Source organism: Ranitomeya variabilis, chromosome 3 (genome assembly GCF_051348905.1).
Source record: "Ranitomeya variabilis isolate aRanVar5 chromosome 3, aRanVar5.hap1, whole genome shotgun sequence".
In the NCBI taxonomy this organism is placed as follows: Eukaryota; Metazoa; Chordata; class Amphibia; order Anura; family Dendrobatidae; genus Ranitomeya; species Ranitomeya variabilis.
Window position 1 is genome coordinate 634,204,748 of NC_135234.1, and position 144,179 is coordinate 634,348,926.

General features: G+C 44.7%; 1 protein-coding gene across 4 annotated transcripts; it reads right to left on the bottom strand.

The window, feature by feature from the left end:
• Positions 1-2,001: 2,001 nt before the first annotated feature.
• SLC39A5 (solute carrier family 39 member 5) lies at positions 2,002-95,463 on the bottom strand. 4 transcript variants are annotated; one of them, XM_077297533.1, is made up of 12 exons: positions 95,140-95,463; positions 61,762-62,055; positions 56,141-56,292; positions 55,808-56,000; positions 34,965-35,145; positions 23,523-23,692; positions 21,307-21,459; positions 20,480-20,555; positions 18,776-18,982; positions 13,918-13,998; positions 7,053-7,243; positions 2,002-2,504 (listed from the first exon to the last, which is right to left on the bottom strand). In XM_077297533.1, the coding sequence occupies exons 2-12, from the start codon at positions 62,053-62,055 to the stop codon at positions 2,382-2,384; spliced, it is 1,821 nt and encodes a 606-aa protein (XP_077153648.1). In that variant the 5' UTR covers positions 95,140-95,463; the 3' UTR covers positions 2,002-2,381. The 4 variants fall into 4 exon arrangements, with proteins under 4 accessions (XP_077153648.1, XP_077153649.1, XP_077153651.1 ...); XM_077297534.1 differs by lacking the exon at positions 95,140-95,463 and adding an exon at positions 80,238-80,366; XM_077297536.1 differs by lacking the exon at positions 95,140-95,463 and adding an exon at positions 71,972-71,994.
• Positions 95,464-144,179: the final 48,716 nt, after the last annotated feature.

A 144,179-nucleotide genomic window follows, 5' to 3' on the forward strand; every position in this document is an offset into this window, starting at 1 on the left:
CTTGTGAGAAACTCACATGAGTCTTTCGCATCAATACCCGACACTGCCGTTGGCACTCGAGACCGGATCGTGCGGCTGCATGTATTTCTATGCAGCTGAACGCTCTGGTCCCGAGTGCCAGCAGCAGTGCTGAGTATTGAGGTGCGAGACTCGTTAGAGTTTTTCGCAAGTGTGACCCCGGCCTAACGCAGATTTTTTTGTGTCTCTCTCTTTATTGAACTCTTTATATACCATTTTATTATGTTTATTACTAAACATCGGGCTTGGTATTATCTATCTTATCGATCTACTGTATATACTCATGTATAAGCAGAGTTTTTCAGCACATTTTACAGAAATCCGGCAGGGGAGGGGGGCGGTACACACATCATACTCACCTACCTGCGCGCCCTCGGTGCTGGCAGTGCATCTCATTTCGGCCACCAGCGCCTGGCTGCAGCTCTTCCTGTGCTCAGCGGTTACATGGTACCGCTCACTAAAGTGATGAATATGGACGCATCTCCACTCCTTATAGGCGTGAAGCGCATATTCATCACCTTAATGAGCAGTACCACGTGACCGCTGAGCACAGGAAGAGCTGCAGGCAGGTGCCAGCAGCTCGAATGAGATGCAGTGAAAGCACCCAGGGCGCACAGGTAGGCGAGTATGATGTTTTGGTTTTTTTTCAATAGGAAACATGCACACCAGGACAGGGAAAGGGGATCCATGTATAGCAGGACAGGGATGAGGGGACAATACATACCCGGCTTATACTCGAGTCAATAAGCTTACCCAGGTTTTCGTGGCAAAAGTAGGTGCCTCGGCTTATACTCGGGTCGGCTTATACTCGACTCGAGTATATACGGTATCTATTACCTGTCTATCTATGATCTATCTGTGTGTGTAAACATTATGTTTCAATGGATTATGTAAATTAAGAGGTTGGACAAGAAATTACATCACAATTTTTTTTTATTTTATTTTTTTCAATTATAGATCTTTATTTAGCTTTCAAAAACGCATACAAATCCGCATTAAAAAAAATGCATGAAAAACGCATCAAATCCACGCGGATTTTTACCTGCCAAGAGATGCAGATTTTGAGCAGAAAATTCCACAGGCAAATCTGTAACGTGTGCACATACCCTAACCATAGCCGCTTAGTGAGTGTACATACATATGTGCCAGCTACAACAGTGCCTAAAGAAATGTTGTTTCTACAGAACCCCTATAGTCCAATACAGTTTCTTCTCTTCTGGCCCTGCACTGCCCTCTGCTTCCAAAGCTGGGTTCACGTGGGTGTATAAAAAAAAAAATCTATCCAGAAAACGCAAGATATTTTTCTTTTCATTTGTCATACATATGGTATCCATTTTTATACAGCAGCAATTATTAAAAATTTACAAGTATACTTACTGAAAATGTTAAAGAATTAAAACTCGGATGATGCTCGGTGGCTTTGTATTGAATTTTTTTTTTGCTCACCCATAGATTTGAATGGGCTAATCTCATCCAACACAAAAGAACTAATGCATGCTGCGTTTTTTTTTTATATAATGTACAGATTCAGTCTGTGAAGAAAAAAATAAATTGCTCATCTGCACTGCTCCATTACATAACATTGGTTTAAGCACTGTCAGTTTACTGTCCATTTTTCCTTACAAAACTCAAACCAAAAATACAGTTGTGTAAACCTTACAGAAAGGTACGTGTCAATATCCATTTACCAAAGATATGAGTATATTTCAACGTGCATGCGCAGGACGAAGACTAGACCCTCGCATCATGTGTGTACATCATGGATTAAGAGTCCATTGTACTTATCGGGACTAGAGTGGCTTGCTGATAAAGTGGCCTCATTTTTGGTAAAAAGACAATAATTTAAATACCCAGTTTAGATTGTTTGTTTAGAAACTAGGAAATTAATCTCCCATAAAAGTAAACCTGGTTAAAAGAAATTTAAAAAAAAAAAACGATCTGCGCTGTGCACGAGGTCAAAATCAGGATGGCTAGAAGGTAAGCTAATAGAAAATAAAAACTTTTATTTTTAACACGAAGTAAATTGGAGCAGTTTCACATTGAGACTGTAGAAAACACAGTTGTAGGGTAATTTCACATACTCAATCTTTAGGTGCAGCTTTTATACTAGAGTAAGTGGTAACTGGATGGTATCAGGAGTGCTGACACTTAGTCCACGTCATGGGTCCTTGGAGAATTGGTGGGGTCTCCTTTGACCTCACAACATCAGAGAAGTATTTGTAGTAAAACAGAGTTCTGGCATTTCTGGGAATATCACTGATACCATGTGGGAGTATATTAAAGTCTTCACAATCTACGTGAGGTTACTTCAGCTTCTTAGTATTGGGCATGTTGATAAATAAAGTCTGTTTCTTCATTTCCATCTACTCCTGGAACAGGGCGATGCACAGCATTATTCCACATCCAAGCAGGAAGCCAATGCTGTGGAGAATGCAGTCCGTTCCTTGGCAGTGGTCTGAAGCCTTACGATACAGCATTTGCGGAAGCTGCATTCAAATGAGATAAAATCACATGAATATGTTAGTTAGGGTTTATTATTTGGAATATTGTTAAATACCTTAAATTGCAGTTGACCCCATTTTTGTTCATCATTTTTGGGAATTAGTATTTTGCACAGAATTTTTTTGGATAAAACCACATACACTGTGACATGATGAAAGCCCAGATTTCTTCAGAACTGTAGCCTTCAAAGTCAGCAGATAATCCCTATTTCAGGCAATTCCTGTAGTACACTTCTAGAGTATACAGTGGGGCAAAAAAGTATTTAGTCAGTCAGCAATAGTGCAAGTTCCACCACTTAAAAAGATGAGAGGTGTCTGTAATTTACATCATAGGTAGACCTCAACTATGGGAGACAAACTGAGAAAAAAAAATCCAGAAAATCACATTGTCTGTTTTTTTTATCATTTTATTTGCATATTATGGTGGAAAATAAGTATTTGGTCAGAAACAAAATTTCATCTCAATACTTTGTAATATATCCTTTGTTGGCAATGACAGAGGTCAAACGTTTTCTGTAAGTCTTCACAAGGTTGCCACACACTGTTGTTGGTATGTTGGCCCATTCCTCCATGCAGATCTCCTCTAGAGCAGTGATGTTTTTGGCTTTTCGCTTGGCAACACGGACTTTCAAGTCCCTCCAAAGGTTTTCTATAGGGTTGAGATCTGGAGACTGGCTAGGCCACTCCAGGACCTTGAAATGCTTCTTACGAAGCCACTCCTTCGTTGCCCTGGCGGTGTGCTTTGGATCATTGTCATGTTGAAAGACCCAGCCACGTTTCATCTTCTATGCCCTTGCTGATGGAAGGAGGTTTGCACTCAAAATCTCACGATACATGGCCCCATTCACTCTTTCATGTACCCGGATCAGTCGTCCTGGCCCCTTTGCAGAGAAACAGCCCCAATGCATGATGTTTCCACCACCATGCTTTACAGTAGGTATGGTGTTTGATGGATGCAACTCAGTATTCTTTTTCCTTCAAACACGACAAGTTGTGTTTCTACCAAACAGTTCCAGTTTGGTTTCATCAGACCATAGGACATTCTCCCAAAACTCCTCTGGATCATCCAAATGCTCTCTAGCAAACTTCAGACGGGCCCGGACATGTACTGGCTTAAGCAGTGGGACACGTCTGGCACTGCAGGATCTGAGTCCATGGTGGCGTAGTGTGTTACTTATGGTAGGCCTTGTTACATTGGTCCCAGCTCTCTGCAGTTCATTCACTAGGTCCCCCCTGCGTGGTTCTGGGATTTTTGCTCACCGTTCTTGTGATCATTCTGACCCCACAGGGTGGGATTTTGCGTGGAGCCCCAGATCGAGGGAGATTATCAGTGGTCTTGAATGTCTTCCATTTTCTAATTATTGCTCCCACTGTTGATTTCTTCACTCCAAGCTGGTTGGCTATTGCAGATTCAGTCTTCCCAGCCTGGTGCAGGGCTACAATTTTGTTTCTGGTGTCCTTTGACAGCTCTTTGGTCTTCACCATAGTGGACTTTGGAGTCAGACTGTTTGAGGGTGTGCACAGGTGTCTTTTTATACTGATAACAAGTTTAAACAGGTGCCATTACTACAGGTAATGAGTGGAGGAAAGAGGAGACTCTTAAAGAAGAAGTTACAGGTCTGTGAGAGCCAGAAATCTTGATTGTTTGTTTCTGACCAAATACTTATTTTCCACCATAATATGCAAATAAAATGATTAAAAAAAACAGACAATGTGATTTTCTGGATTTTTTTGTCTCAGTTTGTCTCCCATAGCTGAGGTCTACCTATGATGTAAATTACAGACGCCTCTCATCTTTTTAAGTGGTGGAACTTGCACTATTGCTGACTGACTAAATACTTTTTTGCCCCACTGTATAAGGGGAAGGCCAGGTTATATATATATATATATATATATATATATAATTTTTTTTTTAATTATGTGTAAATATATATTTTTATTTTTTTTCCAAACACCATACCTGCGTTGTCCATGGACTATGTCTGGTGTTGCAACTTAGCTACATAAACTAAAATAGGATCTACAGATATGTGCAAAATAGTAGCATTGTGTTTAAAACAACTGAGAAAAAGCTCAATCCTTATAATAGTATTTATTTCCATGAACACAAAGGCACTGGGAGCACTACACATTCAATTCCAAATGAAAAAAATGAACAAAAATGTGAATTTGTAAATTGAAAATGAAGAAAAAAATAGTGTCTGCATTTTCATTTATAAACTGGAATATTGTTATATCAAGCAATAGATCCAAAAAGTAACATGTGTTTATCAAACTCCGAAAAACCCGTCTGTCATTATTATCCCATGTATCAGGGAGTGAACAGAAAAAAACACAAGTCAACAATTTGAAAAATGAACAATATTTATTAATGACAATTTATAATGCACAAGAATAAAGTTAAACCTATAGTAACCTCAAAATGAGAAAGACACTAACTCCTTTAAACACACTGTTTAGTATACATGGTAGAGGTAAATCTATCAATCAGTGGCTGCTCATATTATGTGAATAAAGAGCTATGTGCCAAAATTGAAAAACAAAAATCAAGTTACTATATGTAAGGTGGCCTAGTAATAGTTCTGACTAGTACAGTGTGTGGATTGAGTGTAACACCCAATTATCACATCGTATATGATCAAAAATCCACAATTAGACATGAAATGGAACCTCTCATGATCCTACTCACTGTGAGTGGAGTCCGTGCCGTGTCCCTCCACCCCGACGCACGTTTCATCCACACTTCTTCAGGGGGCGCCAGCAGCAGGCACCAGGCAAGGGGCTGGAGCGCCGCCACTATCCACAACCTTAAAGCATATCGCTTTCTCACTGAGGACTATGCAGCCCATTGTACACATCACCACAACCAGGGAGGCTTCCCTATACAGGGAACATCCACCATCAAGACAGCATTGACGACGTATTGAATAAGACCTGGGATAGGTCGAAACGTCACTCAATTATATATAGTTGCTCGGAAATTTTTTTCTGCGCTCTGCCACTTTTTACTGTTTTTTTGTTCTCCACAATAAACGTTTTTTTCTTGCATCACTTGAAAATCCTCAGAGTGTGCGGTGAATTTCTACTTTATGGACTCAGGGTCATCCGGCCCATTACACCAGCACCTTGAATTAGGACAGAGTGCAGGCCATTATCTTTCTTTAAAAACCATAATTAAAACACATTATGTTCGATTGCTATTTTTCTGAACATAAATGTAGCTGCAATTAAACACATAACCCATGTAAAAGAGTGGCGCTGTTTTTGGAACAAAACATCCATGTTTTTAACATTTCAAACAAACAATCTCTACCATATAATTACTTCTATCATAAGGCGGTTATAAAAGACAATATAAAACCCCATATACACACGGTGTACTAAAAATTATATCCCTGGCCACCAATGTATCTGTCCTACACTAAACACTTTTCATGTATTCGCAAAAAAATAACCAATGGGTAATCTTGTTGTTCCTGGCACTATTGTGACATATGTCCGTTTTTCACACACTTTCTCATTATTTTGCCTTCAAAATAACATCACTAAAGGTCAATCATATCCTATTGATGGGTTTTTTCGACACTCCAACTGACCAGCTGTGGCTGGTTGCAAACATTGAACGATACTGTGCTGCTCAGCTCTGATAAATGTGTAGCATCTACTGCCGAGAACTGCAGATCAGGTCATGGTGGATACAAGCAGCAACTGCTACACATTGAATGGAGCTGGAGTGTTCAACTGCGGTCAGTGTTTGCATTCAGCTGCCAAAATCTGTTTCGTTCAACAGTTCAAGCAAAGAGGATGTCATTTACTGAAAACCTGCTGTCCGTTTAAATACAGTGCTGAACTGTGCATTTTTTTTTGGTGTGTTTTTTTCCCTCTGTGCTTCTCTGGGGAGCCTGAAAAAAAATACATGTAAAAAACAGTTGCATTTTTAACTACAGAAACCCGAGTGTTTATGTACTAGAACACGCATTTCGGCTATATTCACAAATTCAGTATTTCTATGTCAAAAGTAGGAGTGTCTCCAAATCACTGGACAGATGTCATTCGTTCAGTTATAGGTTTTCCTTTGTACGTTCCATTCTTGGTTTTGGCATACAAGCACTGATGCAAAATACTGACCAAATACTTATGTCTGACCGAGGCCTAACAAAAATGCTGCTTCAAACCTGCAACAAAAATGCATAAAAAAAGCAGCTAAAAAAAAGTAGCATAAATGCAATAATCAGTACAGATTAGTATTGCAGATTTTGGTGAGGACACCTGCACAAAAAAGTAGTGTAAAAATAAAACCCTTACGCTACATGGGAACATAGCCCAAGTCAAATTTTCAGTTACATAAATATTTGCAACAAAGCTGTCGTGTGTGAACGAGAATATTTTCCTTGCTTATACAACTTTCAGTTCAGTAGCCAAGGACAAAGCTCACAGAATAAGCAAAAAACTAAAGAGAAGAGAACTGGGACACATGGAGGCGTAAATAATATTCCCACAAGTTATGCAATTATCAGTGTAATGTTGACCTACCATATCTACAAGTGCCACATATAGAAAGATTCCAGCAGTAGCAGAAAATATCCAGGGAGTGACTTGACTTGAATGCTGGCTGGCGATGGCTCCGACCACCATACCCAGATATGAGAGCAATGCAGAAATCAGGCAGAAAAATAAGATTTTTCTCATCCGGACTCCATTTTGAAGCAAGACTGCAAAATCACCTGAAAAAAGATAATATTCATCTCAAGCTACAGAACAAATTTAAGACCTAGAAAATCCCTTCCTCTGATAACATTTTGGTAAATGGCAATTACCATTTTAATACAACTATGTCGATTGTTAAAAAGTTGAGGCAATTAGCAGAAAACAACAGTGTACAAAATTAAAATAATTTGAAAAAGACCACTATAGTCTTCCCCCTGGCGCTTTAGCGCTACCTTGAATGTTAAAGCATCAATCGAGAGGTTTTTATATTATTTCAGGACTCGAGTGAGGTCACTAATCTAAGATCCTTGACCCTAGTATTATACTTACCAGCCGCCATCTTCATCTGTTAACCCCATAGATGCTGCTGTCAGTGGCAACACTGGCATGTAGATGGTTAACAGAGGGAAGGACTTCTATAATCCCATCCCCACATAGAGATTATGATTGAGAGATTCTAATGGTTTCAAAGGCCAAGTAATATAATGGCCACCTTGGTCTGTTGGCTGTGGTGGCTTGTTAGGCTGTTCGCAACATTTTACTGGAAACATTTTCATTTTTCATGTAATTACAACCTGTGTTAATTCCTGGGAAGCGCCTGAAAGGTTCACAAACTACCGAACAGCGGTTTTGAGTACTTTCAAGGGTGCGGTTTTAAAAATTGTATCATCATTTTTTGGCGGGGATTTACATTATATAGATCCCTCAAAGTCTAAAAAAACTGAATGTCTCAAACACAAGTTTTGTAAATTTCCTTGAAAAATTGCTGCTAAATTTTAAACCTTGTAACATCCTAACAAAATAAAAGTGCATTTGAAAAACGAGGCCGACATAAACTAAACATATGAGAAATGTTATGTAATAACTTATTTGTATAGTTTAACTATCTGGCTTATGATTGCCAGAGAAATGGAAGTGATCCCCGCTTGCTGGAGGAATGATATCCACACTTGGATATAGTCTGATGGTCTATTGTCAACGCGTTTCAGAGTCACACGACGCCTTCCTCAGGACAGCCATACATCTTGGTTACATTAGGAGAACACCCTATTGCACTTGAGAAAGAGGGTCGGTTCCCTCGCGTCGGGATGGCCCCTGCTAGTGTCCATTTCTTGGACAGGTGACGTCACCTTTTAGCCACGCCCCTCACTCGCCTCGCTGCTGTTCGGCGGCGCCATCGGCCGAGGCGTCCTGCCATAACTATCAGTAGCAAGCGCACAGGGGATTTTTTTCACCACGGGAGGACGCTCCCTCTTGGTCTATGCACCACTGACACTGCAGCCCTTTTACACCACGGAGGGCTGAAGTGCGGCAGCCAACCTCGTTATCCAGGGGACGCGCCGTTCCAACTGTGAGGTAGGATATTTTAGTTTAATTTAGTTCATTTGCCACACGAGTTCCAGCCTCTCTCTGGGTGGATGGGGGAGAAAATCTGTGTGCAAGTGGAAGGAAACCACTGCAGTTCTGTTATCTAACACGAGAGCACTTCCTTGTGGAAGACCAATATATGGGCCCATCGCAGCCCAATAGCTCATCATAGTGCACAATTCCACCTATGTTTGAGGTGGATGTGGCCCCCTTACATCTTGGACCCCAGTGGACAGGTTTTATCCCGTAGTATGTCTGTCCCTGCCCGATAGTATAATAAGAACCCTGGCCATGTTCAGCATTCTTGTATATATTGAAAAAAAAAGCAACAAGACCATATTTACATGTAGCATAAGGTAAATGCTGCATTTTACATGGAAACTTAAACAAGTAAGAAATCACACATCAATAAACTGTTCACATTTGTGCATGAACTTTCACCAATAAAGAAAAGTTTATTGACAAGTGGAGAGTACCAACCATTTTTCTTATTTGTTTAGGTTTCCATGTAGTTAGAGCGCCACCCTTAGGGTATGTTTCCACGTTCAGGATTTGCTGCGGATTGGACACTGCGTCCAGATGTTAAAGCGTTGTGGAGGGGATTTTATGAAATCCACTATGCGTGCAGGGCTGCATCCGGTGGCCCTGCGTAACCGGATATGCGGCGCGTCTTTCCAGACCGCAGCATATCTATTTATCTTGCAGAGACGCTCAGTCTCCGCAAGATAAATAACCCAGTCTATGAATATGATGCGGTGATTCCGCATGTGTTCGATGCAGGGCCGGCATCAGCACCCGGCGTACCCGGGCAAGTGCCGGGGCCCTGGCAAGACAGGGGGGCCCATTCAGGGCCGGCATTAGGGGCAGACAGCTGCCAGTGCCTAGGGCCCTCGCTCCCCCAGGGGCCCTCAGCTAGCGGCACATCACGCAGCCGCTATGGGGCCCCTGTGAGGCAGGGGGGCCCGCCAGCGCCGACTCCCCCGCTGCATTGAACTATACCGGCGTCTGCCGGTAAAGTTCAAAGCAAATGATGGAGGAGAGAGCGTCACCTAACGCTCCCTCTCCCATCATTCCCCACTCTGACACTGCCGCTGCGGGTGCGCGATGACATAATCGCGCACTCGCTGTGTGTCAGGCAGTGCAGCGGCAGCCGCCGAGACCAGAGCAGGGAGCAGCGTGGCGTGGGCACGGTGAGAGGTGAGGAGTGTTTTTTTCTTGTAACTATAACAGTGAGTACTGGACTGTGGGCCATTCTTGGGGGGGAGGGGGGCTGTGCTGTATACTACATGTCTGTGCTATATACTACATGGTTGTTCTATATACTACGTGGGCCAGGCTATATACTACGTGGGCTGTTATATGCTACGTGGGCTGTGCTATATACTACATGGCTGTTCTATATACTATGTGGGCTGTGTTATATAATAAGTGGCTGTGCTATATACTATATGGGCTGTTATATGCTATGTGGGCTGTGCTATATACTACGTGGCTGTGTTATATGCTACGTGGGCTGTTATATACTACATGGCTGTGTAATATGCTACGTGACTGTGTTATATACTACGTGGGCTGTGTTATATACTACATGGTTGTGTTATATGCGATCATGAATCATGGTATGTGTTAAAGGGGGGGGCCCACAGACTCTTTCGCCCGAGGCCCTCAAAAACCTGGAGCCGGCCCTGGTTCGATGAACACATCCGGAATCACTGAGCGTACAACAGGTGGTGGCGCTTTGGGCGGAGAGGGGTATCTGCTGCGTCTAAAGTGCAGAGATTACGCCTCATGGAAACATAGCCTTAGGCTTAAGCTAGGGTCACACTACCATATTTTCTCCCGAGGAAAGAATCGGACATGTGCACGGCCCCATTGAATAGCATTGGTCCGAGTGCGATCTGATGATTTGTTAGGTCACACACGGACCGAAAATCCAGTCGTTAGCACAAGTCCTTAGGCATCAAATAAATGGGAAATGACTGGATTCCCTAGTAGCGATCACTGCCTGTTTGGTGAAGACTTAAAGCAGCTTTCTTTTTTCTTTTTTTTGTTCCAAATCAAAACAGATTTGATTCTGGACTTTAAAATGCACCTGGGATTTTTCAGGCTTTCCATAGAAGCCTGTAGAGAAAAAAATACACACCGAAAAAAACAAAACAAAAATATCGCACAGTTCTACATTTTTTTAAATACACAGTGGCTAGGAGTTTTCATGAAATTATATCCACTTTGCTGGGACAGTTGAATGCAGCAGATTTTGTGCACAAAAAAACATAGTAGAAAAAAGTGCAGTATTTACGCTTTATGTGAACACTAGATGGCAGCCCGATTCTAAAGAATCGGGAGTCTAGAATCCATATATACTTTATTTATTCAAATGTAAGAATAATACAATTAATAAATAATAGTAAGAAAGAACAAAAAATGGCTGCACTCACCAGCTCTTGACAATTCTTGTTATTTAAGGTACAGTTACACAGGATCCATGAACATGCTTATGAGGGGAGTGATGAAAGACATCAGACAACAACTTTGCGTGTTGTGGCAAATGCCACAACAACGGTTCTTTGCTTAAGAGCAATAATGTAAATAATAAATAATATGTATCAATAACTATGTATATTGGTATGTTCTTTCTTGGCACAAATTGCAGGAAGTAGTATTCTAGGCAATTATATATTAGATGGGCATTTCCTGAAGGAAATACATGGTGCTTGAACAGCGCTACCAGCTTTACAGCAGCACTTTTCACACACGGGACTGGGGGGCGCGCTTACTTTTGCACCCGGGGCCGGGGGCGCGCTTACTTTTGCACCCGGGGGCGCACTTACTTTTGCACCCGGAGGCGCACTTACTTTTGCACCCGGGGGCGCACTTACTTTTGCACCCGGGGGCGCACTTACTTTTGCACCCGGGGGCGCACTTACTTTTGCACCCGGGGGCGCACTTACTTTTGCACCCGGGGCGCACTTACTTTTGCACCCGGGGGCGCACTTACTTTTGCACCCGGGGGCGCACTTACTTTTGGGGCCGCACTTACTTTTGGTGGGCGGGGCTCCTCGGCCTCCGATTTGGTTGGTGGGGCCCCTCGTCCTCCGATTTGGTAGGCGGGGCCCCTCGGCCTCCGATTTGGTGGGCGGGGACCCTCGGCCTCCAATTTGGTGGGCGGGGCCCCTCGGCCTCCGATTTGGTGGGCGGGGCCCCTCGGCCTCCGATGTGGTGGTCGGGGCCCCTCGGCCACCGCTTTGGTGGGTGGGGCCGGGCCCCTCGGCCTCCGCTTTGGTGGGCGGGGCCGCTCGGCCTTCGATTTGTTGGGCAGGGCTCCTCGGCCTCCGATTTGGTTGGCGGGGCCCCTCGGCCTCCGATTTGGTGTGTGCTCTGCCTGGGGCCACTGTGCTCTGCCTGGGGCCCCTGTGCTCTGCCTGGGGCCCCATATGCTGCCTGGGGCCCCTGTGCTTTGCCTGGGGCCCCATATGCTGCCTGGGGCCCCTGTGCTCTGCCTGGGGCCCCTGTGCTCTGCCTGGGGCCCCATGTTCTGCCTGGGGCCCCTGTGCTCTGCCTGGGGCCACTGTGCTCTGCCTGGGGCCCCATGTTCTGCCTGGGGCCACTGTGCTCTGCCTGGGGCCCCATAAGCTGCCTGGGGCCCCTGTGCTCTGCCTGGGACCACTGTGCTCTGCCTGGGGCCCCATATGCTGCCTGGGGCCCCTGTGCTCTGCCTGGGGCCACTGTGCTCTGCCTGGGGCCCCATATGCTGCATGGGGCCACTGTGCTCTGCCTGGGGCCCCATATGCTGCCTGGGGCCCCTGTGCTCTGCCTGGGGCCCCATATGCTGCCTGGGGCCCCTGTGCTCTGCCTGGGGCCCCATGTTCTGCCTGGGGCCCATGTGCTCTGCCTGGGGCCACTGTGCTCTGCCTGGGGCCCCATATGCTGCCTGGGGCCCCTGTGCTCTGCCTGGGGCCCCATATGCTGCCTGGGGCCCCTGTGCTCTGCCTGGGGCCCCTGTGCTCTGCCTGGGGCCCCTGTGCTCTGCCTGGGGCCCCATATGCTGCCTGGGGCCCCTGTGCTCTGCCTGGGGCCCCATATGCTGCCTGGGGCCCCTGTGCTCTGCCTGGGGCCCCTGTGCTCTGCCTGGGGCCACTGTGCTCTGCCTGGGGCCACTGTGCTCTGCCTGGGGCCCCATATGCTGCCTGGGGCCCCTGTGCTCTGCCTGGGGCCCCATATCCTGCCTGGGGCCCCTGTGCTCTGCCTGGGGCCACTGTGCTCTGCCTGGGGCCCCATAGGCTGCCTGGGGCCCCTGTGCTCTGCCTGGGACCACTGTGCTCTGCCTGGGGCCCCATATGCTGCCTGGGGCCCCTGTGCTCTGCCTGGGTGTAGGACACTGGTGACGTCACTTATCTCCGGACATTAGCTCCGGACATTAGCTCCGGACATTAGCTCCGGACAAAGCCACGGAAGTTGGCACAAATTGCAGGAAGTAGTATTCTAGGCAATTATATATTAGATGGCCTTCCAGTTCAATGTAAGTGAAAGGGGTTTTAAGAAACTTCGTTTACACACAATGGAAAAAGTCTACAGATTTTAGGGAATGTAAAAAGCGTGTTCACAGAACTGGGTGGATTACTGCAAAAAAAAAAATTTGTATTTTAGAGTGAATAAAGTTAATGCAATTTATTGGACTAATATAATAGCAAATGGACGAGTGACTTTAAGATTGCAACGTTTTGGCCCCTCTAGGCCTTTATCAGTTAATCACAGGTAGAAAAGAGCAACAAGGATGGAGGGTTCTGAGTGATGTAGTGGTCATTGCTCTATTCTTATTGCTCTTTTCTGCCTGCGACTATTTAACAGAATCCCAGAAACGTTGCAATCAGAGAGTCGCCAGTCATTTAATATTATACTGATCTCATCGATTGCATTAACTTTATTCACTGCGATACCAAATGTAATTTTTTCACAATTCATTCAGAATTTAACCAGAAAGTGCTGCCAACTTCCTTTACATTATCTAAGTCTAGAGCTAATCCCAAGTCTACTTGCACCTCCCGTCAGTAACCAGAGCATATCCATCAGCCATCCGGATTTTAGGGAATTCTGTCAATCTTCAAACTCGCTATGTGTGAACAAACCCCAAAATGTACTTTATCTTCACGTATTAAACAGCCTTGTATTCTGAGATTTTATTATTTATGTTGGAAAAGAAACCTCTCCGACAATATTTTAAACTATGATGCCTAGTGTAAATCTGTTGATGTTTTCTAACTTTTCACTAATGGCAACTTTCCTATATGATTTAGTACAGTAAATGTATAGTTTTATCACTCACCAAGTTCATGTGGTAGTTCATGGCAGAATACAGCAACCGTGGTACTGAGGCCGCTAGAGAAACTGTCAGAGAAGGCAGCACCTAAAAGATCCAAACACGCGGTCTGTTAACAGGATGTTGAATCATTTCCATTTCTGCATATACTCAGGAAAACTTTACACATTACGATTACAAGATTTAATATTACAGATTATCAGGTGTTCACATGAAAAAATGTCAGATTAGAGATCAAATTCACAAAGAAGAATTGTTCCATCCATGTTCAAAAATGACATATGACCTCATCATCTGAGATATGTACTTAGTGCCAGTAATGGATGCTAGAATTGAAAATTAGATCATTCATAAAATTATTGCATTCACATTCAACAGCTGTGTCTAGGCAGAGCTCACTATCCTAAAATATTGCTTTATGAATAGTCAAAATGTTGCAGAAATTAAGTATTTCACTCAAAAAATTATTGCAATTACACAAGTTTATTTCCTTTGTGTGTACTGGAACAACACAAAAAAACAGAGGAAAAAAAAGGCAAATTGGACATCATTTCACACAAAACACCCAAAAGGGGCAGAACAAAATTGTTGGCACCTTTCCAAAATTGTGGGTTAACAACTTTGCTTCAAGCATGTGATGCTCTTTCAAACTCACTTGTGGCAAGTAACAGGTGTGGTCACTATGAAAATCACACCTGAAACCAGGTAAAAAGGGGAAAAGTTGACTCAGTCTTTGCAATGTGTGTCTGTGTGTGTTACACTAAGGCTACTTTCACACTAGCATTTTTTTTGCATACGTCGCAATGCGTCGTTTTGGCGAAAAAACGCATCCTGCAAAGTCGTCTGCAGGATGCGTTTTTTCCCCATAGACTAACATTAGCGACTCATTGCGACGTATTGACACACGTCGCAACCGTCGTGCGATGTTTGCGTCGTGTTGTGGCGGACCGCCGGCCGCAAAAAAAGTTACATGTAACTTTTTTTGTGCCGACGGTCCGCCATTTCCGACCGCGCATGCGCGGCCGGAACTCCGCCCCCACCTCCCCGCACCTCACAATGGGGCAGCGGATGCGTGGAAAAACAGCATCCGCTGCCCCCATTGTGCGGCGCTTGCACAGTATGCGTCGGTACGTCGGGCCGACGCACCGCGATGGCCCTGTACCGATGCTAGTGTGAAAGTAGCCTAAGCATGGAGAAGAGAACCGTCTGAGGACTAGAGAACCCAAATTGTTGAAAAATATCAGCAATCTCAAGGTTACAAGTCCATCTCCAGAGATCTTGATATTCCTTTGTCCATGGTGCACAACATAATCAAGAAGTTTACAAGCCATGGGACTGTAACAAATCTCCCTTGACGTGGACATCAGAGAAAAATTGATGAAAAGTTGGAATGCAGGATAGTCCGGATGGTGGATAAGCATCCCCCATCAAGTTCCAAAGAAACTCAAGCTGTCCTGCAGGTCATGGTGCATCAGTGTCAGCGCGGATTACACATCGTCATTTGTATGAAATGAAACGCTATGGCAGGAGACAGAGGAGAGTGCCTCTGCTGACACAGAGAAACAAAAAGCTAGACTGCAGTTTGCCAACATGTACAAGAGTAAACCAAAATCCTTCTGGGAAATATCAAATTGAGGGTGCCAACAATTTTGTCCGGCCCATTTTTGGGGTTTTGTGTGAATTTGCCTTTTTTCCTCTTTTTTTGTGTTGTCACAATACACACAATGGAATTAAACAGGTGTATAACAAAATGTGTAATTGCAATAAATTTTCTGGGAGAAATACTTCTTCTTATGGAATAATTTCAAGGGTACCAGCACTTTTGGCCATGACTGTAAATATGTAAACATTCTGTTTATACACTCAGGAAATGTAAACTTAAGCAATTTCAAATGGACTCTGTCACCCCAAAATGCAAATTAAACTATCTGACCTGTGACATAGGGAATAGTGATGAGCGAATATACTCGTTACTCTAGATTTTCCCGAGCATGCTCGGGGGTCCTCCGTGTGTTTTTTAGTGCTCGGAGATTTAGTTTTCATCGTCTCAGCTGAATGATTTACATCTGTTAGCCAGTTTGATTACATGTGGGGATTCCCTAGCAACCAGGAAAACCCCCACATGTACTTATGCTGGCTAACAGATGTAAATCATTCAGCTGCGGCAAGAAAAACTAAATCTCCGAGCACTAAAAAATACTCGTCGGACACCCGAGCATGCTCGGGAAATCTAGAGTAACGAGTATATTCGCTCATCACTAATAGGGAACTTAAATTGGTTTTCCCACAAGGTTCATTTTATTCAATAGATCTTGGAATAATAATAATTTCCACAATTGGATGTGTTAAAAAATAAATGTCCCTGTGTGGAGATAATCTTATAAATGTGTCCTTGCTGTGTGCTGTGTAATGTCTGTGTCTGACCATACAGGAACATGGTCTGATCATACCACAGCTCCTGGGCAGGAAAGCAAAAGTGAGTATACAGACTTGTACGGGATCGCAGCTGTGAGGTAAAACATTTTTTTTAAGAACAGGCAGGGAAATGCTTTGCCTCGCAAAAAGAATCTTCTGTGATCCCCTGCAGTCCTGTCTGTATACTCTTTTGCCTCCTCCCCTGCCCAGGAGCTGTGGTATGACCAGACCATGTCCCTGTACGGTCAGACACAGCCATTACACAGTACACAGCAGGGGCACATTTATAGGATTATCTCCGCACAGGAAAACATTTTTTAAACACATCAAATTGTGGAAATTATTATTCAAAGATCTATTGATTAAATTAACTAGGTTCATGGAAAAAAACCTTGAACCCCCGATGAAAATCATACTAGCAGTGTAAAGGGGCATTTATATTGCAAGATAATTGTGAATGACTGTTGTTAAAATACCCCTTCCCGATTATCTTTCACTGATCAACATGAACAAGCAAAACACTTGTTCATCGGGTGAAATGATCTTTTATGCAGCACAAAAAATCACTGTGCTTGGTGGGGCATCATCCCGTGTAAACAGGACTCGCAGGCCGAGAACTATAGCAGCAGATGTGCAGTGAGCGAACTAGTATAAATCGCTCAGTGTACATCATTTACTTTTATCTGCCTATATAAACAGGCATTCAACCCAAAGCTAAAACACAAACTTGTGTGCTCCCTTTTTCACCGTTCTATTCAACCCTATAATATTAATGACACAGAAGATGCGGCTGAAGTTGGAACATGCTCTCGATCTTCCTGCACAGCTCACCAATTTCAGGACAGTCCCACTGGGTATAGGATGATTTGGAGGTATGGGGAATGGACATGATGGACAAATTCATCAATTTAGGCTGCAAATTGCATAAACTAAAACAGAATTGTACATGTCATGCGGTGGCACATGACTCTTAAAAGGGAATCCGTCAATAGGATGAACCCTCTCTAGCCGTCTATATCGGCATGTAGGTCATAGGAGGCTGAATAAAATTAGACCTTCATATCTGCGATCCGATGTCTTATTCCAAAGAAATCAATGTTTCTTATATGTAAATGAGCTGCTAACATCTATGGACCAAACACTGATCTGCATGAGAATCTGCCTCCAGAGCTTATTTTAATTTAATGGGGAAAGCTACCAGTGCGATACATGTAATGACTGACATTCTGCTCTCATAATCACACACAATTCTGTAGTGAGATCAGAACTAGCACAGCAAAGCCAGCACAGCAAAGCTAACACAGTACTGCAGAGCTAACAGCACAGCAGAACTAACAGCACAGCAGAGCTAACACAGCACAGCAGAACTAACACAGCACCGCAGAACTAACATAGCACCGCAGAACTAACACAGCACAGCAGAGCTAACAGCACAGCAGAGCTAACACAGCAAGCAGAACTAACACAGCACCGCAGAACTAACAGCACGGCAGAGCTAACACAGCAAGCAGAACTAACACAGCACCGCAGAACTAACAGCACAGCAGAACTAACAGCACAGCAGAGCTAACACAGCACAGCAGAACTAACACAGCACCGCAGAACTAACATAGCACCACAGAACTAACAGCACAGCAGAGCTAACAGCACAGCAGAACTAACACAGCAAGCAGAACTAACACAGCACCGCAGAACTAACAGCACGGCAGAGCTAACACAGCACAGCAAAGCTAACAGTATAGCAGAACTAGCACAAGTACAGAAGTGAACTTTGTTGCATTATAAACATATTCATCAGCACTTGTCCTCACACAGTGCTGGAAGCTCTGCTGCAGAGATATGCCTGATTATCATCAACATAGTACAGCAGAGTTGAAAATCTTGTCTCATTGAAAACACATTTGCAATTATGCCAGCTCTGCTGTATTTCCCTCCCTCACACTGGCTGCCTGTGAGAACGAAGCTGAAGCACTTCTGCTGTACTAACACATTTGCACTGCAGTTGTCCTTTCATGGGTTTCAGTCAAGGGGGTGGCGCCCATGCGGTTTCCATGACCACTCTGTATAAAGAGATGTGGCTGTAAATAAAGCTAATTTCCTCCTGACAGTGAAACTCTAAATGCCGGCGATGGGCAGGTTCAGAACACTATTAACCTGTAGATTAACCCCATATCTGCAGGATAATAGCGTTTTCTCACATGACCGGTTCCCTTTAATAAATTTATCGCGGTTGCGAATGCCTCTCGATTAATTTCTTGAGGTGGCACATGCTGCTTAATGAGTTTCCTGCATCTTACTCCAGGGCACACTTTATCAAGACTGGAGTACAAAACGCCCATGAAGATGAATCCGGCCCATTGTATTTAGTACTGAAATCCATTGCACAAGGTCTGGTTACACTGAAGAAAAGTCATTGGAATGTCATTTATATACAAACATGGTGCCTTACCTATTGCCAAGCCATCTGTAAAGTTATGGATTCCATCTCCAAGAAGAATCATCCATACAATGTCTGCAATGCCTCCACCAGATGCGCTGTGCGAGTGTCCATGATGAGAATGTGCCGTCTCCCCACTCGTCTGGGGCACTTCAGCCTCCTCCTTGTGACCTTCTTCACAGCCATCTGCTGGTATGGTTTCTTCACAAAACTCTGGGCCTGCAAAAAATGACAAATATTAACCTATCATTTCCTGACACATCCTGTAGTGTAACACTTCCTTACGTATTCGTTATCATTTACCGATATTCTGTAACATTCTCTTTTACAACGGTCTTCAGACGACATGCCGATTGTAGGTGAGCAGCTCAGAAATAAGGTTTAGAAATCAAATTTATTCACCTAGACCCAATAGGCCATTTTTTCCTAATTATTAGAACATTTTGTTAAAGGGTTTTTACCATCCTGAGCATGTGTGTCATATCCCCAGAGTGTGCCATAAATGTCTGAAATTTTAATTTGGCCCATTTTCCCCACTGAAATTAGTGGAGTCATGGCAAATAAGACGTGAGCTGTAAAGTACTGTTACCTCTGAACAAATTGCTGGTAATGGCCGCATCTCAAAAAGGACATATAGTTGTGAACTCCTCATCAGATATAGGAAAACTTGCAAGTCACTGGCGGCCCATCATGGCAGTGACATCATGCGCTGCTCGTCGCGTGCACGGTGCAGTCAGCTGCCAGCCTCTGCGCTGGCTATAGAAGAGGACGCCGCGCATTGTGGGAGTAGAGGAAGGGGAGCAGAATTGTTTATTTTTATTTACATTTGTGGAGAAGAGGCAGAGAACAGGGACATCATTACTGGAAGAAGCCCAGGATGAGGGACATATATTACTGGAAGGAGCCCATTATACCAGGATGGGGGACATGTATTACTGGATGGGGCCCAGGATGAGGAATATATATTACTGGAAGGAGCCCATTATACCAGGATGGGGGACATGTATTACTGGATGGGGCCCAGGATGAGGAATATATATTACTGGAAGGAGCCCATTATACCAGGATGGGGGACATGTATTACTGGATGGGGCCCAGGATGAGGGACATATATTACTGGAAGGAGCCCATTATACCAGGATGGGGGACATGTATTACTGGATGGGGCCCTGGATGAGGGATATATATTACTGGAAGGAGCCCATTATACCAGGATGGGGGACATATATTACTGGATGGGGCCCAGGATGATGGATATATATTACTGGAAGTAGCCCATTATACCAGGATGGGGAACATGTATTACTGGATGGGGCCCAGGATGAGGGACATATATTACTAGAAGGAGCCCATTATACCAGGATGGGGAACATATACTACTGGATGGGGCCCAGGATGAGGGACATATGTTACTGGAAGGAGCCCATTATACCAGGATGGGGGACATGTATTACTGGATGGGGCTCAGGATGAGGGACATCATTACACAAAGGGTCCAGGTTAGAGGACATTATTAGAGGAAAAAGGCACAGGATGGGCCACATTATTACAGGAAGAGACCAGGATCGCAGTGATTATTACGGGGGGACACGTATGTCTTCACAGGATCTGGAACACTACAAGGGACCAGAATTCTGATGAACATGCAGGTGGGGTCCCAAGTCCAAATTTTGCATCAGTGCCCCTAGAAACTATGTATACAATTAGGTCACTTACCAATAGGATGTCTAAGCTCCCAAAGGGCAGTAGTGCAGCCTTCTTCCTGGACTTGGGGTTTAACTTGATCACTTTTCTATGGGTGAATAATATGTTAATATAACATAAATCAATTTAAAGAGAATCGGTCACCATGTTTATATTGCTTGACCTGAGGGCCACATAAAGTAGACGTAGATGCCAAAAATAAAGCATTAAGTCACCTATTCTGCTTCTATATCTTATGAAGAAATTTAAAGCACTGCCCAATGGCTTAAAATCTTCCATATTCCATAAAATCATGTAAAGCAGAGCAGAAGACAGCTAACGGGGGACATCTCAAGGAATTTTATGAAGCTTTCTCTAGCCATTTATTGGGTTACTTGCTGTAGTTTTGGTAAAAACACAGATGAATCAGCTTCAGTTCTGCTAGTCCTTTCAGTGATTATCACATACTGTGTACTCTGTAATCATGAGCTCCGGCTTGCCCCAACTCTGCCAATACTAGTCAGAAATACGGAGGAGGGCTAACTGGAGCTTTCCTTGTCTTTGGACCCCCTACCTTCTTCCCTGCTGATTGACAGCTTCCTACCTCCACTGTGCATTAGCAGAAAGCTGTCATTGGAAGGACTACGTAGAACTCATGAACATCCAGAACTGCACAAGTTAGTCTTAGAGAGAACTAGCAGAGCTGAAGCAGACTAAACTGATTGTATCTGAAGTGCAGCAAGGAGCCCAGACCCAACATTAGTTGCAGTGTTTCTATGCATGATTTATGCGGTCTCAGATTGGGCATCATAAAACTGGTGATAGATTCCCTTTAAAAATTAATCGTAATGACTAGTCACCTTCTTACTTTTCCTTCTCTGTCTCAGTAACCCCATCAGATTTTCCACAAGGAAAAATATATAGATACCACCAAGTACGCACAATCCTTTGAAAACCGAGTCGAAAGAATGAGATCCACTGTGATTTTTAACTTCTGATGGATCTTCTTGTGCCTGCAACAACCATATTTTATTGTAGTCAGTGCCAAAAAATTGGTTGTCAGTAGTTTTGTAAATGCAAAATATAACAAGCAAATACATGAATGTTTTACAAAAAGCTTAAAAGGGGATATCCAAGATTTGGGACATCCAATATTTTGGCATTTTTCTCCCATGGAGCCAAGAACTGAATGACAGGTAGTGCCGATCCTGCTGGTGATTCCCCTGCTTCCGGTGATGTCACGCCGACAGAGAAGCTTCTTCTTTTCCGCTCTGTCAACAGGGTGTCTCTACCAATGCCTTTTTGATTGACCGCCAGCTCCCCACTGCCTAGCTGCAGGGAGCTGGCTGTAAATCAGCATGATGTTGGCAGCGATGCTCCTTCAACACAGCAGACCAAAAGAGAAAGAGCTTGTCTGTTGGCATGAGGTCAAAGGAGTCAGGAGAATTGTTGCATGAGCCAAGAGAAATAGTCACAAGACAGGAAGTTAGCAACGACCTGCAAGTAAATTCTTATTCCCCCCAAAAAAAGAGTCCCAGGTAACATTTTTGAGTGAAAAGTGGTGTCTAACGGGGATTGATTGATTAAAAAAAAAAAAAAAGATTAATTACTTGTAAACAGAGGGATGTTTCTAATGCTGGACCCTCATGTCCTTTTATTACACAGATTGGCTATTGATTCAAATGGCCAATCTGTAAAGCTTCATGTACTAGTCACACTGCAGGGAAATTAAAACTTTATGCTGCTGATTAGAGGGTCCTAGGAGCAAACACTGATCAGTTCCTCAGGGGATCATTTAACAAAAATGCTTGCCCAGAGTAGACAACCTCTCTAGAGCCTACTTGTTATTTCAAGTAACTTTTAAGCTGCCATGTGTGAGCAAAACAGTACTACCCCTTTTTCTGGCCATTGTGCCTTGTATCCTGCGTTTTTCACCATTATCCCCTTCCCCAACCCACACTTCCTCATTACGGGCTCCGTTTTTGATTTTCAATGGTCTCAGAATTAGTTTGTGGAGACTAGCTGCTATGATGTCTGCCATACACAGAAAAGGGGATTCCTGCTTTTAGGGTCGTAACCTAATGGTCACAGAGAGTGTGACCAGGCTCCGGGGAGGAAAGGTGCCCACCAATGCTGGTGCCGTTGTCAGCTGAATTGCATGTAACGCGGAGTGTCACCGGATTCCTGTACCATACTGGCTACACATTTCCAATCAGAGGCCGGCGGCTGACATCAGAAAGCACATCGCAGGCAGCACATGACGTCACTGCCATGCATCACCCGCTACGCTGTGCCAGCTATAAAGCAGAAAGAGAACGCTAATCCCCATGGGAGTGGGGACAGGGAAGAATGATGACTGCTTCCCTTTCAGGTGGCAAGGAAAAGAAAGTATGTCTCCTAAGAGGAGAAAGACACAGATATCTCTGATAAGATACCGTATTACAAAGTTTCTTATGTCCGCTTGTACTATTGTGCAGGGTTTCCAAACACTTTTTAATCTGGAAAACTCTCATTTCACATCTCTTGACTTGGTCTGAGAAATTCTCTTTTGCATGAAATTAGTAATAGATAAAAACATGCAAAAATTACATCTTGTAGCTTTTTAGTAAGAAGTCAATTGCTGCTAAAAGTTTTTGTTAATGCTGCACACGTTTTATACATTCAAAGCAAAATGGCCCAGATTCATTATAAAGCAATTATGCCAGAATTCTGGTGTAAAACACTTTGTACAGTGGCAACACTTCTGCACAACAAAGCGCTGAGCAAAAATGTTACGACTTTTGCATTTTTACATCAGTTTCAGCCAGCTCCGACAAAATGGAGCTGATGCATGAGGAGGTGTGACGGTGGCTGCTCCTCAGACTCACGATGCGCTGTGCCTGACTGGAGTAAGATTTTTGGCAAGGTGCAAAACACTTTTCAGATGCACCTGATTCATTAAGAGGCGTGCACCTCTTAATGAATCGGGCTCTTCTGACTTCAGGATACCCCCTCTTGATGATTGTTCACTCCAGTCTTGATGAATTGGGACCATTCTCTTAGAATTATTCGCACATTAACGAAGTCTGTAACATACGTGTGGTTGTAGATGCAGTAGAGCATCACCGCAGAGAGTCCCCACTGCTAAAGCCACCAAGAATCTGAGAAAGTGGCGGAAGAGATGACGTCTAAGAAGCGGAACACATGCTACAGCCAGGAGGGAGGGGGCACTGATCATTGTGATGGCAAGTGCCCCCGAACCAAGCACTACAAGACAGATGAAACAAAAGAAACATTATAATCCATAAATTGTATACAGATATCATGGTTTACTATACATGTAAAAAGAATAGATGGATTAGAATTGCATTTTTTTACATTCATAAAGTATAACAATTTTTAAAAGGCTTGGACTGCATTTTCTCCAGTATTGTACAGTGGCATGTAAAAGTTTTGGCCCCCCTGGTCCAAATGCCTGTTATTTCGAACAGTTAAGCAAGTTCAAGATGAAACCTGCACCTCGCCACCCCGCTTGACATCTCCATTACGTCAGACGAAGCACGTAATAAGGTCTCCCCACTTTCACCAATGTGGCATACCGCACCCCCGGGATATCCAAGGTCAGCTTGGTACAATTTTACACAGACACCCCCTGTCCACCTAGACCCAGGGATGTGAGAGAATGTGGCTTACACAGTCACTGCTGTGGCATGACATTCGCTCAAAACCCTGACAGGCTGAGAGGCCCCTTTCACTAGAACCAGTGAAACACGGCCTGGTCAGCCTGGTTGGACAGACACCAGTTCCTCATTAGATATAAGCCTAGTCCGTTAATGAGATTATATCGGGCCAGAAACCAGCCCTGGTAGCATGGAAAGTTAAGCCGAGAATACGGAAGTGTGGATTTGTGAATTGAGAGAGAGCAGCCGAAGGTTAAATTTTATATTTAATCACCTTAAGGGCACACTAGGCAATACACTATATACACAATGGTTATATATATGCAATGGTCAGATATACAAATACAGATAGTGGTAGATCAAAAGATATAAGCAGACGGATCATGTCAATTACCGGGTTGATGTTTGACCATGTGTGCACTGGGCCACAGTGGGCATGGGCCGCCCACTGGTTCCTCGGTCCTTCACAGTTACTTGATATGACCCAAGACTCCACTTTTGAAGTGGACCGCATGCATAACAAAGAATAAATGCATCCTTGCTATCTGGTTCTGTAATGCCGGTGGGTTTATACCTTGTTTCTTAGGCAATACTCTGCATGTCTCTGCTTTAACCCTTGCTCCTCTCCCCCTAATGTGCAGGGATACTGTTGTTGGTTACCTGTATGGATGTGGCTCAGTTCCCTGTTCCGCTGCGTAGCTGTACATGTGTTGTGATGTCTTGGCTCTGCTGCATGACCATCCGCATGTGCGGTCCATGGCTGCCACTGTGGAAGCTATCCACTGGTTTCAAGGTCCTCTGCAGCTGGTGCATGACTTCCACGTGTGTTCAGGCTTGCAGTCGCTGCCAGGTGCCCTAAGCCTCAGTTCCTGTGCTGACTGTGCTGTAATGGTTTCTGTTTGTACTTAGGGTGCAGACAGCCACACTTTCCCTGTTTTTATTAGGGTTTGTGTGGGCACCGGTGTTGCTTTCCTCAGCCTATTGCTGAGGGGGAGCTCTTTCCTGTTGGGCGTTGCCAGAGCATTGCATTGTGTTTTTGAGTCTTGCCTTGTGTGTTAGATATCCAGCTCCTGTTCTGTCTGCAGTCTATTCTGGGAGAGCTGATACCCAATTTCCTCCTGTTCTGGGGGCAGAGTACCCAGATCCTGCCTGCTCTGGGGGCAGAATACCCAGATCCGTTTGTGTCTTGTTTTTTTCCGCCTGTTCTGGGTGCAGAGTACCCAGATCCTGCCTGCTCTGGGGGCATAATACCCAGATCCGTTTGTGTCTTGTTTTTTTCCGCCTGTTCTGGGGGCAGAGTACCCAGATCCGCCTATCCTGGAAGCTAAATATCCAGCACCTGATCCTGTCTGAACTTTGTCCTCTGTGTTATGTTCCAGAAGTCCTTTTGTGTCCGACACCCCGTACCCAGTGACTGTGAACTTCCTGGGCTCATCTTTTAAAGATGGAGTCCGGTGTTCTTGCTGAGCGTTTACTACATTGTGCTCAGCCTGCTATGTGTTTCTAACTCCATCTGGCCCAGGTCTAGTCCGGCGGTTCTTGCACCATCCCGCTTGAGTTCCTACCTAGATCCGATGCCCGGAGCCTGATGGTCGTAGCTAGGAACCTAATGACCATCGCTGCCTGGTCCTGTGCCATCCGTGTCCCAGCTGATGACCTGGGCTGCCAAGCCAGTGTCCCAGATGTCTATCCGGTGTCCCTGATGTTCCGATGTCCTGAGGTCCAGCCTGTGTCCGTTGACCAGATGTCCAATTTGAGTCTGACATCCTGAGGTACAGCCTGTGTCCAGATGTCCAGCCTGTGTCCGATAACCTGATGTCCAATCTGAGTCCGACGTCCTGAGGTCCAGTCTGTGTCCTGATGTCCAGCCTGTGTCTGATGTCCTGAGGTCCAGCCCGTGTCCTATGACCTGATGTCCAACCTGAGTTCGATGTCCTGATGTCCAGCCTGTGTCCTGATGTTCCACCGGTTCCCCGGGGTTCACCCTGTGATGATGTCTATCCTGGGTCGGAGTCTGATGTTCTCCTGCTGAGCCTGTGCTACGCCTAAGGCCTGAGAGGCCGTTTTAGTAAGCCCATGCCAGATGACCCTGGACTGCATCAACCCGTGATGACCCCAGCCATCATAGGTGTCTGATGTTCTCCTGCTGAGCCTATGCTGCGCCTGAGGCCTGAGAGAGAGGCCGTCCTAGTATGCCCGTGCCAGATAACCCTGGACTGCATCAACCCGTGATGTCCTCCTGCCTTCATCTGTTATCCTGAGACGTGGTCCCTTCCTTGATGTGCGGAATCGGGATCCTAGCATCATTAGGTTTTGTTTATGTACTGTGTTTTCATTTAAGTCAACTTTGTTTCTTCATACCTGAAGTTGTGCGGTGTAATCTTGCTCTGCATATCGCCATCTTGACCACATGCTCAGCTGCCACCAACCCTGCTCGCTGCCCTTCCCTAGTCTGGGTGGGTCCAGGTTACTCTATGTGGTCCTGTGGGTCCACATTCCGTTCCCACTTGGGACGCTTGCCCCACTTCGTCATTGTCTGACGTGGATGTGTTGGCTAGGTCACGTCTGCGGTCGCAGTTGTAACAGGTTCCTACTAGCCATTCTACTTATCTCCCCTGTTATGATCCTAGTGGCTTAGGATCACAAATCTAACCAGCTAAGTAGAGGAAAATAGGACGAGCTCTGGGGATGTGGTAACTGGACTAACCGCAAATCTGATCCTAACCGCACACACTATAGGCAGCCGTGGAACGTTACCTGAAATCCTAGACGTCTCTTCACGGCCTGAGAAACTAACTACCCCTAAAGAGAAAGTAAAGACCTCACTTGACTCAGAGAAATAACCCCAGAGATATAGAAGCCCCCCACAAATAATAACGGTGAGTTAAGAGGAAAAAACAAACGCAGAGATGAAACAGGTTAAGCAAAAGAGGCCCGCTAACGCTAGATAGCAGAAAATAGCAAAGGATCTGTGCGGTCAGTAAAAAACCCTATGCAAAAATATCCACGCAGAGAATGCGAGAACCCCCACACCAACTAACGATGTGGGGGGAGCAACTCAGCATCCCAGAGCACCAGCAAGCAGGGAAATCACATATTAGCAAGCTGGACAAAACTCATCATATACTAGGAAACATCTTGAACACAGATGAGCAAAAATAAGCAAACCAAACTTAGCTTCTCTTGGAGAGACTGATAACGGATGTAGACAGGAGCAATCAGAATAGCACTGAATACAACGACAACAGGCAAGGAATGAAGGACCAGGTGGATTAAATAGGAAACCTAACTAGCAGATGACGAGACAGCTGATCCTGCCAGAAACCAGCAAAATAACAAAAAGAGCCACCAGGGGGAGCCCAAAGAGAGAACTCACACAGTACCACTCACGACCACAGGAGGGAGCCCGGAAACAGAGTTCACAACACTCCCCACCCTGTAGTGAGACCCTGGGAGGCGTTTGGTCCAGTTCAGAGATCTCGAAAATGTAACCAGTGTGTGACAAGGATGTACAATAAGTCCATACTCTTCTTATGAAATAGCTGTTGGAACAAAAGTTACACTGCATGGTACCCACATGGCAAGCAAGCATCTTGTTCTGAGTTTGGATCGCTCAAGGTGGGTGTCATACAGCTGCACGCTCAAGGTGGTTTTATAATCCCATGCCAGATAGGATACAATGATCAACATGACATAATATCTCCCATATTCTTCACAGTTAGTACCTAGTAGCTCCCCTTTTGAAATTACCACAGCTTGTAAATACTTTTTGTAGCCAGACAAGTCTTTCAATTCTTGTTTGAGGGATTTTCATCCATTCTTCCTTGGAAAGTTCTTCCAGTTCTGTGAGATTCCTGGGTTATCTTGCACACACTAAAAATCTGTGGATAGACCTGAAAATAGCAATGATGTTCAGATCAGGCAACTGTGAGGACTGTTATGATCCGGTGACCTTGGAGCCGCATGAGACTTTCTCAGGAGTAGGTGGAACCTGTACTGACCGCAAACCCTAAACTGTCACCGCAACTAGGAGTAGCCGTGGGGTGTACCTAACACATCCTAGACACCTCGACACAGCCGGAGGACTAAATACCCCTATAGATGGAAATGGGAATTCTATCTTGCCTCAGAGCAGAACCCCAAAGGATAGGCAGCCCCCCACAAATATTGACTGTGAGTATTAGAGGAAAGACACACGCAGGCAGAAATCAGGATTTAGCAAAAGAGGCCACGCTAGCTAAATAGGAAAGGATAGGACAGAATACTAAGCGGTCAGTATTAAAACCCTAAAAATATCCACAGCAGATAATACAAAAATTCCACCATCTAACTAAAGACATGGAATGTATATCTGCATCTCCTGAGAATCCAACTTAACTGAAATATCCAAACACAGTCTAAGCTGGACAAGAAAAAACATTGAATAATACTGAATTGTAAAGCACACAGCATGTGTGCTGTAGAAACAAAACCAGACACTTATCTTTGCTGATTTGGAAGCAGGACAGGAGGAACCAGTCAGAGATGCAAAACCTCCAAGAACAATGGACAACTGGCAAGGGCTAATGAATCCTGCACACCTAAATATCCCAGTCAGAGCTGCAATCAGCAGGGACACCTGCCCAGGATTGCAACCCAGGGACAACTGCATTACTACCAACAACCACCGGAGGGAACCCAAGAGCAGAATTCACAACAGTAACCCCCCCTTGAAGAGGGGTCACCGAACCCTCATCAGAGCCCCCAGGCCGATCAGGACGAGCCAGATGAAAGGCATGGACCAAATCAGCAGCATGGACATCAGAGGCAAAAACCCAAGAATTATCCTCCTGGCATAACCCTTCCATTTAACAAGGTACTGAAGCCTCCGCCTCGAAAAGCGAGAATCCAAAATCTTCTCAACCACATACTCCAACTCCCCATCAACCAACACAGGGGCTGGAGGATCAACAGAGGGAACAACGGGCACCACATATTTCCGCAATAAAGATCTATGGAAGACATTATGGATAGCAAAAGAAGCCGGAAGGGCCAATCGAAAAGACACCGGATTAATAATCTCAGAAATCCTATAAGGACCAATAAAGCGAGGCTTAAACTTAGGGGAAGAAACCTTCATAGGAACATGACGGGAAGACAACCAGACCAGATCCCCAACCCGAAGTCGGGAACCAACACACCGACGACGGTTAGCAAAACGTTGAGCCTCCTCCTGAGACAATACCAAATTGTCCACCACATGAGCCCAAATCTGCTGCAACCTGACAACCACAGAATCCACACCAGGACAGTCAGAACCTGTCCTGGGGCTCAACCTGCCCCGAAGAAAAACGAGGATGAAAACCAAAATTACAAAAGAAGGGCGAAACCAAGGTAGCCAAACTAGCCCGATTATTAAGGGCAAACTCGACCAATGGCAAGAAAGCCACCCAATCATCCTGATCAGCAGACACAAAGCATCTCAGATAAGTTTCTAAAGTCTGATTAGTTCGCTCGGTCTGGCCATTTGTCTGAGGATGAAATGCGGAAGAAAAAGACAAATCAATGCCCAGCTTAGCACAAAAGGCCCGCCAAAACCGAGAAACAAACTGGGACCCTCTGTCGGACACAATATTCTCCGGAATACCATGCAAACGAACCACATGCTGAAAAAACAACGGAACTAGATCAGAAGAGGAAGGCAATTTAGGCAAAGGCACCAAATGGACCATCTTAGAGAACCGGTCACATACAACCCAGATGACAGACATCTTCTGGGAAACCGGAAGATCAGAAATAAAATCCATAGAAATATGCGTCCAGGGCCTCTCAGGGACCGGCAAAGGCAAAAGCAACCCACTAGCACGGGAACAACAAGGCTTGGCCCGCGCACAAGTCCCACAGGACTGCACAAAAGAATGCACATCACGCGACAAAGAAGGCCATCAAAAGGACCTACCAACCAAATCTCTGGTACCAAAAATACCAGGATGGCCAGCCAACACAGAACAATGAACCTCAGAAATCACTCTACTAGTCCATCTATCAGGAACAAACAGTTTCCCCACTGGACAGCGGTCAGGTTTGTCAGCCTGAAATTCCTGAAGAACCCGTCATAAATCAGGGGAAATGGCAGAAAGGACCACCCCTTCTTTCAGAATGCCGACCAGTTCAAGGACCTCAGGAGAATCAGGCAAAAAACTCCTAGAGAGGGCATCAGCCTTAATATTCTTAGAACCCGGAAGATACGAGACCACAAAATCAAAACGGGAAAAAAACAAGGACCATCGAGCCTGTCTAGGATTCAGCCGCCTGGCAGACTCGAGGTAAATCAGATTTTTATGATCGGTCAAGACCACAATACGGTACTTAGCTCCCTCGAGCCAATGTCGCCACTCCTCAAACGCCCACTTCATAGCCAACAACTCCCGATTGCCGACATCATAATTGCGTTCAGCGGGCGAAAACTTACGGGAAAAGAAGGCACACGGTTTCATCAAGGAACCAACAGGATCCCTCTGAGACAAAACGGCCCCTGCCCCAATCTCAGAAGCGTCAACCTCAACCTGAAACGGAAGAGAAACATCTGGTTGACGCAACACCGGGGCAGAAGTAAATCGGCGTTTAAGCTCCTGAAAGGCAGAGACAGCCGCAGAGGACCAATTTGTCACATCAGCGCCTTTCTTCGTCAAATCGGTCAAGGGTTTAACCACACTGGAGAAGTTAGCAATGAAACGGCGATAAAAATTATCAAAGCCCAAAAATTTCTGAAGGCTCTTCACAGATGTGGGTTGAATCCAATCATGAATGGCCTGAACCTTAACCGGATCCATCTCTATAGATGAGGGAGAAAAAATAAAGCCCAAAAAAGAAACCTTCTGCACTCCAAAGAGACACTTAGACCCCTTCACAAACAAAGCATTATCACGAAGGATCTGAAATACCATCCTGACCTGTTTCACATGAGACTCCCAATCATCAGAAAAAAATAAAATGTCATCCAAACATACAATCATGAATTTATCAAGATAAGTCCGGAAGATATCGTGCATGAAGGACTGAAAAACAGATGGAGCATTAGAGAGCCCGAATGGCATCACAAGGTATTCAAAATGGCCTTCGGGCGTATTAAACGCAGTTTTCCATTCATCACCCTGCTTAATACGAACAAGATTATATGCCCCCCGAAGGTCAATCTTAGTAAACCAACTAGCCCCCTTAATCCTAGCAAACAAATCGGAAAGCAGAGGTAAAGGGTATTGAAACTTGACCGTGATCTTATTCAAGAGGCGATAATCAATACAGGGTCTCAAGGAGCCATCCTTCTTAGCAACAAAAAAAAAAACCTGCTCCCAACGGTGAAGAAGATGGCCGAATATGTCCTTTCTCCAAAGACTCCTTAACATAACTCCGCATGGCGGTATGTTCAGGCACAGACAGGTTAAAAAGTCGGCCCTTAGGAAACTTACAGCCTGGAATCAAGTCAATCGCACAATCACAGTCCCTATGCGGTGGAAGGGAACTGGACTTGGGCTCATCGAATACATCCTGAAAATCAGACAAAAACTCTGGAATTTCAGAAGTGGAAGAAGAGGAGATTGACATCAAAGGAACATCATTATGAACCCCCTGACATCCCCAACTAGTCACATAGACTTCCAATCCAACACAGGATTATGTGCCTGCAACCACGGAAAACCCAGCACGATAGCATCATGTAAATTATGCAACACCAGAAATCGACAATCTTCCTGATGGGCTGGCGCCATGCACATGGTCACCTGTGTCCAGAACTGGGGCTTATTTTTAGCCAAAGGTGTAGCATCAATGCCCCTTAAAGGAATAGGGTTCTGCAAAGACTGCAAGGGAAAACCACAACGCCTGGCAAACTCAAAGTCCATTAAGTTCAAGGCGGCGCCTGAATATACAAACGCCATGACAGAAAATGATGATAATGAGCAGATCAAGGACACAGATAATAAAAATTTAGGTTGTACAGTACTGATGGTAATTGAACTAGCGATCCTCTTTGTACGCCTAGGGCAGACTGAAATGACATGAGAAGCATCGCCACAATAAAAACACAACCTATTCTGACGTCTGAATCCCTGTTGTTCCGTTCTAGACAGAATCCTATCACAATGCATTGACTCAGGCATCTGCTCTGAGGACAACGCCACAGCACGCACAGTTCTGCGCTCCCGCAAACGCCGATCAATCTGAATGGCCAGAGACATAGAATCACTCAGACCGAAAGGCGTGGGAAACCCCACCATAACATCTTTAACGGATTCAGAAAGACCCTTTCTGAAAATTGCCGCCAAAGCATAATCATTCCATTTAGTCAACACAGACCATTTTCTAAATTTCTGACAATACAATTCTGCCGCTTCTTGACCCTGAGACAGGACCAACAAGGTCTTCTCCACTTGATCCACAGAATTTGGTTCATCATATAATAATCCCAAAGCCTGAGAAAAGGCGTCTACATTAAGCAAGGCCGGATTCCCAGATTCCAGGGAAAATGCCCAATCCTGAGGATCACCACGCAGCAGGGAGATGACAATTTTAACCTGCTGAATGGAATCACCAGAGGATCGAGGTCTCAGAGCAAAAAACAGTTTAGAGTTGTTTTTAAAACTCAAAAATTTGGACCTGTCCCCAAAAAACAAATCAGGAGTAGGAATCTTAGGCTCTAAAACTGGAGTCTGAACAATATAATCAGAAATACCCTGTACCCTAGCAGCAAGCTGGTCTACACGAGAAGCTAATCCCTGAACATCCATGCTAGCACAAGACTCCTCAGCCACCCAGAGAAAAAGAGGGAAGAAAAGACAAAGCAGGCTACAGAAAAAAAAATGGCTCTTTCTTCCCTTCTTCTGAGATGCATTTAACTCATTGTTGGCCAGTTGTACTGTTATGATCCGGTGACCTTGGAGCCGCATGAGACTTTCTCAAGAGTAGGGGGAACCTGTACTGACCGCAAACCCTAAACTGTCACCGCAACTAGAAGTAGCCGTGGGGTGTACCTAACACATCCTAGACACCTCGACACAGCCGGAGGACTAAATACCCCTATAGATGGAAATGGGAATTCTATCTTGCCTCAGAGCAGAACCCCAAAGGATAGGCAGCCCCCCACAAATATTGACTGTGAGTATTAGAGGAAAGACACACGCAGGCAGAAATCAGGATTTAGCAAAAGAGGCCACGCTAGCTAAATAGGAAAGGATAGGACAGAATACTAAGCGGTCAGTATTAAAACCCTAAAAATATCCACAGCAGATAATACAAAAATTCCACCATCTAACTAAAGACATGGAATGTATATCTGCATCTCCTGAGAATCCAACTTGACTGAAATATCCAAACACAGTCTAAGCTGGACAAGAAAAAACATTGAATAGTACTGAATTGTAAAGCACACAGCATGTGTGCTGTAGAAACAAAACCAGACACTTATCTTTGCTGATTTGGAAGCAGGACTGGAGGAACCAGTCAGAGATGCAAAACCTCCAAGAACAATGGACAACTGGCAAGGGCTAATGAATCCTGCACACCTAAATATCCCAGTCAGAGCTGCAATCAGCAGGGACACCTGCCCAGGATTGCAACCCAGGGACAACTGCATTACTACCAACAACCACCGGAGGGAACCCAAGAGCAGAATTCACAACAGAGGACCATTGTAAAACCTTCAGTGTGCACCTTGTAAGGTTGTCTATTGTGGTTTTTGATGTGTGTTTAGGATTATTATCCATTTGTAGAAGCAATCCTCTTATAAACTTCAGCCTTTTTACACATGGAGTTATGTTTGCATCAAGAATTTGTTGAAATGTCATTGACTCCATTATTCCCTCTACCCTCAAAATGTGTGCCATTGGCTGCTACACAACCACAAAGCACGATTGATCCATCATGTTGGCGAGATGTTTTTTTCCTGAAATTCTGTGCCCTTTTTTCTCCACAAAATTTTGCTTGGTCTTCCGCACCTTATCTTGACCTCCACTGTTCCTGTTAACTGCCATTTTTCTTAATTACATTTCATACTAAGGAAAGGGCAACCTGAAAATGCTTTGCTGTATTCTTACAGCCTTCTCTTGCTTTGTGGGCCTCCACCATTTTCATTTGAAGAGTACTAGGCAGCTGCTTAGAACCCATGGCTGCTAGGTTGTTTTTTTTGGCACAATGTTAGATGAGGCTGGGTTTTTATAAAGCTGGGAAATTTGCATCACCTGGCCTTTCCTAATGATGATAATGGACAAGTCATAACCCTAACAGGCTAATTAAGGTCTGCAACCTTGGTAAAAGTTATCTGAGCGACAAATCTTCAAGGGTGCCCAAACTATTGCATCAACCCACTTTCATTTTTGTGATTTTCAAAATATAAAAAAATGACAAAATGTAATATATAAAATTGGAATATCATCAAAAAGTTAATTTATTTCAGTTCTTCAATACAAAAAGTTAAACTCATATATTATACAGGAGTCATTACAGAGTGATCTATTTCAAGTGTTTATTTCTGTTAATGTTGATGATTATGGCTTACAGCCAATGAAAACCCAAAAGTCATTATCTCAGTAAATTAGAATAATTAGTAAAAAAAAAACACCTGCAAAGGCTTCCTAAGCGTTTAAAAAAGGTCCCTTAGTCTGTTTCAGTAGGCTCCACAATCATGGGGAAGACTGCTGACTTGACAGATGTCCAGAAGGCAGTCATTGACACACTCCACAGGAAGGGTAAGCTACAAAAGGTCATTGCTAAAGAAGCTGGCTATCCAAGCATATTAATGGAAAGTTGAGTGGAAGGAAAAAGTGTGGTAGAAAAAGGTATATGGTAATATATATGGAACCAGAGTAACCTCATTGTACACAAACCTTTCAGCAATGACTGCTGGGGGTCCATGGAATCAGTGGTCAGGTGGTCACTGTGATGAATGCACACACGACTGTCAATCTGGTAGAGCAGAGCGGGGCACAGTAAGGTGAACTGCTGAGGTGTGATCTCGGAGACCCAGCCAAGCCCAAAGTTCAGGAGTAACTGTGTTACATTGAGACACTGCAGGGTAGAAACAAGACAAAGGATTAAGGGTGACAGCAGAAAAAGACCCTCTTTCTCCATACAGTTTCTGGTATACTGAAGATAGGCAAGACGGCTTTGCTTTCATTAAATTGGATCTAGTTTTGGGAAGGGAATGTGTCATTAGAAAGATAAAAAAAAAATTGTGTCTGTTTTTATTTGAAGTTTTTTTGTTACGTTTCCAAATTACTATCTACATATAAAAAAAGCCTAAAATTTCAGCTATTTCATGGCTGCTATTAGACTAATTATTTCTAGGTTCTGGAAGTCTGGCTCTGTTCCTACATGAGCTCATTGGGCAGAGGAAATGCATGTGATCATACGAATGTAGGAGCTGATCGGCTTGAGAAGACTACGAATTCTGACTTGAGCTCGCTTTGGATTCCAGGGACTAGTTTCTGTGATTTTCCACAATATCATATTTGGTAAGGATGGGTAGAGGACCCCCCAGCCAGATGGATATTGGGCTCCAAAAATACTGATATTGCCTTGGGCCAAGAGTTGGTTACACATTATAGCAAATTCATGGTCATTCTAGCTCATACATCCCCCTGAACCTTGTGAGTATATCTACAGTATATCCCCAAATGTTTGAACATAGAATCAGTGTCTCCAATGATTTTGTACTTTCTGTGAAGTAGAGTATTGATATATTTTTGATTTGCTAAAACAGCACTCATTGTAACAAGTACATACTTTCTTGATAAAGGGCATTAAAGGAGAGCTGTGAGCAGGTTTTTTCTACCCCATCTGAGAGCAATATGATGTAGGGGCAAAGATTCTGATTCCGGTGATGTGTCACTTTACTACTTTACTGGTTTCTACAGTTTTATTAAAAACTGCTTTATTTGCTGCAGATCTACCAGTTCTCTGAATGCTGAGCACTGTATAATCCCACCCACACCACTGATTGGCAGCTTTCTATGTTCACTGTGCATAGGCAGAAAGCTATTAATCAATAGCGGGAGCGGGTTTATACAGTGCTCATGAATATGGAGAACTATATGGCAGCATTTCTTCTGATCCTCCAGTGATAATCTCTTGATGATAAACAGTGATTTTATCAAAACTGCACCATGCAGTACAATAAGGGACATCACTAGAATCAGGGTTTCTGCTCATAAAATTATGCTTATCTCAGATTACAACAAAAACCTGGTGTTAATTTCCTTTTAATTGCCTGCTGCTGCAATATTTTCCTGCAAAGTACTATTATTTAGTTTGCAAGTGATGTAATAAAAGTCTGGGGTTTGCGTGTCACCATCAGGTTCCGTTCCCCCCTGCAAGCCCCTTGATGTCCTCCTTTGGGAGGAGAGCTGATCTAAACTAAGCTCCTAGTTCTAATGTAATGGCAGCACAGGTGAATGCTGGGAACACGGCAAGCTCTTCTTAGATTTTGGCAAGGGGAATCCACCAATCTCTAACCCTTGATGTGGACTTCTGGTCTTGAGGGATGGACAAAGGTTTATTGGATGTAGAGCAAGATCCCCAAACATTTTATTAACCAGCAGTGGGAAAGCCGACAGTTGTGGCCAATGTTTATAGCCTGGGAAGTGAGTAATACCCATAGGTCTTCCAAGGCTATTAAGATCTGCTCACAGCTGTATACGTAGCCTTTCCTGGGTATTAAAATGGGGGACCCCCAAAAAAAATTACGTAGGGTGCCCCTATAATTAATAACCAGCAAAGGCTAGGCAGGCAGCTGTGGGCTGATATTAATAGCCTAGGAAGGGGACATGAATATTGGCCCCGTCCCAGACTAAAAACTTCAGCTCTCAACCGCCTCAGAAAAGGTGCATCCACAAGATGTGCCAATTCTGACACTTAGCCTCGTTCTTCCCACTTGCCCTGCTGTGATGACAAGTGGGGCGATAGTTGAGGGGGTTGATGTCACCTTTGTATTGTCAGGTGACATCAAACCAAGGTTCTGAAAGGAAGTTACTAAAAAAAACACGTACAGTAAGCTACACTCACACACAAGGCAAAAATTATATATCTCACTCACATTTATATCTATCTTTTTGTATATATCTGTTTATCTATCTATATATCTTGAAGATTTCCTTGGAAAACTATGTTTAAATTACATAAGGAATTGTTCTATGTAAAAGCTCATTAAAATTGGATTGCTTTCACATGTAAATCGGATGTAATTCAGATGCTAGGTGTTAAAAATTGGATTGTACTCACATGAAAATTGGATGACACTTGTCTCACTTTTCCAGCCCAAATCAGACCATTTTTTTTTTCATGGTGATGGGTATGAGCCCTTAGACTGATACCTCTTGTTCAGATAGATCACTTCTCAGTAGTTATCTCTATCATCTAAGGCTGCTTTCACACTAGGGTCGGTACGGGGCTGTCGCGCTGCGTCGGCCCGACGTACCGACGCATACTGTGCAAAAAATGCCCGACGTGGGCAGCGGAAGCAGTCTTAGGATGCTTCCACTGCCCCATTGCAAGGTCCGGGGAGGAGGGGGCAGTCGAAAATGGCGGTCTCGACGCACAAAAACACGTTACATGTAACTTTTTTTGTGGCGGCGGTGCGCCAAAACACGACACAACCGTTGCACGACGGTTGCGACGTGTTGCGATATGTCGCAATGCGTCGGTAATGTAAGTCTATGGGGAAAAAACGCATCCTGCAGACAACTTTGCAGGATGCGTTTTTTCTCCTAAACGACGCATTGCGATGTCCACCGAAAAACGCTAGTGTGAAAGTAGCCTAAGGCAGAATTACAATCAAAGGTACAGTGAAGGAAATAATTATTTGATCCCTTGCTGATTTTGGAAGTTTGCCCACTGACAGACATGTACAGTCTATAATTTTATGGGTAGGTTAATTTTAACATTGAGAGATAAAATATCAAAAATAAAATCCAGAAAATCACATTGTATAAATTATGAACATTTACTTGAATTTTGCAGTGATAAATAAGTATTTGATTCCTCTGGCAAACAAGACTTAATACTTGGTGGCAAAACCCTTTTTGGCAAGCACAGCAGTCAGATGTTTTAGTTGATGAGGTTTGCGCACATGTCAGGAGGAATTTTGGTCCATGTTGTGATTCGGTTCGTGGGCTCCCCCGGTGGTCTCTTGTGGTACTGGTGTCCTGCAAGCTTTGCCTTCTCAGTTCACCTGTTCCTATCAGGATGTGGGAGTATCCTATTTAACCTTGCTCCTCAGTCATTCTAATGCTGGCCATCAATGTATCCAGAGTGATTCTGTTGCATGTTCCTGCTCCCAGTTTTCTGCTCAGCTAAGTTGGACACTTTAGTCCTTAAGTCTATTTTTGTATGTTTTGTCCAGTTTGCACTTATGTGAATCTCTGCAGCTGGAAGCTCTTGTTGGGCTGAAATTACCACTCCAGTGGCATGAGTTGTCACATGAGTTAAGGTAATTTCAGGATGGTGTTTTGAAGGGTTTTGCAGCTGACCGCGAAGTCCTCTGTTGTATCTTTCTGCTATTTAGTTAGCGGGCCTCTCTGTGCTAAATCTGCTTTCATACTACGTGTGTCTTTTCATCTGCTCTCACCGTTATTATATGTGGGGGGCTGCTATCTCCTGTGGGGACATTCTCTGGAGGCAAGCCAGGACTGTGTTTTCTTCTACCAGGGGTAGTTAGTTCTCCGGCTGGCGCGCGGCATCTAGAGACAACGCAGGAATGCCCCCTGGCTACTTCTAGTGTGGTGTGTAGGTTTAGCATCGCGGTCAGCTCTAGTTTCCATCACCCGAGAGCTTGTCCGTTTATTCTATGCTTCTGATGTTTCCTTGCCATTGGAAACCATAACAGGTCCACTCCTCTTTGCAGATCATTTCTAAATCATTAAGATTTTGATGCTATTGCTTGGCAGCTCAGAGTTTAAATTCCCTCCAGGGCCGGACTGGCCATCTGGCAAATGCCAGAAGGGCCTGTCTGTTCGTGGGCCACCTTGTCTGCTACGTTGTTAACAAAATTGGTGTTCTCAAGACACCCATACTGTTAGGAGTTGTGACGGGGCACAAAGTCACTGACTCCGTCACTTACCCCAGCAGGCCACAAGAATCATTAGAAATATTGGTCTTGAAGTAAATCTTGCTTTCCTCCATCCAGGGTAATATTAGTAATATATTCCATCTGGTGCTCAGGGACGGGGACAGCATGGGCCTGTGTGATTTCAAATGCCAGGGCTGAATTTCAGTCCCATTCCGTACCTGACTCCCTCCATAAGTTTTTTTTATGGGATTAAGGTCTGGAGACTGGCTAGCACTCCATGACCTTAATGTGCTTTGTTTTGAGCCACTCCTTTGTTGTCTTGGCTGTATGTTTTGGGTCACTGTCTTGCTGGAAGACCCAGCCACGACCCATTTTTAATGTCCTGGCGGAGGGAAGGAGGTTGTCACTCAGGATTTTACGGTACATGGCTCCATCCATTCTCCCATTGATGCGGTGAAGTACTCCTGTGCCCTTAGCAGAGAAACACCCCCAAACAGAATGTTTCAACCTCCATGCTTGACAGTGGGGGCGGTGTTCTTTGGGTCATAGGCAGCATTTCTCTTCCTCCAAACATGGCGAGTTGAATTAATGCCAAAGACCTCAATTTTTGTCTCATCTGACCACAGCACCTTCTCCCAATCACTCACAGAATCATCCAGGTGTTCATTGGCAAACTTCAGACGGACCTGCACTTGAGCAGGGAGACCTTGTGGGCACTGCAGGATTTTAAACCTTTACATCGTAATGTGTTACCAATGGTTTTCTTGGTGACTTTGGTCCCAGCTGCCTTGAGATCAACAAGTTCCACCCTTGTAGTTTTAGGCTGATTTCTCACCTCAATCATGATCAAGGATACCCCACGAGGTGAGATTTTGCATTGTTCCCCAGATGGATGTCGATTGACAGTCACTTTGTATTTCTTTCATTTTCTTACTATTGCATCAACAGTTGTCTCCTCACCCAGCATCTTACTTATGGTTTTGTAGCCCATTACAGCTTTGTGCAGGTCTATGATCTTGTCCCTGACATCCTTATAAAGCCCTTTGGTCTTGCCCATGTTGTAGAGGTTAGAGTCTGACTGATAAACTGAGTCTGTGGATAGGAGTCTTTTATAAAGGTGACTATGTAAGACAAGGGGCCTTTAATGCAGATAACGAGTTGACTAGGAACGTCTAACTGGTCTGTAGGAGCCAGAACTCTTAATGGTTGGTAGGAGATCAGATACTTATTTCTCACTGCAAAATGCAAATAAATTTATATAGTTTATACAATGTGATTTTCTGGATTTTATTTTTGATATTCTATCTCTGTTAAAATTAACCTACCCTTAAAATTATAGACTGTTCATGTCTTTGTCAGTGGGCAAACTTACAAAATCAGCAAGGGATAAAATAATTATTTCCTTCACTATATATATGTGTGGTTACAGCTCACCTCTTCCCCATCCTGGAACAATGACCTCAGCACTGTTCACAGAGCATGTCAAGAACACTCGGAAATTTAGTTTTCTTCGCCGCAGCTGAATGGTTTACATCTGCTAGCCAGCATAAGTACATGTGGGGGTTGCCTGGTTGCTAGGGAATCCCCACATGTAATCAAGCTGGCTAATAGATGTAAATCATTCAGCTGCGGTAAAGAAAACTAAATCTCCGAGCACTAAAAAATACTCGGAGGACACCCGAGCGTGCTCAGGAAATCTCGAGTAATGAGTATACTCGCTCATCACTAATTGCCATCTATGTTTCAGATCTCTAAATACTGTTATCAGAATCATGTACAAGAGGGAAGCCCTCATAATCATGTACAGAAAATTGCATAAAAAAATCTTATCAAAATTTTTAAAAAAAGAGTGGAAAAGAAAATTTTTATCACGATCTGGTTTTAACAGTTAAAAAATAAAATAGGTGATACATTCCCCTGAAATGGAGATATGGTGGTGTATGAGCCCAATACAATCGTCTTGAAAGCTTGGAAGAGATTGCTAATATATATTCACACTTGTATATTTAGTATGAGCTTACGTGAAAGACATTTATAGGCAAAAAATTTTAAGAACTTTTGAATTTAAAAGAGATTAAATGTTCCAAAAGATGTACAGCATACATTAACTCATTGTATTAAAAGTAACAGGAAAATATCAACGCTGCACTCTCATAAATCTCAAAACATAGAGTGTAGAGAGCCTTAGAGAAGATCTGCAACAGAATCAATCTGAATGCATTAGAAGAGCTCATTCACCTGATGAGGCCGATGTACATATTTTGAAAATCAATTTCAGATTGGTTGTCTAATTCTGAATATAAACAGGAGTCAAGAATAAAACAACTCATGAGTTCAAGAGTATTCAGTCTCTGGCCACCCATCCTGACTGACGGCAGCAGCTTGTACTGAGCAGCATGAAATCTAAGTGGTAGCAGGGAGGAGGGACACTGAGGAGCTGTCAATCAAGCTAGGTGGGCGGAGTTAGTGTAAAAAAGCACTCCAGCTAATTTTTTCCCTTTATAAATAGCAGTTGTAGTTGATGTGCCATGTCTGGGTTGTATGCCATCTTGTTTCTTCTTCTTCCCTCTGACAGGATTCCCCTAATGTAGATTACATTTACCATAATGCCAGAGTCTCACTATAAGGCTCTTGCTCCTATCTAGGGGTTTCTTGCCACCGATACATCCATGACCTAGGACTGTTGTCCGACGGAAACTGAAAGAAGCTCTATGGTTGTTTTTGCTGCCAATACCAACCAATCACAGGGCAGAGTTCATTTTTCAAGAGCAGAACACAAAATGAAAGCTGCTCTCTGATTGGTTGCTATGGGCAGCAAAGACCATTTTTCTTTTAGACAGTTACATTAGTCTTCACCTATTTCCTTAGCTGTATGGGAGGACATGCAGAGGGGACAGAAACGGTGGAGACCGGTGAGAAGGAGTGTGAGAGCTGCCTGGAGGAATTTGATAAGTGAAGATGTCATCCTGCAATTTACAGGAAGTCAGAGACTGACTTCCTGTTTGCACATTAGTTTATGTAAGACTATTTGTCAGGCTGGAGATTGCATGATCTAACTTCCATAATGACAAGGGAGAGGTGGAGTAGAGAGGGAATGTATAATTGTAATGAAGGTGGTATGAAATAAATTGCACAGGTAGAATATTCCTTTACAGGCCCCATATATTGTACATTAGATTGAAGTTATCATCAGAAAATCCGCCAATGTTTAAAACAGGTATATGTGTCACATTTACTTGGCAATTTTTTTATTTTTTAATATTACAATGCTTATTTAAAAAAAAAATATATATATATATATATATATATATATATATATATATATATATATATATATATATATATATATCTTCCAATTTTCATACAGGATGCTGGGACTTCTTTAGACTAATTCTTCATGTCCTTTCAGGAAGAGTTTTCAACAAGGATCCATATTATCTGCAGAGGCAGGATTACATTAATGGGTAACACCGCTATACTCAGCTGATAACACAGGATCCACCAATCACAATATGGGATGTCACTGCGGACCCTGCTCCCCCCGACTTTATAATGGCTTGTGCACAGGCTCATTAGATATTACAATACAAAATATAGCGTTGGGATCTGACAACTTTGGCTATGTACATGTGTTGTTTCCTTAAACAGAACCTGTCAGGTCGGATAACACTATTAAACTGCGGATGACTTGTTAATGTGCAGGTTAATAATGTTAGTGTTAAAAACATAATGTACAGTATAAAATGTATTTTATTTCTCCGTGCAACCACCAGATTTCAGTGATACATGTGTGCGGGCGCGGCTTCAATCACTGCACACAGCACTGAGAGAAGCATTGTTAAGTGTGATCTGGCACTTTATTCATCAGTGCAGAGGTGGCTCGATCAAAGTTAATTTTCTCCCGGGTGCTGCAATTTCAGAACAGCAGCTCGGCATGTTCCTAACGCTATTAACCTGCAGATTAACCCCATATCTGCAGGTTATTAGCGTTATATGACCTGACAAGTTAAGCAACAGGAAGTTGAAGTCTAAAAAAATCCTCAGTGGCTGATGTGAAAATTGAACATTTATACTTTTTTTTTATTTTTAATACGGGACTGTGATATGGAAAAAAAAATTACAAAAATATTTTGTTAAAAAAATACATTCAAACACATAACCTTAAGTATATTTGGAGGGGAGGAGAAGTTTGCCGATTCTTCCAGTCAGATAATGTGAAAAGGAGGATTGGGCGGTTTGAGTTTGATTCTTCTGTTCTCAGGAAATAAGCCACTTTGGCAACGGATTTATAAATACCCTTTCTGCCATTGAAATACATAAATCCTCAGCTGAGGCCAAACGTTCACACGTTTGGAGGAGTAGGGCGAGATATCTGTTAGCCAAACGGGCATTTTGACAGACATCTAAGGTTTGTGGGCCACCTTTATATTGGATGATGCCCAATGTGATATTTTCTGTTGGCATAAAGTGCCTAATTATCGGTACAATTCAGTACCATTCAGAGCTATGTCATACAGTGATTATACAACACTATACAGGGCCGTCACCAACACACACTGACGAGACTTGGAACCAGATTTCGGTCTAGACATGCTTGAATTTTATCGAGAGCATGCCCAGAAGGATTCAGGCAGTGTTGAAGGCCAAAGGTGGATTTACAAACTAATAAAAATTAAAATTCAGATTTTTAGGAGCAAATAAAGTATTACATCATCATAACCTCACGTTAGGACAATTGAATTGACTTCTATGAATTTTGTGCTTACATTGAACCTGAGACTTGATGCGCGTACTAATCCAGCAGGACAACACAAACCAAGGCTACTAGCTTATCAGGTATTCAGGCTAATAGAGTATCAACATTAGAAGCACTGCCTTCAAACAAACAGGTCCATAAAGTAATAAACTCATTCATTAAAGCTCAAAGTTCTTCCAGGCATATATTTGTAGCAGTGAAAAGCACACCGGCAAATCACTGAATTTAAAGGGAACCTGTCACCTATTTCATGCTGCCAAAACTGCAGGCTACATAAATCACAATCTGGCAGCACGATTGACATCAGATATATCATCAAGTTACTTATTGAAATGAAACCCCACTGCGTTTCATTAGTCTAAAAAGGCAGCTGGGGACCTTAGGGAGAGACCTGACTAGCCTAATGCCGTCCCAGGCTGGCTTCTCCATGCACTACTGTAGGCAATTGTCAGGTCTCTCGCCTAGGAAGAGTCTAGTTTCCGACTAAGGCTATGGACCGGACTGGATCTTTAAAGTATAGTTTCTTTGAAATGCCAAAGTGTTTCAGAGAAAAAATATACTTAGTTACAACGAGGCACCCAGGCTCTGATTTGTGTTGCCTGCTGTTTGGGCAGCATGACCCAGGTGACAGGCTCCTTTAAAAAAAAAAAAAGTTGTCTCAAGTTCATAAATGGATAAAGTTGCAAAGTGGTTGAAAAAAAAAAATATGTAACTTTGCATTTTACCCCTTATTAAAAATAATCTTTGTTCTCAAGAATAAAATAATTTTTAATTTTATGGTGTTCAGCTCATTGCCTTAGCGGTCACCCTGCAATCCCATCATGGCTGCTTACATAGTCAAGGAGTTCGCAGGCAGGTTCTATGCTTTACAGCCTGCCAGTACCACTCTGAAGCCGATCGCTGGATCCTACCACCATTAATTCCCCTGTGCTTCTCCCATGCAGACGAGGCAAAGCTGCCGTTGCTAGCAGCCTATAGAGATCACAGTTCAGACCGGCGGCAGAACCTTGCAGCAGGTTCGAACTGTCAAGCAGTGGGTCGGAAGCGGTGTGCTCTTCAAGATTCATCTTGAGACAACCCCTTAAGTAAAATGTGAACATTTTCCCAACCAGTGATTTATAGTAAATCCTTCATAGTAGTTACAAAGGTTTACAGATTTGATATAGAAAAATGGATCCTTTTTTATATGATCCAGCATGTATGCACAGCACACCTTAAACAAGCAGACTGAAAGTGTGGACTCCACTTAAAGAAGCACTTCCATCAAAATTTTCTTTCATCTTATATTGCAGCCATCATATTATATAGCACTATGTACTTACAATAGCTCATTTTGCCTTTCTACCCAGCTAATTCTTCTCTTTTCCATTCAGTCTATGACATCACTTGATTAAACACTGATGAGCTAAATCCCTCTCTTATCTCTATGTAGGAACAGGAAGTCTCTTTTCCCAGCATGAGTCATTGCTGCAAAAGTCCCTGGCAGGGGGAGGAGTGGAGCAGCTGAGTCAGGAGTTGAAGAGGGGGATGATTCATGTAGGGAAAAGAGACTTCCTGTTTCTACATAGAGCTTAGAAGAATTCAGCTAGTCAGTTTTTACACGTGGTGTCATAGACATAATGGAAGAATTACAAAAGTATTGACACCACTGCAATTCTGTCAGATAATACTCAGTTTCTTCCTGAAAATGATTGCAAACACAAATTCTTTGTTATTATTATCTTCATTTAATTTGTCTTAAATGAAAAAACACAAAAAGAATTGTCCTAAAGCCAAATTGGATATAATTCCACACCAAACATAAAAAAGGGGGTGGACAAAAGTATTGGCACTGTTCGAAAAATCATGCGATGCTTGTCTCAGATGAGACAAAAGTAGAGCTTTTTGGGCAAATGCATCAACATAGAGTTTATAGGAGAAAAAAGAGGCATTCAAAGAAAAGAACACGGTCCCTACAGTCAAACATGGCGGAGGTTCCCTGATGTTTTGGGGTTGCTTTGCTGCCTCTGGTACTGGACTGCTTGACCGTGTGCATGGCATTATGAAGTCTGAAGACTACCAACAAATTTTGCAGCATAATGTAGGGCCCAGTGTGAGAAAGCTGGGTCTCCCTCAGAGGTCATGGGTCTTCCAGCAGGACAATGACCCAAAACACACTTCAAAAAGCACTAGAAAATGGTTTGAGAGAAAGCACTGGAGACTTCTAAGGTGGCCAGCAATGAGTCCAGACCTGAATCCCATAGAACACCTGTGGAGAGATCTAAAAAGCGTAGTTACTCACCGATAACGGTGTTTCTCAGAGCCCATGAGAGCACTACCAGAGAGAGGGGATCCGCCCTTCAGGGACAGGAAACCTACAGGATAAAAGGGCGGTACCTCTCCCCTGCATCAGTTTTGTTTACAGAGCATCGGAGGGCCTCCAGGTTAGTCACAACAACAAAAAATATACAACTTTATCATATTGCTTAACAAGTGAACACCGTGTCTATATAGAAAAAACTAATTTTATACAAAAGAATGTGCTCACCGTACACGTGATGAGGGGGGGGGGGGAATAAGCAGGTGCTGTCATGGGCTCTGAGAAACACCGTTATCGGTGAGTAACTACGCTTTTCTCAGTCGCCCATGACAGCACTACCAGAGAGAATTGCAGAGATTATTGCTTAGGGACCACAGCCTGCAGAACCCTTCTTCCGAAGGTTAAGTCAGATGAAGAGGCTAGGTCTAAGCGATAGTGTCTAAAAAAAAGGTTGAAGGTGATGACCAGGTGGCCGCCTTACAAATTTGATCTAATGGTACCTCCGACCTTTCGGCCCAGGAGGTCGCCATAGCCCTTGTAGAGTGGGCCTTCAGACCCTCTGGAACTGCATTCCCGGTGGACGAGTACGCCAGGGCTATTGCATCTGTTATCCAACGTGCAATAGTGCCTTTAGAGGCCCTGAGTCCTTTCCTGGGTCCCTGGAAATAGATAAAAAGAGACCCTTCCTTCCTATGCTGCTGGGTGGTTTTAATATATTGAACTAGACACCTTCTCACATCTAGTGTGTGGAATTTTTCTTCTTTCTTATTTCTAGGGTCTGGACAAAAGGAAGGAAGGATTATTTCCTGAGACCTATGGAATGTGGACGCAATTTTTGGTAGATAGGCAGGGTCTGTTTTTAGTACAACCTTGTCATTCAGGATTCGTGTAAAGGGAGGGTTTGCAGACAAGGCTTGGAGATCACTTATTCTGCGGGCCGATGTCAGGGCTATCAGGAGGGCAGTTTTAAGTGATAGAATCCTAAGGGGGTACTAATTCTATAGGCTCAAACAGGGATTCTGTTAAAGCTGACAAGACTAAGTTCAAATCCCAGGTTGGTAATCTATGTATAGTTACAGGTTTAGACCTTGCGGCTGCTCTGACAAACCGTATTACCCAAGGGTTGGCCGCTATGTTTTCACAGTACAATGCTCCTAGGGCTGCTATCTGTACTTTTAAGGTACTTACTGAAAGACCTAGTTCTAACCCCTTTTGTAGAAATTCTAATATTTCAGCAACTGGGACCCCGTCTTGCAACCTAACCCCGGAGGAGGACAAAAATTTCTTCCAAGTTTTGCCATATATTTTTGTGGTCACAGGTTTTCTACTTTTCATTAGTGTAGAAACTAGTTTGTCAGAAAACCCCCTTTCCTTCAATAGTGACCTCTCAAATTCCACGCTGTCAGGTGGAGATTCTCTGACTGAGGGTGGAACACCGGTCCCTGTGACAGGAGGTCCGGAAGATCCGGAAGGACCCAGGGATCGGTGATCGATAGCATCCTCAGCCAGGAGAACCAGGCCATTTTGGGCCAGAAGGGGGCTATTAGGATGAGTCTGGATCTGTCCTGTCTGATTTTTCGCAGAACTGCTGGAATGAGGATGGTGGGAGGAAATGCATATGCAAGAGTCTGTGTACAGGGAATCGTGAATGCATCTACAGCCTGAGGGTTCCCCCTGGGATCTAGGGAGCAAAAGGTTTTCACCTTCCTGTTGTGTATGTTTGCGAAGAGGTCTAGTACAGGGATTCCCCCATAGATCTGTAATTTTGTTGAAGATGTCCTGATTTAGGGACCATTCCCCTTGTTTTAGTTGGGTACGACTCAGGAAGTCCGCTTTCTGGTTCTCTACACCTTTTATATGTAGGACTGATAGGGATAGAAAGTTGTTCTTTACCAGGCTGAAGATTTCGGAGGTGGTTTTCATTAATGTTTGAGACCTGGTCCCCCCTTGGTGGTTTCAGTAGGCTACTACTACTCTGTTGTCCGAAAATATTCGGACATGATGCCCTTGTAATTTGTCTAGGAAGAATAGTAGTGCATAACTCACTGCCCTCAATTCTTTTTGGTTTGAGGAAGCCCCGAGTTCCTGACTTGTCCATGCCCCCTGAGCGACTCGGTTGTCCAGATGAGCCCCCCACCTTGAGGGACTTGCGTCTGTGGTAACTATCTGAGACACCTCTATCACCCAGGGAATCCCTTTTGATAGATTGGTGGGATTTAACCACCAAGCTAGGGAATGAATAGTAGGCAAACTTAGAGTCATGCGACCCTCTAACCGTCCCCTTAGCAAATTCTGGTTCCTTAAAATGTCCCACTGGAGGGGTCTCGTGTGGAGCTGTGCCCACTGAACTGCTGGAAGGCAAGCAGAGAGGGACCCCAGTAACGACATCGCCTTTCTCAGAGACATGGATGGGTTTGAGCAAGCTTCTGACACTAGATGTATTATCTTTTGTCTTTTCTGGACTGGGAGGCAACATTCTTGAGAACTTGAGTCCAAAGTGAGACCCAAAAATTCCTGAACCCTGGTTGGTTCTAGTTTTGACTTTTGAAGGTTCACCAGCCAGCCTAATTTTTTTAGAGTGTCTATCACTCTGTCGCATTGCTGACGGCAAAGTTAGGCCGAGCTGCTCACAATCAGAAAGTCGTCCAAATATGGAACTATCTAGATGTCTTCCTCTCTTAGATGTGCCATCATCTCTGCTACCAATTTGGTGAAGATGCGAGGTGCAATTGATATACCAAAAGGGAAGAGCTCTGTATTGGTATTCCCTTATCTGTCCTTTTATGACTACTGCCAGTCTGAGGAATTTTTGAGAGTTCTCGTGGATGGGGACGTGATAATACGCGTCGCTGAGATCTAGAACTATCATAAAACAGTTTGGAAACAAGTTTTTTATTGTTGACTTTATTGACTCCATTTTGAATCTCTGGTTCTTTACATAAGTATTTAACTTCCGTAAGTTTATTATAGTCCGGAAGGTCCCGTCCGGCTTGGGAACCAGGAATAATGGGGAGTAAAATCCCTTCCCTCTCTCCAGAGGGTGGACTTCCTGGATGACAGCTTTGTCTATCAGTTTTAAGATTTCTAGTTCTAGAGCTTCTTGTTGTTGAGGAGAGGACCTCAGCGGTGTTACCACATCGTTTCGAGGGGGTAGGAATAAAAATTCTATTGGAAGCCCTGCACTTATTAAATTTAGTATCCAAGGGCTGGTTGAAATTTTCTCCAAGGCCGGGAGGAATTGAGACAATCTCCCTCCCACCCTGGGGGAGACGTCACTTGAGGGGGGGTTTCCTATCCCGTGAGGAATTACCGAAAAGGAACCCCCTGTCTCTTCTTTTCCCATCATCCCATCGGTTTTGTTCCCTTGGTGGTCTTTTCCTAAAAAACTTTCTATTCCGAAAGGGCCGCTTAGTGAACGTTGGGGCCAGGTTGGGGAACCCTTTCTTTTTGTCACCTGCTTTCTGCAGGATATCGTCCAGAGTCTCTACAAAAAAGAAACTTGCCCTCACATGGGATTGAACAAAGTTTTTGCTTAGTTTGTAAATCACCTGGCCAGCTCTTTAGCCATAAGGTTCTATGCGCTGCATTCGAAAGAGCTGCAGATTTAGAAGCTAGCTTAATTGAGTCGGCGGATGATTCTGCCAAAAATGCCGCGGCTCCTCTAGTCATAGGGATAGACTCTAATACCTTATTTCTGGGCACCCCATCCCTTAGCTGTTTTTCTAAGTTGTCAACCCAGATCATTAGGGATCGTGACGTGCAAGCAGCTGCTATGGCTGGTCTTAAACATCCCCCTGCTGACTCCCAGGCCCCTTTAAGAAAAGTATCTGCTCTTTTATCAAGAGGATCTTTCAGGGTTCCCATATCCTCGAATGGTAATGCAAATCTTTTTGAGGCCTTAGCTACCGCAACGTCAAGGGTCCAATACCCCCATCGTCGATCTTACTGCCTTTACAAGGCCGTCAACCTCATCTAGGGGGAAGCAATGACGACCTCCACTCTCATTATCCGAAGAAGAGAAGGAGAAGTCCTGTGTATCTGAGTTTCTACTCTCAGAGCTGGAAGAATCAGAATTCCTATAAGGAATAGGTTCTTTCCTACTGACTTTCTTTTCACCTTTAAGGGAGTTAAACACAGTTTCCACCTCTGATTTAATTACGGATCGTAACTCAGAGGCGAAGTTTGGGGTCTCCTCACAGAGGACTCGTCCTGTACAGGAGTCACATAACTTCTTATCCCAAGATTGCGGTAAAGCTTTTTCGCACAAGGGGCAGGTTCTGTGTTTTGTTTTTCCCGTTCTCTTCCTTGCCTAAGATAAACGGAGAAGAGGGACCCCAATTACAAAAAATGAGCTTTCACGAAGATCACTCACTAATCTGAGGTACCAGTTCTGGAGGAGGGGTAGGATCCTGAAGTGTGAGATCCGTAGACGGTAGCTGGTTCACCACGCAGGAGTTCTTGCTATGCTGCGTGGAATGGCTACCAGACCGAGAACTCCGGGTGCCAGCAGAAGTTCGTTTCTTCTGTGCGTCCGGCTTCGGTCGCTGGTGGTGGCGCTGCTGCTGCTGTGGCGGCGGCTGGAGCTGCTGATCGCTGTCTTCCATGGTACTACCTTGGGACAGCATGCAGCAAGGAGCTTCCATGACCACCTCCTTTTTTAAAGCTGGCGCTTATTATCAGCCGCTCCCCCTATGGCTGCATTATTGAGGAAGCGTTCGTCTTTTTTTTTTTTCAAAAAACTCTACTGCGCAGTCAGGGACCCGGAAATGAAGAAATCCGGTTCCGGGGCAGCGCCATCTTGGTGTACCTCACTCACTGCGCCGCCTTCGAACCGGAAGTCCTCTCACCACATCCGATGCGGCGCCATCTTGGGATGCAGGTGCCCTGTGCGCGGCAGAATGCCGGGAGCCCCTAACTCCTATCCGGAGTGGCGGCTGCGCTTCCCCCCGCTCACGCTCCGGACCCATCGGTCGTAGCCGTGGCGGCCTCGGACACCGCACCAGCCGTGGCAGGGGCCTCCCCGCTGCCAGAACTCGGACTGGCCGGCTCCGGATTCCTCAGTCGGTCTTCAGGTTCCGGTCTTCTTTAGCATTTACCGTCCTAGAAGGTTCCGCCCTTTTATCCTGTAGGTTTCCTGTCCCTGAAGGGCGGATCCCCTCTCTCTGGTAGTGCTGTCATGGGCGACTGAGAAAATGGCAGTTTGGAGAAGGCACCCTTCAAATATCAGGGACCTGGAGCAGTTTGCCAAAGAAGAATGGTCTAAAATTCCAGCAGAGCATTGTAAGAAACTCATTGATGGTTATCAGAAGCGGTTGGTTGCAGTTATTTTGGCTAAAGGTTGTGCAACCAAGTATTAGGCTGAGGGTGCCAATACTTTTGTCTGGCCTATTTTTGGAGTTTTGTGTGAAATGATCAATGTTTTGCTTTTTGCTTCATTCTCTTTTGTGTTTTTTCATTTAAGACAAATTAAATGAAGATAATAATACCTAAGAATTTGTGTTTGCAATCATTTTCAGGAAGAAACTGAGTATTATCTGACAGAATTGCAGGGGTGTCAGTACTTTTGGCCACAACTGTAGATGGGTAGAACGGCAAAATGAGCAATTGTAAGTACACAGTGCTATATAATATGATGGCTGCAATGTATCAAGAGAATAAAAACTTTGATGGGAGTGCTTCTGCAGCGCCCCAGAGTCCTGGTTGTTGCAGTACTGTGGCTCCGCCACTATGGGGAGCTACGGTGCGTCCGATGGCACTGAAGGAGTTCATCTGATCAGGTATCACAGACACCAATACATTTCACAGCTGGGCCTCCGGGGGGAGCTAAGGGTGCTATTCATTAGGCCACTCCCCACCATAGTGGGTAAACTGGGGGTCAGGCAGGAAGTTAGATCAGAAAGCTGACTGGATTGGACGAAGCAACACCTAGTGGCAGAGGGTGTTGTGGAGGAAGAGACAGTAGGGTCTCTGTCAGGGGTGGGATCCTGACAGAGGCTTGGCATTGGAAAGAACGTAACGGGTCCGCGCCAGCTCCGGGAAGCGGCGAGACCCAAGAAAGGACTAGAAGCGAGATAGATTGTGCTGAGTGAGAAACGAGATCAAGCAATAGGAGAATTCCAGTAGGGGTCGTGCTGTAAGACCGGAGCAACACCCTACTGAGGCGCATTACCGGTGGCCGGAACGCCGAGGGAGTATTATAACATTCAGCTTCAAGCAATACTCTAAACAGCGGCAGGACAGTCAGTTTAAGGCGGGCTGTCTAACACATATCACCTATGAAGTCTTGGGAGGCAATTGCGGGAGAGGGGCGTCTCTAGGGTCCCGGAAGAACTCCAGGCCTATCCGACAAACGGGTGCCGTTCCAACTGTAACATCAGGAAGGGACGGAAGATTAGAAGAACATCATTTAATCGAGTTGTGAGGGAACTTAAGAAACAGACACAACGGTTGTGGGGTACTTTCCGTAAGCACAGCAGGGAAGGACTACAACACATAGCGCTAGGAAGGAAGGCACCGATTTCCACCTGTGAAGTGAACTCTGGAGGTGCCATTGGACCGGCCGGACTTGCGCAGCCTGGTGAACCGTATTCTGGACTGAGGACTCAGAGATCTCCAGTAAAGAGGTAAAGAGACTGCAACCTGGTGTCCTCGTTATTTACCGCGACCTGCACCCCACAACTGCACCGTTACAACACGACTTATTGCACCGGACGTCCCCCACTGACAGACGGACCGGGTCTAGCCACCGTGACAACCCCAGGACTGAGACCTAGAGGCCCGGCTCCGGGTACCCCTCGGCCCTGCGGCGGTGTGGGGGCGCTCCACTTCTATTCTGCACTGTCTGTCTTTTTCATTGTACACTATAGTGCTGATTGATAACTATGTTATTGTATCTGGCAAAATCATAGGTATTGCTGGAAAAAACAGCAAACGAAATTCAAACTTTCAATATATGTTTTTAAGTCAAAGCTTACGTCTGGGGCAGAGCCAGCGTCAGCACCCGGGCAAGTGCTCAGGGCCTTGAGCATTCAGGAGGGCCCAGTGCCTGTGCCAGTGCCTGCGAATAGGCCCCCACCCGCTTGCTCAGGGCCCCAGCATTTGAGAAGCTTTCCACTCCCCGTTCCTCCACTGCGGCGTCTTCTGCGTCTCCTGACTGTGACGTTTCAGATCAGAGGGCGCAATGTCACAGTGCAGAGAGCCAGAAGACGCCAATGCTGAAGTGTCCGGAGCAGACCAGTGGCCAGCGAGGAGAGGTGAGGATTTCATTTTTATTTTTTTTCATGTTTGGAGCAATATATGGGGTCCATCATATGGGACCCATTACATATGGAGCATTATATGGGGCCCATCATACACTGGAGCATCATATATGGGGCCCATTATATATAGAGCATTATATGGGGCCCATCATACACTGGAGCATCATATATGGGGCCCATTATATATGGATAATCATATCATATGGGGCCCATTATATATGGAGCATCCTATAGGGCCCATTATATATTGAGAATCATATAGGGTCAATTATATATGAAGCATCATATGGGGCCTCTTATATATGGAGCATTATATTGGGCCCATTAAACATGGAGCATCATATGGGGCCCATGATACACTGGAGCATCATATGGGGCCCATTCTGTATGGAGCTTTATATGGAGCCCATTATGTATGGAGCATTATATGGGGATCATTATTCTATATGGAACACTATATGGTGCCCATAATACTGTGTGGAGCAATATATAGGGCTCATTATTCTCTATGGATCACTATGTGATGCCCATAATACTGTATGGTCAATATATGGGGCTCATTATTCTGTATGGAGCATTATATGGAGCCCATTATGTATGGAGCATTATATGGGGATCATTATTATATATGGAACACTATATGGTGCCCATAATACTGTATGGAGCAATATATAGGGCTCATTATTCTTTATGGAGCACTATGTGGTGCCCATAATACTGTATGGAGAAGTATATGGGGCTCATTCTGTATGGAGCAATATATGGTGCTCATGATACTGTATGGAACAATAGTTGGGGCTCATTATTCCATATGGAGCACTATGTGGTGCCCATACTGCTTTATGGGGCAATATATGGGGATCATTCGGTATGGAGCAATATATGGTGCCCATAATACTGTATGGAGCAATATATGGGGCTCATTATTCTCTATGGATCACTATGTGGTGCCCATAATAATGTATGGTCAATATATGGGGCTCATTATTCTGTATGGAGCACTATGTGGTGCCCATAATACTGTATGGAGCAATATATGGGGCTCATTATTCTGTATGGAGCAATATGTGGTGCCCATAATACTGTAAGGAGCAATATATGGGGCTCGTGATTCTGTATGGAGCACTATATGGTTCCCATAATACTGTATGGAGCAATATATGGGTCTCATTATTCTGTATGGAGCACTATGTGGTAAGCGTAATACTGTATGGAGAAATATACGGGGCTCATTATTCTCTATGGAGCACTATGTGGTGAGCGTAATACTTTATGGAGAAATATATGGGGCTCATAATTCCTTATGGAGCTCTATGTGGTGCACATAATACTGTATTGGAACAATATATGGGTTTAATTATTCCGCATGGAGCGCTATGTGGTGAGCGTAATACTGTATGGAGGACTATACTGTCCGGTTTCTGACCTATTGTAGAATTTACAATAGATATCACTCATGTAATGCAAGAAGCAAGTGAAATCTTTGGCATTGTACTATACCTATATTTCTCTGCCATGTCTGTGCATCATGAATTGTGGTATGTGTCAAAGGGGCCCACTGAGACTCTATCGCCCGGGGCCCACGAAAACCTGGAGCCGGCCCTGGTCCGCGGGCACAATAGGATACTGGTGTTAAAGTGTAACCCCCACTCTTGGACAGTGAGCTCAGCAGAGAAAATAGCATGATGAGAACCATCTCCAATAAAATTAATGATAAAACTCATATAAAGACCTGATATATTTACATAGCAGAATTGGGTATAACACCTATGATGCTCAACAGAGAGAATAACAGGATGTAAACCTTCCCTTAAAAGGGTTACCAAGACTAATACATTGATGGCCTATCTAGATCTGAACATGGGATGGTGGGTTGGGGTTTCAATACCTGCTACTCCTGTGGATCAGCTGTTTTCAGTGGCCAAATGTACTAATTAAAAGGGATTTTTACACTGATGGCCTATCCATAGAATAGTTCAGCAATATATGACTGGTGGGGCTGCAACACCCATCACACCACTGATCAGCTGTTCCTGGTCCACCGGCGGCTTGAAGTGCCCAGTTGAAGAGTTGCACAGCACAGCTCCATCAACTATTAAATGGCCATGGTCGAGTACTGCACATCTGCCCCTATTCAATAACGGACGTCTCTGATACTTTTTTAGCAGATGGTCCATGGAAAAACCTTGCAGACACGTATACAGTACTAGAGACTATGATGGGTATGTGTTCTATCCAGGAAAAACACTGATGGAACACGTACTTTTAAAACAAACGTCTACCTGAGGCTTAAGAGGAGCAGTGATCATTTAGAAATGAGATAAGAATCCTGCAAATCAGGGGAGACTTACGTCTTCATGCTGGTGGGTTTTCTCCGAATGATGAAGATGTAGCAAGTGCTGCAGGATGTCTGTGGGTTGCCACTGTGTTTGCAGCTGGTTCACATTTACTCTTTTCCTATCATGGGCTGGATTTTTTGTGGTTTCTGGCTCTTTTGTTACTGGATGTGGTACATTCATCTTGTGTGATGTATCTGAGATGTCACTATTCTCACAGAGAGAAAAAAAATAGAGTTTAATCGTCAGACATTTGTAAAATAAAATGATTAATGACACAAAGTCCACAAAAAACACAAATTCAGTTTTCTGATTTTCCGCTTTTATTGATTGTGCTGTAAAATGTACCTGGCATTATACTGGGTCTCCTCAGGGTTTAAGAGGACAGATTGATGTTCCTTGGCGGAGTGCACATGGCTGTGTTTCTTTTCTTGAACATCAAGGATATCCAGATGAGAGACGTGATCATGTCCTAGTTCTCGATGTTGTATCTGGACAACCTGGGGGTGTGGAAGAAAAGCAGAAATGAGAACTTGTCTCTATTAGTTTAGCGTCATAACACATTTTAGTTCAAAATTATTGTAGAAAGAAGGAATTACATTGCGTCAATCAGCCGTGCAAAAATGTTCCAAAGACTTTATTCTAAATTACTGTAGTAAAATTACAGCGTGGTAGTATCCGGCATACTGCAGAAATGGCTGATGTCCGTATACTGGAGGATGCTATATGTTACTATGCTGCCACTTTACTAATGTGGAATAAAGTCTTTGGCACTCATGGGTATGGGTGAGTGCCACATTTTCATTCCTTCTTTCTACAATAATTCTGAAGTCTCTACGTAAACTTGCTGAGCGCCCTCCTAGTGTATGGGGAATAATTGTGCCAAGTGCGGTATTAACGCTTCAACGCAAACATTTTAGGCCAGTAAATACATGATTCTCTATTTTTTTTTTCTTTGCAACATGCATCCAAAATTCAGCAACAAATACCCAATGTGAATGTGTAAACCAGGATTTAAGTTGCCATAAACATTCTGGAGAAAAATCATTTGGCAACCAATTGAAGAGATTGACCAGGCTCAGGGTTCAAATCTGCAGTGACTCCATGTTTGTGACTCCTTACAGTGCGTGCAGTCAGGATTCACTGGTTCTGGCGTAGGGAGCGGAGCAGTCTTATGACTGCAAGTAGGTGTTTTGCATACTTCCGGCCACATTCCAACTAGACATGTCCAGCCTCGCTCAATTTACTTCTATTTAGCAAGGCCACGTATGTCTAATTGGCATGTGACCGCATGTATGCAAATCCCATACCTGGAGTAATACAACCGCCCGCTTCCAGCACCGATGAATCCTGAGAATTCACAAGTCTGTAGTTATATAGACTGTAAAGGCACAGATGATTGGCCTCGGGGAGACCAAAACATCCAACACCGCGGAGACACCATCACGTGTTTCTCAACGCAGTGATCCAGAACACTGCCCCCATCCCTTATGGGAAATATGCAAATGCATGTGGGATAGCTGCGGAGACACCATCACGTGTTTCTCAACGCAAGCAGTGAATAGCCAGGCCTTTCCCCGGGAAGGAACAACCACGGGAAGGGCAGCATCCAATACAGGAAAACCACCTATGCCAAGCATGTAGTTATATAGACTGACTGCAAACTTGAACCCCAACCCCAAGATATGAATATTAGCTTGTCAGGAGACTTTATGAGCCACAACAGAATTATATCGGAGTTCATAACCTGTCAAACTGCCAGAGGAGAGTGGTGGCAGGCAAGCAATACAGCGCAAGGCTGAGGACCTGGAAAAGCTTCATCCCGACCCCGTGCATTTCTAGACACATTTGTACAGAACTTCAAAACACGATTTATCACTGCTGTAGCGTTGTTTTTGAGGGTCATATTGAGAAACCTAATGGCGTATATCACAATGGATGTGTTGCATGTGTTCAAACCCTGTTAAGGACCAAGACACTTTGGTGTTAAAATGGTTGTTTAAGCCAAACTAAAGTTGTTACCTAATCACTGGATAGGTTGTAAGCGGGGCTTACTGGAAAGGGGCACTGTCAATCACAGCTAAAGGAATTCATTATACTGATGCCCCACTTAAGTCCTTCAGGATCGGCAATTTATCATATTTGAGCTTTCATTTTTTTTTCTTCTACTTTCAAAAGTCATAGCTTTTTTTTTTGTTGACACAGCTGTATGAAAGCTTGATGTTTGGGTGGACAAGTTGTACTTTTCAATGATACCATTTTTTATTTTACAGTATGTTATCCTGAATAATAGGAAAAAAAATGCAGTGAAATAATGAAAAAGTGCATAAACTCTCCTTCATTCATCACTTCTTCCTTTCTAATTCTCTTAATCTCCTGGCTCTTACTGAAACCTGGATCCAGCAGTCAGACACCACCGCTGCTGCTGCTCTTTCATATGGTGGACTACACTTTTCTCATACCCCAAGATCAGACAACAGAGCAGGTGGAGGTGTTGGTCTGCTCCTTTCACCCAAATGTACCTTCCAAGTTATTCCCCAAGTACCCTCACTTGTATTCCCTTCCTTTGAGGTCCATGCTGTCAGACTCTACGTCTCCTTCTCCATGCGAGTGGCGGTGGTGTATCGTCCTCCCGGCCCCTCTCATCAGTTCCTGAATCATTTTGCCACCTGGCTTCCACACTTTCTCTCCTGTGACACCCCCACCCTCATCATGGGTGATTTCAACATCCCCATTGCTTCTCCCCTCTCCCCATCTGCTTCTCACCTTTTATCTCTAACCTCCTCTTTCAGCATACTAACTCTCCAGCGCATGAAGATGGAAACTCCCTTGACTTGGTCTTCTCCCAGCTTTGCTCACTGGATGATTTCACAAACTCCCCTCTCCCGCTCTCTGACCACAACCTTCTTTCATTCTCTATCAAGAACTGCCATCCTGCACAGGTCACCCCCACTTTCCACACTTATAGAAACATACAGGCCATTAACACCCAGAAACTTATGAAGAACTTGCAGTCCTCATTGGCCCCAATCTTCTCCATCTCATGTCCTGATTCTGCTGTGAAGCATTACAATGAAACCCTGCAAAGTGCCCTGGATGAAGCTGCACCTCCTATACATAGAACAACTCGACACAGACGGCGACAACCGTGGCACACGCTGCAAACACGTTTCCTGCAGCGGTGCTCCAGGCGCGCTGAACGTCTGTGGAGAAAATCTAATCTACCCGAAGATTTCATCCATTATAAGTTCATGCTAAAAACATACAACTCTGCCCTTCACCTCTCCAAACAAACCTATTTCAACACCCTCATCACCTCGCTGTCCAATAACCCTAAACGTCTCTTCGACACTTTCCAGTCCCTACTCAACCCAAGAGAGCAGGCCCCAACCACAGATCTCCGCGCTGACGATCTGGCCAATTACTTCAAAGAAAAAATTGACCACATTCGACAGGAAATCATCTCCCAATCTCTTCATACCATGCACTGTCCTCCCTCCCCCACTGCATCTAGTTCACTCTCTGACTTTTAACCAGTTACAGAAGAAGAAGTAAGCAGGCTCCTTGCATCTTATCGCCCGACCACTTGCACCAGTGACCCCATTCCGTCACATCTCCTCCAGTCCCTTTCCCCGGCTGTCACCTCTCACTTAACAAAAATATTCAACCTTTCCCTCACTTCCGGTATTTTTCCCTCCTCATTTAAGCATGCCATCATACATCCATTACTTAAAAAACCCTCCCTCGATGAAAATTGTGCCGCTAATTATAGACCTGTCTCTAATCTTCCCTTCATCTCTAAACTCCTCGAACGCCTGGTCCACTCCCGTCTTACCCGCTATCTCTCAGATAACTTTCTTCTCGACCCTCTTCAATCTGGCTTCCGCTCTTTACACTCTACTGAAACTGCCCTCACTAAAGTCTCTAATGACCTACTAACAGCTAAATCTAATGGTCACTACTCCATGCTAATTCTCTTGGATCTCTCCGCAGCATTCGACACTGTGGATCATCAGCTCCTCCTCACTATGCTCCGCTCCATCGGCCTCAAGGACACCGTTCTCTCCTGGTTCTCCTCCTATCTCTCTGATCGATCCTTCACTGTATGTTTTGCTGGTTCCTCCTCCTCTCACCTTCCCCTTACTGTTGGGGTTCCTCAAGGATCAGTCCTAGGCCCCCTCCTCTCTTTGTATACTGCCCCTATTGGACAAACAATCATTAGATTTGGTTTCCAGTACCATCTCTATGCTGACGACACCCAATTATACACCTCTTCTCCTGCTTTCATGCCGACCTTTTTAGAAAACACCAGTGATTGTCTTACCGCTGTCTCTAACATCATGTCCTCCCTCTATCTGAAACTGAACCTGTCAAAAACTGAACTCCTCGTGTTCTCTCCCTCTACTAACCTACCTTTGCCTGACATTGCCATCTCCGTGTGCGGTTCCACCATTACTCCAAAGCAACATGCCCACTGCCTTGGGGTCATCCTTGATTCCGAGCTTTCATTCACCCCCCACATCCGATCACTGGCTCGCTCTTCTTATCTGCATCTCAAAAACATTTCTAGAATTCGTCCTTTTCTTACTTTCGACTCTGCAAAAACTCTTACTGTCTCACTTATTCATTCTCGTCTGGACTATTGTAACTCTCTACTAATTCGGCCTCCCTCTTACCAAACTCTCCCCGCTCCAATCTGTCCTGAATGCTGCTGCCAGGATCATATTCCTCACCAACCGTTACACCGATGCCTCTACCTTGTGCCAGTCATTACACTGGCTACCCATCCACTCCAGAATCCAGTACAAAACTACTACCCTCATCCACAAAGCACTCCATGGCTCAGCACCACCCTACATCTCCTCTCTGGTCTCAGTCTACCACCCTACCCGTGTTCTCCCCTCCGCTAATGACCTCAGGTTAGCATCCTCAATAATCAGAACCTCACATTCCCATCTCCAAGACTTTACACGTTCTGTGCCGATTCTTTGGAATGCACTACCCAGGTTAATACGATTAATCCCCAATCCCCACAGTTTTAAGCGTGCCCTAAAAACGCATTTGTTCAGACTGGCCTACCGCCTCAACGCATTAACCTAACTATCCCTGTGTGGCCTATTAAAAAAAAAAAAAAAAAACATAATCATCAGGTTCCTCGCATCATGTTCTCATACACTTTATGCAGTTACTAGCACTCTGTGTCTGTACTGCTACATACTTAGGCTGTTAACTGGTTCATGCAGCTTTACATGAACACCCGAGCCTTACACTATGGCTGGTCCAAATAACTAAAGCAATTGTTACCATCCACCTCTCGTGTCTCCCCTTTTCCTCATAGGTTGTAAGCTTGCGAGCAGGGCCCTCATTCCTCCTGGTATCTATTTTGAACTGTGATTTCTGTTATGCTGTAATGTCTATTGTCTGTACAAGTCCCCTCTATAAGTTGTAAAGCGCTGCGGAATATGTTGGCGCTATATAAATAAAAATTATTATTATTATTATTATTTTTTAGATTTTTTGGGGGGGTAAATAATGTAAGATTTTGATTAATTTGACTTTTTATCGATGTGGAGATACCAACTATACGTATGGTATTTTTATTTCCTTATTTTTGGATAGGAAAGATGTCTGATGCAAACATTTAGGTTTACAATATTTTTTAAAAATATATCTATACGCATAATTATCTCCTATAAAGCCCAGTCTGTGGTTGAGTTTCACCAGAGCACCAAGATGGTGCAAACAAAAGCCTTTATCATAAAAAAGACGGATAAGCAGTGTAGACAAATGTATCTCCCGTTTACTTTCATGATTTATTTATATGTTTAAATGTTACTTTAAAATAATAAAGCAAATTAAAAACAGCAACACTGCGTTAACCTGGTCTAAGAGTACATACTGTCGCATTGTGAATTAAACAATATTTCTGTACCATTTTACCATAATTGTATGATCATTTTACCAGTCACCTGCACTTCTCCAAGTCCAAGGTTTTTCAGCAATAAAGTGAGTCCTTCATAAGTTAAGGTATCATTCTCGCCATACAGATGAAACAGCTGCTTAAGATAATATCCTTGTTCTTTCTCAGCCTCTTCCAGATAAGATCCATTCTGCCATTCAGTTCTTCTAACCTGCAGAGCCTTTTCTGTAGATTGGTTTCCATTTGAAGGAGCATTTGGAATGATATCTTTGTCCAAACATGCAGACAAAGTCCAGGAAGTCCACAGGCTGAGGAGCAGGAGCCTGGCCTTGTGGAGCTGCATCTGTTAGGACGAACAAACACTTCAATGTTACACAAAACCAAAATGACAAGAACATGTTGGCCAGTTGGGACAGATGTTTCCTTTCTTAACGTGTCCAGGAATGTGACAATGCTCATTTGCCACATTTGCTTAAACCCTCAACCGCCTCCTTGCCATAAACATTTTGCAATGTTATTCAGAGGGTAGGATGTTTTAGGAGAAAATTTAAATAATCAAAATTACAAGTATAATGTCGTTTTTAGAGGCAGACGATCATCAAGAAAGTTCAAATTGAGTTTTTCTTTAACTTTTTTGAAAAGGAGTGGGGAGTGGGGACTGGAAAGTTTGGCAGACAATATTTGTATGGATACATAGGAAAGCCAAAAATAAAATTAATGATAATAAGAAGTTCAGAACTTATAACTGTAAGTCACACTACTGTAAAATAGCACTTGGCCCTGTGTTACTCTATGGGGCAGATCACATCAGCGTTTTTTTTTTCTTCAGGCATATTTGACATGCGTGTAAAATCGAAGCAGTCTGCGATTGGCATCGAGACTCGGCCGAGACTTGCCAATAAAAAAAAAAGTGGGCTGATGCAAACTTGCAATGAAATCGGACAATTCAATCCGATTAAAAAGAAAAAAAAATCGGATTGAATTTGGACCAATGTTAATCTATGATTGTTTACTCGTCTGTGTGTTTTTTTCCAGCTTGGATTGGATCACGATCGGGCTGGAGAAAAAAAAAAACACAGCATGCTGCGATTGTAATAAGAAAACGGATCGCATCCCGCAAAAGAAGTCAATGGGTGCAATAAAAAAAAAATAATCAGAAATTTTGCAATTTTCAAACTTTTAATTTTTAAGCCCTTAAATCAGAGTCATGCCACACAATAGTTATTAAAAATATAGTTCTTATCGATAACGGTATTTCTCTGAGCCCATGACGGCACCACAGAGAGAAGGGATCCGCCCACCAAGGACAGGAAACCTACAGATAAAAAGGCGGTACCTCTCTCCCGCATCAGTTGTTTACTAGAGAATGATGGGAGACTAAGAAATAGAGTCTTGATTTTAGCATTACTTGAAACTTAATTGAGATACTGTGTGAATACTTAGATAATTGGCGTAGGGCACTATAATAATGTGCACACCCATAAGTGAAGGGAGGGAATGTACGGGTGCCGTCATGGGCTCAGAGAAATACCGTTATCGGTAAGAACTATATTTTTCTCTGACGCCCATGACGGCACCACGGAGAGAATTGCAGAGATTGTACATTTAGGGAGGGACCACAGCTTCCAGAACCCTTTTACCGAAGGTAAGGTCCGTAGAGGAGATAAGGTCCAATCTATAGTGCTTATAGAATGTAGATGGTGAAGACCAGGTAGCAGCTCTACATATCTGATCGATTGAGGCTCTGGCCTTCTCCACCCATGAAGTTGCAACAGCTCTCGGTGAGTGAGCCCTGATATTCCCAGGACGGGTACCCCGCTTGATGAGTACGATAGGCTGATGGCGTCCGTAATCCATCTTGCCAAAGTGCCTTTGGAGGTGCAGCGCCCCAGGGTCTTGGTCGTTGCTGTAATGTCATTTTCCTCTAGGGGAGAGTGATATTACGTTTGGAGGCAAAGAAGGACAACTGAATCCAGGTACCACAAACATGCAACACATTTTGCACTCCAGGCCACCAGGGGGAGCTTTACTCCTATTTATTAGGGCACTCTTCACACTTAGGTAAAACTGGTTGCCTGGGGAGGAAGTTAGTTAGTTGCTGGCTGAGCTTCGCTCAGGTAGTTGGTCCCTGACAGGGGTGGGATCCTGTCAGAGATCGAGGAAGAAGGACACGGAGCTGTGCATGCCCTGAGAGCTGCAGCTTCTAGAGACACTGAATGAGAATTGTATTGCAGAGAGGGTGAAAGAAGTCGTAGCAAAGGAGTGGATTCCAGGAGGGGAACAGCCCTACACAGGCTGCCTCCTTCTGAGGCGCAGAATCCCGGTAGCCGGAACACTGAGGGAGCAACGATCCTTTATGCCTTGCTCCAGAGACTGGCAGGACAGCTAGTTTGACGTTACCTGTCCGCCCCTACACCCAGGAAGCAAGGTGGCACCCCTTAGAGGCTGGGGCATGATAGAGTCCCTGTAAAACGCCTCAAGCCACCAGTCATACGGGTTTGTCCTATCCATCTGGGGGACAGAGAGAGAGACATAACATCTACAACATCTGTGAGGACCTTATGAGAAGCTTAGCAGTAAGGGACTACAACACCACGGCACTAGAGGAAGGCTACTGATTTCTACCTGAACAAGGGGACTCTGGACTTGCCTCCAAACCGGCCGGACTCTGCCTGCCCTGTGATCTGTTGCTCTGGACTGTGGATGCTGAAGCCTTCAGTAAAAGGTAAAGAGACTGCAACCTTGTGTCCTCGTTCTTCACTGCGCCTCTCACCATCCACCATCTATACACTGGGAAGCCCTGGGGACATACTTCACCTGTGGGAAGGTATACCATCTAGCTGCCATAACATCACCCCAGCGGACTCCTTAAAGCAGTGTCGGTCATCCTGACCAAACACCACAGGTGGCGTCACGAACATTTCCCCTTTAAAGACCTTTCCCTTTTACATGGACGCCCCAGGGCCATGGACCGCGTCAGCCACCGTGACATCCCCCTGAGAACTGAAGGACCCGGTACCGAGTACGCCACTGCCCTTGGGGGTGCTCCAGAGGCCTTTTTCCGCTTCCGGGAACCCTGAAAGCACACAAAAAGAGAGCCATCCTCCCTACTCTCCCTGGTGGATTCTCTGTAATAGATCAGGCATCTCCTAACATCCAATGTATGTAAGGACTCTTCCTCCTTGTTTTTGGGGTTAGGACAAAAGGAGGGAAGAGATATCTCTTGTGTCCTATGGAATCGGGATGCTACTTTTGGGAGATACGCTGGGTCTGTTTGGAGAACAACCCTATCATTCAGGAATTGAGTGAAAAGGGGGTTAGCAGATAGAGTCTGTATGTCACTAACTCTACGTGCAGCCACGACGTTCGTCCTCTGTAGGTAAGGACTTCTGTAGGTCTCCCATCAAGGACAGGAAACCAACTGATGCGGGAGAGAGGTACCACCTTTTTATCTGTAGGTTTCCTGTCCTTGGTGGGCGGATCCCCTCTCTCCGTGGTGCCGTCCTGGGCATCAGCGAAATAACATTTGCCACATGTCTACTTTACATCAGCACAATTTTTGAAATTTTTTTTTTGTTAGGAAGTTATAAGGGTTAAAAGTTTATCAGTGATTTCTCGAACTACAGGAACTACATTACATTTGAAGTGACTTTGAGGGGCGTATATGACAAAAAATACCCCAACGTGATACCATTCTAAAACCTGCACCCTTCTAGGTGCTCAAAACCACATTCAAGAAATGTATTAACCCTTCAGGTGCTTCACAGGAATTCATGGAATTGGAAACATTTGACTTTTTTCACAAAAATTTTCGTTTAGACCCAATTTTTCTTTACTTTCGCAAGGGTAACATGGACCAAACAATTTGACCCTCGTTCTGTAAAAAAGGAAAAATAAAAAAACAACAATATCCCATACCTTCCGTCATTCAGATCACGTCCCACGATGTAAATCCATCTGAAGGGGTTAAATCATTTTACACCCAGGAGCTCTGCTAATGCAGTGCTCGTGGTTGTAAAAAGACAGGGAATGAATGGACTGCAGGGGAATGTCCTGTAGTTACCTTGAGTCGCGGTGATGCGCCCTCTGCTGGATGAACTCATATGAACTCGAGCGTGGGAAAAATTCCCAGGCTCGAGTTCATATGAGGACATTCCCCTGCAGTCCATTCATTCCCCATCTTTTTACAACCATGAGCACAGCTGCTTAAGCAGAGCTCCTGGGTGTAAAATGCTTTAACCCCTTCAGATGGATTTACATCGTGGGACGTGACGAGAACGACGGAAGGTATGGGATATTGTTGTTTTTTTATTTTTCCTTTTTTACAGAACGAGGGTCTTCAGGTGGATTAAGAGTCTAATAAAATATTAAAACACCCTGTGTCTTTATTTCATTAAAGTACTTTGTAATAATGTGTGTGTTTTTTAACCATTTCGTACTATTGGATTAATAATGGATAGGTGTCATAATTGACGCCTCTCCATTATTAATCTGGCTTAATGTCACCTTACAATAGCAAGGTGACATTAACCCTTCATTACCCCATATCCCACGACTACACTGGAGTGGGAAGAGAGTGGCCAAGTGCCAGAATAGGCGCATCTTCCAGATGTGCCTTTTCTGGGGTGGCTGGGGGCAGATGTTTTTAGCCAGGGGGGGCCAATAACCATGGTACCTCCCTAGGCTATCAATATCTGCCCTCAGTCACTGGCTTTACCACTCTGGCGGAGAAAATTGCGGGGGAGCCCACGCCAAATTTTTCCGCGATTTAACCCTTTAATTTAATAGCTAGAGGGCCCAAATTTTGCACATACACACTACTAACATTAGTAGTGTGGAATATGCAAAAAAAAAAGGGATATGACATGGTTTACTGTATGTAAACCATGTCTCATATCATGTCGGGTTTGGGAAGGAGAGTGCAAAAGCCGGCTTTTATGATATCTAGCGCTGTCTGAAATACCGAATTACTCACCGGTAATGCTCTTTTATAGAGCCCACGACAGCACCCACTGAGAGAGGGGATCCGCCCCTAGGAACAGGAAACCTACAGAGAGATAAAAGGGGCGGCCCCCCCTCGCTCCTCAGTTGTTTTACAGAGAATAGGAGGAACCGCCGCCAGGTTTTTTAGTTTAACAGGTTTAGACATATATACATATTTACAACTTCATGTCATTATACTGTATTATATACAACTCCCTATTAAGACACCACGTGTACTACATAAAGAAAAGGGAGGGAATCGAATGGGTGCTGTCGTGGGCTCTATAAAAGAGCATTACCGGTGAGTAATTCGGTATTTTCTATTCACCACGACAGCACCCACTGAGAGATTTACAGAGATTATAGATTGGGTGGGTTAACTGAGCCGAGAACCGAAACCCCAAAGGTTAGATCAGAAGCAGCAGAAAGGTCTAACCTATAATGTTTATAGAAGGTATTAGGCGAAGACCAAGTTGCAGCCTTACATATAAGGTGTATTGGCACGTTCGCTCTCTCTGCCCAGGAGGTCGATAAGGCTCTAGTGGAGTGTGCTCCGATATGCAGAGGAGGATCTCTTCCTTTAGATCTGTACGCCAAGACTATAGCATCCCGGATCCAGCGCGACAGTGTGTTCTTTGTGACTCTGGATCCCTTGTTTTTCCCCTGGAAAGACACAAAGAGAGCCCTACTCTCCCTCCAGTCCCTAGTTCTATCTATATAAGTTAGAACAGCTCTTTTAACATCTAGGGTGTGAAGCCTAGCTTCTTCTGGAGTTGAGTGGCTCTCATAAAAGGTAGGTAACAAGATTTCCTGAGACCTATGAAAATTAGTGGCCACCTTAGGGAGATAACATGGATCTGTCTTTAACACTATTCTATCAGAAGTCACTGATAGGAATGGAGGATCTACAGATAAGGCATGGAGATCACTCACCCTTCTGGCAGATACTAATGCCACTAACAATATCGTCTTTAATGAGATATGCTTTAATGAGGCTGTCTGAAGAGGCTCAAAAGGACTTTGTGTCAATGCGTCCAGGACTAACGTCAGATCCCACTGAGGAATCTGCGGTATTTTAATAGGTTTTGATCTTTCGCATGCAGAAATAAACCTAGATACCCATCTATTGCCCGCAATGTCAGAATTAAAGAGAGCTCCTAGAGCCGAAATTTGGACTTTTAACGTGCTAACCGAGAGCCCCAAGTCCAGACCCCTCTGTAAAAATTCCAGTATTGGAATTATAGGAATCTCCGAAGAGATTTGTGCGGTATGAAATTCAAGAAACTTCTTCCAAACTCTAACATAGATTTTGGTGGTGGAAGGCTTTCTGCTTTTCATTAGGGTATTTATTAGTCCTCTAGAAAAACCTCTAAGCTCTAGTAACTGCCTCTCAAATTCCAGGCAGTCAAGTTCATTCCTTTTACTTGAGGGTGTAGGAACGGCCCCTGAGATAGAAGGTCCTTGGACTGAGGCAGAATCCAGGGGTCTGAAACTGACATCGCTCTGAGCCATGAAAACCATGGCCTCTTGGGCCAGAATGGGGCTATCAGCAGAACTCTTGCCCCTTCTTCCCTTATTTTTCTTATTACCACCGGCAGTAGATTCCATGGGGGAAACGCATAGGCTAGATCGAATGCCCACGTTATATGGAGGGCATCGAATATGTCCGGATGGTCCTCTCTGCATAGAGAGGCGAACGTCTTGACCTGACGATTTGCTCGTGTGGAGAACAAGTCTATCAGGGGTACACCCCATTTGGCTGTTATTAATTTGAAAACTTCCCTGTTGAGCATCCATTCCCCCTGGTGCAGAGTGTGGCGGCTGAGGAAGTCTGCACGAAAGTTGTCTATGCCTCTGATATGAACTGCCGACAAGGATAGTAGGTGACCTTTGGCTAGCTCCATGATGTCTGAAGCAATCCCCATAAGATTTTCCGACCGTGTACCTCCTTGATGGTTGAGATAAGCCACTGCGGTAGTGTTGTCGGAGAAGACCCTTGCGTGAGAGCCTTTCAGCTGAGGGAGAAAGTGGAGCAGGGAATAAAATACAGCTTTCAACTCTTTTACGTTAGAGGAATTCTCAAGCTCAGCACCAGACCAGAGACCCTGGACTACCTGATCCTGAAAATGTGCCCCCCAGCCATCAGGACTAGCATCCGTGGTAATATTAGTGCATGAAGTGATTACCCACAAAACTCCCCTAGACAGATTGCTCCAATCTAACCACCATGCAAGGGAGTGTAACACCTCTGGCGTTAAAACAACTGTTTTATCCAGGTCTCCTTCCCTTTGCAATATAAATTTCTGAAGCTGTCTAGTGTGGTATTGCGCCCATTGGACCGCAGGAATACAAGAGGTTAGGGAACCTAATAAAGACATGGCATTTCTCAATGACATACTGCGCTTACTAATGGCTGAACTCACTTTATTAATTATAGTGGTCTTCTTCTCATCAGGAAGCCTACATATCTGGTCAACTGAGTCCAATAGGAGCCCCAGAAATTTCTGACATGTCACTGGCTGGAGTTTGGATTTTTCCCAGTTTATAATCCAGCCCAGTTTTTGCAAAGAAAATAATACTTCCTCTAACCTTTCCTCACACTGTAGAGAATTTTTACCTACAATCAACAGGTCATCTAAATACGGGATTACCAGTGTGTCCCTTACTCGTAGGAAAGACATTACCTCTGACAATAATTTGGTAAAAACCCTCGGAGCCATGGATAAACCAAATGGCATTGCCCGGTACTGTAGATGACAGACCTCCCCATCTACAACCACTGCTACCCGAAGAAATTGCTGGTGTAATTGGTGTATGGGGAGATGGTAATAAGCATCTTTGAGATCCAATACTACCATGTAACAATTTGGAAATAGATTTTTAATAGCTGAACGAATAGATTCCATCTTAAATGACCTGTGTTTTATAAAGGAATTCAGCTTTCTCAAATTGATTATGGTTCTGAAAGAGCCGTCGGGCTTAGTAATCAGAAACAGGGGGGAGTAGAAGCCCTTTCCTATCTGGGATGATGGAACCTTTATTAATACTCGTTTGGATATTAATGTTTTAATTTCTGTTTCAAGGGCCTCCTGCTGAGGTCTAGATTTTAATGATGTGAGAAGGAAGGAATCTGGAGGTGTTTGAATGAGGTCTAACACAAGGCCTGAAGACACTAAATTGATGGCCCATGGATTGACCGTTATTTCCTTCCATTGTTTCACAAAGTGTAGAAGTCTAGCTCCCACTGGCAAAACGGGGTCAATGGAATTTATCTGCTGGCTTAAAGGGGCGTTTATTGAACAAGTTCCCTTTTTGTTTAAATTCTTTATTAGTGTTCCATCGATCTTTAAAGCCTCCCTTCTTCCCGAATGGTGGCTTCCTGAACGCCCTTCTGTAAGAAGGAATAAAGGGATTAGGGAACCCCTTTTTCCTCTCACCCGCCTTCTTGAGTATCTCATCTAATACGGTTCCAAAGAGGTACTCACCCTGACAGGGTATGGCACACAACTTGGACCTGGACTGGGCATCTCCTTTCCAGTTCTTTAACCATAAGGCCCGACGAGCCGTATTGGTGAGACTAGCTGTTCTGGCCGCCAGACGGAGCGAGTCTATAGAGGCATCGGATATAAATGCAGCCGCCCCTTTAATTAAAGGAATAGCGGCGCGCAGTTTTTCCCTGGATACCCCCGCCTTGATGTTCTGGTCTAGCTGGTCTAACCACACCAGCATAGACCTGCTAGTGGATGTGGCTGCAATTGCAGGTTTAAAGGCAGTAGCACAGGCCTCCCATGATTTTTTAAGGAGCGTGTCAGATTTTCTGTCCATAGGATCCGATAAGGAACCCGCATCTTCCACTGGTAGGGAGGAACGGCGGGAGGTGGATGCCACCGCTGCATCCACTTTAGGAACTTTAGACCAAGTGGTCAAGTCCTCATCGTCAAAGGGATACCGTCTTTTACATGAGACAGGTACAAACCCTTTTTGTCCTTTACTCCATTCCCGTTTAACAAGGTCCTTGATGGCCTGATTTACCGGAAATACTTGGCCCTTTCTTTGTGAAAGACCAGCGAACATAATGTCCTGAGGGGTTTGAGGTTCCTTAGACTCTGACACCCCCATAGTACCTCTCACTGATTTAATCAGATTATTTACATTGTCCGTAGGGAAACAGACAAAGTCCTCATCATCCGAGGAACCTGATCTCTGAGAAATGTCTGAATTAACTTCCCCACTTTCAGCTGATGTTTCCACTGCAGGTGAAGGTGTTCTCCTGGTTTTTTTCTCCATACTCCTAGCTGGACTACCTCCCAAAGATTGAAGTTCTTCTCTTATAATGAGACGAATTTCGTTCATCCTAACCGAACTCTCCTGCTGCAAGGTATAATCTATGCAGCTTTGACATAATCTTTTAATGTATGAGTCTGGCAAGGGCTCTTTACACATCGCACACTGCTTGTGTCTAGTTTTCTCCGTCCGCTTACCCTATAAAACAGAAGCGGGAGAAACTACTATTAGCCATCATAAACCCACTTAATCCTTCACCCAGGAATAAGGTTTAAATACCGTCTGCCGGGTACGATTTGCTTTTGGCGAAGAGCGGCCAGATTTTTTCACAGATTTCTCAGTGGAGTCACTCATTTTCGAGTGTCCACTGCTTTTCTTTTTCGCATCACCACTAGGCAGGATTAAATCCTCCAGTGGGCGCTCGATATCCTCCTGGGACGACATGTTGCGCAACTTGTAGTGCCTTAAAACTGCCTTATATAGCCCTGCTTGTGCCTCATGCTGAGAAAAAACACACCTCTTTTTTTTTTTTTTTTTTTGTAACTGACCGTTTAGGGAGTTCAGCGATTAGCCCTGGTGTGCGGCCCGCAGTCTCCTCCTCCAGCCACAGATGCTGTCGCACCTCAATCACTGGTAACCATACTGGTACCTACAGCCGAACCCAGGCTGACCTTGCGTCCCCGGAAGTCCTACAATCCACTTCCGGGACGCTACCAGACTGCGCATGCGCACACTCCCTCTTATCCATGCGGCTGAAGCCGCCGCTTACCGAGGCTGCCGCTGCCGCACTGCACACCGCCACATCCCACCGCATCATCGAGGGGTAAGCAAAGAAAACGAAACCTCTTACCAGGCATAGCTGAAGGGTTCGTACACGCGGTGGAGCGATATAACAGTTTCCCATCAGGGAGACTGTTATTAACTCGGTATCCATGCTGATGTTATCAGGATAGGGGGAAGCCAACAGGACATCCCCCTTCTCTGAGACTTACTCTGGAGCCCCTGCCGCTCAACAGAGACGAACAGGCGGCAGTCCAGGCAAGCTTTTCCTCTTCCTTAAGTCCGCAGAGTTTCTCTCTGAGGTGTTCCACCCGGGAACAGGAAACCAACTGAGGAGCGAGGGGGGCCGCCCCTTTTATCTCTCTGTAGGTTTCCTGTTCCTAGGGGCGGATCCCCTCTCTCAGTGGGTGCTGTCGTGGTGAATAGAAAATATAAATATATATATACTGTATATATATATATATATATATATATATATATGTGTCTCAATGATTATATATATATATATACACACTGTATATATGTTTTAACGAACATTTGAGCACATTTCTGCGTATTACGGCTGTAAAAAACGGATCGTATTTTCATACGCTGAGTGTGACGCCGGCCTAAGTCTGTGCACATTGCGGCACCACACATATATTTCTCTTCGCATCAATGCAGCTTCTGCAGAGCAGTATATACACGGCGCATTTCGGGAAGGGGTTAACCAGTATCCGACATTGGGCGCAATAGTACGCCCATGTTGTACTCTCCCTGTTTTCGGGCGCATGACAGCTCATCTTTATAACTGACATATGCCTGCAACAGCTGCAGGTTGAATCGCGATCCACCTGCGGCTGTTAACCAGTTAAATGCCGCCATCAATCTGTGACAGCAGCATTTAATTCACGCTTACCGTAAGCGTGTTACTAATTCCGCCCATCGATGACCCCATCACATGATCACGGGTCACTGATGAGTCAGCATGATAACCAGAGGTCTGCAGCAGACATCTGTGGTTGTCATTGCCAGATTGCTATGCGCTGACCAAGTGAGCATTTCTGCTACACACAGTTGATCTGATCATCGCCTGTGTGTAGCAGAGGCGATCAGTGTACTCCAGCTTCTAGTCTCCCATGAAGACTATTGAAGCATGCAAAAAGTGGGTTGTCATTAATTTAAAAAGAGAAAACACAGTAGTTTGACAATAAATGGCTTCACTCAACCACTAACCATGAGTGGAGAAAAAGTTTTGGTGCTATCATTCATATTCTCTGAAAAAAGGCCAAGAAAGCAAAAATTCTGCCGCGGTATGTAAACTTTTGAGCACAACTGTATTTGGTATCAGAATCACTTGATCTATCAAGATAAACAAAAAAAGAATTAACCCGATCGCTAAACGGTGTAATGAAAAAAAATTAAAATGCCAGAATTACGTTTTTTTGGTCGCCACTACATTGCAATAAAATGCAAAAACGGGAAATCAAAAGATTGTATCTACACCAAAATTGAATCAATAAAAACATCAGATCGGCTCACAAAAAATGATCCCTCACCCAGCCCCAGATCACGAAAAATGGAGACGCTACAGGTCTCGGAAAATGGTGCTTTTTTAGTTTTTTTGTTTTTTTAACAAATTCTGGATTTTTTTTTTCACCACTTAAATAAATAAGAAGCTAGACATATTTGGTGTCTGTGAACTCGTAATATATATAAACGACTAGCATACTCCAGAGATGTGATGCAAAAAACAGGGGGGGTTTGTTTAATATACATACAGTAGTCACAACAAACGTTTCGGTCTGCACTGGACCTTCATCAGTGTGCTAAAGACAAAATAGTACAAATGTGTATACATAAATAAATAAAAAGTAAAAAATTAAATAAATAACGAAAGTATATACATCACAGAAAAACATAGTCATGAAAAATGTTCATAAAACAACTGTGGGGTACTTCCAACAATGCATATCTACTCAAAAGAAATTTCACAGGATATATATATATATATATATATATATATATATACACACATAGAGGGACCTGTAGCGCTAGTTACATTTAGAGGGGTCAGGAGGACCACGACAAATTGTAAGGAACTGGTTGTAAAGGCAAGTCTAGATAGGAGAGGTATAAGGATAGGAGGATAACATACCTAAATATAGTGAAATACTTGGTAGAACCCCGGTAGTAAATTACTTAGTTTGCATCTGAAGTGAGAGAAGTAGGTATATTGTGTAAAAAAAATGGTGATGTCGATATGTCACACATGTGAGCTAAATAGGGCTGTACATACCCACATAGAACGAGCTTAAGTGGGAATTATATGCCCGTGTTGGGCAGCGGGTCAGTCTGTGGAGGGAAATATAAGTAGTTATAAATACGTGAAACTAGGCTGGGAATTGATGGTGCTGGCCGCCAGAGTGCAGGAGATGCCGCATGGTAAACTTACCCGACTTGCGGGAGAAAAGAAGCCTGGACATTACGCGGTATCCACCGCAAGTAAAGTGAGGAGCTAGTGTGCCCGTGTTCTATATATAGGAGGACGGGGCATAGTGTTAAATAAATAGCACAGATAACAAGACAAACATTTAAGCAACACATAAATATATATATATACATAGATTCAGTTAAAGTGGGTAGTACAGACCAAAAGGCCGGTGCTGTCCATTACCAACGCCGTATAAATATAACAAGTAATGTGCATAATGCAAAGTTTTGTACCAAGACACAGGGGACATATGTTGGGTCGTATATAAAAACACCCGTGCAGCCCTGTACACAGGCTAGCACTCAGGTAGCCAATAGTCAAAAACCTGACCTCCTGCACTTACCACAAAGATGGCGTCAGACCTGGACAGCACCGTTGCCCCAATGGACTCGAGCCTGGGAAAATATTCTGAAAAGTTCCTACGCTCGAGTTCATATGAGTTTATCCAGCAGAGGGCGCATCACTGCGACTCGAGGTAACTACAGTACATTCCCCTGCATTCCATTAATTCACCAAGTTTTACAGTCAGGAGCACAGCTGCATTAGCAGAGCTCCTGGGTGTAAAATGATTTAACCCCTTCAGATGGATTTACAGCGTGGGACAAGACTGATCGACGGAAGGTATGGAATATTGTTGTTTGTTTTTTTTTACTTTATTTCAGGTGACAAGGGTCTTCAGGTGGATTGAGAGTATAATAAAATATTAAAACACCCTGTGTCTTTATTTCATTAAAGTACTTTTTAATAATGTGTGTGTGTTTTATTAACCATTTCATACTATTGGATTAATAATGGATAGGTGTCATAATTGACGCCTCTCCATTATTAATCTGGCTTAATGTCACCTTACAATAGCAAGGTGACATTAACCCTTCATTACCCCATATCCCACCGCTACACGGGAGTGGGAAGAGAGTGGCTAAGTGCCAGAATAGGCACATCTTCCAGATGTGCCTTTTCTGGGGTGGCTGGGAGCAGATGTTTTTAGCCAGGGGGGTCCTATAACCATGGTCCCTCTCTAGGCTATTAATATCTGCCCTCAGTCACTGGCTTTCCCACTCTGGCAGAGAAAATTGTGTGGGAGCCCACGCCAATTTTTTCCATGATTTAACCCTTTATTTAAACAGCTAGAGCCCCAAAATTTTGCACACAGACACTTGGAACATTACTAATGAGGAATATGTAAAAAAATAAGGGATATGAAATGGTTTACTGTATGTAAACCATGTCTCATATCCTGTCAGGTTTGGGAAGGAGATAGCAAAAGCCGGCAATTGAATTACCGGCTTTTAAGCTATCTAGCGCTGAATTAAATATAAATATTATGTGTGTATATATATATATATATATATATATATATATATATATATATATATATATATATATATATATATACATACACCTATACTATGTGTAGACATTTATTCTATTCTATTCTAACATGTCAGTGTGATTTTACTGTACACTGCACTGAATTACTGGCTTTTCTATAGAATACCGGTTTCTCGCATGTCACATGCATGGTCCGTGTGTAATCCGTATTTTTCTCATCCCCATAGACTTTCATTGGCGTAGTTTTTGCGCAATACGCTGACATGCTGCGATTTTCTACGGCCGTACAAGACCGTATAATACAGATACGTAAAATACGGCAGATAGGAGCTGCCCCATAGAGAATCATTGGGCCGTGTGCAATCTGTATTTTCTGCGCCTCGCATACGTCCGTAAAACTCGCTAGTGTGACGCCGGCCTAAGTGTTACTATAATGCTAACATCAGAAAAAAATTCACAGATCAGCATGTAGCAGCAACGTGTTTTTTGTGGTATACAAGTCACAAACTGCAGTAACCGTCGTTTCACCCTACCACTGCACAACCAGCTCTATCGTCACCCATCCCTTGTAGACTGTGAGCTCTTGCAGGCAGGGTCCTCTCTCCTCCTGTACCAGTCGGTGACTTATTTTGTTCAAGATTATTGTACTTGTTTTTATTATGTACACATCATTTCACATGTAAAGCGCTATGGAACAGATGGCGCTATAATAAGTAATAATAATACACATCATTATTTTAATTCACTTAGATAAAACCTGGAATGTTTTTACTCCGTCTTGTGCTGGACCTCCTTTATATCCTTATCAATTTGATGTCCTTGGCAGTGGCTATGTTCAGGGCTGGGGAAGACAGCTTTCTGCATTGGTGAGCTGGGTTTTTCCCTAATTTTGTTACTACTATCAAATAGGCCGAGATGTGTCGCTATGCCACCCTGAAGGAAAGTTGGGTTTGAACTTCCGGGTTGTGAAATCCTAGCATGCAGGTTATACCGGAATCCCACGTCCCTCCACGGACCCCCCTATGAATGAAACTAGCACTGTTGCACTCTATACTAAGCAGTTACCAAACGATAAATGTGCTAATGATGATTGGTGACAGCTTTGTAAAAGGACGCTACAGCAGTGCTTTAGGTGAAAAAAACGAAATCATGTGATAACCCACAAGATTTTGCATTTTCACTGTGTGGTAGAGCCATGGAGGTACTGACCCAACGTTTGCTACAAAGTCTGGTCATTTAGGGTTGGCATTAGGGACACGTATAAGAAAATTTGTTAACAGTTATTTAGAAAAATCATCAATCTGTGGCTGCAATTGCAAGCTGTACTCTTAAATGAATAGGGCAACCACAGATGGATGATACAAACTTTAATTTTCCAGTGAAACACCTATGACATGTTAGGCTACTTTCACGCTAGCGTCGGCACGGGGCCGTCGCTATTTGTCGGCCCGACGTGCCTACGCCAGTTGTGAAAGTAATGCCCGACGTGGGCAGCGGAAGCAGTTTTACAACGCTTCCACTGCCCATTGTGAAGTCCGGGGAGGAAGGGGCGGAGTTCCGGCCGCACATGCGCGGTCGGAAATGGTGGACACGACGCACAAAAAAACGTTACATGTAACTTTTTTTGGGTCGACGCTTCCAGTGTGTGAAGCTTGCGACGTATGGACATACGTCGCAATGCACCACTAATGTAAGTATATGGACAAAAAAACGCATCCTGCGGGCACGTTTGCAGGATGCTTTTTTTGCCATAGCGGCGCATTGCGACATATTCCAAACGACGCTAGTGTGAAAGTAGCCTTAAACGTGTCTTACAGTCAAAAGCAGACTCAAAGTTCTGAAAGTACATGCAAATCAGCTCATGCCATCTACAGCAGTATCAGGTCTAAGCCCAGTGACAGGCTGCAGCAGTGATTTGCATGGCAGAACTGAAGTCAATGCTGCAGCATGTAAAAAAAGACAGAGGCAGTGCTGGACCCAAGGAGGGCAAGTACCTGGTGTGATTGTTATTTTATAGGACTGCAACTCTATGGCTATATATACATTTAAACCAGACAACCCCTTTAATGATGCTTCTAAAAGAGATAAATAACTAAAGAATGTACCTTTAAAAAGGACCTTTCACCAACTTTTCATATTGAACTGAACATATGATGTAATAGGCACTGCGGAGCAGAATAAAACTTTTTTTCTTCATGATTTCACTTCTCCATTGTTGAGATATTAGCAATAAAAGCGTTTATTTTTTCTTAAGTTCAAGTGGGCATTACCAGAGAGATTTCACTGTGGGCGTGTACTTCTTCCTCTCTCTGATGCAGACCAATCATGAGCAGACAGCAGCACACTGAGGAAAGAATAGCACACCCCCACAATAGCATTGGGAAACAGTCCGCTCTCCTCACTGCAGTGTGATGACATGTGCTGGAGCACAGCTGAACAGAATGTGATTGGCTAACAGCTTTTTGCACTCATCTTCTGCAGTATCATTACAAACACTTCTAGTCGCTGTCCTCTCCCAGTGCTGCCAAGTTTGCCTATCACAAACAACCATCCACAACAATGGGAAAAAGAACATGGCCCCACAATTGCTTAGGATAGGCTCTGTGTGAGATATAATAACACAGTCTGTGCTCCCCTGCTGAGTGATTACACGTGCCAGAGCACAGCAGATCTGAGTGGGATTATCATCTTTCATCCCCAGGAGTCAGTGTGGGGGAGAGGCAGTACAGCAGAGATGGCAGTGGAACGCCCGCCAGGGCAATGGGGATACTTGGTACCGGGTCCGGTTGCCCTTAAAGGGGATGTCACGGTGGCTGCGACCCGTTCCATGGCCCTGAGCGCCCAACATAAGGGGAATGTCTTTTAGGGGTTTTATGAATAAAGTTTATTGTTCGTGACACCACCTGTGGTGTTCGGTCAGTGGGGACCGACGCTGCTTAAAGGGGTCCTCTGGGGTGATGGTATGCAGCAAGATGGTGAGGCTTCCCACAGCGGGGTCCCCAGGGTTTCCCAGGTGTAAGGCACCGATGGTGTGGTAGATGGTATGGCAAAGAGCGAGGACACAGGTTTGCAGTCTTTACCTGGTTTACTGTTGATAGCAGTCCTCAGTCCTGGGTACCAAGTGCAGGGTAGCTGTGGTTCGGACGGCTTGGAGGCAATAGGGGATCCCTCTCCCAGGTGAGGTCCGTAAGCCTTTCCTACTTACGCTACTTTAGTTGGTGAGGTCCCTGCCCTTTGAAGCTTGGTTGCAAAGTCCCCTCTCTCCTGTCCTAAGACAGGTGTCTGTACGAGCCGGATTATAGGGTCTCTATCACGACCCTTGCTCTCAGGTTACTGCTTCACCTCAGATTTGATGCAGGCAATTGACATACAGTCCTATGCCCTCCGGTTCTGTCGCACATCCTGGAGAACAACACGACCTTGGGCTCCCGGTACCCGGTTTCTGCGCTCTGGCTCCGAGGTTTTCCTTCCGCTGTTCTCCTGCTGAGCCTCTTCCTCCTCTGTGCTCCTTTCCTCTAAGCTCCTCCACTATTCAACTCCTTCAAATTCTCACTCTTTCCAGGGGTCGCAGCTTCCACGTGGCTGCTCGGCCCCTCTGTCTGTTCCAGACGTCCTTCTCCTCTCACTCTCTCCCTAGACTGCCCAACTCTTCCTCTAGACCAGGAAGCCTATAGCTAAGGGAAGCTCCCCTGAATCCGGGTCCTGAGCTCCATCTTCTGGCCTGGGTTCAGATTGTGTTGAATGTGAGTGCCTTACCTGGTAAAGAGAATCCTCCTTGCCTCTAAGCGTGATATCACCCTCCCCGAAAGGAAGGCAACATCACTGTAACAACCGGTCCCCTGGGGTGTTACAGCAGTACTATACTTGCTTTGGCAATGTTAATGTGTATTTTGTTCTGCCATTAAAGCTTCTTTGAATTTAACAGATGAGCTACTAGAAGTGTTTGTAATGAGACTCAACTTCTGCAGCCGCTCCCCCCACACTAACTGCCAGAGATGAGAGCTGAAAGCTGTTAATTATTCATCCGTAGCTCTGCGGTACTGCAGCACGTCATCACTCTACAGGGAGGAGATCAGACCATCAATTTTATTGTAGGGCGGGCTCTTCTTTCCCCAGTGTGTTGCTGCCTGCTTATGACTTGACCGCATTTGAAAGATTAAGAAGTACACACCTCCAGTGAAATCATTCTGGTAATGCCCACTTGGACTTAAAAAAAAAAAAAAATAACAGTTGATTTATAATATCTTCACAATAGAGAGGTGAAATAAAAAAATAATAAAAAAAGTACTCTGTTCCGCAGCACCTATTACATTGTGTGTCCAGTATAACGTATTGGTCCTCTTTAGTAAGAAAATCATTTTTTCCATGTCTAAAAAAAAATTGACTTGCAACTATCTGAATGTTTTGTTTTATGCATGTATGATTCATAGCGATGCTAAATGGGAGGGTGATATTGTATCTTTTGTGCATTCACATTGGGCAATTATAATATTCATAGTATATAGACAAATCTAGTTAGCAATAATTATATAATGTCAATTATATAAAGGGGCAATAGGACAAACTATGTAATATGAGGAACACTTGTTATTGGTTAGTATTGGTAAAGCCACTAATATTGGCATCTGCAATGTAATACTACATCACAAATATATGGCTGGCTGCGAACTTACCCAACAACAGCAGCTAATCACTAGCCTTCTGAGAAGATTAAGCTTCCCCCCATAGCTATCCCAGGAATGGGGATCGGGATAGTCAATCACTGCTGTTTAATCATTCTGTTCCTGCTCCAGTGAGAGCAGCCATTTATAATAGCTGAATGAAGCCTCCCCTACTCCCTCCGTGCGAGAATCCATTCCTACCACCTCACAACCAGATGTCCCTGGCAACGCAGTGCCACACTATTCTCTCACCGCTGGGACCTTACACTTGATTATAACCCATTTCATTACCAGCTCCCTGTAGCTCTCCAATTAAGTACAGTACATAAGGAATTAATCTGGTCCTACATTCAGGATTGGCATTGGCCACAAATGAATTATACTTTGGATAATTCTGACAAATCATGTCATTAACATGGACTTAATTACGGCAATGAATCACAATTTGACAGCTCCGCGTAAATAGAACCAAATAAATACCTAAATATTATACATAGGATACATTAAATATAGGATTATCTATATGGGATATTAAAGGGGTTGTTCAACATTTGGTCTATTTTTCCTTAAATGCAATTGTGCCCCTTTGAAAATAAAAACAGATACTTCCCGCACCGACACCATTCCATTCCAGTCATGTCGGCAATTGGTCTCTCGGTACTTGTGTGACATTGTTATGACACGTGACCACTGCAGACAATCAGTGCCCGCTGATGGGCTGCAGCAATCACACTTCCACTGCGGAATAACAATGTCATGCAAAAGATTCAGCACCTAAATCACTGGAATGGTGCCTTAATGACGGATATATCCACAACTGTTGACGTGTTAAATGCCGCTGTCAATCTCTGACAGCGGCATTTCACATGCAAGAGCAGGAAGCGTGTTACTAATCGCGCCCATCGGCCCCAATGTCACATGACCGCGGGGCACCGATGGGTTGGCATGACAACCCTGGGTGTGCAGGAGACTCCTGTGGTTGTCATTGCCGGATCACTACGAGTGGTCAGCGCTCGCTCATAGCAAGTAAGCATTGCTGCTACACACTGCAGGGCTGCAGCCCCACTATGTGTAGCACAAGCGATCGGATGATCGCAGATTCTAGTCTCCCATGGAGACAACTGAAGCAAGTAACAAAGTAAAAAAAAGGTTTTTAAAAATATATTAAAAATATATAAATGTTCAAATCAGCGGCGGACACAAACAGAAGAGGGCCCCTGTGCAAGAATTGTAAATGGGCCCCTTGCAGTCCATTACCTCATCAAAATGTAATAGTTAATCTGCTTTGGAGGTGGAAATGGGCCTCTTAACCTCTTGGACCCTTGTGCGGCTGCACATGTTGCACCAATGATATGTCCGCCCCTGGTTCAAATCACCCCCATTCACCCCATTCAAAATAAAACAATTTTAAAAAAAACACATTTGGTATTGCCAAGTTCAGAATCACCCGATCAATATATAAAAATAATTAATCCGATCGGTAAAAGGCGTAACCAGAGAGAAAAAAAAAAAAAATCAAAATGCCAGAATTATGTTTTTTTTGTCTCTGCAACATTGCAATAAAATGCAATAACAGGCAATCAAAAGATTGTATCTGCACCAAAATAGCATCAATAAAAACACCAGCTTGGCACGCAAAAAATAAGCCCTCACCCAACCCCAGATCACGAAAAATAGAGCCACTACTGGTCTCGAAAAATGGCTTTTTATTTTATTTATTTACAAACTTTGGATTGAACACTTAAATAAAAAAGAACCTATAAATATTTGGCATCTACAAACTCGTAATGACCTGGAGAATCATAGCGGCAGGTCAGTTTTAGCTTTTAGTGAACATGGTAAAAAAAAAAATGTGGAATTGCGCTTTTTTTACAATTTTACTGCATTTGGAATTTTTTTCCCGTTACTCAGTACACAATATGGTAAAATCAATGGTCGTGTTCAAAAGTACAACTCGTCCCCCAAAAAGCAAGCCCTCACATGGCCATATTTATGGACAAATAACAAAGTTATGGCACTGGGAAGAAGGGGAGCGAAAAATGGAAGCGTAAATACCCGTGGGCATTAATGGGTTAAACACATACATGAAATCAGTGTTGTGTGTCCGTTTTTACCATCAGTGTTTTTCACAGATGGCTAAAGTAAGAAAGAAATTACAACGTTTTTCCTATACTTTGCAATGTTAAACTGTGTACGGATGGTTCACAGATGCCATCCGCATGCTGTACGTGGTTTTCACAACCGCATTGTTATGCTGGGTGATGGTGAAATGACCAACTGTCAGCCAGCAAGAGCAGTGCGTCTGTCACACTTGAAGTTAGCACACCCTTGAGGGCAGTGGCGTAGGAAGGGGGGTGCGGGGGGGGGCGGGCCGCCCCGGGCGGCACAATGCCGGGGGCGGCTCCGACCCAGGGAGGAGGAGGAAGAAAGAAAAAAAATTGAGACGCGGGCCCTTTAAATCTTCGGGCGGCGCCGACGCCACCGCCACAACCAGGGCCGCCATACCAGCTGGCATTGGGCCCCCCGTTCTAATCCTCACCTCTCCTGGTTCCTGCGGCAGCTGCAGCTTCTTCACCGCTCTCTGACTCTGCGACGTCTCAGGGCAGAGGGTGCGATGACGTCATCACTGCGCGCTCAGCCTCTCTGTCCTGAGCGTTGCAGAGCCGGAGAGACGCTGAGTGCACGGGACCTGCGCTGGGAACGGGAGAGGTGAGGATTTTACTTTTTTTTTTTTTCTTTATGTCTGACTCAGACAGACAGATTGCTGGAGACAGACTGGGGGCAGATTGCTGGAGACAGACTGGGGGCAGATTGCTGGAGACACACTGGGGGCAGATTGCCGGAGACACACTGGGGGCAGATTGCCGGAGACACACTGGGGGCAGATTGCCGGAGACACACTGGGGGCAGATTGCCGGAGACACACTGGGGGCAGATTGCTGGGCACACTGGGGCAGATTGCTGGACACACTGGGGGCAATGCTGGACACACTGGGGGCAATGCTGGACACTGGGGCAGATTGCTGGACACACTGGGGGCAATGCTGGACACTGGGGCAGATTGCTGGACACACTGGGGGCAATGCTGGACACTGGGGGAGATTGCTGGACACTGGGGGAGATTGCTGGACACACTGGGGGCAATGCTGGACACTGGGGCAGATTGCTGGACACACTGGGGGCAATGCTGGACACTGGGGCAGATTGCTGGACACACTGGGGGCAATGCTGGACACTGGGGCAGATTGCTGGACACACTGGGGGCAATGCTGGACACTGGGGCAGATTGCTGGACACACTGGGGGCAATGCTGGACACTGGGGGAGATTGCTGGACACACTGGGGGCAATGCTGGACACTGGGGGAGATTGCTGGACACACTGGGGGCAATGCTGGACACTGGGGCAGATTGCTGGACACACTGGGGGCAATGCTGGACACTGGGGCAGATTGCTGGACACACTGGGGGCAATGCTGGACACTGGGGCAGATTGCTGGACACACTGGGGGCAATGCTGGACACTGGGGCAGATTGCTGGACACACTGGGGGCAATGCTGGACACTGGGGCAGATTGCTGGACACACTGGGGGCAATGCTGGACACTGGGGCAGATTGCTGGACACACTGGGGGCAATGCTGGACACTGGGGGAGATTGCTGGACACACTGGGGGCAATGCTGGACACTGGGGGAGATTGCTGGACACACTGGGGGCAATGCTGGACACTGGGGCAGATTGCTGGACACACTGGGGGCAATGCTGGACACTGGGGCAGATTGCTGGACACACTGGGGGCAATGCTGGACACTGGGGCAGATTGCTGGACACACTGGGGGCAATGCTGGACACTGGGGCAGATTGCTGGACACACTGGGGGCAATGCTGGACACTGGGGCAGATTGCTGGACACACTGGGGGCAATGCTGGACACTGGGGCAGATTGCTGGACACTGGGGCAGATTGCTGGACACACTGGGGGCAATGCTGGACACTGGGGCAGATTGCTGGACACACTGGGGGCAATGCTGGACACACTGGGGCAATGCTGGACACTGCGCCTGTGCGGCCGCCCTGCTTGTGAATCCCAGCCCCGAACTCTGCATAATGCATAACACACTGCAGGGCTGGGATTACCAAGGTGGGTGGCCGCACAGGCGCAGTCTGCAAGCCTGGCTGTGACGTCAGACGGCCAGAGCTCTCTGCGCCTGCACCAAACAGCGATACACAGCGCAGGCACCGGATTTCATGGGTAAACAGTGCTGAGGGGACGGTGCCCGGCGTTGAGTGACGGCAATGGGGGGGGGCGCCAAACTCGGAAACAGCCCCGGGCGGCAAAAGCTCTAGCTACGCCAGTGCTTGAGGGTCGGTTATACTCTTCACCCGCCTCCCGGTCCTGGCAAAGGGGAACTTTAGCAGAGCGCTTCCCAGGCAGAAAGCAGCACGACGGCTGGTGACTGGACACACATAACAGACAGGGCAACTACACCAGAACCAAAAAACCACAGTGCAACTGCATAAACTAAGGTGAACAAGGATGCACCAAAGTCAGAAGCACTGACCTTAACCACCCACCAAAACTGAAATAACACTGGTCAACAGCATTTTTGGTGCCAAAGATATTTCATCGAATTTAGGGTATTTTTGGGGTGCTGATTCTGAATATGTCATCAGTTTTGCCAGATTGGCTCAAGTTTTTGAGATTTTTGGTATCTTATTTATAGCACTTGTTGGTAAATGCGACGCATCATCTCATTAATTTCTTTGGATTAGTACTTGAACTGAGCAGTTCTCAATATAGTTTTGTGTTAATTAGTGTTCTAAAAGTTTGTTCATAGCTTGATTTTTGCACTAACTTTATGTTGTTGTCTGTTTTCCAGTGAAAAGCATGAACTCATCAAGAAGAAGTTGTCTTAACGATCCAGACTCATTCTGTTACATTTGTGGTGAATACACACTGCCAAAACATAGAAGAAACATAACAGACTTCGTAAAAAAAGTGTATTTTGCCTATTTTGGGGTTATGCTTGGGGACCAAGACAAGTTTTGGGCACCACACATAGTGTGCAAAGCATGTATCGAATTATTACGAAAATGGAGCAAAGGACAAAGAAAAAGCTTCAAATTTGGTGTTCCAATGGTGTGGAGAGAGCCAAAAAATCATCATGATGACTGTTATTTATGGTAAACACAGGTACAGGCACATCTTCACAATGAGGGACAGGCCTTCTTGCAGATTCCATGTTACTCCCATTTTCGTTTCTTATGCTTATTGAATCCTTGCACTTGCACTGCACAGAAATAACAGTCATCATGATGATTTTTTGGCTCTCTCCACACCATTGGAACACCAAATTTGAAGCTTTTTCTTTGTCCTTTGCTCCATTTTCGTAATAATTCGATACATGCTTTGCACACTATGTGTGGTGCCCAAAACTTGTCTTGGTCCCCAAGCATAACCCCAAAATAGGCAAAATACACTTTTTTTACGAAGTCTGTTATGTTTCTTCTATGTTTTGGCAGTGTGTATTCACCACAAATGTAACAGAATGAGTCTGGATCGTTAAGACAACTTCTTCTTGATGAGTTCATGCTTTTCACTGGAAAACAGACAACAACATAAAGTTAGTGCAAAAATCAAGCTATGAACAAACTTTTAGAACACTAATTAACACAAAACTATATTGAGAACTGCTCAGTTCAAGTACTAATCCAAAGAAATTAATGAGATGATGCGTCGCATTTACCAACAAGTGCTATAAATAAGATACCAAAAATCTCAAAAACTTGAGCCAATCTGGCAAAACTGATAGCATATTCAGAATCAGCACCCCAAAAATACCCCAAATTCATTAAAATATTTTGGACACCAGAAAAAATTTTTTTTTTTGTTAACCTGTGTAATCAGCAACAAAAGGAGGAGGAAATGGCAGATTTAAATCTGCCTCCTATTAGTCTCCTGACCACGCTTGGGCAATGCCCAATCTCTACCCCCAGACCACAGAGACCCCGGAGGGGGGGGAGAGAAGACTGGAGGGAACCTCCCATCATCTGACTGCCCCAGCACATATGGCGTCTCGCATCCACTGGCAGCAGCTAACACCAGGGGACCGTGTGTCCCGGGGTCCCCACACAGCATAATCACTGGGAGCAGCGTATCTCCTAGAATGACTCCCTGCCCCTTATGGCCAGTGAATGACGACGGGTGACCTGCCATAGAGCTGGACCCAGCACAGAAGCGCAAGGGGCCTGCTCAGGTACGGAGCTACCATTCCTGACACCCTTAGACTTCTATTGTTCCTTGTGATCTATGCTGCCGGAACAACATAGAAAGTGAATAGCACCATAGACTATAATGAGTACGTGTTGTACCCATGAAAAAAAACAAAATACAACACGTACGTCCAACATGGGCATCCAAATGAGGATTTATACAGGAGCCTTTCTTTGGTTGAGCACTCCAGTTTTCTCTTTGCTGTCCATCAGCTTATCTCCAGGAGAAGAACGCGATCGGCAGCTCGAAATCATACATGACCAATCTACATCCCCCCTCCATTATCAGTTTGCCAGTGCCCCATCCACATTAAACTGTCAGCAGAACCGGTCTAATGTGTCTGGGGGCCTTGAGGGTGCATTTATACATACAGATATCTGATACATTTCTTTCTAATCAAACAAAAAATGCTTTGTGTAAATGGCAATCTGATCCAATTAAAATATTTTTATTGTAGCATGTAAACAGATATCTGAGAGACAAGTACATTATAAGAATTTGACATTTTTATTCTAGGACACCAGGACTGAGGAAAGGTGGTCTGAATGTCTACGGCTGCATTTAAAATGCCTGATCTTAGTCATTAAACAACCGCCGATCAGCCAAATATAATGCCTTGTTTACACAGGCCACCCACAATTCCATGCACACAGAATAATCTGTTAAGGGTGTGCAGACACCTGAAATGTGTTGATGCCGTATCGCCTACTCTGTATGTCCATGTGTCCTTACATTTCATGTGAATAAAGCATTCACGGTTCGTAGAGCTGGATTTCCTTCTTTTGGCTAAATTTAATGGCTTGTTTAGACTGGTCAACCGCAATTCCAAGAGCCCAGAATAATCGTTCATGCAAATCCTTCTGCGCGCATAGAATATCATTGTTCTCGACAACATGACCTGTAAATACTGGATAATGTGCTGCCGAAAATGATGATTTTAAAGCAAGTTAAAAAAATATTTCACCCAAATTTTAATTTGGGGAATACTGTGAATGGAAAATAGAACAAAAACTGTGGTGGAGTCTAACAATGGCTGGGTGCAGCTACAAGTACAGACAAATTATGTGGAATCCACACCTGGTTAATTTTAATGAATGTGAGCTTGCCCACATTGGCTGTGGACAGGCGCATGCATCTGTCTGTGATCACACCCCCTGTCGTGTTAAACACACGTTCTGGCAGTACATTTGCCGCAGGGCAGGCCAGCACCTCCAAGGTGCAAAAGGCAAGCTCAGGCCATGTGTCTAATTTGGAGTCCCAGAAGTGAAATGGGCCAGACCCATGACTCAGTATGTGGAGACATGTGGATACATACTCTTCCACCAAGTTGTTGTAACTGTTGTGCTCATGGATTTGAACCCTTGAGCGTTTTTTTTGTGGTCGGCTTCTCTTTCTGCTGAGCAACAGGAGCCATCTTTTCTCTGGATGTTTAGGTTCTGTTTTCTGGCTGCAGTCTGTCTAGCTTAACACAGGTGTTTTCATTTGTCCACCTATCACCTTTTGGGCGCAGCTTAATATTCTGTCCTCCAGCGGGGTTTTCTGCTGGTGATAGATTCATCTAGATGTTCTAACATTGTATTAATGTTTGAAGCCAGTCTGTAAGCTTTTAGCTAAGTATTTCAGCCTTGTTGTTTCTTTGCACCTATCTTCTGTTCATCTTTAGTAAGTAGGCTGTATATTTGTTAACAGTAATTGCTTTATTTTTTGTTATTTTCTTTACTCACACTTCTCCTCTTGTAGTTAATTCACACCCTGCTCTGGCCTCTGGTTCTTTAGGCGGAACCTGAAGCAACTCGACGGAGGTTTAGGTCTGAGTTGCCATATTAGTTCTGTGGGTAGGGCTATCTATGTACCCAGAGACACTACTAGGGACTGCGGTGTCAGGATAACTAGTTTATAGAGGAACCGGCAGTGTCAGTTGTGTTTTTTACGTGTCTAACCTATTAATCTCTGAGTGAGTTGCTACACAGGCATAAAAAAAACGCTGCCCCTGCTAATACAGACCATATGAGATGGTGGTGCTGGATGTTTTTGCGTGCTAAGGAAGGTTTTCCAAATTTCGACCATGTGCTGGTGCACCAGCTGCATTGATGACTCCCTCCTTTTCTGCATTGTGCTTTCACTGAGCCCTCGCTGTCAGGAGAGGACATCAGTAGTGCGTCTACCAGCGTGCACTTGTATTCCTGCATTTTCCGATCACGCTCCAGTGATGGAAGCAAGAATGCCACATTGCTCTTGTAGCAAGTATCCAGCAGGGTGGCCACCCAATAATCAGCACAATCTGGGTAACTTTTCGGTCATTGTGCAGGCACAGCAGCACATTTTGGCTCATGTGTGGTAGGCTGCCCAGAGGCAACGACAACTTGTCCTTGATGGGAGGTGTATCATCTGGGTACAAAAAATCATTTACTCATCCTCTACCATAATTTCACCCAGATTATTTTTGAGTTATTCACATGTAACTTTGTCTAAACATATGCTCCATAAAAGTCTACTGGGAACTTTTTTTGTAGTTCAAACTCTGGATTAAAAGATAACATTCCACAAATTCTAAATAGTCAAAAATGTCTGAAAGACCCCTAAAATAGAATTTTATGGAACTATAGGATATAATGTATACTGTATAATGAACATGCCGATTATTAATAGCATAAAACAAGCAGATCAAGCATACACAAGGACCGCTGTGGGACACTTACCAGTTGTGTGACCTGTACTTAGTGTTGATGCTCTTCTTGGTTGCACACTAAGGTTTACACATCCCGATTTAGCCCACAGTAAAGTTGTGTAGACCTGTGCTGTTTGTTTTTCCAATCCTATATTTAGTCATTGGAATACAGATTTAGCCTTGGATGGGGGACGGGGCAAGAACCCGCACTGTTGCATACATAGGAAAGTTAATAATTTAATTCTTTCATCAAAAAGCTTTCCAGTTTTAGCACATTACTATAAAAGCTCCAGATTATACATAGTGCATTGCATCCGAAAACTGAGTGCAAAATTATACACGACATACAATCTGATGATGGGAAAATGACTGGCAGATATTTGTTCTCCCTGCTTCTAAAAACAGGAAGCCTAAGGTAAAGGAAGTTAGGAAAGGGATTTTATGGAAAAACACAAATATAGAAAAGAAGGGACAAGTAGGCAGCATTCTGGTTCTAAACCCCATCCCCAAAGAGTGAGCATCGTTCACACGCCTTTTTTTTTTTTTTTATGCACGTGTTCTCATCCACATTATTGTTTTGGGGCTGTTTACACGTCTGTGCTTTTTTCTCCAGACTTAGTTAAAAAAAAAAAAAAAAAAGCCAAAATATGTCCGTTTTGCCATCAGTGTGCTGTCTGTGATAACCATTGTAATGGATAGGAGAATCTTTGCAATTCATTTGTGATTTATAGGAGAAAATCACTAAACAGACACAAGGACCAAAATACGACTTCATCTAAGCATCTAATGTTAAGATCCCACGATGAGTTTTTATTGAGTTTTTGAAGGCGTGTATTTTTGCTGTGACGTCGATGGGATTTATAGAGCTCTTAGGCCGCCGTCACACATGCGAGTTTTACGGACGTAAGAGCGCAGAAACTACGTGCGTAAAACTCGCATAACATACGGCACAATGCTTCTCAATGGGTCTCGTCCTATCAGCCGTATATTACGGATCCGTAATATACGGCGTTCTACGGCCGTACAAAATCGCAGCATGCTGCGTTTGGCAGCGTATTGCGCAAAAAAATCGCCAATGAAAGTCTATGGGGGCGAGAAAAATACGGATTCCACACGGACCAGCAGTGTGACTTGCGAGAAATACGCAGCGGTGTTAGTGAAAAGTCGGTAATTCAATTGCCGGCTTTTCATTTCTCCTGCCTAAACCAGACAGGATATGAGACATGGTTTACATACAGTAAACCATCTCATATCCCCTTTTTTTTTGCATATTCCACACTACTAATGTTAGTAGTGTGTATGTGCAAAATTTCAGCGCTGTAGCTGCTTACATAAAGCGTTAAATGGCGGAAAAAATTGGCGTGGGCTCCCGCGCAATTTTCTCCGCCAGAGTGGTAAAGCCAGTGACTGACGGCAGATATTAATAGCCTAGAAGAGGGTCCATGGTTATTGGCCCCCCCGTGGCTAAAAACATCTGCCCCCAGCCACCCCAGAAAAGGCACATCTGGAAGATGCGCCTGTTCTGGCACTTGGCCACTCTCTTCCCATTCCCGTGGGATATGGGGTAATGAAGGGTTAATGCCACCTTGCTATTGTAAGGTGACATTAAGCCAGATTAATAATGGAGAGGCGTCAATTATGACACCTATCCATTATTAATCCAATTGTTGGAAATTGTTAAAAAACCACACACACACATGATTTAAAAGTATTTTAATGAAATAAACACAGCGGTTGTTTTAATATTTTATTGCTCTCTCAATCCATTTGCAGACCCTCGCTTGGCAAAACAATAAACCCACAATATACATACCTTCTGCTGACCCGTCACGTCCCACGAGGTAATCCATCTGAAGGGGTTAAAATAATTTACAAGCAGGAGCCCTGCAAATGCAGCTGGGCTCGTGCTTGTAATTCCCCGGCGAATGAAGGAAATGTAGGTCATTGACCTACATTTCCTTCAGTCGCGGTGATGCGCCCCTGCTGGATGTTCTCATGAACTGCAGCCTGGGAACTTTTTCCCACGCTCCAGGTCATATGAGGACATCCACCAGGGGGCGCATCACCGCGACTTAAGGAAATGTAGGTCAATGACCTACATTTCCTTCATTCGCCGGGGAATTACAAGCACGAGCACAGCTGCATTTGCAGGGCTCCTGCTTGTAAATTATTTTAACCCCTTCAGATGGATTACCTCGTGGGACGTGACTGGTCAGCAGAAGGTATGTATATTGTGGGTTTATTGTTTTGCCAAGCGAGGGTCTGCAAATGGATTGAGAGAGCAATAAAATATTAAAACAACCGCTGTGTTTATTTCATTAAAATACTTTTAAATCATGTGTGTGTGTGTTTTTTAACCCTTTCAAACAATTGGATTAATAATGGATAGGTATCATAATTGACGCCTCTCCATTATTAATCTGGCTTAATGTCACCTTACAATAGCAAGGTGGCATTAACCCTTCATTACCCCATATCCCACCGCTACACGGGAATGGGAAGAGAGTGGCCAAGTGCCAGAACAGGCGCATCTTCCAGATGTGCCTTTTCTGGGGTGGCTGGGGGCAGATGTTTTTAGCCACGGGGGGGCCAATAACCATGGACCCTCTCCTGGCTATTAATATCTGCCATCAGTCACTGGCTTTACCACTCTGGCGGAGAAAATTGCGCGGGAGCCCACGCCAAATTTTTCCGCCATTTAACCCTTTATTTTAGCAGCTTTAGCGCCCAAATTTTGCATACACACACTACTAACATTAGTAGTGTGGAATATGCAAAAAAAAAAAGGGATATGAGATGGTTTACTGTATGTAAACCATGTCTCATATCCTGTCGGGTTTGGGAAGGAGAAATGAAAAGCCGGCAATTGAATTACCGGCCTTTCACAGATATCGCGCTGTAGTAAATATAAATACAGACTATATATACACTCACCGGCCACTTTATTAGGTACACCTGTCCAACTTCTTGTTAACACTTAATTTCTAATCAGCCAATCACATGGCGGCAACTCAGTGCATTTAGGCATGTAGACATGGTCAAGACAATCTCCTGCAGTTCAAACCGAGCATCAGTATGGGGAAGAAAGGTGATTTGAGTGCCTTTGAACGTGGCATGGTTGTTGGTGCCAGAAGGGCTGGTCTGAGTATTTCAGAAACTGCTGATCTACTGGGATTTTCACGCACAACCATCTCTAGGGTTTACAGAGAATGGTCCGAAAAAGAAAAAAAATCCAGTGAGCGGCAGTTCTGTGGGCGGAAATGCCTTGTTGATGCCTGAGGTCAGAGGAGAATGGGCAGACTGGTTCGAGCTGATAGAAAGGCAACAGTGACTCAAATCGCCACCCGTTACAACCAAGGTAGGCCTAAGAGCATCTCTGAACGCACAGTGCGTCGAACTTTGAGGCAGATGGGCTACAGCAGCAGAAGACCACACCGGGTACCACTCCTTTCAGCTAAGAACAGGAAACTGAGGCTACAATTTGTACAAGCTCATCGAAATTGGACAGTAGAAGATTGGAAAAACGTTGCTTGGTCTGATGAGTCTCGATTTCTGCTGCGACATTCGGATGGTAGGGTCAGAATTTGGCGTAAACAACATGAAAGCATGGATCCATCCTGCCTTGTATGGAGCATCTTTGGGATGTGCAGCCGACAAATCTGCGGCAACTGTGTGATGCCATCATGTCAATATGGACCAAAATCTCTGAGGAATGCTTCCAGCACCTTGTTGAATCTATGCCACGAAGAATTGAGGCAGTTCTGAAGGCAAAAGGGGGTCCAACCCGTTACTAGCATGGTGTACCTAATAAAGTGGCCGGTGAGTGTATATATATATATATATATATATATGTGTCTCAAGGATATATATATATATATATATATATATATATATATATATATATATATATATATATATATATATATATATATATATATATATATATATGTTTTCCCGAACATTTGAGCACATAAATCCATTAGATGTCGGTTTTGCAAACCTGCGAGAAAATATCGCAGTACGGATGCCATACGGATTACATACGGAGGATGCCATGCGCAAAATACGCTGACACACCCTGCCTACGGATCACTATTTTGGGAACATTTCTCCGTATTACGGCCGTAAAATACGGACCGTATTGTCTTACGCCGAGTGTGACGCCGGCCTTATGCCCACAGTGCTCTTTTTTTTAACACTTCATAGACAAAATCTGCAGCACTTTTTTTTTTCTATCTACAACATGCTAATTTCCCTTGTGGTTACACTGAGTGTTATGTGCAGATTTAACACCATAGGATTGCATTAGACGCAGAACATTTGAGAGTAAAAAAAAAAAAGATTTATTATTATTTTTATGTGTAGTGTGTTCCCGCTCCAGAAATGCACTAAATACACATGCAATCCGCGCATGAAAATATGTCAATAAAAGGTTGTCAAAGCCAAATACTAGCAATTATCAAAAACAAAAGTAGCTTTACATACCAAAATGAGACACAAACCGCAGCGTCAAAAACTCATATTAAAAAAAAAACTTAAAAATGCAATACAAAAAAAACGCAAGTAGCCTTATTTACCCAAAAGGTGCAGAAAAGTGCAGAAAATCTGCAAAATCAAAACTTCTCCAAATTCCCATCGTGAAAACTTAGCCTAATTTTTATTAGCTTAGTAATTTGAGGCAGAATTTCAGGTTTCTTCAGCACATTTCCAGTTTGACCTCCATCTGGATGCACGTGGTTACCGCATTCAAAGGCGTGAATCTGCCACGACCTTCCTGGATTTTCAGGTTGAATCCACTTTAGGGTATGTGTCCACGGTCAGTAAACGCTGCTTGTTTGACGCTGCGCAGAGCTGCAGCGTCAAACACGCAGCGTCCAGATGTTCCAGCATAGTGGAGGGGATTTTATGAAATCCCGTGTCCACTATGCGTGGAAACACGCATCCGACTTCCCTGCGACTCCGGACATGCTGCGCGTCTTTTCAGATCGCAGCATGTCCGTGCTACCTGCGGCGACGCTGCGTCGCCGCAAGTAATATCACAGGGCGCTATGCGAGGGTGCGATGATCCCGGATGTGTACAGTTAACACATCCGGCATCATCGCGTCCCAGAAAGGGGGCGGGGCTTAGCGCCGAGCGGTGATACCGCCGGCCATCCTGACCGTGGACACGTACCCTTAAGGTTAGTGCACAACGTCTTTTAGATGTGTGTGAACCCAGCGAGTTTTTCAGGAGGAAGACGCTTCAGGACATTTGTCCAGAAGAATCTTCTTTGGTGTCATTTTTGGTCTTTTCTTGCAATGTCTTTTCCCACAGTTTATTTTATTTTATTTTCTATTGCATAAATTTGCGAGCGGCTACCAAGAGGGAGCAGTCAGAAGGACGGTCACTTCACTTCTTTTAATAGTTTTGCATCTTCAGGAACTTGAAGGTGTTAAAAAAGTTGAAAAGACTGAACATATAGTAGTTTTTACATGGAAATTCATATTTCCATTCATAATTCTTTTGAGAGGTTATTTAGATTTTTTTCAGGCGGGTTATGGAGCATAAAAGACAATGTGTGCACAAACCCTAATAAGTCACATATCATTTACTGGAAAGCATTTAGTATAAAACTTGACTGTTTAAACAGCATTGAAACTATTTTTCATGGATTTTGACACTGAAAATAAGCTTTTAACACAGCAAAAATAAACTCTGTGTGACCATACCCTTGTAACTAAAATGGTTTGACAGAAACCATTTTCTTTGTTAGTAGCCAGTTACTTATGGACGGATTCCTAAACTTCTCATTAGCATGTGCCAGAACAGCAGATTATCATGTGGGTCACAGTTTACATGCTCATTCCTGTACCCAGTAGATGGCGGGAGGACCCCAATAACCACTTGCTTTAGTGAGCCCAAGAAATCCCAGTTTCACAGAGCACACTGAAATCAAAGTCTGAGAGTGCAGAACAACCGTTTCAGGTACCTACCTTTTATTGTGGCAGAAATCTGCTCTGAAATCCCCTTCACTTGTGCTGCATTGAGTTTACTGGCAGGCAAATCCAATAAAATAATAATAATCAATAATTATAGAGAGTTGCAGGGCAGCATGCACCTGACACTACCCGGAACATTCTCATGTGCAGGTGTGAAGAAACATCCACATTTCTAAGGCTCAATCCAATTAGCAGGAAATGGCAGCAGTAGGGTTAGCAATGATCCGCTGCTGCCACATGCTGGAGAATGAGTGCTACTGAGTGCAAAGGTCTTCGATGGCAGAAATCAAGGCTGCTTTTTCATCAGTAAATGCACCCTGATTCAGAAAAAAAGTATAAAATCCAAAATGAGAAATTTGTCAGAAGCAATGTTTTTTTTTCTTAAGCTGGGTTCACATTACGTTATAGGCAGTCCGTTAGACGGACTACGTTACACCGCGGCATAACGCGGTGTAACGCAGTCCGTTAACGCCGCCATTAAGCCCTATGTCGGACGCATCGCTAGCGCACGCCCACAATGGGCTTGCGCTAAAGATGTGCTGTCATTGAGTGACGGACCCTGGGACGCAGGCTGCAGCGTTTCCGGGTCCGTCGCCACTAGCGCAGATAGAGCATCTGCTAGCTCTATCTGAACTAGCGCGATCACATTCCGGCACTTGCGTTAACGCAGCCCATTTAACGCATGTGTTGACCGGGCTGCTTTAACCCAATGTGAACCTAGCCTTACATTAAAGAGAATTGCCACTACTTCTTTATTGATGGCTCATCCTTAGGCTAGGATACGTCATCAATAACTTATCGGAAGGGCTGAGACACCCAGCACCCCCGTCGATCAGCTGTTACTGGCACCAGTCGGAAGTTCTCAATTGCTGTCAGAACAAAGCAGCTACTTCAAAATTGCAGCAGCCGGGTACTGCAGATCTACCCGATATTACTTTGAATAGGGGGTGGATCTGCAGTATCCGGCCTCTGCCACTATAAAAATGTTCCACTAGCATTGAAGAAATTCTGGTCGGCACCAGTAACAGTTGATCAGCGGGGGTGCGGGGTGTCGTACCCCCAGTGGCATAACTAGGGTCTGATGGGCCCCGATGCAAGACTGAATAAATTATCCCCATCCTGATATACCACTGCAAAATTTTCAGTTTGTCTGATTTTTCTCTTTATAGGTATATTTTTGAGTAAAATGTAAATTGTTCTTTTATTCTATAAACTACTGACAACATGTCCAAGCAATAAATTTTGTATTTATTTTCTGACAATGAGAAATGGTCAAAATAATACAAAAAACTGCATTGCTTGCAGACCTCAAATAATGCAAAAGAAACAAGTTCATAATCATTTAGAAACAACAATACTAATGTTTTACCTCAGGAAGAGTTCAGAAATCAATATTTTGTGGAATAACCATGATTTTTAAGCACAGCTTTCATGCGTCTTGGCATGCTTTCCACCAGTCTTTCACATTGGTTTTGGGTGACCTTATGCCATGTTGTCCTGCTGGAAAAACCAGTTCTCAGAGTTGGGGAACATTGCCTGAGCAGAAGGAATCAACTGTTTTTCCAGGATAACCTTGTATGAGGTTTGATTCTTAAGTCCTTTACAAAGATTAACCTGCCCAATTCTGGCCTTGCTGAAGCATCCCCAGATCATCACCGATCCTCCATCAAATTTCACAGTGGGTGCAAGACACTGTGGTTTGTACGCCTCTCCAGGTCTCCGCCTAACCATTAGATGACCAGGTGTTGGGCAAAGCTGAAAATAAGACTCATCAGAGAAGATTACCTTGCTCCAGTCCAATCCTTATGGTCTGTGACAAACTTCAGCCTGGCTCTCTTCTGCATCTCATTGATGAAAGGCTTTTTTCTAGCTACTCACGACTTGAGTACTGCCTCTAGGAGCCTGCTACGAACTGTTCTTGCCATGCACTTCACCCCAGCTGCCATTTGCCCTTCCTTTTGTAGGTCACTTGATGTCATCCTGTGGTTGCTTAGTAACATTCGAATAAGATGATGGTCATCCCGGTCAGTAGAGTCGTTTTTGCCCTCTGCCGGTTTGTAGCTTCGTTGTCCCTAATCTCTGCTGCTTGACCTTGTTGTAATGGACTGCCGTCTTAGAAATTTTAAGGATGGAGGCAAAATGATGCTCACTGTGTCCCTCTGCTAGTAAAGTGTTGTGAATTCCGGTCTCGAACTCCCTCCTGTGGTCATGAATGGTACTTCGGCGAGTTCTGTCCGTGGACTCCCTCTGGTGGCTGTGAGTGGAACTGATGGTTCTGAGGTTGCTTCCTCAGCTGCCCTCGTTTGCGGCTAGGTTGGCTTCTCTATTTAACTCCACTCAGATCGTTACTTCATGCCAGCGGTCAATGTATCGGTACTGGTTCAGATCTCTCTCGGATCTTTCTGATGACCTGTCTACTCCAGCAGAAGCTAAGTCCCTGCTAGTTCATTTGTTGTTCATTTTGAACTGAATATATTTATTAGTACTTGCTAAGTTCTAGTCCAGCTTGCTAACATGATATTTCCTTGCTAGCTGGAAGCTCTGGGGTGCAGAGTGGCACCTCCGCACCGTGAGTCGGTGCGGGGGTCTTTTTGCACACTCTGCGTGGCTTTTTGTAGTTTTTTGTGCTGACCGCATAGATCCCTTTCCTATCCTCAGTCTATTTAGTAAGTCTGGCCTCCTTTGCTGAAACCTGTGTTTGTGACTTTCCTCTTAACTCACAGTCAATATTTGTGGGGGGCTGCCTTTTCCTTGGGGAATTTCTCTGAGGCAAGGTAAGGCTTTATTTTCTATCTTTAGGGGTAGTTAAGCTCTTAGGCTGTGAAGAGGCGTCTAGGGAGAGTTAGGTACGCTCCACGGCTATTTCTAGTGTGTGCTATAGGTTTAGGGTTTGCGGTCAGCAGAGATCCCACTCCCCAGAGCTTGTCCTGTCGTCTAGTTTAACCATCAGGTCATTCCAGGTGCTCCTAACCACCAGGTCATAACAGTAAAGCCAGAATTGAGCCCTTCTTTTCCTCACTCAAGACTTTTCTTTTCAACTCCATTGGCATGGTTAAAAGTTATATTTTCATTCCTATTACTTTTGGGATATTACTAGCACTTGTTTTGCCATCCAGCTTGTCCTATTGCAAGAGGATTGTGAACACCACAGCAGTGTTTTCATACTTTCCTTCATTAAATAAGATTTTGTTCAGGTGATCACCTAATCAGAAGCACATTAAGTAGAATGAGGTGTACTCTGTTTGGAATTCAACTGACACTGGAATGGATTGGCTGTCAGACATGTAGAGAAGCTGATTTTTATAAAACTGTGCAGTGGTCTCTTAATTTTTGCCAGAGCTCTATATATATCTCTCTGGCAAAAATTAAGAGACCACTGCAAAATGTTCAGTTTCTCTTTATAGGTATATTTTTGAGTAAAATGTAAATTGATCATTTATTCTATAAACTTCTGACAACATGTCTCCGAATTTCCAAGCAATACATTTTGTATTTTTTTCTGAAAAGGAGAAATGGCCATAATTAAAAAACAAACAAACAGTGCTTTCAGACCTCAAATAATGCAAAAAAAACAAGTTCATAATCATTTAGAAACAACAATACTAATGTTTTAACGCAGGAAGAATTCAGAAATCAATATTTTGTGGAATAACCATGATTTTTAAACCCAGCTTTCCATGAGACTTGGCATGCTTTCCACCAGTCTTTCACACTGCCTCTGGCGCAAAAATTTAAGCAGTTCTTCTTTGTTTGATGGCTTGTGACTATCCGTCATCCTCTTGATTACATTCCAAAGGTTTTCAATGGGGTTCAGGTCTGGAGATTGGGCTGCCCATGACAGGGTTTTGATGTGGTGGTCTCTTAATGTTTGCCAGAGCTGTATATATATGTGTGCATCCCTATAGTTAGATTTCCTTTCTGTGATAGAAAAATAAATAGTTTTGGATGATTACCATTGTCCTTTCATTGTCTGCGCCGTTGCTCCCAAATAACCTGTTCACAAAATCAAAGTATGTCTTTAGGTGGGAAAGGGTTAAACAGGCAGTTTGGATGACATCACAAAGCACATAAACATAGACATCATATGACATCACAACTGGCATGGAATGTCCAAAGTGCAATGTAAGGAAGTAAAACACAAGAAGAGTCTGGGGCGGTTACCTTCTCGGCTCTGTGCCTGGAACCATTGAGCTGTGCTGCAGGTTCCCCAAGGGGCAGACTTAGAGACTGGGACAGGAAGGAAGCGGGCAGAGAGCGGGAAAGGCACGCACGCAGGGGACAGAGCAGCGTGAGCAGCGTGCAGAGCAGGGTGCAGCTGCGCTCCGGGAGAGAGAGAGCTCCCGGTCTGAGGACAAATAGAGGGAGACTGCCCAGAAAGACTGCATCTTGTGAGTACATGAAAGTGGACTCTGCTGTGACTGGAGAGGGGCGCTTTGAGACCCGTGTAGAGACATTGGCGCGTGCAGAGACTTCGACCCCCTGGTTCCCGCGGTATCAGTACAGAGACTGTGATTCCTGGTACAGAGACTTAACAGTGCAGAGTCCCTGATTCCTGGTACAGAGACTTAACAGTGCAGAGCCCCTGATTCCTGGCTGTGCTGTAAAAGCTAAAGACTCAGAGCCTGTGCATACCACATTAACTCCCGAAACCCCAGGCAGCAGGCTCCTAGAGCCTACTCAGCCCACGGACAACAGAGGGACGACAAGTGCCGCTGTTTCTCGGCGCCTACGTTGGAGAAGATGACCCTTCAAGCAAGTCCTCATCAGACTGATAAGTGTTCTTTTCTCAATAAATCCTGCTTAATTCTGTTATATTGTTTGACTCCCATATTTTTGCACTGTTTAATTGCTAGTTATTTTCCATTGCTTCCTCCCTGCGAGGAGAACCTGATTCCCGTTACTAAACCCCTCAACTGTTGGTCTGTCTGTTCCGTGGTGAGATACTCAGTACCTGCATACTATTACATTTGGCGTAGTCGGCAGGATGTCACATGGTAGCGCGGACAGGGCAGACCAAGCAACTGGGGAAGTTCCCAGATCTAGCATTTCCCTGGGAACCATGTTGAATAATTTGCCAAGGTTCACTGGGAACAATGTAATGCTGTGGAGTTGGACAGAGCGTATCCGGGGAATGATGCGGATGCATCCCATGACACCAGCCCTGGAGGCAGAAATTGCATTGATGGCCCTGGAGGTGGAGGCGCGGGATTCTGTCATGCATAGGTCCCCCCAGGAGAGAGTTACCCTGGACAAAGTGCTGCGCATACTTGAGGAGACACATGGGGACCCCACTGACTCAGGGGAACTGCGCATGCGACTGTTTCACCGGGTACAACGGGAGGGGGAGACCGTGACCCAATTCATGAACGCCCTGCAAGAGCTTCACACTGTTATCAGAGGAAAGGACGGTGTAGGGGTTGGGTCAGTTGATGTGGTGCTCAGAGAGCAGCTGGTGACGAGACTGCATGACGCAATGATGAAACAGGCACTACGAGAGCGCATGCGAGTAAAGCCAGACATGACTTTCTCTGAGGTTGACAGTGAGGTGCGAGAACAAGAACAGGGAGTGATGGGGCTGGTGGGAAGGGTGCAGAGCGGGGAGGTAACCACCACCGCAGGCAATATCCCCCAGTGGGTGGAGGACCTGAGAATGGAGATTAGACAGGTCCGTGAAGAAATGGCATCCTCCAGAAGAACTCTGGCAGAAGGGCCCGGCCCTCTGGTGCGAGACAGAGAAGCTGCCCCCCGAAGGGAGGGTGAAACTACCAGGAGAAGAAGCCCTCTCACATGCTACACTTGTGGAGAATCCGGCCACATTGCTCGATGGTGTCCCCGGCGGAGCCGACCATCCCCGCACCCTCCTTTAAACTTGGTGGCTCTGAGCTTGAGGGGCACCGCTCAGCGTGAAGAACAGAGGAGGAGTAAAAGTCCCCACAGCCTAGTTTCCACGTGCCCTCTGGTCTGGGCAGAAATCAATGGAAGAGCAGTACGATGCTTGATAGACACCGGCTCACAAGTGACCACCATGCCTGAGAGATATTTCCGCCGTCACTTCACAGAGGCGCTACGGCCCGAATGGGGCCCTGTGATCAAACTTATGGTGGACAATCACTTGCCCATCCCGGTCGCAGGGGTGGTATGGATGAACATAGAGGTCTGCGGAAAAGACCTCGGGAGAAGAGGAGTGGTACTGGTGGATGGAGAGGTAGCTAAAGACCATACTGTGACCCTGGGCATGAATGTGTTAAAAGACCTCGGAAGCCTTGTTTTCAACGAGTCCCCGGAACAGTTCCTGCAACAATGGAGCGACCAAACCCCCCCAGAGAAGGGTCTTTCAACAACTGATACGGACCGCCCAGGTCCGGGAAGCATACAGCGATGGAAAGGAACTCTGCAAAGTCGTCGCCCCCGCCTCACTCAATCGAGTGTTGCCCCCTGGGCAGACGGTGCTTCCCCTGCCTGTACGAGCTGGCATCCCGCTGGAAGGGGTCAATGTCCAAATTGAGCCCAGCAGAGCCGACCAGCTGCCATCAGGAATATTGGTCGCACGGTCCCTGGCTACAGTGCGGGATGGAACTGTCCTTGTGCGCTGCATCAATTTGGGGGAGACAGATACAACTTTGCCCCCCAGAAGCTAAGTCGCTCAAGTCCTGGGCCTCCCAGACGAGTTGGTCCCCACTGAGGCGGTACAGCTGACAGCAAGGCCAGAAGATCCGTGGCTGGTGACCGTCAAAGCGGAGGCAGCTCCGGACCCCAGATTACTGCAAGAAGGGCGCCAGATACTCGAACGCATGAGGGCGGAGCTCTCAGAACTTACTCCGCAGCAGGTACCTCAGGTGGAAGACGTATTGGGGAAATTTCAGGAGGTGTTTGCCAAAGATGAAGATGACTTTGGACATACCACGGCCATCACCCACGAGATACCCACCGGGGATGCGGCACCAATCCGGGAACGGTACCGCCAAATACCCCCACAGATGTACCAGGAGGTGAAGGGAATGCTATCACACATGCTGAAGAAGGGAGTTATACGCGAGAGTCAGAGCCCGTGGGCTGCCCCTATAGTCTTGGTGAGAAAGAAAGACGGGTCCCTGCGGTTCTGTGTGGACTATCGCCGGCTCAACGCTTGCACAGTGCGGGACTCGTACCCACTGCCCAGGATAGAGGAGTCCCTGACGGCACTAGGGAATGCCAGATATTTCTCCACGTTAGACTTGGCCAGCGGCTACTGGCAGGTGCCCATGTCTGAGCAAGACCGAGCCAAGACGGCTTTCATCCTTCTGATGGGACTGTATGAGTTCGACCGGATGCCCTTCGGCCTAGCAAACGCCCCAGGAACATTTCAGCGACTCATGGAGAGATGTCTGGGAGACCTGAACTTTGAAGCCACTTTGATCTACTTGGATGATATCATCGTCTTTGCCCCCACCTTTGAGGAGCATCTGCAGAGACTAGAGCAAGTTCTGAGTCGGCTACAGAAGTATGGCTTGAAAGTGAAACCCCAGAAATGTCACCTCTTCCGTACCAAGATTGAATACTTGGGACACGTTGTCTCCGCTGAGGGGGTGAGGCCTTCCCAGGAGAAGATCGCTGCGGTACAAGAGTGGCCAACTCCAAAAACTGTGAAAGATGTGCGTGCATTACTGGGACTCACAGGATACTTCAGACGCTTTGTAAAAGACTTTACCCGCCTTGCTAATCCTTTCCAGGAGTTGTTGAGGGGAGTGCCCTCTTGCGCCAAAAACAGGAACATACAGTGGGAGAAGCATCAGGAGGAGGCATTCTTGGCTTTGAAGAAGGCTTTGACGGAGGCCCCCGTGCTGGCCTACGCTGACTTCACACAACCGTTCATCTTGCACACTGATGGGAGCCTGCAGGGCCTCGGGGCCGTACTATCGCAAATGCAGGATGGGAAAGAGCGCGTCATCGCATACGCCAGTCGGTCTTTGCATGACTCGGAAAGGAATCCAGAAAACTACAGTTCATTTAAGCTGGAGTTGTTGGCGCTGGTGTGGGCAATGACTGAGAAGTTCGCGGAATATCTGGCTGGCTCAGAAGTTCATGTACGCACCGATAACAATCCGTTGGCCCATCTTGAGAATACCAAGTTAGATGCCCTAGAACAACGTTGGGTAGCCCGAATGGCCAAGTTCTGATACAGAATTTCGTATAAAAGAGGAGCTGAGAATGTTCATGCGGATGCCCTCTCCCGAGTAAACAATCGCAAACCAGCACCCAGCCAGGATGAAGAACTGGAAGATGTGGAGGTTCCAGGTTTTGGAGAGACTGCTAGGACGGTGGCAGCGGCGCGGGAAATTGAACAGGAAGAGGCCTGTGTGAATTTGCTGGAGCAGCCCCGCGATGAGTGGGTCCGAGTGCAGCAGGAGGATCCGGAGCTAGCTCAGTTGAGAAGGTGGGTCGTGTCTGAACAAATGCCCAATCGGCACGAGAGGAGGTCCGTGTCACCTGAAGTACTGAAGATGCTACGCCAGTGGGAGAGGCTCCAGTTGCGGGATGGTATCCTGTACCGGAAGGTATACCTGCAAACAGAACTCAGTCTTGTATGGCAGACGGTGATTCCCTCGTCCTTGATAGACCAGGTGGCTAAGGAAGCACATGATAAAGGAGCACACTTTGGGCCAGAAAAAACTTTCCAGTGGTTACAGCGCCTATTTTATCACCCCCACTTAAGGAACATTGTGGAGAAAGTATGTCAGCAATGCAGAAGTTGTGAGCTGGTCAAACCACCAGAACAACGAGCTCCCACAGAGACGGTGAGGTCTTCTGGCCCCATGGATCTACTGGCAATAGATTACTTGACAATTGGACCAGCACACGAAGGCTATGAGCATTGTTTAGTGATGATAGACCACTTTACTAAATTTGCCGTAGTGACGCCCACGCGGGACCAGACTGCCGAGTCTGCTGCTCACGCAATCTGCAAACACTTCATACAGGTGTACGGGTGTCCCAAGCGCATCCATTCTGATCAAGGGGCCTGCTTCCTCGGAAGAGTGATGGAGGAGCTGCACCAGCTGTACAAAATCGATAAGTCCCGGACCACCCCTTATCATCCACAGGGGAATGGGGCTTGTGAAAGATTTAACCGCACTCTGATTCAAATGCTGAGGACCCTGGAAGAGGACCAGAAGGCGAAGTGGACTGAGTCCGTCCCTGAATTGGTGTGGGCGTATAACAATTGGAAACACAGCACCACCGGATTCACTCCCTACTCTCTGCTCTTTGGCCGACCCGGGAAGGGACTGGCAGAGCTGGCGCTGGAACCCGAGGAGGACTACTCACGGATGGGGGTGTACTGCTGGGTTCAAGAACATCGTTGTCGGCTGCGGACAATTCAACGTCTAGTGCAGAACCGGCTGCAAGAATTGGAGCATCCCCAGGTAGCTCCTCAAAAGGGGACAGCCCTGCGGCCTGGAGACCGAGTCTTAGTGAGGGAAAAGCGCCCACACAACAAACTAGAGTACCGGTGGGAGAAAAGGCCGTACCGAGTGAAGCGGCAGCTCGGCAACGGGGGTCCCGTTTATGAGGTCCAGCCCGAAACGGAAGAGGGGACTCCCACCCGCACACTGCACAGGAATATGTTGCATCCATGTTTGTCTCGAGATCCTGAATCAGTCCAATTGGCTCCAGCGCCCCCACCGGCTGCGCCAGTAATCAATGTAGATGTGGAAAATGAGGAAGACTCCGAATCTCTCCCAGGGAACCCAGGAACAGGGCTGGTGCCTGAAACTACCAACGTATCAGAGGAAGCCTCGACTCCTCCCACAACAGTTGACACCACCGCCCCTGCAGGTTTGAGATGCTCTGAGCGTTCAACGGCTGGTGTAACCCCTGTTCGCTACAATCAGGATGAGTTCATCTGGCAGCAGATTGTGCAAGGACTGTAAGATTGCCAACAGGAACTCCTGAAGATCTCGCCCGTGGAATGGTGAGCAGAAAGAGGGGGGGAATGTAAGGAAGTAAAACACAAGAAGAGTCTGGGGGTGGTTACCTTCTTGGCTCTGTGCCTGGAACCATTGAGCTGTGCTGCAGGTTCCCCAAGGGGCAGACTTAGAGACTGGGACAGGAAGGAAGCGGGCAGAGAGCGGGAAAGGCACGCGCGCAGGGGACAGAGCAGCGTGAGCTGCGTGCAGAGCAGGGTGCAGCTGCATTCCGGGAGAGCGAGAGCTCCCGTTCTGAGGACAAATAGAGGGAGACTGCCCAGAAAGACTGCATCTTGTGAGTACATGAAAGCGGACTCTGTGCTGTGACTGGAGAGGGGCGCTTTGAGACCCATGCAGAGACATTGGCCCGTGCAGAGACTTCGACCCCCTGGTCCCCGCGGTATCAGTACAGAGACTGTGATTCCTGGTACAGAGACTTAACAGTGCAGAGTCCCTGATTCCTGGTACAGAGACTTAACAGTGCAGAGCCCCTGATTCCTGGCTGTGCTGTAAAAGCTAAAGACTCAGAGCCTGTGCATACTACATTAACTCCCGAAACCCCAGGCAGCAGGCTCCTAGAGACTACTCAGCCCACGAACAACAGAGGGACGACAAGTGCCGCTGTTTCTCGGCGCCTACGTTGGAGAAGACGACCCTTCAAGCAAGTCCTCATCAGACTGATAAGTGTTCTTTTCTCAAGAAATCCTGCTTAATTCTGTTATATTGTTTGACTCCCATATTTTTGCACTGTTTTATTGCTAGTTATTTTCCATTTGCTTCCTCCCTGCGAGGAGAACCTGATTCCCGTTATTAAACCCCTCAACTGTTGGTCTGTCTGTTCCGTGGTGACATACTCAGTACCTGCATACTATTACATTAACACCAGAGCCATCTTGTTTCATTAGAGCCTGACAGCTTGAAGGAAACAAGTCCAGGTAGGGAACTCTTCACTTATGACCTTACTCACAAATTGTATAGCTGGGGGGGTTAGTAGTGGGATTCAGAACTGCATCCTTCACCTGAAAATCTTAGCAAAAACCGATGTGTCCTGTGATTGTTATAATTATTCTATGATTTAAAAAAAAATGTTATTGACTAGATTCCAAGGAAAATATGAACATTTTGATTCTTTATGCCAGTGTGAGCCTAGCCTAACAGGGGGTTACCAATCTGGACAACCCCCTTCCCTAAATTAGGACTTGATGGCATTCAACTGATCACGTGTCACTCGTCTTGAAGACCCTCAGCAATCGTCTGGTTTTGCCCTCTATGACATCTATGTGCTCAAATAAAAGCATATAGAGGGGGGTGGGCCAGGTGAGACAACTCCATTTGGTTGCATTTTTGGGTAGCTTTGCCATTAATGTTGTGAAAATGTTATCGTAACATAAATGTAATTGCAGACTCCTACAGTTCTCCATTATCAGCTTTCTTGGTCCTTTTGGATCAGGGGTGACCGGAAACTGACGGTTTATCGTGATCAAGAATTGCAGTATGGCGTCCTGTAGTTTCCTTTAGTTCATAGAACAGTAGGTGATACAGATTAGAATTAGTGTTGAGCATTCCGATACCGCAAGTATCGGGTATCCGCTGATACTTGCGGTATCGGAATTCCGATACCGAGATCCGATACTTTTGTGGTATCGGGAATTGGCATCGAAACAACATTAATGTGTAAAATAAAGAATTAAAATAAAAAATATTGATATACTCACCTGTCCGGAGGCCCCTGGACATCACCGCTGGTAACCGGCAGCCTTCTTTGCTTAAAATAAGCGCGTTTATGGCCTTCCATGACGTCACGGTTTCTGATTGGTCGCGTGCCGCTCATGTGACCGCCACGCGACCAATCACAAGCCGTGACGTAATTCTCAGGTCCTAAATTCCTAATTCTAGGAGTATATCAATATTTTTTATTTTAATTCTTTATTTTACACATTAATATGGATCCCAGGGCCTGAAGGAGAGTTTCCTCTCCTTCAGACCCTGGGAACCATCAGGGATACCTTCCAATACTTGAGTCCCATTCACTTGTATTGGTATCGGGTATCGGTATCGGATCAGATCCGATACTTTGCCGGTATCGGCCGATACTTTCCGATACCGATACTATCAAGTATCGGACGGTATCGCTCAACACTAATTAGAATAAAATGGTGGAAATGTTTAGGTCTTAACGTGCACCAAGACTCAATTAATAATGAGACTGGTGGTTATTTGCAGCCTGATACATAACACACCAGTGGCCGTTATTGCGACAGGAGACATGACATCTCAGGGTACATGACATCATAGATATCACATGACATCACAATTGGTACAGAAGAGCAACTTGAGGAAGACAAGTCTCGGTAGGTAGCTGCTCACTTAATAATAAGGCCCCAATCACACATTGTGTAGCTATGGGGTGTTCGTGGTGCAGTTCAGAACTGCACCATTTACCCCTAAAAAATCTCAGCAATCATCTCTGAGTCTCGTGTTCTCTCTTGTGCATCAGAAAGATTCCTTAAATAGGACCTACCGCTACCATTAAATCCTCTTTTTTTTGTCATGATAGGTGTTATATCTCATCTAGTTCAGATGAGCAGCTGTAATGAAGCACGGAGAGATGACGGTGGCGCAGGAGGAAGGCCTAGCAGAAACAATGGAGAACGTAGTAGCTTGAGGGCAGCAGGAAGACTAGAACTGGAAACACAGGATATCATGAGCAGAATTGATTAAACGCAACTGGCGTAATAGAGTTACAGACTCTGATCAAATTCAGATCAGAGAGGCATCAGTTTTTCTCGGACGTGGAGAGGGGGAAAAAAGGTTTCTCCACCTTCTCCATTATGTCAGTCTGTAAAAATCAGATTGCACTCGGATGTCATCCAAGTGAAGTTAAATTTTTTCACGGGTCCAAAGACCATTGCCGATTTCGATCTGACATTGGGACTTATATATATTGGGACTTACATATATATATATTAATTTTACTCGCTTACATAGCGCCATTAATTCCACAGCGCTATGTATAGAGTACATACTATATATAAATTAAATATATATAAATACATTTATATATATATATGTATATATATATATACCGTATATATATGCTTTCCGATTTTCACATACTGACAAAATGGAGAAACTTTTTTTTTCCCCCTCTTCACCTGTGAGAGATGCCACTCTTATCGCACTCTGATCAAAGCCTGATCGGAGTCTGCAACTAAATAAATAAATAAATAATAATATATATGTAATTAGTAGATTATAAGACACACCTGACCATAAGATACCCTCACAGGAGGCAGGGTCACTGCTTCAGGAGGCTGGCGGAGGTGGCAGAAGTGGGCCGATGCTGCTGGCCCTGGGCTCTCATAAGATGTTTGTGCTGGTGAGTTTAGTCCCCTTTCCCATTGATTTTCCTATGGTGGGCTCTGGGAAAATCGCTACTGGAGGCCGCACATGTGCGGATTGAGACCTTTGGGAGACAAGATCTTGGAAGGCGAGATCTCGTCTTCCGAAATCTCAATCTGCGCATGCGCCACCTCCAGCAGCCATTTTTCCGAAGCCCACCACAGGGAAATCAATGGAAAAGGAGACTCTGCTCACCGGCGCTGACATCTTATGAGAGCCCAGGGCCAGCAGCATCGGCCCACTCCTGCCGCCTCCGCCAGCCTCCTGAAGCAACGACCCTGCCTCCTTCGATCCGCTCCACCGCACGAGCCACTCCGGTTAGCTACCCTCATTTTCCTCCAAAATTTGGAGGAAAAAGTGTGTTTTATAATTTGAAAAATAGGGTATGCCTGCAGAAGCAAGGAGTTGCTTTGTGTATGGCCAAGTGTCAAGTTTGCACCCTTAAAGGGCCACTGTCATCCCCCCTCCAGCCGTTATAAACTAAAAGAGCCACCTTGTGCAGCAGTAATGCTGCATTCTAACAAGGTGGCTCTTTTAGTTTTAGGTTCAAGTATACCCAAAAAAAAGCGATTTGATACTTAGCCACAATTCCTGTCTCTAGCCAGGGAGGCGGCTCCTCACTCCCCAGCTCGAAATGCTCCTCTGCCGTCACTCACATCTTCTTGGTCTTTCTGCGCCGCCCCCTCAGCGCTGTTTACGTTTTCAAACCGGTGCCTGCGCTGTGTAGTAATGTTATGCGCAGGCGCAGTAAGCTCTGGCCGTCTGCCGTCCAAGCCAGGCTTGCACACTGCGCCTGCGCGGCAGTGCGGCCACCCACCTTTGGAATCCCAGCCCCGCACTGTGCATAATGCATAACATATATACATGGGGTATACTTGAACCTAAAACTAAAAGAGCCACCTTGTTAGAATGCAGCATTACTGCTGCACAAGGTGGCTCTTTTAGTTTATAACGGCTGGAGGGGGTGACAGTGGCCCTTTAACGCAGGCTTTGCATAGATGTTTAGAAGCTTTGTGGTGCATTAGATGTCCCAATGTGCGGCTTATTCCAACTGGTAGACTCAACTTCAGATGTTCAATGAATGATCTGTAATAAATCATTAAGTGTGCAATATTCTCGCCAGCACATATCCTATTTACACAGGATGATGTGCCACCAAGCGCGATTATCTTTTTGTGAGGCACAAAAGATAACTTCACCTGACAAATGAGTGTTTTGCTCATTCATTGGATAATCAGTAGTAGTGATGAGCGAGTATACTCGTTGCTCGGGTTTTCCCGAGCACGCTCGGGTGGTCTCCGAGTATTTGTTAGTGTTCGGAGATTTAGTTTTCCTTGCCACAGCTAGATGATTTGCAACTACTAGACAGCTTGATTACATGTGGGGATTTCCTAGCACCCAGGCAACCCCCACATGTACTTAGGCTGGCTAATAGCAGTAAATCAAGCAGGTGAATCAACAGAAACTAAATCTCCGAACACTAACAAACACTCGGAGGTCACCCGAGCGTGCTTGGGACAACACGAGCAACGAGTATATTCGCTCATCACTAATCAGTGGTGATGAGCGAGTGTACTCGTTGCTCGGGTTTTCCCGAGCACGCTTGGGTGACCTCCAAGTATTTGTTAGTGTTCGGAGATTTAGTTTTCATTGTAGCAGCTGAATGATTTACAGCTACTAGCCAGCTTGAATACATGTGGGGATTCCCTAGCAACCAGGAAACCCCCCACATGTACTCAGCCTGGCAAGCAGCGGTAAATCATTCAGCTGTGTCAACAAAAACTAAATCTCCGAACTCTAACAAATACTCGGAGACCACCCGAGCCTGCTCGGGAAAACCCGAGCAACGAGTATACTCGCTCATCACTTGTAATCAGTAATGATGAGCGAATATACTCGTTGCTCGGGTTTTCTCAGAGTATTTATGACTGCTTAGAGATTTAGTTTTCATCACCGCAGCAGAATGATTTACAGCTATTAGCCAGCTTTAATACATGTGGGGATTCCCTAGCAACCAGGCAACCCCCACATGTACTTAGGCTGGCTAGCAGCTGTAAATCATTCAGCTGCTGTGATGAAAACTAAATCTCTGAACACTAACAAATACTCGGAGAACACCGCAAACGTGCTCGGGAAAACCCGAGCAACGAGTATACTCGCTCGTCACTAATAATCAGTAGTCTATTTAGACGACACAATTATCGTGAATGAGCATCCCTAAGAAACTCTTGTTCACAGTAATCGTGCAGTGTAAATGCACCTTTGGCCACAGAATATCTATTGCTAATTAGACCGATCAGCAAAGTAGTCATGAAATTAGGCCGGGGTCACACTTGCGAGTGCAATGAGAGAAACTCGCATCAATACCCAGCACTGCCGCCGGCACTCGGGCCCGGAGCATTCAGCAGCATAGAAATACATGCAGCCACATGCTCCGGTCCCGAGTGCCGGCGGCAGTGCTGGGTATTGATGCGAGTTTCTCTCATTGCACTCGCAATTGTGACCCCGGCCTTAGTTGTAAACTTCTAGGAGCAGGGTGTAGATTAATCTATAAACTCTCAGAGGCAGCCTGTATATTGGATATTAGATTGTAAGCTGTTTTAATGTTGCACAAATACATATTTCAACTTTTAGTTCCTGTTTGGATGTGCCGACATATGCCCTCTGGTCATTTCTGTATCGCAGTAATGACAAGCGGGTGCGGCACCCACCAGCATGTCTCCAGCCTAATCTGAAGATCGCAAGACGTCAATGTGGTGAGCTCCCATACTCACCCCTCCCTCCTTCTCTCATTTACCTGCACATTATTCTGTATGCTCTCAACAGCATGTATATTAGATTTAGACCAAAAAAGGGGAATTTCAGATAAATAAAAAACCCAGTAAGAGTGTTTATAACAAGATATATAAATTTATTAAGCCATTAAATACAAAAATGTATAGCAAGGTAGAGCTATTCATGCAGGATAAGGAAACCGGCTAACCACATACTACAAGTTAATAGCTAATGGCATATACAAGATCAATAGATCACCAAATCAGGGTAAAAAGTACCATGAAATTATATGTAAATACCATAACATAATTAGAGAAATACATTGAACAGCACAAGTGTATAGAGGTATAAATTAGCCTAGTAAAGCCAGCGTAAGTCCATAAGCAAAAAGTGCCATAGTGCAAAGTGCAACAAGGGCTAAGCCCAGGAATACCATTGTAAAATATGCTTTAGGCCATTCAATAAAGGTATGTTGTATTACCTATTGTGGGGTGTGGAAGCCGGACCCCCGCCTGCCGCCTCAACGCGCGTTTCGCCGATCTTCGTCAGGAGGCGTAGCTTGAATCATGTGTGTGTCGCATTATATAGTGCTGTGTAACCAATAGAATAGAACGCCGCCTTTGTATCGGCGCATGCGCGGGTGTCACCGCAACATATGGGATACTTCCCGCAGCGCCCGTGGAACGCAAGCAATCCACCGTCGCTAAGCGACAGCGATCACATGCGGACACAATGGGCGTGTTAGGAAGGTCCTGATGCCGCGATCCCGGGCATGCGCACCAGCCGGCAGAATGTAGTGCGCAGATGAGCGGGGACTGAATCGCATGTGAAGCATGATAAGCAGTTATGCGCATGTACGGGAGTAGTTGTATCACAGAGAGCCCCTCCTCCAGAGTGTCGGCGATCCATCGTCATGACGACGGACACATACGGACACACCGGGAGTATGAGAGAGATATCTTGATAAATACTTCTGACACATGCACAGCAAAAGCTAAAAAATGCGTGAATAGGTGAGTGTGAAACTAATTTAGCTGCACTGCCAAATAATACGTGAATGAATGTGAAACTAATTTTAGCTGCAATGGCCAACAGCAAAAAATACTTAATATTGTGAATCTAAAGAAAGCATAATTACAGTAATAAATCTTATGTGATAAACACAAGTATTGCCTGTTATACAGCAATACAACTGCTATAATAATATAAATATAAATTAATTGTGTATTTAGTGATAAAATTACATTATATAATATATAAAGATAACAAAATAAAACTAATACAATGAATAAACATACACATATAGGCACAAGTAGTAGTGACGATAGCACCACTACAAGTAAATACACATGTTCTCTGTTTCTTCATTTATTCCGAATGTGAATAAACCAAAGTCACGATGTGTCCATATAATAAATTAGTGATAAACAGCAGTGAGGTCCACCATCAACCAGCGCTCTTCACAGTCCGTAACCGAAATGGGCACAACATTCATGAGCACTATATGAATAGAAAGAAGAACAATTAAAAACTGATAATAAAAACAACTAGTATAAAATAACCACACATGATGAAATTGAAGATTAAAAACCCAGAGTGCAATAAAGGGGGTTATAAGAAGGACCCAAACCCATGACTTTCATTCAACCCATATGGTACCAAAGTATTAAGGCGGTAGATCCAACGACTCTCAACCTGAGATAACATCTTAAACAGATTGCCACACCAAGGTTTACCTGATCGATGGCCATGACTTGGAAACCCCTTGCATCAGATTCATGGACTGTTTTAAAGTGTCTAAGGAGAGTTTTTAATTGTTCTCCCTCCTTGGCTTCTTTTGATTTTTCAATATCTCGCACATGCTCCCGTATCCTGACACGGAGCTCTCTAGTTGTCATTCCAATGTATATTCGATTACATGGACAGCGTGCAAGATAAATCACGCCTTGGGATGAGCAGGTAAGATATCTCCTGATTGAAAATTTCTTTAATCCATCCGAATTGAAAAATTCTTTACTTTTTACGGTATTTGTACAGGCTTTGCATCTCTTACAAGGGAAGAAGCCTTGAATTTCTACAAAGACATTAGTTTGTATATAGTCTTTCTTTGGACCATAGTGACTTCTAACCAGTAAATCAGATAAGTTCTTAGCTCTTTTTGCTGTAATCAATGGTTTAGGAGTGAGTATCTTTTTTAGAATCGGATCTACCAACAATACATTCCATCGATCATGTATAATCTTAGTCAATTGTTTCCACTGACTATTATAGGGTGTAATAAGTCTCACGTCTTTATTACTCGCTAATTCCTGCTTTCTCTTATTAGAGTATAGCAATTGATTTCTGGTTGAATTTTGTGCTTTATTATAAGCTTGTCTAATTGGACGGTGCCCATACCCTCTTTCTCTAAATCTTGAGTACAAATCTTTCTCTTGTTCTTGATATGCTTGTTCAGTTGAGCAAATTCTTTTGGCTCTCACATATTGACTAATAGGGATGGATCTGATCGTAGAGGGTAAATGAGACGAAGTAGCATGCAAAATTGAATTTGTTGCTGTCGGTTTTCTGAAAATAGTTGTAGCGATTGATCCATTAAGGTCAACCGAGATATCAATGTCCAAAAATGTGACTCTACGTCCATATGAGTAGGTCAGGTAGATATTCATATCATTATTATATGCTGTTGGCCATTGCAGCTAAAATTAGTTTCACATTCATTCACGTATTATTTGGCAGTGCAGCTAAATTAGTTTCACACTCACCTATTCACGCATTTTTTAGCTTTTGCTGTGCATGTGTCGGAAGTATTTATCAAGATATCTCTCTCATACTACCGGTGTGTCCATATGTGTCCGTCGTCATGACGATGGATCGCCGACACTCTGGAGGAGGGGCTCTCTGTGATACAACTACTCCCGTACATGCGCATAACTGCTTATCATGCTTCACATGCGATTCAGTCCCCGCTCATCTGCGCACTACATTCTGCCGGCTGGTGCGCATGCCCGGGATCGCGGCATCAGGACCTTCCTAACACGCCCATTGTGTCCGCATGTGATCGCTGTCGATTAGCGACGGTGGATTGCTTGCGTTCCACAGGCGCTGCGGGAAGTATCCCATATGTTGCGGCGACACCCGCGCATGCGCCGATACAAAGGCGGCGTTCTATTCTATTGGTTACACAGCACTATATAATGCGACACACACATGATTCAAGCTACGCCTCCTGACGAAGATCGGCGAAACGCGCGTTGAGGCGGCAGGCGGGGGTCCGGCTTCCACACCCCACAATAGGTAATACAACATACCTTTATTGAATGGCCTAAAGCATATTTTCATATTTTACAATGGTATTCCTGGGCTTAGCCCTTGTTGCACTTTGCACTATGGCACTTTTTGCTTATGGACTTACGCTGGCTTTACTAGGCTAATTTATACCTCTATACACTTGTGCTGTTCAATGTATTTCTCTAATTATGTTATGGTATTTACATATAATTTCATGGTACTTTTTACCCTGATTTGGTGATCTATTGATCTAGTATATGCCATTAGCTATTAACTTGTAGTATGTGGTTAGCCGGTTTCCTTATCCTGCATGAATAGCTCTACCTTGCTATACGTTTTTGTATTTTATGGCTTAATAAATTTATATATCTTGTTATAAACACTCTTACTGGGTTTTTTCTTTATCTGAAATTCCCCTTTTTTGGTCTATATATTATTAGAGTGATCCACTTATGATAGAAATTTTTGGTGGAATTGGATGTTCTAATGTATATTAGATTGTAAGCTCCTAAGAGCAGGGTGCATATTGTATATTAGATTGTAAGCCCCTAGGAGCAGGGTGTTGTAATGCTCTGTAGCACCGTATGCAGTGAAGAGGCAGTGACCCACAAGGTTCAAACACAACAGTCTCTTTAATGTTTTACTTCACACATAAAGGTGCATAGCATTTTATAGTACACATCATCAAGGTTCAATACACACAGTTGCATCTCGTCTCAGTGCCCGTTCATAGCACTACACATCATATGACTTTTAGATTGCAGTCCCTAAACATGCCAGACCTCTCCTTGTCCAGTATCCGTGGGGCGACCGCATGCCATATTACAGTCTCCGAACACAGCTTCACATGTTGCAGACACTACACACGCCAGTCCTCCTCTGACTAGTTCCCGTGGGCGTCCTGCACCGCTGTATCACAGACTGTTTACTCACACAGCCGTACACAGCCCAGGATATCCTCTGGATAGCAGCCGGACACCATATTCACCTGTTTGCAATCGTTACACATGCCAGTCGTCTTTCGGGCACAGGACATCCACCACCGAACACAGGACTGTCCACATCCAACTCTTTCGGGCACAGGACATCCATCTCCGGCACCTCCGGGCACAGGACTGTCCACATCCGATACCAGTAACCTTGGATGATTTGCATCGCTGTGTACGCTGTGGGTGCCAGGCTATTCAGCTGCTTCACACACAGCCACCGCTCTGCAGGCCTCTGCTCTGCACAACAGCACACACCAGACTTCCACTGACATTGCACCTGACACCTGACACACCCATACACCTAACTGCAGGGTTTTTAACAAACATGTGGCTTTCAACCACATGGAAAACCCAGACCGGAATTCCATGACTGTCTTGCACATCTACAGACTTCATACGTCTCCATGCACATCCTGGGGAGAACATACAGCGACCCCTACTTTTGACACGAGTCACTGCCTCACAGTATACAGTGCCTTGTGAAAGTATTCAGCTCCCTGGAACTTTTCAACCTTTTCCCACATATCATGCTTCAAACATAAAGATACCAAATGTAACTTTTTGGTGAAGAATCAACAACAAGTGGAACACAATTGTAAAGTTGAACGAAATTTATTGGTTGTTTTAAATTTTTGTTGAAATTCAAAAACTGAAAAGTGGGGAGTGCAATATTCTTCGGCACCTTTAACTTAATACTTTGTTATGCCACCTTTTGCTGCGATTACAGCTGCAAGTCACTTGGGGTATGCCTCGATCAGTTTTGTACATCGAGAGACTGAAATTCTTCCCCATTCTTCCTTGGCAAACAGCTCGAGCTCAGTGAGGTTTGATGGAGATCGTTTGTGAACAGCAGTTTTCAGCTCTTTCCACAGATTCTCGATTGGATTGAGCTCTGGACTTTGACTTGGCCATGCTAACACCTGGATACGTTTATTTGTGAATCATTCCATTGTAGATTTTGCTTTATGTTTGGGATCATTGTCTTGTTGGAAGACAAATCTCCGTCCCAGTCTCAGGTCTTTTGCAGACTCCAACAGGTTTTCTTCAAGAATGGTCCTGTATTTGGCTCCATCCATCTTCCCATCAATTTTAACTATCTTCCCTGTTCCTGCTGAAGAAAAGCAGGCCCAAACCATGATGCTGCCACCACCATGTTTGAGAGTGGGGATGGTGTGATGGGTGATAAGCTGTGTTGCCTTTACGCCAAACATATCTTTTGGCATTGTTGCCAAAAAGTTCGATTTTGGTTTCATCTGACCAGAGCACCATCTTCCACATGTTTGGTGTGTCTCCCAGGTGGCTTGTTGCAAACTTTAAACAACACTTTTTATGGATATCTTTGAGAAATGGGTTTCTTCTTGCCACTCTTCCATAAAGGCCAGATTTGTGCAGTGTATGACTGATTGTTGTCCTATGGACAGACTGTCCCACCTCAGCTGTAGATCTCTGCAGTTCATCCAGAGTGATCATGGGCCTCTTGGCTGCATCTCTGATCAGTCTTCTCCTTGTTTAAGATGAATGTTTAGAGGGACGGCCGGGTCTTGGTAGATTTGCAGTTGTATGATACTCCTTCCCAGGGCCGTATTTGCCACTAGGCACGTGAGGGCACGTGCCTAAGGCACCAGGATGTGGGGGGCGAACTTGAGCAAGGTGGTTTTTTTATTATAAAGTCCGGGGTCAACCACCCATCCCCCCACGTACCTCCCTCCCCACCTCCCTGTAGACGTCATTCTCACCTTCCTCCAGCGGTGCCTGCAACTCCGTCTCAGCGCCGGCAGCTCGTCCTGTCCTCAGAGGTCACGTGGTACCGCTCATTAAGGTAATGAATATGGACGCATATTCATCACCTTAATGAGGGGTACCACATGACCGCTCATACAGGTAGGAAGACGCTGCGGAGGGACAGAGATGCCGGGAAGTTCAGCGCCGCGCCATGAGAGAAAGGTGAGTATGACAGGGGAGGATGGAGGAGGAAGGGGGAGGACGGAGGAGGACGGGGAGAACGGGGAGGATGGGGGAGGATGATGGAGGAGTCATGCATACAGGGTGGGAGGATGGGGGAGCCATGCATACAGGGTGCGAGGATGGGGGAGCTGAGCCATGCATACAGGGTGGGAGGAAGGAGGAGCCGAGCCATGCATACAGGGTGGGAGGATGGGGGAGCCAAGCCATGCATACAGGATGGGAGGATGGGGGGAGCCATGCATACAGGGTGGGAGGAAGGGGGAGCTATGCATACAGGGTGGGAGGGTGGGGGAGCTATGCATACAGGGTGGGAGGGTGGGGGAGCTATGCATACAGGGTGGGAAGGTGGGGGAGCCATGCATACAGGGTGGGAGGGTGGCGGAGCAATGCATACAGGGTGGGAGTATGGGGGAGCCGAGCATACAAGGTGGGAAGGTGGGGGTCATATTTTGCACAGACAATATAGTGAGGGGCAATTTTTTATTCAGGAGCATTATTATGATACTTGTATCTTTAAGGGCATCATGTGGAGATTTTCTTCAAAAGAGCGGAGAAGATGGAAGTCTGCAGAGACGGCTGTGGATGACGAAACTCATCATGGGATCTGGACAAGATGAAGAAAAGAAGAACGGCTCCAGAGACAACATCATCTATAAGATACCTGGATGTAAATGTTATTTGTGATACTAACTAACTAACTCTCATGTTTTTATTTATGTTAGGAGCATTAAAGGGGATGTCCAGGTTTGTAATGAGGCTGCAGGTTCTTTGTGACTGCAGACTTCTGAGTTCTCACAGTGCGCTCTGCATGCTGTCAGGATTCTCTCGTGCTGGCGATTTACATACATGCGGTCACGTGCTGACTAGACATGTGTGGCCTCACTCAATGATAATGAACTGAGCGAGGCTGGGCACGTCTAGTCGGAATGTGGCGAGAAGTATACAAATCACATGCTTGTGCTGACATGACTGTCCACCGGCAAGGGAGAATCCAAAAAGTGTGCAGTGCATGAGTTGTTGGAATTCAGAAGCCTGCGATGTCAAGATTCAGCTCTGCAGGTTCCAGTAGTCGTCACATGGACACTTCACTCACATGCGACTTTCATACCTGTGGTCCTGTGACAACGAGCTTCTCTTCAGCTTCTCTGTTTTTCACTGAACATTGAGAGCATTAGGGAGAGGAGCTCGTGGGTACATGACTAAGTGTGAAAATCGCATATGTCCTTGGGAAGGGGGGCGCCAAAATGAATTCTTGCTCCTGGTGCCAGAAAACCTAGATACACCTCTGTCGGTATGCTACTGCGAACGTCGATTACCTGGTCCGGTGGAGGGATGTCTGTGCACAGTGCAGCACAGGCAGTGAGGCAGGGACTGAGGGTGTGCATAGAGAGAAAGGAGACCCAGAGACTGCCCTTCTCAGTCTACGCCGTAGCCTGGAGACCTCATTATCATAGGAATATGGCAGTTAATAAATTGTTTTTCTAAAGCTTTATAGTGTAGTTTTAGGTCAGGGAGGGATGGATAGGGATGAGCTAGCAAGGTGCAGGGACAGGTAGTGATGGCTACTTGCGGACATGTGCAGCACTTGCGGTTTTGCACTTGCGGTGAGACAAAAAACACTACTAGCAGTGTTTTTTTTCCATTGCTGCAAGTACCGCATTTGCAAAACCGCAAGTGCCGCACATGACCGTAAGTCTCATAGGGAATGAATGAGGCCGATCGTAGTTGCCGTAAGAGATCCGTTACACGGCAGATGCAGAAAACCTGCTGGATCTACTTTCACATCAGCGATTTTTCCCAAAGTCACTGCCGATAGTGTCATATTCACCAAAGGGGGAGGCAGAACTAAAAGTGCCTAGGGCAGCAGAAACTCTAAATACGGCCCTGCTCCTTCCATTTCAGTATGATCGCTTGCACAGTGCTCCTTGGGATGTTTAAAGTTTTGGAAATAATTTTGTATCCAAATCTGGCTTTAAACTTCTCCACAACAGTATCACGGACCTGCCTGTTGTGTTCTTTGGTCTTCATGATGTTCTCTGTGCTTCAAACAGAACCCTGAGACTATCACAGAGCAGGTGCATTTATACGGAGACTTGATTACACACAGGTGGATTATATTTATCATCATTAGGCATTTAGGACAACATTGGATCATTCAGAGATCCACAATGAACTTCTGGAGTGAGTTTGCTGCTCTGAAAGTAAAGGGGCCGAATAATATTGCACACCACACTTTTCAGTTTTTGAATTTCCACAAAAATTTAAAATAACCAATAAATTTCGTTCAACTTCACAATTGTGTTCCACTTGTTGTTGATTCTTCACCAAAAATTTACATTTGGTATCTTTATGTTTGAAGCATGATTCTGTATGTGGGAAAAGGTTGAAAAGTTCCAGGGGGCCGAATACTTTCGCAAGGCACTGTATATTGTATATTAGATTGTAAACTCCTTGGAGCAGGGTGTATATTGTATATTAGGCCGGGCACTCCGGACCAGAGCGTTCAGCTGCACAGAAATACATGCAGCCGCACACCCCGGTCCTGAATGCTGGCGGCAGTGCCGGGTATTGATGCGAGAGACTCGTGCGAGTTTCTCGCATTGCACTCACAAGTGTGACCCCGGCCTTAGATTGTAAGCTCCTAGGAGCAGGGTGTATACTGTATATTAGATTGTAAGCTCCTAGGAACAGGGTGTATATTGTATATTAGATTGTAAGCTCATAGGAGGAGGGTGTATATTGTATATTACATTGTAAGCTCATAGGGGGAGGGTGTATATTGTATATTAGATTGCAAGCTCCTAGGAGCAGGGTGTATACTGTATATTAGATTTTAAGCTCCTGGGAGCAGGATGCATTTTGTATATTAGATTGTAAGCTCATAGGAGCAAGGTCTATTTATCTTTTCCCTTTTAAATCGACTCTCCTGAGCTTATAATACATGTAGATATACAGCAATATGCAGCAGGACACATGTGATCCAGGGAAATATCCGATCGCCACAACTGGGGTCAGGAAGGAATTTTCCCCCCCCCCCCCGAGGCAGAACTCTCCGGGTGGTTTCTTCGCCTTCCTCTGGATCTTTCGATCCAGTGGCTCTCAGCCGGTCTTCAATGCCCACAGCTAGTTCTGTGGTTTCTATAGGGCCTGACCTGAGAGTCATCGTGATCATGATTTAATTTTTTAAAGGACCGGTAATATTTTTATTACAATGTTGCTTATTGCTATTCCAATAAAAAAAATAAAAAATAAAAGTGTCATGGTAGTTTTTTGTAGTCACTTTCTTTTTACACAGTTAAAATGATGGGAGTGATCATTACTACCCTCAATACTCTACAAGTTGATCCAGGAATTATGGGGGTGCCATTGACAGAAGGCAGACCACATACAGCTCTGGCAAAAATTAAGAGATCACCACATCAAAACCCTGTCATGGGCATCCCAATCTCCAGACCTGAACCCCATTGAAAACCTCTGGAATGTAATCAAGAGGATGATGGATAGTCACAAGCCATCAACCAGCAAAGACAAACTGCTTAAATGTTTGCCCCAGAAGCAGTGTGAAAGACTGGGGGAAAGCATGCCAAGACGCATGAAAGCTGTGATTAAAAATCATGGTTATTCCACAAAATATTTCTGAACTCTTCCTGAGTTAAAACATTAGTATTGTTGTTTGCAAATGATTACGAACTTGTTTTCTTTGCATTATTTGAGGTCTGAAAGCACTGGTTTGACCATTTCTCCTTTGCAGAAAAAATACAAAATTTATCACTTGGAAATTAAGAGTCATTTTGTCCGAAGTTTATAGAATAAATGAGCAATTTACATTTTACTGAAAAATATACCTATAAAGTGAAAAATCAGACAAACTGAACATTTTGCAGTGGTCTCTTAATTTTTGCCAGAGCTGTATATCTGCACCCATTGTGGTATCATATTGTCAACTTCTATCCCAAGTTACATTAACCCCTTTACCCCCAAGGGTGGTTTGCACGTTAATGACCGGGCCAATTTTTACATTTCTGACCACTGTCCCTTTATGAGGTTATAACTCCGAAACGCTTAAACGGATCTTGGCGATTCTGACATTGTTTTCTCGTGACATATTGTACTTCATGATAGTGGTAAAATTTCTTCGATATAACTTGCGTTTATTTGTGAAAAAAAACGGAAATTTGGCGAAAATTTTGAAAATGTCACAATTTTCAAATTTTGAATTTTTATTCTGTTAAACCAGAGAGTTATGTGACACAAAATAGTTAATAAATAACATTTCGCACATGTCTACTTTACATCAGAACAATTTTGGAAACAACATTTTTTTTTTCTAGGAAGTTATAAGGGTTAAAAGTTGACCAGCAATTTCTAATTTTTACAACAAAAATTACAAAACCATTTTTTTTAGGGACCACCTCACATTTGAAGTCACTTTCAGGGGTCTATATGGCAGAAAATACCCAAAAGTGACACCATTCTGAAAACTGCACCACTCAAGGTGCTCAAAACCACATTCAAGAAGTTTATTAACCCTTCAGGTTTTTCACAGCAGCAGAAGCAACATGGAAGGAAAAAATTATCATTTTACTTTTTAGTCACAAAAATGATATTTCAGCAATAATTTTTTTAATTTCCCAAGGGTAAAAAGAGAAAATGGACCTCAAAAGTTGTTGTCCAATTTGTCCTGAGTATGCTGATACCCCATATGTGGGGGCAAACCACTGTTTGGGCGCATGGCAGGGCTCAGAAGGAAAGGAGCACCATTTGACATTTTCAATCTTAAATTGTCTGGAATTGAGATCGGACGCCATGTCGCGTTTGGCGAGCCCCTGATGTGCCTAAACAGTGGAAATCCCCCACAAGTGACCCCATTTTGGAAACTAGACCCGCTAAGTAACTTATCTAGATGTGTCGTGAGCACATTTATCCCCCAAGTACTTCACAAAAGTTTATAACGCCCGGGTGTGAAAAAATAAAAAAACTTTTTTTTCCACAAACACGATCGTTTAGTCCCCAATTTTTTATTTTCTCAAGGGTAACAAGAGAAATTGGACCCCAAAAGTTGTTGTCCAATTTGTCCTGAGTACGCTGATACCCCATATGTGGGGGTAAACCACTGTTTGGGCGCATGGCAGGGATCAGAAGGAAAGGAGCACCATTTGACATTTTCAATCTAAAATTGGCTGGAATTGAGATCGGACGCCATGTCGCGTTTGGCGAGCCCCTGATGTGCCTAAACAGTGGAAACCCCCCCACAAGTGACCCCATTTTGGAAACTAGACCCCCTAAGGAACTTATCTAGATGTGTTGTGAGCACTTTTATCCCCCAAGTGCTTCACAAAAGTTTATAACACCCGGGCGTGAAAAAAAAAATCCTATTTTTTCCACAAACATGATCGTTTAGTCCCCTATTTTTTATTTTCTCAAGGGTAACAAGAGAAATTGGACCCCAAAAGTTGTTGTCCAATTTGTCCTGAGTACGCTCATACCCCATATGTGGGGTAAACCACTGTTTGGGCGCATGGCAGGGATCAGAAGGAAAGGAGCACCATTTGACATTTTCAATCTAATATTGGCTGGAATTGAGATCGGACGCCATGTCGCGTTTGGCGAGCCCCTGATGTGCCTAAACAGTGGAAACCCCCCACAAGTGACCCCATTTTGGAAACTAGACCCCATAAGGAACTTATCTAGATGTGTCGTGAGCACTTTTATCCCCCAAGTGCTTCACAAAAGTTTATAACACCCGGGCGTGAAAAAAAAAAATCCTATTTTTTCCACAAACATGATCGTTTAGTCCCCAATTTTTTATTTTCTCAAGGGTAACAAGAGAAATTGGCCCCCAAAAGTTGTTGTCCAATTTGTCCTGAGTACGCTCATACCCCATATGTGGGGTAAACCACTGTTTGGGCGCATGGCAGGGATCAGAAGGAAAGGAGCACCATTTGACATTTTCAATCTAAAATTGGCCTGGAATTGAGATCGGACGCCATGTCGCGTTTGGCGAGCCCCTGATGTGCCTAAACAGTGGAAACCCCCCACAAGTGACCCCATTTTGGAAACTAGACCCCATAAGGAACTTATCTAGATGTGTCGTGAGCACTTTTATCCCCCAAATGCTTCACAAAAGTTTATAACGCCCGGGCGTGAAAAAAAAAATCCTATTTTTTCCCACAAAAATGATCATTTAGTCCCCAATTTTTAATTTTCCCAAGTGTAACAGGAGAAATTGGAACCCAAAAGTTGTTGTCCAATTTGTCCTGAGTACGCTGATACCCCACATGTGGGAGAAAACTACTGTTTGGGTACACTTCGGGGCTCGGAAGGGAAGTAGTGACGTTTTGAAAAGCAGACTTTGATGGAATGGTACGCGGGCATCATGTTCCGTTTGCAGAGCCCCTGATGTGCTTGAACAGTAGAAATCCCCCACAAGTGACCCCATTTTGGAAACTAGACCTAATTGGGAACTTATCTAGGTGTGTGCTGAGAATTTTGAACCCCCAAGTGTTTCACTTAAATTTATAACGCCCGGGCGTGAAAATAAAATATCCTATTTTTTCCTACAAAAATGATCATTTAGTCCCCAATTTTTAATTTTCTCAAGTGTAACAGGAGAAATTGGACCCCAAAAGTTGTTGTCCAATTTGTCCTGAGAACGCTGATACCCCACATGTGGGAAAAAATACTGTTTGGGCACACGTCGGGGCTCGGAAGGGATGTAGTGACGTTTTGGAAAGCAGACTTTGATGAAATGGTCTGCAGGCGTCATGTTCCGTTTGCAGAGCCCCTGATGTGCCCAAACAGTAAAAAAAAAACCACAAGTGACATTTTGTAAACTAGACCCCCAATGAACTTACATAGATGTGCCCTCTTTTTGGAACTAATCTACTGTTTCCTGTAAAGTAAATTAGTAGTGCATGGAGGTGTGGTACAATTTGAAGCAATCCTTCATACACAGGCCAGGTTTTTCGGGGCAGGTGTCGCATTGATAAATGGTGTCCTTGCGTATTCCCCTTTTGTAACACGCTCGGCACCTTTTTTGCGACTTACCTCTTTTTCCAGTTTGCGGGACCTCCCCCAGGAAATGCTGACCTGGTACGATACGAGCACCTTCAGTTCCGGAAGTACTGGGGCCCGCTCCTTCCCTCGTGCCAAATATCAGGGCCTTAACCACTACCTCCTGGAACTGAAGGTACGACGTATCGGTGTGGCGTGCACATCGTGACAGCAGGAACGCGTTGAGCATTGCCATTTGTAAGATGTACACGGACAGCTTTTTGTACCACACCTTGGCCTTTCTCAAAGCACTGTACAGTTGGAGGAGTTGATCAGAGAGATCAACGCCCCCCATGTTTTTGTTGTACCCCAGTACACAGTCAGGTTTGCTGACCTGTGTAGAGGTACCCCGTACAGTGCTGATGGCACTGCCATCACCGTGTATGGTGGTCAAGAGAAGGACATCCCTCTTGTCCTTGTACTTGACCACCAGCAGGTGGTCGCTACATTGGACTCTGCTCTCACCTTTTCTGAGCATCTGCCCAAGTAGCGTCTTTGGGAGGCCTCTCTGATTTTTGCGGACTGTACCGCAGGCTGCGGTACCTCGCGCAGAGAGGGATTTGTAGAGTGGGATGCTGGAATAAAAGGTATCAGTGTAGAGGTGATAACCTTTATCCAGCAGTGGGTGCACCAAATCCCACACTATTTTCCCACTCACTCCCAGGACAGGGGGACACTCAGGCGGTTCAATCCTGGTGTCCTTCCCTTCGTAGACTCTAAAGCTGTAGGTGTACCCTGAGGTACTCTCACACAGCTTGTAGAGTTTGATTCCGTACCTGGCCCTCTTGCTGGGCAGGTATTGACGGAATCTGAGCCGCCCCTTAAAATGAACCAAGGACTCATCCACACAGATGTCCCTTTTGGGCACGTACACTTCACCAAACTTTTTGTTGAAGTGTTCGATGACCGGCCGAACTTTGAACAGACGGTCAAAGTTGGGGTCATCTCGTGCGGGACACTGTGCATTATCGGAATAATGCAGGAACTTATGGATGGCCTCAAAACGCGTTCGGACCATGACCATTCGGAACACTGGAGTGTTGTATAAAATATCAACACTCCAATATTGCCGAATTTCTGGCTTCTTCAGGAGCCCCATATGAAGCATCAGGCCCCAAAACTGCATCATTTCAACTGGGTCTACAGGAGACCAGTTAGAATATGATGAACCGGTGTTTTGCTCCAAAAATTGACGAGCGTACAAATTAGTTTGCTCCACCATGAGGTTAACAAAATCCTCAGAGAAAAAGACTTTGAAAAAGTCTATTTCTGTGAGGCCGGTGGTGTCAAACCTGATTCCTGATTCTGCCACAAAATCAGGAATCAGTGGCTCGTAATTTTCGGGGGGCGAGTTCCATACGGGGTCCAAAGAGGGGCGCGCTGGTTCATCTTCAGGAGTGGGCCCTGCCTCATCTTCATCTTCATGAATGATGGGCACTGCTTCTGTCCTGCGGCGTCTGCGTGGCGGTTCCGCAGGGCCGGAGGAGGAAGATGAGGAGGGGGAAGAGGATGAGGAAGAATCAGAAAAATAAAGAAAAGTGGGATCCTCTCCCTCGCTATCAGTGTCGGAGGCAAGGAAAGAATATGCCTCCTCCGCTGAATAGCGCTGTTGGGACGAACGGGACGAGCGGGACATTTTTTTTGTGAGTATGGTGCTTTTGTGTACTTTATTGGTAACTATGTGTATGTGTGGGGGGAATAGTGTTTGGTGCAAACTATTCTGAAAAAAAAAGCTAAAGGAAAAAAAAAGCAAATGGGGAGAAAAAAATACCTGTGAAAGGAAAAGTCTAAAACAGCAGGCCCTAGCTCTGATAAGTGAACCGCGTCACTTATCAAATTTCGGCGCCTGCTGGGTGTGCGAACGGGGATGTGAAAAAAACAGCTGGCACGAGAGCTCTGATAAGTCAACCGTGTCACTTATCAGAGTTCGGCGGCTGCTGGGTGTGCGAACGGTGATGTGAAAAAAAAAAGAAAAGGGAAGGTACAGATTAGACGCGGCGGCTGGGGGAGCGCACGGGGATGGGGAAAAAAAAAAAAAGAAAAGGCACGGATTAGACGCAGCGGCTGGGGGAGCGCACGGGGATGGGGAAAAAAAAAAAAAGAAAAGACACGGATTAGACGCAGCGGCTGGGGGAGCGCAAGGGGATGGGGAAAAAAAAAAGAAAAGGGAAGGCACAGATTAGACGCGGCGGCTGGGGGAGCGCAAGGGGATGGGGGGAAAAAAAAGAAAAGGGAAGGCACAGATTAGACGCGGCGGCTGGGGGAGCACAAGGGGATGGGGAAAAAAAAAAAGAAAAGGTACGGATTAGACGCAGCGGCTGGGGGAGCGCAAGGGGATGGGGAAAAAAAAAAGAAAAGGGAAGGCACAGATTAGATGCAGCGGCTGGGGGAGCGCACGGGGATGGGGAAAAAAAAAAGAAAAGGCACGGATTAGACGCAGCGGCTTGGGGAGCGCAAGGGGATGGGGAAGAAAAAAAAAGAAAAGGGAAGGCACAGATTAGACGCGGCGGCTGAGGGAGCGCAAGGGGATGGGGAAAAAAAAAGAAAAGGCACGGATTAGACGCAGCGGCTGGGGGAGCGCACGGGGATGGGGGAAAAAAAAGCAAGCACGAGTGTTGATAGGTGAACTGCATCACCAATCAACGCTCGGCGGCTGCTAAATTTGGGCACGGATACGGCGGAAGGGGGGATGGGGGGAATGGGGCAAGGGGGGATGGGGCAAGGGGGATGGGGGGATGAAGAGAGATCGGGCCGGGATCGGGGTATCAACACTTACGGTTGTAGTCTCTCTTCTTTCTTCTCTCTTCTTTCTTTTTTCTTTAGCAAGATTTGTGGTGTCACAGGCTACTGTGGCACCACAAGTCTCAGCACAGGAGGGGATCTCTCAGCGTGACCGCTCTGAAGGAATCCTCACCAAGTGTGAGGATTCCTTCAGAGCAGTTAGACAGGTCAGGGGCAGGTGAGACAGGTCACAGAGCGGTCACACCGCTGCTGTGACCTGTGATTGGTGGGATCGATGATCACATCCATCCCACCAATCAGAGAAGGCCCTGGTGACGCCGATGTTGCTAGGCACCAGCCTATGATCGGAGCTCACAGCTCCGATCATAGGCAGGTCACCGGCATGTCACCAGCAGGTGACCGGCAGGTATCCGGCAGGTCACCGGCAGTTCACACCGCTCCTGTGCCCTGCGATTGGCGCGATCGATGTAATCGTCGATCGCGCCAATTCGGGGGGTTTTGCCCGATGCCTGGCATTGCCAGGCACAGGCCTAGGATCGAGTACATCGGTACTCGATCCTAGCCTGGGACCTCACTGTTTCAGCCAAATTGATTGGCTGAAACAATGAGAAAGGCTGCGATTGGCTGCTCAGAATTGAGCAGCCAATCACAGCGATCGGGAGGCCGGGGGGCGGCGACAGGCCTTAGGATGCCGACACCATCTTCCTCCAGGTAAGATGGCGTCGGAATTTTAATGCGATCACTGCGACTTAAGTCGCAGTGTCGCATTAAAGGGCATGACGTACTATTCCGTCCTTGGGAAGTAGGGCCCACCCCACATGGACGGAATAGTACGTCTAATGACAGAAAGGGGTTAAAAGTGTTATGGAGGCAATGCCCTAACATAGTATATGTCCTACACAACAAACTACCGTATAGAAGTCTCAAGACAGGGACACAGCACTGCAGAATACAAGAGACACAAACAGTGTAGGATTGGGGTGCCAAGTAACTAACTCCAGGGCCCCACTTTTCAGCTACATGATAATGTGACATTATCCTCAATCACAAATTTATATAACAATAAACTGGGTAGATTGTTACATTAATACGATGTCTCCTTTATCTGTACATAGTGATTCAAGTATATATTGATAAGTATTGCTCATATAAGAGGGTAGTGGCTCACTCTTGCATAGTCACCCACCAGAGGATTTTCCTGTTCTCCTGTGGGCCAATCAAAGCCTGGTTATAATATGTGTAATGTATGCAAATTTAATACTTAGTGTTTGTAGTTGTGATCTACCCAGCTACATACTGTAGAGACGGACATAGTTAAAGCTTGGGACTGGCCCATAGTGGGAGGGGAAAGAGCCAGTAAAACAGAACTACTTCCTGATAGTCAGAAAGGGAAGTACAATATAGGGGGCAGCCATCATTCAAGGCAGTGGACGGCCTTACTGGAATCTCTTGCGGACATTCCTGCAACATCTGGAATCTAGGGCTCAGTACAGATACTACAAGGAGTGCCTTATCCTCTAGCGTACAGAGGAAGTGGAAGTGTTACACTGCAGGACTGGACAGGAAATCCCTGAAAAACCAGTTAACGTGAGGATAGTCCAGGAGGAACAGAGAGCAATGCTGGAGATGTACTGTACTAAAGAAACAAGGAATAAGAAGTGTTGTGCCCGAAACTGCATGTTACGTGCTGATGAACTTGAACTTCCGAATAAATGTTTGCTTGTTACAATGAACTGTGTGTTCCCTGAGTTATGTGCGGCGTCTCCTGAGGAGGGAGACCTGGGAAAAGCAGAGGCCTGCGGTCTACAGGTGAATGTGATGTCATAGGAAGCTGAATACAATGATACATTGAGATCTGCGATATGATGTCTTATTCCAGAGAAATCCATGTTTTTCTTATATGTAAATGAGGTATTCAGGCTATGGGCCGGACACTGATCTGCATGAGAAGCTGCCTCCAGAGATTATTTTTTATATGGCATTATAGTGAAGAAGAGTAAATGGCACTCACCAAGCGATGCTGACTAATTTTTCTTTAATCAACTACAAAAACAAGACAGCAGTCAGGAAGGGTGCAGAGAAATGGTGCAGGATGATGGCCGTTTCATGATTTGGACCCGTCCTCCTGCACCATTTTGCTGCACACTCCCTGCCTGCCGTATTGTTTGTTGTTCTAATGGATTAAAGAAAAATGATTCAGCATCACTTGGTGAGCGCCATTTTCTCTTCTTCACTACAATGCTGTGTCTGACCTCTTAGTTATGCACCAACAAGAGCCGCAGCTGACTGACTTGTTCCGTGAATAGGTAAAGAAACAAATGTGCTAATACAATTAGAGCTGGTGCCAAATAACCTCCACTTTGATTATCTAATTTTTTTTCTACATTCACTTGCCGTCCTGACACTTCTGAGACAAAACAGGTGCAGTTATACAAGAGATAAGAAAGCAGAGTAAAAGTCAGCAGGTGACGGCAAGGTCACAGATAACTTTATTCAATAACTGTATATTAAGTGACGTGTCATACCAATCCCATTTGGTGATAGTTTAATTACCGAATGCCGCACGACAGCAATTCTCAGATAAGTTGTAACCAAAAACACTTTTGCAACTTGTCAGCGATTTGATCATGACTATTTTATAGCTGTGATTTGCTGTAAAAAAAAAAAAAGCAAAATCTCAGAAAAGTCAGTAAAAAAACAGATTGTATATGGACAGCACATGGGTGACCAGTGATAGAAGATCGTCCTACTCTCTACTGTAGGATGAGAATGGAACTGACATTTTTATACACTAGTGTAGCCGAAAGGTGAAGCCTACAAGATCAGCAAAGCTTTACTTAAAGGGAACCTGTCACCTGAATTTGGCAGGACCAGTTTTGGGTCATATGGGCGGGGTTTTCGGGTGTTTGATTCACCCTTTCCTTACCCGCTGGCTGCATGCTGGCCGCAATATTGGATTGAAGTTCATTCTCTGTCCTCCGGGGTACACGCCAGCGCAAGGCAATATTGCCAGGTGACAGGTTCCCTTTAATTTAACAAAGATGGAACTGCAACTACTTCACAGAGATGTTCAGGCCGACCATGGAAGTTAGCACCTAAACAGGAGCATTTTCTGGTTAGAAGAGTTAAAGAAAACGCATGTTATGCTGTCATGAATGCATGAATAAAGGTTTGTCAAAGCCCAAAACCAGGAAGCATAAAAAACAAAGCAGTTTTGTTTAACCCCTGCGATCAAAGTGAAAAAAATGAAAGTCCCATAGAGACTAACTAAAAAAGTTCAAAATAAGGAAAAGAAAATGGTAAAAATATATATTTTCTGAAATTACAAAATTATTAAAAAAGAGAAAAATTATATTATACAAATAAATGCACATTATTATGGTAAAAAAGTGCACATATCTGGTATTGCTGTGTCCATAACGACCCGATCTATAAAAGTTTCACACTAGTTAATTCCTTCAGTGAATGGTGTAAAAAAAAAGAAAGGGGCAAACTATGCTTTTTCATCATACTGCTGGAAAAAGTGGAATAAATCGTGATCAAAAAGACGAATGTAACTAAAAATGGTACCGCTGAAAACGTCATCTTGTCCTGCAAAAAACAAGCCGCCATACAGCTCCATCAGTGGAAAAACTAAACAGTTATAATTCTCAGAATATAGCAATGCAAAAATACATATATTGTTAATCCGATCTTCATTGATAAGAGAAAATATATAACAATATTAAAAGCCAGCCAATTAATAATAACATGTCCATAATTACATGATAAGCCATCACAGTATTGTTATCCATTAAATTTAAACACTATCCAGTTATATAAACATCCAGGGCCGACATCACCACACAGTGCACCTGGGCAAGAAAGCGGGGGGCCCACTCATGGGTCCTGGCATCTGGCTCCCTCGACTCACAGGCCCCATAGCGCCGTTGTCCCCAACAGCGAGTGGGCCCCCTGCTTGCTCAGGGCCCCGGCACTTGCAATACTTACCTCTCCCTGTTCTTCTGCAGCTCCGGTGTCTTCCACATTTGCTGACTCTGTGACGTCTCAGGGCACAGGGTGCGATGACATCACTGCAGTGCACCCTCTGCTCTGAGCAGTCACAGTGCAGAGTCAGAAGATGGCGACACTGAAGAGTCCGGACCTGCGACCAGCGAGGAGTGGTGAGTATTTGATTTTTTTAATGTATGAAGTAATATATGGGGCCCATTCTGTATGGAGAAATATATGGGGCCCATTGTATATGGAGCAATATATGGGGCCCATTCTGCATGGAAATTTACAATAGGCCCATTCTGTATGGAGCATTGTATGGGGCCAATACTGTATGGAGAATTATATGGGGCCCATTTTGTATGGCGCAATATATGGGGCCCATTCTGTATGGAGCATTATATGGGGCCCATTCTGTATGGAGCAATATATGGGGCCCATTCTGTATGGAGCAGTATATGGAGCCCATTCTGTATGGAGCATTATATGAAGACCGTCCTGTATGGAGCATTATATGAGGCCCATTATTCTGTATGGAGAAATATATGGGGCCCATTTTTATGTATGGCGCATTATATGAGGCCCATTATTCTGTGTGAAGCAATATATGGGGACCATTATTCTGTATGGAGGACTATGTGGTGCCCATAATACTATATAGAGGACTATCTGTGCCCGTAATACTGTATGGAGGACTATACTGTCAGGTCTAAAATTAAAACTTTTAAATCCTCCCAGGGCACGCACTGTGTCCTGCGAGGATTCGCCTCTTTCTGAGCTACTGTAGAATTTGCAATAGATATCACTCATGTAATGTAAGTAGTAATTGAAATCTTTGGTATTGTACTATACCTATATTTCTCTGCTCTATCTGTGGATCATGAATTGTGGTATGTGTTAAAGGGGCCCACTGAAACTCTTTCACCCGGGACCCATGAAAACCTTATCTCTTATTTATCAATCATTATAAAAATATAGCCAATAACTCTCCCCACTCCCCCACATATAACATACCAGAACAAACTGCGTACATATTTCAATATACCAGATATATTCTGAATAATTATTTTTTATACAAAAGTTTTTATTGTGTAAAAGTGCCAGATCATTAAAAAAATGGCATAAATGAGGTATTGCTATAATTGTACTGACCCAAAGAATAAAGTTGCCTTATCAATTTTACCACACGGTGAACAGGATAAAAATAAAAATAACTGAATTGCTGTTTTTTGTTCGTTCTCCCTCCCAAAAAACGGATTAGAAAGCGATCAAAAAAGATATGTGCCCGAAAATGGTGCCAATAAAGACGTCAACTCGTCCCGCAAAAAACAAGCCCTCACATGACTCTGTGGGCTGAAATACAGAAAAAATATAGCTCTCACAATATGGAGATGCAAAAACTAAAAGTGTCTTTTAGTGTGTGAACGCCACCAAACATAAAAACCTGATATAAATCTGATATAGCTGTAATTGCACCCATCTGAACAATAAAGTCGTCTAATCACTTATACCGCACAAGGAGTGGCGTAAAAATATTTAAAACCAATTCTTCACCTGCTTTTGATATTTTTATTCTGACTCCCAAAGATCGCAGTAAGGCCGGCCTCACACTAGCGAGTTTTACGGACGTATGAGCGCATAAACTACGTCCGTAAAACTCGCAAAATAAACTGCACAATTATTCTCAATGGGGCTGCTCCTATTAGCCGTATATTACGGTTCAGTATTATACGGCTTTCTACGGCCGTACAAAATCGCAGCATGCTGCGTTTGTCACCGTATTGCGCAAAAAAATCGCCAATGAAAGTCTATGGGGGCGAGAAAAATACGGATTCCACACGGACCAGCAGTGTGACTTGCGAGAAATACGCAGCGGTGTTAGTGAAAAGTCGGTAATTCAATTGCCGGCTTTTCATTTCTCCTGCACAAACCCGACAGGATATGAGACATGGTTTACATACAGTAAACCATCTCATATCCCCTTTTTTTTGCATATTCCACACTACTAATGTTAGTAGTGTGTATGTGCAAAATGTGGGCGCTGTAGCTGCTGAAATAAAGGGTTAAATGGCGGAAAAAATTGGCATGGGCTCCCGCGCAATTTTCTCCGCCAGAGCGGTAAAGCCAGTGACTGAGGGCAGATATTAATAGCCAGGAGAGGGTCCATGGTTATTGGCCCCCCCGTGGCTAAAAACATCTGCCCCCAGCCACCCCAGAAAAGGCACATCTGCAAGATGCGCCTATTCTGGCACTTGGCCACTCTCTTCCCACTCCCTGTAGCGGTGGGATATGGGGTAATGAAGGGTTAATGCCACCTTGCTATTGTAAGGTGACATTAAGCCAGATTAATAATGGAGAGGCGTCAATTATGACACCTATCCATTATTAATCCAATTGTAGGAAAGGGTTAAAAAAACACACACACATGATTTAAAAGTATTTTAATGAAATAAACACAGCGGTTGTTGTAATAATTTATTGTTCTCGCAATTCATCAGGAACACCCTCGCTTGGAAAAATAATAAACGCACAAGATACATACCTTCTGGTGAACCGTCTCGTCCCACGAAGTAATCCATCTGAAGGGGTTAACTAATATTACAGGCAGGAGCCCTGCTAAATGCAGCTGTGCTCCTTGCCTGTAATCCCCGGCGAATGAATGAAATGTAGGTCATTGACCTACATTTCCTTCAGTCGCGGTGATGCGCCCCCTGCTGGATGTCCTCATATGACCTGGAGCGTGGGAAAAAGTTCCCAGGCTGCAGTTCATGAGAACATCCAGCAGAGGGCGCCTCACCGCGACTGAAGGAAATGTAGGTCAATGACCTACATTTCATTCATTCGCCGGGGATTACAGGCAAGGAGCACAGCTGCATTTAGCAGGGCTCCTGCCTGTAATATTAGTTAACCCCTTCAGATGGATTACTTCGTGGGACGAGACGGTTCACCAGAAGGTATGTATCTTGTGCGTTTATTATTTTTCCAAGCGAGGGTGTTCCTGATGGATTGCGAGAACAATAAATTATTACAACAACCGCTGTGTTTATTTCATTAAAATACTTTTAAATCATGTGTGTGTGTTTTTTTAACCCTTTCAAACAATTGGATTAATAATGGATAGGTGACATAATTGACGCCTCTCCATTATTAATCTGGCTTAATGTCACCTTACAATAGGAAGGTGGCATTAATCCTTCATTACCCCATATCCCACCGCTACAGGGAGTGGGAAGAGAGTGGCCAAGTGCCAGAATAGGCGCATCTTCCAGATGTGCCTTTTCTGGGGTGGCTGGGGGCAGATGTTTGTAGCCACGGGGGGGCCAATAACCATGGACCCTCTCTAGGCTATTAATATCTGCCCTCAGTCACTGGCTTTACCACTCTGGCGGAGAAAATTGCGCGGGAGCCCACGCCAATTTTTTCCGCCATTTAACCCTTTATTTCCGCAGCTACAGCGCTGAAATTTTGCACATACACACTACTAACATTAGTAGTGTGGAATATGCAAAAAAAAAGGGGATATGAGATGGTTTACTGTATGTAAACCATGTCTCATATCCTGTCGGGTTTGTGCAGGAGAAATGAGAAGCCGGTAATTGAATTACCGGCTTTTAACACATATCGCGCTGAATGAAATCTAAATACAGAATATATATATATGTGTCTCAATGACATATATATATATATATATATACTGTATATATGTTTTCCCGAACATTTGAGCACATAAATCCATTAGATGTCGGTTTTGCAAGCCTGCGCGAAAATCTCGCAGTACGGATGCCATACGGATTACATACGGAGGATGCCATGCGCAAAATACGCTGACACACCCTGACTACGGATCAATATTTTGGGAACATTTCTCCGTATTATGGCCGTAGTACGGACGTATAATACGTGGCGTATTGTCTTACGCCCAGTGTGAGGCCGGCCTAAGACTCAGCTCACATTTATCCTGCGTTCTACATTGAGCGCTTACACCAGGGTTTCCGTGTAAATCTGAAATACGTGATTCAGATGGAACCCCCAGGGGAAGATTCCCTATAATGAGTCAGATAGAGGCACTGTGGACGCCATCTGACCTGTGATCCGGCTGTATCCATCTTTTTAGATGTGTAAAAAAGCGCGGTCCGCTACAGTTTTGTGCACTTCTGAAAAGAAGGACACCGATGAACAGAGGCCAGACGAAATCCAGAGTAACTCTGCTGCCTCATTATAGTGAATTATAGTGAATTATACTGAAACCCCTCAGGGTCACACAGAAATTTAGATGGAATCCCCGATGTAAGTGCGCAGCATAAATATGATCCCAAATGTTATGATCCCATGAAAAGTTTCAACTCAATCTACAAAAAAAGCAAGTTTCAACTCAGGTTCATCATCTGTTAACGGAAATATATGGACCTTCCACATTACTGGTAGCACAAAGGCTCTGCAAAAGCGCTATGCAAAAGAAATTCAGCAAATTATACGCTCTCAAATCCAAATGTTCCGACTCTTCTGAGCCCCAAAGTGTACCTAAACCACATTTAACATCCACATGTTTCCAAAATGAGTTCACTTGCAGGTGGTATTCGGTTCTTCTAGCATTTAGGGGCTCTGAATATGGAGTTCACAAACTATTCTGGGAAAATCTGCGCTCCAGGAGGAGGCAAATAGTGCTCTATCCCTCCCGAGTCTCGCCGTGTTGCTAAGCAGTACTGTACAGCCACATATGGGGTATTTCTACAATCAGCAGAAATTGTGTGATGAATTTTGGTGCAATTTTTGCTAATGTTCTGAAAATGTAAAATCTGGGGCTAAAACAATTTTTTTTGTGGCAAAAATGTAATTATTTTTTCTTCACTGCTCAATGGCATAACATTCTGTAAAATTCTGTAAAACACCTTTGATGTCAATATGATCAGGGCACCGCTAGATATCCAGTGGGCTATGTCACCGGCAAACCATAAGAGTAAAATCTGCACTATAATATGGCGCTCCTTCCCTTCTGAGCTTTTTACTGTGCCTGTACTGGCACACTCAGGAGAAATTGCACAACAAACTGTGAGGTCCATTTTTTTTTTCTGTTAGCCCTTATAAAAATTAAAAATTTGGTGCTAATGTAGCGCCCCTACCGCCGCAGGGCCGAGGGGTACCCGGTACCGGGCCTCTGAGTCTCTGCTGTGGGGTTGTCACGGTGGCTAGGCCCGGTCCGTGACCCTGCTGGTGGGGAGGCGACGTACAGTAAACGTTATGATGAATGGTGAATAGTGGTGGTGGTGCGGTGCAGTAAATAACGAGGACACCAGGTTGCAGTCTCTTTACCTCTTTACTGAAGATCTCTGGGTCCTCAGTCCGGAATCCGGATAACCAGGCTGCGCAAGTCCAGCCGGTCCGATGGCACCTCCAGAGTTCTCTTTACAGGTGGAAATCTGTGCCTTCCTTCTAGCGCTATGTGTTGCGGTCCTTCCCTGCTGTGCTTACGGAAAGTCCCCACAACTGTTGTGTCTGTTTCTTAAGTTCCGTCACAACACGATTAGTTGATGTTCTGCTAATCTTCCGTCCCTCCCTGTTGTTACGGTTAGGACGGCACCCGTTTGATGGGTAGGCTCGGAGCTCTTCCGGGACCCTAGAGTCGCCCCTCTCCACAAGTTGCCCCCCAAGACTGCATAGGTGATTTAGGTGAGACAGCCCGCCTGAGACGGACTGTCCTGCCGTAGGTTCGAAGTATTGCCTGAAGCTGTATATAGAAATACTTCCTTCGGCGTTCCGGCCACCGGTTGTTTGCGCCTCAGTAGGATGTTGCCTCGGTCTTACAGCACGACCCCTACTGGTATTCTCCTTCTTGCTTTGATCTCGTTTCTCACTCAGCACAATCTATCTTGCTTCTAATCCTTCCTTGGGCACCGCCGCTATACTGAGCAGGCACGGTCCCGTTACGTTCTTTCCTGTAGCCAGGCCTCTGTCAGGATCCCACCCCTGACAGGGACCCTACCGAATCTTCCCCCCCACAACACCCTCTGCCACAAGGTGTTGCCTGGTTCCAACCCAGTCAGCTTTCTTTTTAACTTCCTGCCTGACCCCCAGTTTTACCAGTATGTGAGGAGTGGCCTAGTAAATAGAACCCTTAGCTCCCCCTGGAGGCCCGGCGGTGAAATGTATTGGTGTCTGTGATACCTGCTCAGATGAACTCCTTCAGTGCCATCAGACGTACCATAGCTCCCCTTAGTGGCGGAGCCACAGTACTGCAACGACCAGGACTCTGGGGCGCTGCACTAAAACAACATTTTTGCTGCTGCCATGGCTGGGGCAAGCAGACTGTTGATGTCCACCCATGGCACACATAGACTTGTGGACCTACTGTGCCACAGGACTATGCCTACCCAGGAAGCGGCATAACTAAGCGGCTATCTTGGTGTTCACTAGAGCCTCCAGTGGTGAGGTCAGATGTGTGCAGCAGGTACAACTCCTGGGTAGAACCCAGTACTATAGCTTCTGAACCCAGGGATCAAGTACACAGACACTACTTTAGGGCTTAGTTCAGGCATGCAGGACTAGGATTCAGGATCAGGTTTAGTCCACTCCTGGACCGGGGAACAGTGTTCATGCACTGGCTGCACTGGGACCAGTGGACTTTGGGGACAGGACTGGAGCCCTATAGCAGAAGTTCTAATTGGGCCCCCACTCCATAGAATATAATGCACTCCCCATGGTCCTACCTAGAATATAATGGACTCCCCATGGTCCTCCATAGAATATAATGCACTGACCATGGTCCTCCATATAATACAATGCACCCCAATGTCCTCCACATAATATGATGAACCTCCTATGGTCCTCTATACAATGTAATGCACCCCCCATAGTCCTCCATACAGCATAATGCACCCCCCTGGTTCTCTATACAATATAATGCACCCCCATGGTCCTCCATACAGGATAATGCACTGCCCATGGTTCTCTAAACAATAGAATGCACCTCCCATGGTCCTCTATACAATATAATGCACACACATGGTCCTCTATACAGTATAGTGTACCTTCCCATGGTCCTCCATACAGTATAATGCAACCCCCATGGTCCTCTATACAGTATAATGCACCCCCCATGGTCCTTCATAGAATATAATGCACCCCCTATGGTCCTCCATAGAATATAATGCACCCCCATGGTCCTGCATAGAATATAATGCAGCCTCCATGGTCCTCCATATGCTATTATGGCCACCAATCACTGATTTAAAAAAAAAAAAGCAATACTCACCTCTCCTCTTTCTACCGGATGCTCCGGTGTCCTGAGCCTGTGGTGTGAAGCGCCAGACATGTGAGAACAGAGAAGATCTGAAAAAAGGAAGCCCAGATAATAAAAAAGTGTCAATCTTTTATTGAGGAAATATATTAAAACATGATATTAAAAAGGATGAAAAAAGGTGAAGACAAGCCTGTGCAATAACAATCACCACATACGTCAATGGCCTCTAGTGGTCAATCAGAATAAAAAAAAACTCCATAAGTAGTAAAGCTAAATGAACAGTGAACGTTATAGAAGTGCTAGTGCAGTAAATAATATTGGAACATCCAAAATGTCTCTGTACAACCAATATGTTTGGGGTCTCGGCTACCGGGGGTCGGTCTAAAAAAAAGTCAGATTCTACATTAATTTCTCTCTTCTCTGATATGATCTAGCATACCAGAGAGAGAAATAGGGTCACCCGAGCCCCCCCCCCCGGTACCTCTGCCATCCCAAGACCCTCCTGCTACATCCCTAGGCTTTCCCCTTCATCTTCCTGGAAGAAAACGGAGGGCGCATGTGAAGTGCGCCCACCGTGATCTGTCAGCCGGTACCCAGCAACAATAGATTTTTTTTATTGGTTCATTTTGATCACTGTGATAGACCCTATCACAGTGATCAAAATTAAAAAAATTGTAAATCAAACCTCCCTTTGTCACTCCCTTAGTTAGATAATAATACAATAAAAAAATATAATTTTTTCCATTATTTACAGTTAGGGTTGGTGCTAGGGTTAGGGTGGGGGCTAGCGTTAAGGCTAGGGTTAGTGTTAGGGTTAGGGTTGGGGTTAGGGTCTTGTTGGGGTTAAGGTTATGCTGGGGTTAGGGTTATGGTTGTGTTGGGGTTAGGGTTGGGGTTACAGTTGTGTTGGGGTTACAGTTGTGATGGGGATACGTTTGTGATGGGGTTACAGTTGTGTTGACATTTGGGTTGTGGTGTTTGGGTTAGGGTTGCAATTTTGGAGTTAGGGTTGTGTTATGGTTAGGGTTGGAGATGAGGATAGGGTTGTGTTGGGGTTAGGGTTGTGGTTAGGGTTGGGATTAGGGATAGGGTTGAAGTTAGGGCTGTGTTAGGGTTGGAGTTAGAATTGGGGGATTTCCACTGTTCAGGCACACCAGGGGTTCTCCAAACGCGACATGGTGCCTGCCATCGATTCCAGACAATTTTACACTCAAAAAGTCAAATCGTGCTCCCTATCTTCTGAGCCCTGCCATGCATCCAAAAAGTGGCTTTCCCTCACAAACAGGGTATCGGCGTACTCAGGAGAAATAGCACAACAAATTTTGTTGTCCATTTTATCCTGATACCCTTGTGAAATTAAAGTAAATTTTTTGTGAAAAAAGTGAAATGTTGTTTTTTTCCCTCCACATTGCTTTAGTTCTCGTGAAGCACTTCAACGGTTAATAAACTTCTTGAATGTGGCTTTGCGCACCTTGTGTAGTTTTTAGAATGGTGTCACTTTTGGATATTTTCTGTCATTTTGACCCCCCAAAACTCACTTCAAATATGAGGTGGCCCCTAAAAAAATGGTTTTGTAAATTTTGTTGGAAAAATGAGGAATCGCTGGTCAACCTTTAGCCCTTATAACATGCTAACAAAAAAAAATATGTTTCCAAAATTGTGCTGATGTGAAGTAGACATGTGGGAAATGTTATTTATTAACTATTTTGTGTGATATGACTCTCTGATTTACAGGGAACCTGTCACCCCCCTCAGGTGTTTGTAACTAAAAGAGCCACCTTGTGCAGCACAAATGCTGCATTCTGACAAGGTGGCTCTTTTAGTTATGCTCCCTGCACACGCTGAAATAAACGTTTATAAAATGATAATGAAGCAAGAGGAGGCGTTGCCCGGCGCGCACAGGCCCGATGTGACGGCTGGGAGGCGTCTGGCTTAGGAAGGAAAGTCCCGCCTCCCTGGCAATTTCAGGGTATGAGGGGGCGCATTTTATAAACATTTATTTCAGCGTGTGCAGGCATCATAACTAAAAGAGCCACCTTGTCAGAATGCAGCATTTGTGCTGCACAAGATGGCTCTTTTAGTTACAAACGCCTGAGGGGGGAGACAGGTTCCCTTTAAGGGCTGTGAGGCAGTGACCGGTGTTACATGTAGGGGTACTGTATGTTTCCCTCAGGATACGCACAGAGGTGTATTGAGGCCATGAGAGTACATTGCAGTCACAAGTGTAGTTGTGTTTGCAATGCAGACTGAGTATAGGTCTTGGACAAGCTGGTTGTCCAAGACAGATTTAGGGAAAACCTGCTCTGGGCTTTTGTGTTGAAACAGATTGCAGGATGGTAGTCGTGCAGTCTGTTTAATTCCTGGCTGGGTTTTCCATGTGGCTGAAGGCGGTGCAGTCACCCACGGCAACCAGTCAGAGGTGGACTGGCAAGTTTAGTGACTGCAATCCAGAAGATATGGTACCCAGCTGCGATCCAGAGGATATCATGTGCTGTGTTTTTTTACTTGAACATTAAAGCGACGTTTTTGGTTTGAACTTTGCTGGGTCACTGCCTCATCACTGCACAGAGTGCTACAGCTGCACTACAGGGCACAAAAATTAAAAGTTTGAAAATTGCAAAATTTTCTACATTTTTGCCACATTTCCGTTTTTTTTTTATAAATAAACACAAGTCATACTGAAGAAATTTTACCTCTAACATGAAGTACAATATGATTCAAACAATGATTAAGGGCGCTGCAAAAAAATCCCTAATAAACCTCTTGCCGCAAATCCTGGACACAACTACCACAAATTGTCCAATGATAAGCCCAAAAGAGGGCTCTAATCAGTAATATATATGTGTGTATTTGCGCTAAAGGTTTATATGGCTCCAAGTACACAAAAGACTAACTTAAAAATTAACCCAAAAAATGAAATACATGTCATTACCTTTCTAAAAATAAGTCCTGTAGTCCTCATGACATGCTGTAATCCATCCACAGGTCCTTGCAAATAGCTAGATACAAATGTCCAAAGAATGTGAGGTAGTCCTATATCCACGATAGTTCCGAAGTTACGGACAAGAGATTTTTTTACCCGTCCCGGCCGGTGGCAGGCACCTCCTTGTCCCGTAGATAGTTCATCCGGATGAAGTGTGGTCCAAGGTGCGCTCTGTAAAATTTTGCCAGCCAAACACGTGAGGCATCACGTGTTGGTGACGTCACGCGAGGCTGCAGTTTCACTGCACCTCGCCGGCAAGTGTACTCTGAAGCGTGTGCTACCAGTAAAACGCCAGGAACTGCAACATAAAAGCTAACCAAATACTCATCATGGGAACATACAGTTCCAGCAAAGTGGATGGGATTTATAGAAATCTCCTGCCCTCTGTGCTTTTATCTTTACTCAGCGCAAACTGAACTGCAGTGCGTTTCAAATCCACAACATGTCAGTCTCTCTTGCGAGTACCCTGAGTTTTATGGGTAGATTTTTCCCATACACTTGCATTAGATGTGGAAAAAACGCACATGCGGTTATAGTGCTTCTTCAGCGAAAACACATGTAGCCATCCCATCACTATATCAATAAAGTTTTTTAAAGCCAAATACCAGAAATTATAAAAAACAAAGCAGCTTTGCTTAAAACATGACATGGGTTGGGAGCTTGCATATTTTAGCCAAAATATTGACTAATACCTCATGTGATGTATTTATCTTATACATTATTTTTCATTTTTTATTGCACATATTTCCATTTTTATGCAGGATGCAGCCAGGCCCTTTAGTGTTGGTTGGGTGAATTGGGGCATCTGTCCTTGTGGGGTGCACTTATAAAGTCCTGGGCGGTCCGTCTGGTCTAATTGTATGGGCGTCATTAATAAGCTGTGAGCCAGACACTGCACCACATGTACCTGTGTGACTGCCGCCCTATGCAAGCCTCATCTGTGTGCATTTTTTACTAGCCAGCCACCCCCTCCATGAATTGGTAGGCTTATTACGCTGCATTCATCAGTACTTTGCACTTGGGCCGCACTTGCCTTTTTCCATGGGGGTCTACTGCATCTTGCTAGTGCATTTGTAATCTGACTTGGTGTTGGTAAGGCTGTTTCTTTAACCCCTTCACCCCCAAGGGTGGTTTGCACGTTAATGACCAGGCCAATTTTTACAATTCTGACCACTGTCCCTTTATGAGGTATAACTCTGGAACGCTTCAATGGATCCTGGTGATTCTGACATTGTTTTCTCGTGACATATTGTACTTCATGATAGTGGTAACATTTCTTTGATATTAACTCCGTTTATTTGTGAAAAAAAAACGGAAATTTGGCAAAAATTTTGAAAATTTCGCAATTTTCCAACTTTGAATTTTTATGCAATTAAATCACAGAGGTATGTCACACAAAATACTTAATAAGTAACATTTCCCACATGTCTACTTTACATCAGCACAATTTTGAAACCAAAATTGTTTTTTGTTAGGGAGTTATAAGGGTTAAAATTTGACCAGCAATTTCTCATTTTTACAACACCATTTTTTTTTAGGGACCACATCTCATTTGAAGTCATTTTGAGGGGTCTATATGATAGAAAATACCCAAGTGTGACACCATTCTAAAAACTGCACCCCTCAAGGTGCTCAAAACCACATTCAAGAAGTTTATTAACCCTATAGGTGTTTCACAGGAATTTTTGGAATGTTTAAATAAAAATGAACATTTAACTTTTTTTCACAAAAAATTTACTTCAGCTCCAATTTGTTTTATTTTACCAAGGGTAACAGGAGAAAATGGACCCCAAAAGATGTTGTACAATTTGTCCTGAGTACGCCGATACCCCATATGTGGGGGTAAACCACTGTTTGGGCACATGACAGAGCTCAGAAGCGAAAGAGCGCCATTTGACTTTTCAATGCAAAATTGACAGGAATTGAGATGGGACGCCATGTTGCATTTGGAGAGCCACTGATGTGCCTAAACATTGAAACCCCCCACAAGTGACACCATTTTGGAAAGTAGACCCCCTAAGGAACTTATCTGGAGGTGTGGTGAGCACTTTGACCCACCAAGTGCTTCACAGAAGTTTATAATGCAGAGCCGTAAAAATAAAACAAATATTTTTTCCCACAAAAATTATTTTTTAGCCCCCAGTTTTGTATTTTCCTGAGGGTAACAGGAGAAATTGGACCCTAAATATTGTTGTCCAATTTGTCCTGAGTACGCTGATACCCCATATGTAGGGGGGAACCACCATTTGGGCGCATGGGAGGGCTTGGAAGGGATGGAGCGCCATTTGGAATGCAGACTTAGATGGAATGGTCTGCAGGCGTCACATTGCGTTTGCAGAGCCCCTAATGTACCTAAACAGTAGAAACCCCCCACAAGTGACACCATTTTGGAAAGTAGACCCCCTAAGGAACTAATCTAGATGTGGTGTGAGAGCTTTGAACCCCCAAGTGTTTCACTACAGTTTATAACGCAGAGCCGTGAAAATAAAAAATATTTTTTTTTCCACAAAAATTATTTTTTAGCCCCCAGTTTTGTATTTTTCCAAGGGTAACAGGAGAAATTGGACCCTAAATATTGTTGTCCAATTTGTCCTGAGTACGCTGATACCCGATATGTGGGGGGAACCACAGTTTGAGCGCATGGCAGAGCTCGGAAGGGAAGG

Coding starts and splice junctions, on each gene's coding strand:
- SLC39A5 (XM_077297533.1), bottom strand. CDS start 62,055: ATGCAGCTCCACAAGGCCAGGCTCCTGCTCCTCAGCCTGTGGACTTCC. Junction 56,001..56,140: donor GAGACCCAGTATAATGCCAG/GTACATTTTACA, acceptor CTGTGAGAATAG/TGACATCTCAGATACATCAC. Junction 7,244..13,917: donor TGAACTACCACATGAACTTG/GTGAGTGATAAA, acceptor ATCTTTTTTCAG/GTGATTTTGCAGTCTTGCTT.